This window comes from Corylus avellana, chromosome 5 (genome assembly GCF_965113065.1).
Source record: "Corylus avellana chromosome 5, dhCorAvel1.hap1.2, whole genome shotgun sequence".
Classification (NCBI taxonomy): domain Eukaryota; kingdom Viridiplantae; phylum Streptophyta; class Magnoliopsida; order Fagales; family Betulaceae; genus Corylus; species Corylus avellana.
In genome coordinates this window covers 11,274,494-11,418,672 of record NC_142494.1, presented here as the reverse complement: position 1 = coordinate 11,418,672, position 144,179 = coordinate 11,274,494, and the positions used below count along the sequence as shown (strand labels likewise).

General features: G+C 36.9%; 5 protein-coding genes, 1 non-coding gene and 2 pseudogenes across 14 annotated transcripts; 6 read left to right on the top strand and 2 right to left on the bottom strand.

The window, feature by feature from the left end:
- The first annotated feature begins 32,067 nt into the window (after positions 1-32,067).
- Positions 32,068-38,375, top strand: LOC148585776 (uncharacterized; annotated as a pseudogene).
- Positions 38,376-69,823: 31,448 nt separating this feature from the next.
- Positions 69,824-79,185, top strand: LOC132180458 (phosphoenolpyruvate carboxylase 2). The gene is made up of 10 exons (XM_059593292.2): positions 69,824-70,372; positions 71,171-71,562; positions 71,806-71,890; positions 73,670-73,892; positions 74,941-75,044; positions 75,130-75,217; positions 75,429-75,583; positions 76,673-77,671; positions 78,088-78,474; positions 78,724-79,185. The coding sequence occupies exons 1-10, from the start codon at positions 70,205-70,207 to the stop codon at positions 79,018-79,020; spliced, it is 2,898 nt and encodes a 965-aa protein (XP_059449275.1). The 5' UTR covers positions 69,824-70,204; the 3' UTR covers positions 79,021-79,185.
- A 577-nt stretch (positions 79,186-79,762) lies between these two features.
- Positions 79,763-80,537, bottom strand: LOC132181836 (protein AGENET DOMAIN (AGD)-CONTAINING P1). Its single transcript, XM_059595066.2, has one exon. The coding sequence runs from the start codon at positions 80,361-80,363 to the stop codon at positions 79,944-79,946; it is 420 nt and encodes a 139-aa protein (XP_059451049.1). The 5' UTR covers positions 80,364-80,537; the 3' UTR covers positions 79,763-79,943.
- A 2,777-nt stretch (positions 80,538-83,314) lies between these two features.
- Positions 83,315-91,704, bottom strand: LOC132182509 (ATP synthase protein I-like protein). The gene is made up of 10 exons (XM_059595775.2): positions 91,167-91,704; positions 90,472-90,521; positions 90,290-90,368; positions 90,113-90,208; positions 89,787-89,867; positions 89,565-89,656; positions 88,909-89,001; positions 85,272-85,340; positions 84,109-84,309; positions 83,315-83,704 (listed from the first exon to the last, which is right to left on the bottom strand). The coding sequence occupies exons 1-9, from the start codon at positions 91,479-91,481 to the stop codon at positions 84,171-84,173; spliced, it is 1,014 nt and encodes a 337-aa protein (XP_059451758.1). The 5' UTR covers positions 91,482-91,704; the 3' UTR covers positions 83,315-83,704; positions 84,109-84,170.
- Positions 91,705-92,310: 606 nt separating this feature from the next.
- Positions 92,311-102,793, top strand: LOC132180442 (translation initiation factor 3 (IF-3) family protein). 8 transcript variants are annotated; one of them, XM_059593260.2, is made up of 11 exons: positions 92,318-92,409; positions 92,493-92,617; positions 94,843-95,023; positions 96,021-96,213; positions 96,584-96,671; positions 97,304-97,371; positions 97,698-97,796; positions 99,765-99,821; positions 100,493-100,561; positions 101,273-101,335; positions 101,459-102,793. In XM_059593260.2, the coding sequence occupies exons 3-11, from the start codon at positions 95,004-95,006 to the stop codon at positions 102,560-102,562; spliced, it is 1,761 nt and encodes a 586-aa protein (XP_059449243.2). In that variant the 5' UTR covers positions 92,318-92,409; positions 92,493-92,617; positions 94,843-95,003; the 3' UTR covers positions 102,563-102,793. The 8 variants fall into 8 exon arrangements, with proteins under 8 accessions (XP_059449246.2, XP_059449243.2, XP_088372421.1 ...); XM_059593257.2 differs by lacking the exons at positions 92,318-92,409; positions 92,493-92,617 and adding exons at positions 92,918-93,373; positions 93,575-94,133; XM_059593259.2 differs by lacking the exons at positions 92,318-92,409; positions 92,493-92,617 and adding exons at positions 93,493-93,766; positions 93,951-94,133.
- A 73-nt stretch (positions 102,794-102,866) lies between these two features.
- LOC148585775 (uncharacterized) lies at positions 102,867-108,928 on the top strand (annotated as a pseudogene). The gene is made up of 2 exons (XR_015912077.1): positions 102,867-103,591; positions 108,276-108,928. The product of XR_015912077.1 is annotated as an uncharacterized LOC148585775 (transcript).
- Positions 108,929-114,627: 5,699 nt separating this feature from the next.
- LOC132183269 (Heavy metal transport/detoxification superfamily protein) lies at positions 114,628-116,086 on the top strand. Its single transcript, XM_059596669.2, has 3 exons — positions 114,628-114,718; positions 115,580-115,655; positions 115,755-116,086. The coding sequence occupies exons 1-3, from the start codon at positions 114,713-114,715 to the stop codon at positions 116,084-116,086; spliced, it is 414 nt and encodes a 137-aa protein (XP_059452652.1). The 5' UTR covers positions 114,628-114,712.
- Positions 116,087-127,059: 10,973 nt separating this feature from the next.
- LOC132183477 (small nucleolar RNA R71) lies at positions 127,060-127,166 on the top strand. The gene has a single exon (XR_009440441.2). It is a non-coding gene; the product is annotated as a small nucleolar RNA R71 (small nucleolar RNA).
- Positions 127,167-144,179: the final 17,013 nt, after the last annotated feature.

Genomic DNA, 144,179 nt, shown 5'->3' with positions numbered 1-144,179 from the left:
CGTACACCTTCAGTTGGCGTGAAGTGTAGGCAATAACATTGCCAGTCTTCATAAGTACACACCCTAATCCCATCTTATTGGTGTCAGTATACACCACGAAATTGCCAAAGCTCGTGGGTAATGCTAACACAGGAGCAGTTATCAGGCACTTCTTCAGCTCCTAAAAACTCTTCTCACACTTGTCCATACAAACATAGTGAGTGTTCTTCTTAGTCAGTGCCGTAAGTGGTCCCGACAGCTTCGAGAAACTCTCGTTGAAGCGCCAATAGTAACTAGCGAGTCCTAAGAAACTCTGAATCTCAAACACATTGGTTGGCCTAATCCATTCCACTACTGCCTTGACCTTTTTCGAGGCTACTACACCACCCTCACCCAAAATCATGTGTCCGAGGAAAGACACGCTATCCAGCCAAAACTCGTACTTCTCGAGTTTAGCATAGAGCTGCTCTCTTCAAAGCCTCTCTAATGCCTTCCGTAGATGCTCCCCATGCTCCTCCGACATCTTTGAGTAGATCAGGATGTCATCAATAAAAACTATGGTGAACTGATCCAGATAGTCATAAAAGACTTTGTTCATAGTGTCCATAAAGACAGTTGGTGCGTTAGTCAGTCTGAAGACATAATGTTGTGAGTTTTAAAAGTACTCGCAAGCACACAAGTCATTTGCAATATAGTGTGTTCAAGTGCAAAGTCGAATCCACAGGAACTTGCATCGTGAAAATAGATTTCTCTCTAAACTAATCCTATTTTAACCTAGTTCCAAATTTTGAATTGTGTCATGCAAAAAATATAAACTAAACTAAATTGATTTAAAACAAATGATAAAAGCACTAAGGTTTCAGAATTCACCTTACCAAATTAAAGCATATATTCTCATGTTATTATTCATACATTCGACAAGCAATTAAATCCTAGGCACGTTCTATTGTTTTTATAAAATTAATTTATTGAAACATTTGATGAATCCATCCTTGTTACAAATCACAATGAATATCCAATTGAGACCAAAACATCCAATGTATCCGTTTGAATAACAAAAAGCAATCGATATCCAATCTCAATCAAAATATTCAATGTATTCGTTGGATAAAACACAACGAATATCCAACGTTTAATCAAACAATCAATTATAAGAGCTTAATCTAATAATTGAATTGAAATAGAACATCATGTATAAAACTCATCAAAGGTGGATTGAATTGAAATGTCGGAATTGTACGAAACTACATGAGAAATATAAAACTCATCAATGGTGAGGCTTCATCTTCAGCCTTAGTTGAAGAATTTAGCCTCTTGTGATGTCAGAAAATCAAAAATTACACTAAACGGCGCCCCTTGGGTAGCTTCCCCCGTTTCCCTAGAAAACTATGATATTTATAAGCTAAGTTTAGGGTTTCAGTGCAACCAAGTTAGACAAGTGCGCTCGATCGCACTCATACAAATATCACTCATCCTGTAGCGCAGCGCGCAAGCTGTGGGTGTGGGTGAGCTCAAGCGCAACCCATCCGCGATCGAGCGCACATGCGCTTGAGTGTAGGGTTGTGCGCTCGATCCTAATCCTCCAGATTGCTCTTTTTCCAATACATTGCAATCTTTACTTTAAAGCCACAGTTTTCTCTTCACAACCTGTAAAACACTAAGACACCAAAACTAACAAAAACATCAGAACATAACAAAAACAAAAGGCTTAACAAATATAAATAATGGGGCCCAAATTGGATATTCGTTGTGATTTGTAATAAGGATGGATTCATCGAATGTTTCAATAGATTAATTTTATAAAAACAATAGAACGTGCCTAGGATTTAATTGCTAGTTGGATGTATGAACAATAACATGAGAATATATGCTTTAATTTGGTGAGGTGAATTCTGAAACCTTAGTGCTTTTATCATTTGTTTTAAATCAGTTTAGTTTAGTTTATATTTTTTGCACGACACAATTCGAAATTCGGAGCTAGGTTAAAATAGGATTAATTTTAATAGAAATTGATTTTCACACACAATTCCTTGTGGATCAACCTTGCACTTGCACAATCTGTATTGCACATGACTCGTGCGCTTGTGAGTAATTATAATTTGCACATCAAATTTTTGGCGCCTTTGTTGGGGAGCTGTTTATTTTTGTGAAAATTGATTTTTGTTTAAATTAATTTTGTTTTTCTACTAGTTTAGGTAGCATTTTTGTTTTATTTGTCTTTTTGCAATTTTTAATGTTTAATTTAATTTTTTTCTGCAATTTTTAGATAAGAAAAAAAAAGAAGAAGAAGAAAGTTGGTTGTTTTTGTGTTTCTGTTGCAATTTCGGCAAGAACTAGTCCATGCCAAAGCACTCGATCGCACCTCACCTACGCTCGAGCGCACTCGAGCCTATCGCAGGAAGCATCCCACGTGCCTGTGCTCGATGTTTCCATAGTTGAGTGCGAGGGCATAGCAGACGCACACCCTGCACGCTTCTGCGCTCAATTGCACCTTACCTGCGCTCGAGCGCACCTCAACAGCTAGCTTCAACAAACCAGAATCTATATATATATTGGTATTTTGGTTTCTGTTTTGTACTTCTTATTTTTGTGTGAATATTTTATTTATGTTAGTTAGTTTACTTTAGAACTTTTTGTTTGGTGTATGCTTGGTCGGCGATCCTTGAACCTAGAGTTGATACCCCTAGATCCCTACATTAATAGAACCCTTAGGAGAAATCGGAGAGTAACAGTAGAGAGAGAGATTGTTGAGATGGGAGACAACATATCCCGAAATGTGGAGCAGCCTAGGGTTGAGAATGAGGATGCGAGAGCTGAGAAATATGGAGCAAGCAAGAGCTTGGAATGTGGACTACACTACATCCCTTAGGATTTGTTCGCACCTGTTGTGACAAACGCCCCTTCACGCATAGTATTGCCACCAACCAATGCTACCCATTTTGATCTTAAACCTCACATCATCCAAATCTTACCTTCATTTCATGGTCTGGACTCTGAAAATCCATGTAGTCATGTGAAGAAATTCCATGACATATGTGCCACTTTCACATTCCAGAACTTCTTTGAAGAATTTGTCCATCTGAGACTGTTTCCTTTCTCCCTTCATGATAGAGCAAGGCATGGTTGGATTCTAACATGCCCGGATCCATCACATCATGGGAAATCTTGTTGAACAAGTTTTACAATAAATTTTTCCCGATCTACAGAGTCATTGAGTGCCGAAAGAAAATTAGTTCCATTACTCAAGGGGAGGATGAGAACTGTTCAAGGAGTTACAAATCAAGTGCCCTCCACATGGATATGAGAAATGGAGGTTCGTTCAGTTTTTCTACCAAGGATTGACTCAATCCAACCATAGCATGATTGAGTCTATGAATGGGGGAGTACTCTTGAGTTTGACAGGAGATGAAGCGTACAAAGCTTTGGATAAGTTGTCCGACACTTCACAGCAATGGGATTTTTCAAGTTGTCGAGATAACCCTATTCGAGCTCCCGAGAAATGAGGCCTTTATGAGGTTAAGGGAGACACGGAGTTGAGGACAATGATAAACGCTCTCACCCGAAGGGTCGATGCTCTCACAATGAGCCAGCCCATCAACGCAACCAATGCATTCAATGCTGAAAGTTATTCCATTTGTGCAAGTCCTTTGCACTCAGTTCAGAATTGTCCATCTCTACCGGCTTATGCTGAGCGTTCGATAGAACAAGTGAACACTTTCAATCATTATAGGAAGCAATCAAGTGGGCCATACTTGGAGACCTATAATCTAGGGTGGAGGAACCGCCCCAATCTCTGAAGGAAGCAGAACCAGCCGATGAATCAGGGAGGAGCCCCTCATCATGCTCAAAATCAATACTCTCCCAGATTTTTTCCACCGACTCAAAATCAGGGTCGCTCGGGTTTTCTAGCGCCACCTCCGGCATTCCAAGCCCCAAATCAAGTGCCAACATCGTCTTCACATTCATCTTTGGAAGACACGCTCAAGGAGTTCTAATCTCAGACCTCACAAACTCTCAAGGAGTTCATGCAGATGACAGGCCAATCCATAAGTGAAGTGAGGAGTGCCACAATCGTAAAAACCCAAGCTATTACCAAGTTGGAGAGTTAGATCGGACAAATAGCAAATCAGTTGGGTGAGAGAGAGAAGGGAAAGCTCTCGAGTCAGCCCGTGCCCAACCCTAAGCGATAGTTTGCGGTTGAAAGTTCTTCAAATTCTGCACATGGGCAGGAATATATGTAGTCCATTGTCATACTTAGGTTAGGGAGACAAGTGGACAATCAAATGGTTTCGCCAGAAGAGAATCCTGCTGTGCCGCAAGGGCAGGACAGTGGCAAAAATAAGGGGAGAGATGTTGAGCCTTCTAGAGCCATACCCACTATTGAAGAACCCCTTAGGAGCTTTGTCCCAAAAGCTCCTTATCCAAAAAGACTAAAGGCCCCGAAGAAGAGTGCGCAATATGCTGAAATTCTGGAGGCATTCAAACAAGTTCAGATAAATATTCCGTGTTTGGATGCCATTCAGCAAGTGCCTTCTTATGCTAAGTTTTTAAAGGATTTGGTCATTGTCAAGAGAAAGACCAACGTCCCAAAGAAAGCATTCCTGATCGAGCAAGTTAGCTCCATCCTTTAATGCAAGCTTCCCATAAAGTATAAAGACCCTGGGTGTCCTACCATTTCTTGCATGATAGGAGTTAGCCGGATTGAAAGGGCACTATTTGATCTTGGAACAAGTGTGAACCTCTTGCCCTATTCAACCTACTTACGATTGGGGTTGGGAGAATTGAAGCCCACATCTATGACTCTCCAATTGGCTGATAGGTCAATGAAGAGACTAAGGGGAATAGTTGAGGATGTTTTGATCAAGATGGACAAGTTTTATTTCCTTGTGGACTTCATAGCGATAGACATGGAACTAGTTCTGAATGTTGGGAGTCAAATCCCTGTGATTCTAGGGTGACCATTTTTAGCTACAGCTAACGCCCTAATCAACTTTACGACTGGTGTGATGAAAATTTCTTTTGGGAATATGACAGTGGAACTAAACATCTCCGACATCGATAAGTAGTCACTTGACTATGATGAGGTCTACAATGTGTGCCTAATTGAAGAGATAGCGGATGAGAAGATGAGTGAGTTAAGCTTGGAGGACCCTAAGGTGGAGTGCTTTACTCAAAATGAAGATGATTTGGACTTAAATAGGCTACTTGAGAAAGCTGGGACCTTGCATGAGCCAAGTATTGAGGATCCTGAGATAGAGCATTTTGCTCAGTGTGGAGGCGATATGGACCTGGATAGGGTACTTGAGCCATCTGAGGCTGTGAATGAGTCGAGTATGGAGGACCCAGTGCTAGAACGCTTTGATCAATTTGGATATGATCTGGACTTTGGTGACTTAGTTGAGCAAGCTTAAGCCGTTTTGGATCCCAGTCCTGAGATGTAGCTGAAAAAAGGGGAAACCATAGAGATATCATTCCCCAACCCATATTCATCAGCAAGTGAGCCTCTCAAGTTGATTTCTGAGGGCAAATGGGTTAGACCCATTCATGTGTGAACTAAGTGGCCAAGTGTGACTGAAGGGAGGAATAAGGATAACGAGTTATTCTCTACTCATGTTCAGACAGGATGGCCAGGGTGCATTGATTACAACAAGATGAAGGCCATTACAAGGAAAGATCATTTCCCTCCCCTATTCACTAATAAGTTGATGAAATGGTTAGCTGGACATCCCTACTACTGTGTGCTTGCTGGTTATCCCATCTACGACCAAGTTCCTTTGGATCCCGGCGAACAAGACTCAACCTACACATGATAGTCAAAGCGGAGGTATTAAAACTGCTGGATGTGGGCATCATCTATCCCATCTCAGACAGTAAATGGGTCAGTCCAGTCCAAGTAGTGCCAAAAAAGAGTGAGATCACAATGGTGAAGAATGAAGATGATGAGCTGATACCCACAAGAGTAACCACTGGTGGAGGGTATGCATCGATCACAGAAGACTGAACAAGATGACCAGAAAAAACCATTTTCCATTACCCTTCATTGACCAAATGCTAGAGAGGTTAGCTGGCCATAGCCACTATTGTTTCTTGGATGGGTACAGTGGCTATAATCAGATTGCAATAGCACCAGAGGATCAGGAGAAGACCACCTTCACATGTCCTTTTGGCACATTCGCCTACAGAAGGAAGCCATTTGGCTTATGCAATGCCCCAGCCACATTCCAGAGATGCATGATGAGCATTTTCTCAGACATGGTGGAGAAAACCATTGAGGTATTTATGGATGACTTTAGTGTTTTTGGGTCTAGTTTTGATGAATGCCTCCACCATTTGAAGAACGTGCTCAAGAGATGTGAAGAATGCAACATGGTGCTCAATTGGGAAAAATACCATTTCATGGTTCAACAAGGCATTGTATTGGGTCATGCTATTTCAAGCAAGGGCATTGAGGTGGATAAGGCCAAGATAGATATCATCTCCAAACTTCCCCCACCTCTGACAGTAAAGGGGGTGAGGAGTTTTCTTGGACATGCCGGATTCTATAGAAAATTTATTAAGGATTTCTCCAAGATCTCTAGACTCTTATGCACATTGCTAGGGAAGGAGGCCAAGTTTGAATGGACTAAAGAATGCATGACTGCCTTCAACACGCTGAAAAAGTTGCTCACATCTGCACCAATAATGCGGGCACCTGATTGGAGTCTACCCTTTGAGCTCATGTGTGAACAAGAAAGTGACTTTGCCGTGGGAGCTGTCTTGGGTCAAAGAATCAAGAAAGTACCTCATGCCATTTATTATGCTTCTAAAACATTGAATGATGCCCAGCTAAATTATTCAACTATTGAGAAATAATTATTAGCTGTCATATTCGCTTTGGAAAAGTTCAGGTCGTACCTAATTGGTTCTAAGGTTATTGTTTTCACTGATCATGCTGCGTTGAGATATTTGTTTGCCAAGAAAGATGCCAAAACTAGATTGATCAGATGGGTATTACTACTACAAGAGTTTGACCTTGAGATTAGAGACAAGAAGGGCAGTGAGAATATGGTGGCAGATCACTTATCCAGACTACTCCACGAGGAGGAAGGAGATGAGCTCCCACTGAATGAAAATTTTCCAGATGAGCAGTTATTTGCAGTTGATATCCAACTCCCATGGTATGCAGATATAGTGAATTATATCACTACCAAGGTGTTTCCTCTAGGTATGTCTAGCCAAGAAAGGAAGAGGTTAATATCTATATCTAGACAATAGCATTGGGATGACCCCTATTTGTTCAAATTCTACCCTGATCAAATCATTAGAAGGTGTGTCTCAGAAGATGAGCACTTGAGTATTTTGCAGCACTGTCATCAGTTTGCTTGTGGTGGACACTTTAGGGCCAAGAGAACAGCGCTTAAGGTATTACAATCTGGTTTTTATTGGCCTAATATGTTTCAAGATGCTTTCTTGTTTTGCAGCTCTTGTGATGGATGCCAAAGGACAGGTAACATCTCATCTAGAAATCAAATGCTACTGCAAAATATTCAAGGTGTAGAGCTCTTTGATGTTTGGGGTATTGACTTCACGGGACCATTTCCGAACTCATTCGGTTATTTATATATTCTTGTGGGTGTGGATTATGTGTCTAAATAGGTCGAGGTTGTTCCCTCAAGGACTAATGATCACAAAGTGGTTGTGAAGTTTTTGCAAGAAAACATCTTTGCTAGATTTGGAACACCTAGGGCAATCATTAGTGATGGGAGGAGCCACTTTAACAACTATGCCTTTACCTCTGTGATGAAGAAGTATGGCATCACTCATAAGGTTGGCACTCCATATCATCCCCAAACCAGTGGCCAAGTGGAGATCAGCAACAGAGAAATCAAAGGTATCCTTGAAAGGACAGTGAACCCCAATAGGAAGGATTGGTCACTACGCTTAAATGATGCACTATGGGCTTATAGGACTGCTTGCAAGATACCTATCGGTATGTCTCCATATTGTTTGGTTTTTGGGAAAGCATGTCATCTACCAATGGAATTGGAACACATGGCGTATTGGGCCATCAAGAAGTTTAACTTCGATATGAATCAAGTTGGTGACAAGAGGAAGCTCCAACTAAATGAACTGGAGGAACCGAGGCGTGATGCATATGAGAATGCCAAGCTCTACAAGGACAGAACCAAAGCATACCATGACAAACAACTGGTCAGGAAGGAGTTTCAAGCAGGACAAAAGGTTTTGGTCTATAATTCAAGATTGAAACTCTTCCCTAGAAAGCTTAAGTAAAGATGGTCTTGGCCCTGCATTGTTACGCAATTATTCCCTCATGGAGCCTTGGAAGTTCACAACCCCCAGACCGACTAGTCATTCAAACTCCATGGGCATAAAGTCAAGCCATATCTTGAAGTCAAGTTAGTACCAAGAGATAAAGATTTGGCACTCCAATCCGTCTAAAATGCTACACCACCATCTGGAGCATCTACTTCTGGACAGCAATGAGCAGGGACCACAGTCTGGCTGAAGACGTTAAACATAGCGCTCATGGAAGGCACCCCAATGTTTATCCTTTTATTTTGTTTTGTTTAAATATGTTTTCAATTAATCTTTTCATTTATCTTTAAATTTTGTTCCTTTTTACTTGTTTGCGTGTCTTCTTATTTTGCAGGGACAAGTGTGCTTCACTTCAAGTTTGGGGGCGTGCTATGAGCCATGCTTTCCAAGATCATATCGACCATCTCCCCGGGTACATTCTTTCCTTTACTTAGACACATTGGGGACAATGTGTCATTTAAGTTTGGGGGTATGGGCACACATGATTGTTCACACACTTTGTCCCAATTTCAAGTTGTTTGTTTGTTTGTTTGTTTGTTCATTAAGAAAAAGTTTATGCATGTTCATGTTTGCTCTAAAATTTTAAGTTGATCTAAAAGAATTGTGGCTTGAATTCATCTGTTAGTTTGGTTACTTGTTGAGGACAGTTGAAAAATCACATGTTTGATCTGATCACACAAGCACATTAGCACATAATCTGTGAGGTATGACATGAGGTCTGATATGTGTGTTTCTGCATCTTGGATGAAATTGGATGACTTATTAGATGACACTACGGCATATATTGTGATGAAAAAAAAAAAGATGTGAAATAAATGATCATTGATAGCTTTTCACTGAGTAACTGGACCTCTTGCCTCAAAGCATTGAGTGTTCACGTCAAAAGGTGAAAAATGTTGATTTGATCAATGTCATGGTTTATTGGTTTTGTAGCCTTTTTTACTCAAGTTAGTAGGTCCTTAGGGGTGTCTCTACACCTAATGCCCTAAAACCACCTGGTTTGGGAGTCATTGACTTCACATTCGCTACAAGGGTCAATTAGAAATCTTAAGGGAACCAACATTGCACAACCTGACCAAAGAAAATAAAATAAAAAATTAATTAATTAAAAAAAAAAAGAAAAAAAAAAAGAAGAGAAAAACAAATATGCCATTGTGTCATTCTAATAAGAATTTCAATGAATTTTGAGATATGGAGACATTACACATTGGAAAGATTTGGTAGCCTCATAATTTTGTGCTAATTCACTTTACACTGTTTTCAAACTTGTGATGTTTTAGCGTTTCCTTTGTAAGTAATTGCACTTTGAGAGTCCAATTCATTGTGAAGATGGAGTTCATCTTTTGAAGCTTGCTAATGAATGGAAATCATGATCTTGAAGTGATGCTCTGCTTTTTGAAATATCATGAACTGTGCATGATGTTTGTGGGTAACATTTCTGGAAAACCCTCACGAGACTTCACTCGTCCTCTCGGGAATTCCTAGAGGTTTAAAAGGCTTATTGCATATGTTAAATGCAGTTGTAAATCCCACGAAAGATGGATTTATCTTTTTATTTTCTGTTTTTCCATTTTGTTTTTAGTTTTGTATTGCAAAGGGACTAGCAAAATGTAAGTTTGGGGGTGTGTTAAGTGCTAAAATATTCATATTTTCAGCCCTTAACTTGCATGTCTTAATCCTTTGGTTTTAGTTAATTAGGTTATTTTAATTCCTTTTTGTGTTTTCCATACTTTTGTAGACTTTTGGAAGAAAATGAAGTAAATCTGGAAGGTTTGGGCTCAAAGAGAAAAGATGGGAAAAATGAGAGCCCCAGACACTACGATCGATCACAGGTTCCCTGCGATCGAGCGCAGTACCAGAGAAGACACAGCACGAAGCAGGCCATGAGTGATCGAGCGCATAACAAAAGAGGATCGATCGCAGACCTGCGATCGATCTCACCTGTGTGCAGGAGACATATCAAGTGGCGGCCAGAGTGTCTTTCTTTCCATATTAGGGTTTTCCAACTCCCAATTATAATAGGTTTTGAAACCCTATGAAATCCCTAGGTTTACTAGTTTGTCAAGGACTTCTAAAACCTATAAATAGACCCTTAAGCCTCTAGAATAGGGGGCTTTGAAACGAGAAGAATAGGAGCTCTTCGGGTTTATTCTTTCTTTCCTTTTCTTTTATGAAGATGTTTAACATCAATTTTATGTGTAGCTAAATTATTTAGTAGGGCTAAATTAAAGCCCGAGTTATGTTTTGTTAATATTCAATATTGGCGCCTTTGTGATGATCTTGTTATGATATCTAACTTAGTTAATACCTAGTTTCATGAATTCCTCATATGTGTGTGCCTGATCAACATGCGCATGTGGTATGGACTAGTTAGTTAAATCAATTTGGATGACTGAGTCCTGGGTTTAACATAAGTAACAAAAGAATCCACACCGCGATTCTTTGGTTAATCAACATAGGGAACCAGGAGTATACACCCATGCCCTAGGCCTCATGTGTTTTTCGATTTCTATATAACATATGCTTTTCTAAGTACAACTTAGTATATACCATGCTAAATCCTTTAGGAAAGAAAAGAGTTAGAGTATACACCTATGCCTAACTCGTTGCTTAGGAAAATCTATAGCTTAAAGATTATACGCCTATGCCTTTAGGTTGACAAACGTTAAATAGACATAACTTGATCAAAACATTGGTATATTGATATATTAACTTAATATAATTAGTGGTGGATATCAAAGCCCTACCTTTTTATCATTATCAATTCAAATCCAATCTTTATTTTATTTTACTTTAGGAATTTAATTTAGACAAGATTCAGCAGTTCTTGTGGGAATGACTTCGTATTTGCACACTTTACTACTATATTGATCTCGTGCACTTGCGGGTAAAACATCCAGTTATTTGCCTATTAATTTAGGTGGGTAATTGTGGAACAACATAACACATGCAAGTTAAGGGCTAAAATATTAATATTTTAGCACTTAACACACCCCCAAACTTACATAATGATAGTCCCTTAGCAATAAAAAACTAAAAACAAATTGGAAAAACAGACAACAAAATGATAAATCCATCTTTCGTGGGATGTACGATTGCATTTAGTGTATGCAACAAGCCTTTTAAACCCCTAGAAATTCCCTAAAGGATGAGTGAAGTCTCGTGAGGATTTTCTCTGTCCAGTTGTGCAATGTTTGGTTCCCTTAAACTTTCTAATTGACCCATGTAGCGAGTGTTTAGTCAATAACTCCCAAACCAGATGGTTTTAGGGCATTAGGTGTAGAGACACCCCTAGGACTTACTAACTCGAGTCAAAAAGGCTACCAAACCAAACTAGCCAAGACATCAAGCAAATAAAAAAATTTCACCTTTTGACGTGAACAGTCAATGCTTTGAGGTTAGAGGTCCAATTACTTAGTGAAAAGCTTATCAATGATCATTTTTTTTTTATCACATATATATATGCCAAAGTATCTATCTAATAAGTCATCCAGTTTAACCCAAGACATAGAAACACACATATCAGACTTTCATGTCATACCCCACAAATTATGTGCTAATGTGCTTATGTAAGATCAGATCAAACATGTGAATTCTCAACTGTCCTAAGCAAGTAACCAAACTGAAAAACTCAATTATCAGATCATGTGTTCAAAATTTTAAGCTCACCAATGAAATCAAATCAAAATTTTTAAGATCAACCAAAATTTTAAGGCAAACATGAACATGCATTTTTTTTTTTTTTTTCACAAACAACAAAAATAAAATAAAACTGGGAATTTTTTTTTTTTTCATAAACAATAAAAAAAAAAATAGAACTGGGACAAAGTGTAAAGTGTCTCCCATACCCCCAAACTTAAATTACACATTGTTCCCAATGGGTTTATAATGTGGAAAGAATTTACCCGGGAGATGGACGAACTGTTTGGAATAGTATGGCTCATAGCACACCCCCAAACTTGAATTGAAGCACACTTGTTCCTGCAAAACACTAAAGTAACAAAGGAAAAGGAAAACAAAAACAAAATAAAACAAAACAAAATAAAATAAAAATAAAACAAACGAACAAAATAAAAAGGATATGCTGTGGAGTGCGTCCCATGAGTGCTAAGTTTAACGTCTTCAGTCAGACTGTGGTAGTTTAAGCTTGAAGCACCAATCTTTCCTTCTCTTGCACCAAAGGGAATGAATCTTTTCTGTTGCAAGATGCTTCCAAGTGTTTATAGATCGGGGAGGACCACTTTGAGTTTTCTCAAACAGTTTCTCATCTGGTGGGGAATCATGAACTGGAATAAAGTAGGAAGAAAACTCAGGGACCTCTTAGTGTTTCAAGATGCTCTAACAGACTTCTCTCTTGGCCTCTTGGTGTTTTAGGAATAAGAGCTAATGGTGAAAAAATCTTAGTGCTTTCTTCTCTTTCCTGATGTGGCTCCTGTGGAACTTCGGGTTGCTCCTCCTTCCCCTCTTCCACTGGATTTTCAACCACCTCTTCACTCCCCAGTGTGACAGCTTGTGCATGATAGTAGGTGCATTCTTCCTCCATGTAATGCTCATTAGGATTGGCCACCAACTGACCTTGACACTCTTCTTATTTTTCTTCTTTAAGTGTATCTGATTTTTGCTTAAGGTGGGTCTCCATCCATTCAAACGATTGCTCTCTTTCCTCTATGTAGCTAAGATGAGCAGCCGCATGTTTTGTAAAGTCAATATATTGTTTTTCTAAGGCAGCAACTGCTTCTTGTAAGGCAGACCTTTTTGGAAGAGGTGGTTCTTCTTGATATTGTTGATGTGGAGAAGAGTCCAAATGATCATATATGGGAGATGTCTCCTCTTCTTGGTATTGTGGAGGCCAATAGGTGGAAGATGGCTCCTCTTGATATGCTTCTTCTTCTTTGAGACTATTGCCTTTCGGATTGAAGTAGGTCTTCATCTCCTCAGATGCTTGCTGTGTAGTCTTAATCAATGTATTTATCATATCTATAAGAGAAGGTGGTTCAGCCTGACATTGCTGTTGTGGAGTTGATTGAGAGGAATATGCATGATCATAGAATTGCTGATATGAGTGATGTTGCAGTCCATGAGATTGTTGAGCATGAATTTATGGAGCTTGAGCTTGCCATGAGAGATTGGACTGTTGGCTCCATGTTGGGTTACATGTTGTGCAAATATCTATCTAAATTAATAGGTAAATAATTGTACGTTTTACCTGCAAGTGCACAAGGTCAACATAGTAGTATATGGTGCAAGTATATATGGTGCAAGTATAGGATCATTCCCACGAGGATTGCTGAATTTCCATTTAAAAATAAATTCCTTAAGTAGAATAGAGATTGATTGAGTTGATAATAATAAAAAGGTAAGGCTTTGATATCCACCGCTAATTATATTTAGCTAATACATCAATATGCCAATGTTTTGATCATGTTATGAATATCTAAAGTTTGTCAACCTAAGGGCATTGGTGTCTACTCCTTAAGCTATTGATTTCCCTAAGCAACGAATTAGGCATAGGTGTCTACTCTAATTCTTTTCTTTCTTCAAGGATTTAGCATGGGTGTCTACTAAATTGTTCTTTAGGAAAGCATAAAAATTGTGGAAATCGGCAAACACATGAAGCCTAGGGCATGGGTGTCTACTCCCTATTCCCCATGTTGATTAACCCAAGAACCCAGTGTGGATTACTTTTGTTACTTATGTTAAACCCAGGACTCAGTCATCCAAATTGATCTAACTAACTAGTCCATACCACATGCACATGTTGATCAAGCACACACATATGAGGAATTCATGAAACTACGTATTAATCAAGTTAGATATCATAACAAGATCATCACAATGGCGCTAATATTGAAATATTAAATAAACATAACTAGGGCTTCAATCTAGCCCTACTAATAAATTAGCTACACATAAAGTTAATGTTGAACATCTTCATAAAATAAAAGAAAAGAAAAGAAAAGAATAAACTCGAGACTTGAACTTCAAGAGCTCCTCTTCTTCTCCTTCTCTAACCTCCTAATTCTAGAGGCTTAAGGGTCTATTTATAGGTTTCAGAAGTCCTAGACAAAGTAGTAAACCTAGGGATTTTGTAGGGTTTTGAGACCTATTACAATTGGGAGTTGGAAAACCCTAATATGGTAAGAGTGACACTTTAGCAGCCACTTGATGTATCTCCTGCACACGGGTGCGATTGATCGCAGGTCTGCGATCGATCCTTCTTCTTGCATGTGCTCGATCGCTCCTAGCATGCTTTGTGTTGTGTCCTTGAGCTCAATCGCAGGTACCCTGCGATTGATCACAGTGTCAGGGAGCTCCAATTTTCTCCATCTTCTCTCTTTGAGCCCAAATCACCTAGTTTTACTTCTTTTTCTTCCAAAAGCCTGTAGAAGTATAAAAAACACAAAAATGAATTACAATGGCCTAATTAACTAAAACCAAAGGATTAAAACATGCAAGTTAAGAGCTGAAAATATGAATATTTTAGCACTTATCACACTCCCAAACTTACATATTGCTAGTCCCTTAGCAATACAAAACAGAAAACAGGAATGGAAAAACAAAAAACAAAAGAGATAAATCCATCTTTCGTAGGATGTATGATTGCATTTAGCGTATGCAACAAGCCCTTTAAACCACTAGGAATTCCCTAGTGGACAAGTGAAGTCTCGTGAGGGTTTTCCAGAAATGTTACCCACAAACATCATGCACAGTTCATGTTATCCTAAAAATTAAAGTATCACTTCACGATCATGGTTTTCATTCATAAGCAAGTTTAAAAAGATGGAACTCCATCTTCACAATGAATTGGAATCTCAAAGTGCAATTACTTACAAAGGACATGCTAAATCATCACAAGTTTGAAACAGTGCAAAGTGAACTAACAAAAAAATTATGAGGCTTCCAAATCTTTCCAATTTGCAATGTCTCCTTATCTCATAATTCACTGAATTTCCTATTAGAATGACACACTAGCATATCTCTTTTTTTTTTTTTTTTTGGTCAGGTTGTGCAATGTTGGTTCCCTTGAGCTTTTTAATTGACCCACGTAGCGAGTGTTAAGTCAATGACTCCCAAGCCAGGTGGTTTTAGAGCATTAGGTGTAGAGACACCCCTAAGGACCTACTAATTCGAGCCAAAAAGGCTACAGAACCAACTGACCATGACATTGATCAAATCCAAAATTTTCACCTTTTGACGTGAACACTCAATGCTTTGAGGCAAGAGGTCCAATTACTCAGTGAAAAGCCATCAATGATCATTTATTTATTCCTTTTTTTTTTTTTTTTCATCACTATATATGCCATAGTGTCATCTAATAGGTCATCCAATTTCATCCAAGATGCAGAAACACACATATCCGACTTCATCTCATTCCTCGCAAATTATGTGCTAATGTGCTTGAGTGTTCAGTTCAAACATGTGATTTTTCAATAGTCTTAAACAAGTAACCAAACTAACAGATTCACCCATCAGATCATGTATTCAAAATTTTAAGCTCACTGATGAATTCAAATCACAATTCTTTTAGATTACCCTAAAATTTTAGGATAAACATGAACATGCATAGAATTTTTTTTTTTTTTTTTTTTTTTGAAATATTAACAAACAACACACAAAACAAACAACAAGCAATTGGGACAAAGTGTGTGTGAACATGTGTGCCCATAGCCCCAAACTTAATTGACACATTGTCCCCAATGTGTCTAAGTAAAGGAAAGAATGTACCCGAGAGATGGTCGAAGTAGTCTTGGAAAGCATGGCTCGTAGCACACCCCCAAACTTGAATTGAAGCACACCTGTCCCTGCAAAATAACAAAACACACAAACAAGTAACAAGAACCAAAACTAAAACTAATTAAAAATTGAACTGAAAACACATTAACAAAGATAAAAAGATAACTATGGGATGTTGCCCAAGTGCACTCGATTGCACACATAGTGCGTTCGATCGCACTAACAGAGTACAGTAAGCCCACGAATGGAGACCTGCGCTCGATCACAGTAACAGAATGGAAGACAAATTACTAAAAACACCAAAATAAAATAAAAACAAAACATAAGTCAAACAAAACAAAAGGATATGTTATAAGGTGCCTCCCATGAGCGCTAAGGTTTACGTTTTCAGCCAGATGGTGGTCCCCTCTCAGTGTTGTCCAGAAGTAGATGCTCCAGGTGGTGGTGGTGGTAACCGACTTAGGATGGACAGCATCAATTCTTGCAGGGCAGCTAAGCGTTGATCCATGAGTACCTTATCTTCCCGAGCCTCCCTTCTTTGATCAGCTAGCTCTCTCTGAAGGCCTACCATTTGTTCATAAAGGGATCGGTATTGGACGGCTCGAACGTCAATTGAGGCCTCCTCCTCATCTTCTGCTACCGGCTCAGCTGCCGGTTCATCTTCGGCCATTGGCTCGGCCTCATCCGCCTCTTCCCCAGCTTTTGGAGGTGCTTGGGGCATATGGGAGCAGCTCTTGTTCCATTGGTGAATGCCATATATTAGAGTGGTGGTCACCAGTTCATCAGCTGCGGTACCCTTAATGCCCTTTTTCCTTAGAATGTATGTGATCAAGTAGGGGAAAGGCAACCCCCATGAGTGTGTGGACTCTGCTCCCCTATGTGCACTCCATTCCAAAATTTATGGATTTGGTTCCAAATGATGTCGGGAATGGAGTACCAAGCATCCTTATGGAAGGCATAAAGAGTTTGGAGAAATTGATCACGCCTTTGAGTTTTGTGTCCCAAGGGGAAGGCATTTTGATGCAAAACGAAATCCATAAACCACAGCCTTCGAGGTAACTTAGACCGGCTGCCAGCATTATGGTGGGCATCCATATAGTGCCCTTGGCACATATCCTCAATGATTTTCGCCATATAGTATCGAGGCGGTTGCTCGGCAAGATGTGCAGTTTCTGGAGGAAGCTCATCATTGCACTGCAAGGCTGCAGCTATGTTGGCCCGAGTCACATGAACAATTTTGCCTTGCACCTTTGAAGAGAGAGCAGCCGGGTTGTCACAATCATGGGAAAGCTTGACATAAAATTCAATGACCAACTTCTAGTAGGCGGTGGAGGTGAGCGGTTTGAAGAGCTTCTTGAGTCCCTTTCGCTTAAACTCGGCGACTGCCCATTGAGTTGCCTCATGGTTTTGAAAGTCTTCTCTTATGGCGAAGGTGGTCTCAAACAGCAGCTCCCGCTCCTCAAAAGTGGGTGGGGGAGAAATGGCCTGGGCCTCGGACCCCCTGGATGATGATGCACAGGTTCTAGGCATTGTGAGCCTAACTGGGGACTTTTGTCGAACAGGTGGTGTGCACTTCTGATGACCACAAAGACAAATTACGGCCAAAGATGCCCAAAACTCCCTACAAACACACAAAAATCCCAACACAGAGGCAATGTGGGTGGATGAGCACCCACAGTTGCAAGAAAATGGAAGAAATTTGGAGGTTCAGTGAGTGGTTCGGAGATGGGTGTTAATGGGAATGGTGAAAGGGTTTTGGGTAATGTGGTGGAAAAATGGGAGTATGGTGGCCGGAGAGGTGACTTATGTGGTGCTAGTGTAATGGATTTGGTGAAAACTAGGAGAAAAATGGGAGGAGGACGAGTGCCGGAGGTGGGGAGTCTGGGAGAACCTGTACGGCGCCAGGAAAATAGTTGTGGGCCATGGGAAAAGTGACCTAAAATAGGTCGCAGGCCCTGCTGTCCGAGTGCGCTCAATCGCATTCGGCCAGAAATGTGTGTATATGGGTCAGGTGCGCTCGATTGCACCTAAGGTGCATTCGATCGCACGGATAGAAAGTGTCGAACCACCTTTCGGTTACTGTGCTCGATCGTATACTTGTTGCGATCGATCGTAGTAATAGAATGTCAATTTTTTTTTTTTTAAACAAACAAAAGAAAAGTAAAGTAGAGGTCAATGATCAAAATGAAACATAAAGGATAAATGAGACATATGTGAAGTAAAGAAAGTAAGATGAAGAAAACAAGAGGGAAAATGTTACTGCCTTCAGTGGCTTCAGTACCACTGTTTTGAGCAGATGCGCTCGAGGTTCTTGGCTACTCAAGCACGTCTACTTGTGACTGTAATGCTCCTAGTGTGAAGAGCTGCACTTGAGCTCAGAATTTGGCTCAAGTGCTCTTGTAGGAGCAGGACCTCTCAAAACTATGGCTGCCTTCAGCTGCTGATGATTTCCTGGGTTAGGTATTGTTTGAGCTAGAAATTCTCCCTGCTTCCTCTCACTCAGCTCTTTCGCCATCTGACCCATTTGCACTTCCAGTTTTTGTATGGCTTGCTCAGTCTTTGTGTTGACTTGTTTTTGATCAGCCATGAATTGCTGCTGTGAGGTCACCAGGTTGTGTATCATATTCTCCAGTTGGTTCATCTTTGGCTCTTGAGTTGGTTGGCTTGCTTGTTGAGACCCTTTCTGCTATCCTTGATTATTGCTCCAAGAGAAATTTGGATGGTTGCGCCATCCTAGATTGTAAGTATTGGAGTATGGGTTGTTCTTGTGGGGATAATTGTTTTGTCCCACAAAATTTACCTCTTCTTGCTCTGCAAAAGGAGATAAAGGACACTTCTCAGTGGTGTGATCTAGATGGGAACAAATAGCACATACCTGGATTGGTGAGTCCTGTTGTAGAGGTGAAATTTTCTGAGCAGTCATGGCCTTGACAATCATGTCCAACTTCTTTTCTACAGCAGCCAACTGATTGGTTGATCCCCCACTAAGGTTTACTTCATACATGCCCTTGCTTTTGATTCCTCTCCTTCCTCTTGAACAGAATTGCTGTGAATGCTCACTTAATGTCTCAAAAAGTTCCACAGCTTCCTCACTACTCTTATCCATGAGTGTTCCTCCACAAGCTGAATCAACCATCCCTTTGTTAGTATCATCTAATCCTTCATGGAAAATTTGTACCTGCTCATCTTGAGGGATGTTGTGGTGTGGGCACTTTAGAAGCAAGGAATTGAAGTGATCCCAGGCCTCAAAGGAAAAATCTCCATCTCGTTGTTGGAACATTTAAAGTTCCTTTTTAAGTTGTTTTGTCTTCTGGGCTGGGAAAAACCTCTTTAGAAACTTGGTGGTCAATTCTTCCCAAGTGTGGATAGAATCTGCAGGCAACGAATTGTACCACAGTTTAGCATTATCTTTCAAGGAAAAAGGAAAGAGGACAAACCTGAGTCTTTCTGGAGATAGGCCTTGAACATGCTGCAACTTGCATAAGTCAAAGAATTCCTTAAGATGCAAGTTGGGATCCTCAGTAGCTGTGCCTCTGAAGTGAGTTAATGCATTGAGGATTTGGGAGAGATATAATAGCTGCCATCCACCTTTAGTTGATAGGCTATGCAAGAGGGTTGATGGAGGTTTGCTGGAACATATGCCTACTTCATTGGTCTCCTCACCCATGGTGGATTTGCCTTTAATGGTCTTGGCCCAATTGGATTCTCTTGCAAATCTTCCATCTCAATTTCTTCTTCTTCTTCTTTGTCTCTAGGTCGTTGTCGAATTGTCCGCTCAATTTCAGGATCGAGTGGTAGAATGGTTGAGACTTGAGATCGACGACCTTGCATCAACTGAATTACTTCTTCAATTGGGCAGCTTCAGTACTGCTGGTCCGGATGCTCCCTGGAACTGCGCTCGATTGCAGGTTGGTGCATTCGATCGCAGTGCGCTCGATCGCACTTGACTGACGATTGATCACAATTACAGAATGCCGATCCGCAACCTGCAACAGAAAACAAAAATTATGGATGAAAAATAATTTTTGATTTTTGCTAGCAACTAAATTAAAAATTGAGGATTAAAATAACAAAGCTAAAGGAAAATAATTTTAAACAAAAAATTTGCCGCAATCCCCGGCAACAGCGCCAAAAACTTGTTGTGCAAATATCTACCTAAATTAATAGGTAAATAATTGTATGTTTTACCTGCAAGTGCACAAGGTCAACATAGTAGTATATGGTGCAAGTACATGATCATTCCCACGAGGATTGCTGAATTTTCGTTTAAAAATAAATTCCTTAAGTAGAATAGAGATTGATTGAGTTGATAATAATAAAAAGGTAGGGCTTTAATTTCCATCGCTAATTATATTTAGCTAATATATCAATATGCCAATGTTTTAATCATGTTATGAATATCTAATGTTTGTCAACCTAAGGACATTGGTGTCTACTCCTTAAGCTATTGATTTCTCTAAGCAACAAATTAGGCATGGGTATCTACTCTAATTCTTTTTTTTCTTAAAGGATTTAGCATGGGTGTCTACTAAGTTGTTTTTTAAGAAAGCATAAAAACTATGAAAATCGACAAACATATGAGGCCTAGGGCATGGGTGTCTACTCCCGGTTCCCACGTTGATTAACCCAAGAACCCAGTGTGGATTACTTTTGTTACTTATGTTAAACCAAAGACTCGGTCATCCAAATTGATCTAACTAACTAGTCCATACCACATGCACATATTGATCAGGCACACACATATGAGGAATTCATGAAACTAGGTATTAATCAAGTTAGATATCATAACAAGATCATCACAATGGAGCCAATATTAAAATATTAAATAAACATAACTAGGGCTTCAATCTAGCCCTACTAATAAATTAGGTACACATAAAGGTAATGTTGAACATCTTCATAAAATATAAGAAAAGAAAAGAATAAACCCGAGACTTGAACTTCAAGAGCTCCTCTTCTTCTCCTTCTCCAGTCTCCTAATTCTAGAGGCTTAAGGGTCTATTTATAGGTTTTAGAAGTCCTAAACAAAGTAGTAAACCTAGGGATTTCGTAGGGTTTTGAGACCTATTACAATTGGGAGTTGGAAAACCCTAATATGGTAAGAGTGACACTTTAGCCGCCACTTGATGTATCTCCTGCGCAAGGGTGCGATCGATCGCACACCGTGTGCGCTCGATCTCAGGTCTGCAATCGATCCTTCTTCTTTCATGCGCTTGATCGCTCCTAGCGTGCTTTGTGCTGTGTCCTCTCGGGTACTGCGCTCAATCGCAGGTACCCTGCGATTGATCGCAGTGTCAGGGAGCTCCAATTTTCTCCATGTTCTCTCTTTGAGCCCAAATCACCTAGTTTTACTTCATTTTCTTCCGAAAGCCTATAAAAATATGAAAAAACACAAAAAGGAATTAAAATGGCCTAATTAACTAAAACCAAAGGATTAAAACATGCAAGTTAAGGGCTGAAAATATGATATTTTAGCACTTATCATTACGGAAATCAAAATAGCGGCCATTCCCCGGTCTAGAGAATGAAGTGTTCTTATGCTTATTAATTATTTTACAAATTTGTCTCATTGTAGGACAATCTCTAATGTGGTGATAAGGGCATGGCATAATGAACATGATCCATGGTGCGTCGGAATGCCTCCCTACATGTGTGAAAATAAAATAACAAAAAGTTAAAAGGAAAAATTGAAAGGAAACAAAATTAAAAATAAAACTTACGAAGATGCAAACTCAACTGACCCTACATGTAAAAGAAAAAAGAAAATCAGATCTATAATTGGTGTAGTAACTATGCTGCTCTCTGGATGTACGATCGATCACACCATAAGGAACGTTCGATCGCCCTGGTTGGACGCTCGAGCGCACCTCCAAAGGTAGAACAGTAACTACGAAAAAACAGAAAATAAAATAATAATAATAAAAAGACTAAATTGAAATAACACAACTAAAGGAAAATAATTCTAAACAAAATTTGCTGCAATCCCCGGCAACGGCGCCAAAAACTTGTTGTTTACAAATATCTACCTAAATTAATAGGCAAATAATTGTATGTTTTACCCGCAAGTGCATGAGGTCAACACAGTAGTATAGTGTGCAAGTACGGGGTCATTCTCACGAGGAATGCTAAATTTTGTCTAAAATAAATTCCAAAAGTAAAATGAAACAAAGATTGGATTTTGAGTTGATAAAAAGGTAGGGCTTTGATATCCACCACTAATTATATTTAGATAATATATCAATATGCCAATGTTTTGATCATGTTATGTATATCTAATGTTTGTCAACCTAAGGGCATGGGTGTATACTCCTTAAGCTATAGATTTCCCTAAGCAACGAGTTAGGCATGGGTGTATACTCTAACTCTTTTCTTTCTTAAAGGATTTAGCATGTGTGTATACTAAGTTGTTCTTTAAGAAAGCATGATTCTGTGGAAATCGACAAACACATGAGGCCTAGGGAATGGGTGTATACTCCTAGTTCCCCATGTTGATTAACCCAAGAACCCGGTGTGGATTTCTTTTGTTACTTTTATTAAACCCAGGACTCGGTCATCCAAATTGATTTAACTAACTAGTCCATACTACATGCATATGTTGATCAAGCACACACATATGAGGAATTCATGAAAGCAAGCATTAATCAAGTTAAATATCACAACATGATCATCACAAAAGTGCCAATATTGAATATTAACTAAACATAACTAGGGCTTCAATCTAGCTCTACTAAATAAATTAGTTACACATAAGTTTGATGTTAAACATCTTCATAAAATAAAATAAAAGAAAGAATAAGAACTAACCCAAAACTTGAACTTGAAGAGCTCCAATTCTTCTCCTTGGAAATCGTATCTTTTCCAGCTTACCTATTCTCAAGGTTTAGAGGTCTATTTATAAGGCTTTAGAAGTCCTTGTTACACTAGTAAACGTAGAAAATTCATAGGGTTTTAGTCCTATTACAAGTGGGACTTGGAAAACCCAAATATGGAAGAAAAGGGAGTCTGTCCGCAGCTTCTAGAATTCTCTAGTGCACGGGTGCGATCGATCACAACTCGTGTGCGTTCGATCACAAGTGCGATCGATCACAAGTCTCCTACGATCGATCACACTACCAAAAACTCCAATTTTTCCAAAATTCTCTCTTTGAGCCCAAATCTTCCAGATTTACTTCCTTTTCTTCCAAGAGCCTACAAAAGCATGGAAAACACATAAAAGAACTAAAATGGCATAAATTAACCAAAACTAAAGGATTAACACATGCAAGTTAGGGGATAAAAATATGAATATTTTAGCACTGAACACCCCTCCCAAGAAAAATTCTTACTCCAACAATCCAAGGTGGGGAAATCACTCTGATTTCTCATGGAATAATAATCAAAATAATCTGAACCCTCAAGGGCAGCAAAGGAACCCCCAACAAGCAAGCCTACCAATTCAAGAGTCGAAGCTGAATAAACTAGAGAGCGTACACACCCTGGTGACTTCGCAACAGCAATTTATGATTGATCAAAAACAAATCAATACAAGGGCTGATCAAGCCATTCAAAGACTGGAAGTATAGATGGGGCAAATGGCTAAAGAGCTTAGTGAAAGAAAGCAGGGTGAACTTCCAGCCCAAACAATACCTAATCCAAGAGGTCACTAGCAACTGAAAGCTGTAACAACTCTCATAAATGGCAAGGTGATAGGAACTAACGAAACAACACAAGCATCCCCAGAGGAAACCTCAACATCCAAGGTAAGTAAAATGGAGAAGGTGAATGCACCATCCTTCCCTCAAAGGTTAGTAAAACCAAAGAAAGACAAACAGCTTCTTGAAATTTTTGAGACTTTGAGAAAAATAGAGATTAACATTCCTTTATTATACGCAATTAAACAAATTCCCTCATATGCTAAATTTTTAAAGGATTGCTATACTCATAAAAGGAAGTTTCAGGAGCATGAGACAGTGGCTTTAATAGAGGAGGTAAGTGCGGTGCTATTAAGAAAGCTACCACCTATTGTGCAAAAATTTACCTAAATTAATAGGTGAATAATTGTACGTTTTACCTGCAAGTGCACAAGGTCAACATAGTAGTATATAGTGCAAGTACAGGATCATTCGCACGAGAATTGTTGAATTTCCGTTTAAAAATAATTTCCTTAAGTAAAATAGAGATTGATTGAGTTGATAATTATAAAAAGGTAGGGCTTTGATATCCACCACTAATTATATTAAGCTAAAATATCAATGTACCAATGCTTTGATCAAGTTATGCATATCTAATGTTTGTCAACCTAAGGGCATGGGTGTATACTCCTTAAGCTATTGATTTTCCTAAGCAACAAGTTTGGCATGGGTGTATACTCTAACTCTTTTCTTTCCTAAAGGATTTAGCATTGTATATACTAAGTTGTTGTTTAGAAAAGCATATGTTCTATGGAAATCGACAAACACACGAGGCCTAGGGCATGGGTGTATACTCCCAGTTCCCCATGTTGATTAACCCAAGAACCCGGTGTGGATTTCTTTTGTTACTTATGTTAAACCTAGGACTCGTTCATCCAAATTAATTTAACTAACTAGTCTGTACCACATGCATATATTGATCAGACACACACATATGAGGAATCCATGCAAGCAGGTATTAATCAAGTTAAATAACACAACAAGATCATCACAAAGGTGCCAATATTGAAATATTAACAAAACATAACTAGGGCTTCAATCTAGCCCTACTAAATAAATTAGCTACACATAGAGTTGATGTTAAACATCTTCATAAAATAAAATAAAATAATAAACCCGAGACTTGAACTTCCAGGGCTCCTCTTCTTCTCCTTCCAAAGTCTATCTATTCTAGAGGCTTAAGGGTCTATTTATAGGCTTTAGAAGTCCTAGACAAAGTAGTAAACCTAGGGATTTCGTAGGGTTTTGAGACCTATTACAATTTAGAGTTGGAAAACCCTAATATGGAAAGAATGTCAATCTAGCCGCCACTTGATAAGTCTCCTGCACACAGGTGTTCTCGATTGCAACCCGTGTGCGCTCGATCGCAAGTCTGCGATCGTTCCTTCTTCTAGCATGCGCTCGATCGCTCCTGGCCTGCTTGATGCTGTGTCCTCTTGGATATTGCGCTCGATCGCAGGTGCCCTGCGATTGATCACAGTATCAGGGAGCTCCAATTGTCTCCATCTTCTCTTTTGAGCCCAAATCACCTAGTTTTACTTCATTTTCTTCCAAAAGCCTGTAAAAGTATGAAAAACACAAAAATGAATTAAAATGGCCTAATTAATTAAAACCAAAGGATTAAAACATGCAAGTTAAGGGCTGAAAATATGAATATTTTAGAACTTATCACACCCCCAAACTTACATATTGCTAGTCCCTTGGTAATACAAGACTAAAAACAAGAATGGAAAACAAAAAACAAAAGATAAATCCATCTTTCGTGTGATGTACGATTACATTTAGCGTATGCAACAAGCCTTTTAAACCACTAGGAATTCCCTAATAGACGAGTGAAGTCTCGTGAGGGTTTTCTAGAAATGTTACCCACAAACGTCATGCACAGTTCATGTTATTCCAAAAATTAAAGCATCACTTCAAGATCATGATTTTCATTCATTAGCAAGTTTAAAAAGATGAACTCTATCTTCACAATGAATTGGAATCTCAAAGTGTAGTTACTTACAAAGGACATGCTAAATCATCACAAGTTTGAATTTTGTGTACAGTGAATTAGTACAAAATTATGAGGCTTCCAAATCTTTCCAATATGCAATGTCTCCTTATCTCAGAATTTACTGAATTTCCTATTAGAATGACACACTGACATATTTCTTTTTTTTTTTTTTTTGGTCAGGTTGTGTAATGTTGGTTTCCTTAAGCTTTCTAATTGACCCATGTAGCGAGTGTTAAGTCAATGACTCCCAAACCAGATGGTTTTAGGGCATTAGGTGTAGAGACACCCCTAAGGACCTATTAACTCGAGTCAAAAAGGCTACAGAACCAACTAACTGTGACATTAATCAAATCCAAATTTTTCACCTTTTGATTTGAACACTCAATGCTTTGAGGCAAGAGGTCTAGTTATTCAGTGAAAAGCCTTCAATGATCATTTATTTCATTTTTTTTTTCTAATCATGCCGAAGTGTCATCTAATAAGTCACCCAATTTCATCCAGGATGCAAAAACACACATATCAAACTTCATGTCATTCATCACAAATTATGTGCTAATGTGTTTGAGTGCTTAGTTCAAACATGTGATTTTTCAACTATCCTTAACAGGTAACCAAACTAACAGATTCACTCATCAGATGATGTGTTCAAAATTTTAAGCTCGCTGATGAATTCATGCCACAATTCTTTTTAGATCAACTTAAAATTTTAGAGCAAACATGAATATGCAAATTTTTTTTTTTTTTGTCAAATAAACAAACAAACACACAAAACAAACAATTAACGTGAAATTGGGACAAAGTGTGTGTAAACAATCATGTGTGCCTATACCCCCAAACTTAAACTACACACTGTCCCTAATGTGTTTAAATTAAGGAAAGAGTGTACCCGGGAGATGGACGACATTGTCTTGGAAAGCCCCACAAATGGAGACCTGCCCTCGATCGCATGCGTGGAGCGATCGATCGCAGTAACAAAATGGGAAAACCATGACATAATACTAAAAACACCAAAAACACTAGACTAAACAAAACACATATGAAAACACAACAAAATATAAGTCAAACAAAATAAAATAAAACAAACAACAAAATAAAAGGATATGCTATGGGGTGCCTCCCATGAGCGCTAAGTTTTACGTCTTCAGCCAGACGGTGGTCCCCTCTCAGTGTTGTCCAGAAGTAGATGCTCCAGGTGGTGGTGGTAACCGGTTTAGGATGGACCGCATCAATTCTTCTAGGGCAGCTAAGCGTTGATCCATGACGACCTTATCTTCCCGAGCCTCCCTTCTTTGATCAGCTAGCTCTCTCTAAAGGCCTACCATTTGTTCACAAAGGGATTGGTATTGGATGGCTCAAATGTCAATTGAGGTCTCCTCCTCATCTTCTGCTACCGGCTCAACTGCCGGTTCATCTTCGACCATTGGCTCGACCTCATCCACCTCTTCCCCATCTTCTAGAGGTGCCCGGGGCATATGGGAGCAGCTCTTGTTCCATTGGCAAATGCTAAATAATGGAGTGGTGGTGACTGGCTCATCAGCTGCAGTGCCCTTAATGCCCTTTTTTCTCAGAATGTATGTTATCAAGTAGGGGAAAGGCAATCCCCATGAATGTGTGGACTCGGCTCCCCCAATGTGCACTCCATTCCAAAATTTATGGATTTGGTTCCAAATGATGTCAGGAATGGAGTACCAAGCATCCTTGTGGAAGGCGTAAAGAGTTTGGAGAAATTGATCACGTCTTTGAGTTTTGTGTCCCAAGGGGAAGGCATTTCGGTGCAAAATGGAATCCACAAACCACAACCTTCGAGGTAGCTTGGACCGGCTGCCAGCATTGTGGTGGGCATCCGCATAGTGCCCTGGGCACATATCTTCAATGATTTCTGCCACATAGTATCGGGGCGGTTTCTCTAAAAGATTTGCAGTTTCTGGAGGATGCTCATCATTGCACTGCAAGGCTGCGACTATTTTTGCCCTCGTCACATAAACAATTTGCCCTTGTACTTTTGAGGAGAGAGCAGCCAAGTTGTCACAGTCATGGGAAAGCTTGGCGTAAAATTCAATGACCAACTTCCAGTAGGCGGTAGAGGTGACCGGTTTAAAGAGCTTCTTGAGACCCCTTGCCTAAACTCGGTAATCGCCCATTGAGTCACCTCATTGTTTTGAAAGCCTTCTCTGATGGCGAAGGTGGTTTCAAACAGCAGCTCCCGCTCCTCAAAAGTGGGTGGAGGAGAGATGGCTTGGGCCTCAGACCCTCGAGATGATGAAGCACGGGCTCTAGGCATTGTGAGCTTGACTGGGAACTTTTGTCGAACAGGTGGTGTGCACTTCTGATGACCACAAAGACAACTACGGCCAACGATGCTCAAAACTCCCTGCAAACACACAAAAATCCCAACACAGAGGCAATGTGGGTGGATGAGCACCCACAATTGCAAGAAAATTGCAGAAATTTGGAGGTTGGATGAGTGTTCGGAGATACTGAAGTTTGGGGGTGATAATGGGATGTATGAAGTGGGTTTAGTGGAAAGATGGTGATATGGTGGCCGGAGAAGGGTCTTATATGGTGATGGTGTAGTGGATTTGGTGAAAATTAGGAGAAAGATGGGAGGAGGACGAGTGCCAGAGGTGGGGAGTATGGGAGAACCTGTATGGCGCCGGGAGAGTAGTTGCGGACCATGGGAAAAAGTGACCTAACATAGGTCGCAGGCCTTGTTGTCTGAGTGCGCTCGATCACACACTTGGTACGATCGATAGCATTCGGCCAGAGATGTGGGTGTATGGGTCAGGTGCGCTCGATTGCACATATGGTGCGTGCGATCGCACTAACAAAATGTGTCGAGCCAACTTTCGGTTACTGCACTCGATCGCATACTTGTTGCAATCGATCGTAGTAACAACATGTAAAAGAAATATTTTTATTATTATTATTATTATTTTTTTTTGGAAAACAAAACAAAAGAAAAGTAAATCAAAGGTCACTAATGAAAATGAAACATAAAGGATAATTGAGACATATGTGAAGTAAAGAAAGTAAGATGAAGAAGACAAGAGGTAAAATGTTACTGCCTTCAGTGGCTTCAGTACCACTGTTGTGAGTAGATGCGCTTGAGGTTCGTGCCCGCTCAAATGCGTCTACTAGTGATTGTAATGCTCCCAGTGTGAAGAGCTGCACTTGAGCTCAAAATTTGGCTCAAGTGCTCTTGTAGGACCCAGACCTCTCAAAACTGTGGCTGCCTTCAGCTGCTAGTGACTCCCTGGGTTAGGTATTGTTTGAGCTGGAAATTCTCCCTGCTTCCTCTCTCTCAGCTCCTTTGCCATCTGACCCATTTGCACTTCCAGTTTTTGTATGGCTTGCTTAGTCTTTTTATTGACTTGTTTTTGATCAGCCATGAATTGCTATTGTGAAGTCACCAGGTTGTGTATCATGTTTTCCAGCTGGTTTATCTTTGGTTCTTGAGTTGGTTGGCTTGCTGGTTGGGGCCCTTTCTGCTGCCCCTGACTATTGCTCCCAGATAAATTTGGATGGTTCCGCCATCCTGGATTGTAAGTATTGGAGTATGGGTTGTTCTTGTGGGGATAATTGTTTTGTCCCACAAAATTCACCTCTTCTTGTGCTGCAAAAGGACATGTCTCAGTTACGATCTAAATGTGAACAGATAGCACATACCTGGATTGGTGTGTCCTGTTGCAGAGGTGAGATTTTCTGAATAGTCATGGCCTTGACAAGCATATCCAATTTCTTTTCTACCACAGCCAACTGATTGGTTGATCCCCTACTAAGGTTTACTTCATACATGCCCTTGCTCTTAATTTCTCTTCTTCCCCTTGAGCAAAATTGTTGTGAATGCTCACTTAATGTTTCGAAAAGTTCCACAGCTTCCTCACTACTCTTCTCCATAAGTGTTCCTCCACAAGTTGAATCAACAATCCCTTTGTTAGTATCATCTAATCCTTCATAGAAAATTTGTACCTGATCATCTTGAGGGATGTTTTGGTGTGGGCACTTTAGAAGCAAGAAATTGAAGTGGTCCCAGGCCTCAAAGAACAAATCTCCGTCTCGTTGTTGGAACATTTGAAGTTCCCTTTTAAGTTGTTTTGTCTTCTGGGCTGCAAAAAACCTAATCAGAAACTTGGTGGTCAATTCTCCCCAAGTATGAATGGACTTTACAGGCAAGGAATTGTACCACAGTTTAGCATTATCTTTCAAGGAAAAAGGAAAGAGGACTAACCTGAGTCTCTCTGGAGTTAAGCCTTGGACATGCTGCAACTTCCATAAGTCAAAGAATCCCTTAAGATGCAAGTTGGGGTCCTCAGTAGCTGTGCCTCTGAAATGAGTCAATGCATTGAGGATTTAGGGAGAGATGTAATAGCTGCCATCCACCTCTGGTTGATATGCTATGCAAGAGGGTTGATGGAGGTTTGTTGGCATATATGCCTACTTCATTGGTCTCCTCACCCATGGTAGATTTGCTTCTAATGGTCTTAGCCCAATTGGATTCTCTTGCAAATCTTCCATTTCAACTTCTTCTTCTTTGTCTCTAGGTCGTTGTCGAATTGTCCGCTCAATTTCAGGATCGAGTGGAAGAACGGTTGAGGCTTGAGATCGACGACCTTACATGAACTGGAGTACTTCTTCAGTTAGGCAGATTCAGTACTGCCGGTCTAGATGCTCCTTGGAACTGCGCTCGATCGCAGGTTGGTGCGTTCGATCGCAATGCGCTCGATCGCACTTGACTGACGATTGATCACAATCACAGAATGCCAATCCGCAACCTGAAACAGAAAACAGAAAAATTAGGGAAAACAAGAAATTCTTTTTGATTTTTGCTAACAACTAAATTAAAAATTGAAAATTAAAATAACAAAGCAAAAGGAAAATAATTTTTAAACAAAATTCGCCGCAATCCCCGGCAACGGCGCCAAAAACTTGTTGTGTAAAAATCTACCTAAATTAATAGGTGAATAATTGTACGTTTTACCTACAAGTGCACAAGGTCAACATAGTAGTATATGGTGCAAGTACAGGATCATTCCCACGAGGATTGTTGAATTTCCGTTTAAAAATAATTTCCTTAAGTAAAATAGAGATTGATTGAGTTGATAATTATAAAAAGGTAGGGCTTTGATATCCACCACTAATTATATTAAGCTAATATATCAATATGCCAATGCTTTGATCAAATTATGCATATCTAATATTTGTCAACCTAAGGGCATGGGTGTATACTCCTTAAGCTATTGATTTCCCTAAGCAACAAGTTAGGCATGGGTGTATACTCTAACTTTTTTCTTTCCTAAAGGATTTAGCATGGTATATACTAAGTTGTTCTTTAGAAAAGCATATGTTCTACAGAAATCAACAAACACATGAGGCCTAGGGCATGGGTGTATACTCCCGGTTCCCCATGTTGATTAACCCAAGAACCTGGTGTGGATTTCTTTTGTTACTTATGTTAAACCCAGGACTCAGTCATCCAAATTGATCTAACTAATTAGTCTGTACCACATGCATATATTGATCAGGCACACACATATGAGGAATCCATGCAAGCAAGTATTAATCAAGTTAAATAACACAACAAGATCATCATAAAGGCGCCAATATTGAAATATTAACAAAACATAACTAGGGCTTCAATCTAGCCCTACTAAATAAATTAGCTACACATAGAGTTGATGTTAAACATCTTCATAAAATAAAATAAAAGTATAGAAAAGAATAAACCCGAGACTTGAACTTCCAGAGCTCCTCTTCTTCTCCTTCCAAAGTCTATCTATTCTAGAGGCTTAAGGGTCTATTTATAGGCTTTAGAAGTCCTAGACAAAGTAGTAAACCTAGGGATTTCGTAGAGTTTTGAGACCTATTACAATTTGGAGTTGGAAAACCCTAATATGGAAAGAATGTCAATCTAGCTGCCACTTAATAAGTCTCCTGCGCACGAGTGCGCTCGATCGTAAGTCTGCAATCGTTCCTTCTTCTAGCATGTACTCGATCGCTCCTGGCCTGCTTGATGCTGTGTCCTCTCGGGTATTGAGCTTGATCGTAGGTGCCTTACGATTGATCGCAGTACCAGGGAGCTCCAATTGTCTCCATCTTCTCTTTTGAGCCCAAATCACCTAGTTTTACTTTATTTTCTTCCCAAAGCCTGTAAAAGTACGAAAAACACAAAAAGGAATTAAAATGGCCTAATTAATTAAAACCAAATGATTAAAACATGCAAGTTAAGGGCTAAAAATATGAATATTTTAGCACTTATCACCACCAAAGCTAAAAGAGCCAGGTAGCTTTACCATTCCTTGCAGGATAGGGGACCATCTTTTTGAAAAGGCACTTCTGGATTTAGGAGCAGGGGTCAACTTGCTGCCCTACACTATGTATGAGAAGCTGGGTTTGGAGGAGCTTCAACCAACATCTATCATTGTGCAACTAGCAGACAGAAGCATCAAAAGACCAAGAGGTGTACTTGAGGATGTCTTGGTAAAGGTTGGTGAATTTATTTTACCTACTAATTTTATTGTATTAGATATGGAAGAATCACCTATGCCATTACCCTTGCCTATCATCTTAGGAAGACCCATGAGAACCATACATACTAAAATATGTGTGAAAAATGGTACTGTGAGTATGAAGGTGAATGGTGAGAAAATAGAGTACAAAATTTTCGATGCACTAAATTAGCTCAAGATGATTTAGAATGCTTTAATGTTTGTATGGTCCAAGGCATTGTTGAGAAAAATTTTCAGGCCCATCACATTGACCCGTTGGAGGCCACCCTCACCCATAGTTTCACAAAGCTGGACACTGAGCCAAAATCTGAGGATGTTACTGATGACATCATTGAAGATGTACACCTTCTTGAGGCCTCTTCAAAGCATCCAAGTAAGTACACCCCTCCCTTTGAGACTCTTGAGCCTGCTAATACAACTCTTGTCCCTTCTATTGTCCAGGCACCAAGATTGGAATTGAAGCAATTTCCAGAACACCTGACATATGCCTACTTAGGAGAAAACAAGACACTACCAGTCATAATTGCTGCAAATCTAACTTTGGTGGAAGAAGAGAAGCTGTGGGGAGTTTTTAGAGAGCATAAAACTACTTTGGGATGGACCATTTCTGACATCAAGGGGATAAGTCCAGCTAAGTGCATGCATCAAATCTTCCTTGAAGACGAAGCAAAGCCAACCAGGGATGCACAAAGAAGACTCAACCTACATATGAAGGAGGTAGTCAAGGTAGAGGTATTGAAATTGTTGGATGTGGGCATTATCTACCCCATCTCAGATAGTAAATGGGTAAGTTCAGTCCAAGTAGTTCCAAAGAAGAGTGGGTGGGATCACAGTGGTAAAGAATGAAGATGATGAGCTGATACCTATAAGAATAACCACTGGTTGGAGGTTATGCATTGACTATAGAAAGCTGAACAAGGTGACAAGAAAAGACCATTTTCCCCTACCCTTCATTGATCAAATGCTAGAGAGGTTAGCTGGCCATAGCTACTACTGCTTCTTGGATGGGTACAATGGCTACAACCAAATTGCAATAGCACCAGAGGACCAGGAGAAGACCACCTTCACATGTCCTTTTGGCACATTCGCCTACAAAAGAATGTCATTTGGATTATGCAATGCACCAACCACATTCCAAAGATGCATGATGAGTATTTTCTCAGATATGGTGGAGAAATTCATTGAGGTATTTATGGATGACCTTAGTATTTTTGGGTCTAATTTTGATGAATGCCTCCATCATCTGAAGAGTGTCCTCAAGAGATGTGAAGAATGCAACTTAGTGCTCAATTGGGAAAAATGCCACTTCATGGTTCAACAAGGCATTGTGTTGGGTCATTCTATTTCCAGCAAGGGCATTGAGGTAGATAAGGCCAAGATTGACATCATCTTCAAACTTCCCCCTCCTATGACAGTGAAGGGGGTGAGAAGTTTTCTTGGACATGCCGAGTTCTATAGAAGGTTCATCAAGGATTTCTCCAAGATCTCTAGATCCCTTTGTGCATTGCTAGGCAAGGAGGCCAAGTTTGAATGGACTGAAGAATGCATGACTACTTTCAACACACTAAAAGAGCTGCTCACATTTGCACCAATAATGATGGCACCTGATTGGAATCTACCATTTGAGCTCATGTGTGATGCCAGTGACTTTGCCTTGGGAGTTGTTTTAGGTCAAAGAATCAATAAGGTACCTCATGCCATTTATTATGCTTCTAGAACATTGAATGATGCTCAGCTAAATTACTCTACTACTGAGGAAGAATTATTAGCTATCATATTTGCTTTGGAAAAGTTTAGATCCTACCTGATTGGTTCTAAGGTTATTGTATTCACTGATCATGTTGCTTTGAGATATTTGTTTGCTAAGAAAGATGCAAAGCCTAGATTGATCAGATGGGTATTATTACTGCAAGAGTTTGACCTTGAGATTAGAGACAAGAAGGGCAGTGAGAATGTGGTGGCAGATCACCTATCCAAGCTACTTCATGAGGAAGAAGGAGATGAGCTTCCATTGAATGAAAATTTTCCAGATGAGCAGTTATTTACAATTGAGGTCCAACTCCATGGTATGCAGATATTGTTAATTATATAACTGCCAAAGCTTTTCCTCTAGGTATGTCTAGTCAAGAAAGGAAGATGTTGATGTCTATATCTAGACATTACCATTGGGATGACCCTTATCTATTCAAATTCTGTCCTGATCAAATCATTGGAAGGTGTGTCTTAGAAGAGGAGCACTTGAGCATATTGCAGCACTGCCATCAGTTTGCTTGTGGAGGACACTTTGGGGCCAAGCGAACAGCTCTTAAGGTACTACAATCTGGTTTCTATTGGCCTAATGTGTTTAAGGATGCCTTTTTGTTTTGCAGGTCTTGTGATAGATGCCAAAGGACAGGTAACATCTCATCCAGAAATCAGATGCCATTGCAAAATATTTAAGTGGTAGAGCTCTTCGATGTATGGGGTATTGACTTCATGGGTCTATTTTCTAACTCATATGGTTATTTATATATTCTTGTGGGTATGGATTATGTTTCTAAATGGGTCGAGGCTGTCCCCTCAAAAACTAATGATCACAAAGTGGTTGTGAAGTTTTTGCAGGATAACATCTTTGCTAGGTTTAGAATGCCAAGGGCAATAATTAATGATGGAGGTAGCCACTTCAACAATTATGCCTTTGCTTCTTTGATAAAGAAGTATGGGATCACACATAAGGTTGGCACTCCATACCATCCTCAAACTAGTGGTCAAGTGGAGATAAGCAAAAGAGAGATCAAAAGCATACTAGAGAGGATAGTGAATCCCAGCAGGAATGATTGGTCTCTGCGCTTGAATGATGCACTATGGGCTTATAGGATTGCATACAAGATGCCTATCGGTATGTCCCCATATCGGTTGGTCTTTGGGAAAGCATGTCATCTGCCAGTGGAGTTGCAGCACAAAGCATATTGGGCCATTAAGAAGTTCAACTTTGACATGAACCAAGCTGGTGACAAGAGGAAATTGCAACAGAATGAACTAGAGGAATTGCGGCATGATGCTTATGAGAATGCCAAGCTCTACAAGGAAAGAACCAAGGCATACCATGACAAGCTACTGGTCAGGAAGGAGTTTCGTAAAGGACAAAAGGTATTAATCTATAATTCAAGATTGAGACTTTTCCTTGGTAAGCTTAAGTCAAGAAGGTTTGGCCCCTGTATTGTCACCCAAGTATTCCCTCATGGAGCTGTGGAGGTTTATAGCCCACAGAAAAATTAGTCATTCAAGGTGAATGGAGATAGAGTGAAGCCATACATTGAAATGAACTTTGCACCAAGAGATCAAGATTTGGCATCACAAGATTTGGCACTCCAATCTGTCCAATATGTAGCACCACCAAGAGTACTTGAGCCACAATCAGTGGAATTCAAGTGCACCTTCCCAAAACAGTGGCACTGACACTACCGTTGAAAGTGTTTGAGCAGTCTAGGAGCTCAAGTGCATCTGTTCATATCAATGGTACTGAGGCCACTGAATGCGATACAATTCTCTATCCTTTGGTTTCCTTTCAATTATGTCAATTTGTTATTTTTTGTAGTAGTTTTCTTGTTCTTGTTTATATTTGATTCTGTTTTTCTTTATTTCTGTAATATGTTGTCCAGTTGTATTTCTTTTATTAAAAAAAAAAAAAAAAAAAGTTTTGCATTCTGTTAGTGCGACCAAGCTCACCTTGTGTGCGCTCGAGCACATCACCACTACACACGCACGCCGCTGCGCGAGTGCGAGCAAGGTGCGAGATCGAGTGCACTCGAGCAGAGGGTCACATGACCTATTTTAGGTCACTTTCCCCATTCCCCCCCCCCCCCCCCACTCTTTACACATGCGCTGATAAGCACCGAATGTTGTACATTCAAGCCCCTTAATTTGCATATGTTAATTCCTTAGCGTTGTTATTTGTTTGATTTTGTTTTGTTTTTATGTTTTCAGGTTATAAATAAAGATGCAATTAATTCCATTCATTTTGGGCTTAAAAGCACACTTTGAGAAGACCTAGAAGATATGATTAAGCTTAACCAATCATGGTTAAATTTAATCAAATAAAGGAAAGGATTAATTCGGAATTTCTCAAATTGGAGTCAAAATCGGATTGGATTCAATTTGGGATTCTGCATACGTCTCGGTATTTTGGCCATAACTTTCAGGTCAAATATCCGATTGAGTTGATTCAAGCGGCACTGGAAAGCTAACTCAAATTTCTACAAATCATTGTGAAATAGCATTTTCCTAATTCGGAGCGTCGCATTGCCAAAATCGCCCCGCAAGATAGGAACGCAATTTTGGGTGAATCCTATTCCGATTTGGACTTAGGTTTTCTTTATCCTAATTGGACTTGGACTTAAATCTCCGAAATTTATAGGATTACTAGGGCTTCTAGGACTCTCCTAAGCCCTATAAATAGGCCTCTAAGCATTGAGAAAAGACACACCGCTTCTAGAGCAAAAATTCAGTAAAATAGTTTGTGGAGCTTAGGAGATCATGAGCGGCTAAACCCCTTCGTGGGGTGTTGATGTAACCCTATCCAAGCATAATGGTTTGATTGTATTTAATTTCTAGATTTTTAATTTATGCATGTTGATTGTATAACTATGAGGATTGCTACAATTGATTTATGTTCTTCATATTAAATGCAATTGTTCTTCAATTTCAATATCAATATTTGTGAAATTCTTCTCTTGTCTTAGAAAGTATTTTACTTTTATTGAAATCAAATCATTCTTGTTTTCTGTGATTATGAGGATGATGGTTATACAATGGGTTTAATTGACATATGATCAATAGGATTTGATAGGCCATGCCTAGGGAAGACGGATTGTACTACACCCTAGTTTAGTGTAATTTAGGTAGACAGTCTGTGCCAACCGAAGATGGGTTACACTTATTCATTGATTGTATGTATCCTGTTATAGAATTTGATAATTTATACCTAGGGAAGACGGGTTGTACCGCGTCTTAGTGGTTAGGTGGACAATCCGTGCCAACCGAAGATAGATTATGCTTATTCTTTAATAAGGTAGTTTCTTGTTTATTTATAACATGCATAGAATGAATTTATGGGATTAATTATGATTAACCATTGTTGTGCGGATAGAGGTGAAGTCAATACCCTACTCTCTCTCTCTTATTTTAAATCTCTTTTATTTTCATGCACTTTAGTTTTTAAGCAAATCAAATCAAAACCCCTTTTAATTAAGTTAACTTTGATCTTTTAATTTTGATAATTAAACCCTTGCAGTCCTTGAGGTTCGACACCCTCTCTATAACCATATCCTACAAAGATTCGTCCTATTGCGAGTGGTTATTTTTATAATTGATATTTTTTGTCACAAAAATACCACATCATGCGCCGTGAACCACCACCAGCACTCGCCTCACTCAGCCGTCACTACACACACCTACACCGATTTTCTCTCACCACCACCACCTCCACATTGCCGTTCACCCTCTGGCCACTACTCACTGTCGCACAGCCCTCACAACCCATTCCCCTATCACCCATCTCCACCCCAACTCCCATTCTGCCCACTCTCATTTTTCATAATTTTTTTTTGGTGTAAAAGCAATATGTGGGTGTTTCTCCATACACGATTGCTTCTATGGTTGGTTTTCTTTGTTTTGTAGGGGGTTGGGCCATTTTTTTTGTGGTTTTGCAATCTAGCTCATGACACCGCACACCAAGTGTTCGACAAAATTCCTGACCCAAGCTACACCATGCCTAAAGCTCGCGCTTCATCCTCTCAAGTCTCTAAAACCCAAGCCACTTCCTCCCCACCCACTTTTGAGGAGTGGGAGTTTCTATTTGAGACCAAATTTGCAATTAGAGAAGACTTCCAAAACCTTGAAGCCACTCGATGGGTGGTTGCAGAATTCAAACACTGAGGGCTAAAGAAACTATTCAAGCCTGTCACCTCCACTGCATACAAAAAATTGGTAGCAGAGTTCTATGCGCATCTGTCTTACAATTGTACCAGGCTGGATATCCTGTCCTCAACAATTCATGACCAAGATATTGAGGTGATTTCGGCCGACATTACCACTGCTCTACTGTGCAATGATGAGCATCCTCCAGAAGAAGCGCAGCTTGCAGCACAACCTCCCAGATTCTATGTTACAGAAATAATTGAGGACATGTGTTAAGGGCAGTTTACAAATACACATAATAATGCCAGCAGCAGGGCCAAGCTACCTCCACAACTCTAGCTTGTGGACTCGATTTTGCATCGCAATGCCTTTCTCCTAGGACACAACACTCAAAGGCGAGATCTTTTCTTACAAACACTTTACGCCATTCAGAAAGGTGCTTGGTGTTCCATTCCTACGATTATTTGGAGCCAAATTCACAAGTTCTGGAATGGGGTGCATGTCGGAGGAGCTGAGTACACCCACTCATGGGGCTGCCTTTTCCATATTTACTCACTTACATACTTCAGAAAAAGGGCATAAAGGGCACCTCAGCAAATGAGCCAGTCACCCAGACCCCGCGGGCATTCGACAATGTAATCAAAGTTGTTCACACATGCCTAGGGTACCTCAAGCCCCAACAGCCAAGGCAGAGGAGTTTGACGCAGAGCCTATGGCAGAGGATGAACCTACAGCTAAGTAGGAAGTAGCAGAAGAGGAGGCAACTGTCACTCTGTGCGTAGCACAATATCGTTCTATCAGTGCAAAAGTGGCAGGACTCCAGCGAGAGCTAGCAGATCAAAGAAGGGAGGCTCGAGAGAAGAGAGTCTCGACAAACCAAAGATTAACTAACTTAGAAGAACTGATGCGGTCCATTCTAAGCCGATTGCTACCACCAACAGGAGCATCTTCTTCGGGACAGCAATGAGAGGGGAATCATAGTTTGGCTGAAGACGTTAAACTTAACGCTCATGGGAGGCACCCCATAGTTTATCGTGTTATTTTGTTTTTCACTTACTCTTTATGTTTATCTTTAGTTTTGTTTTGTTTCCCTTTAATCGTTTTCGTGTCTTATTTTGCAAGGACAATTGTGCTTCGACTCAAGTTTGGGGGTGTGCTATGAGCCATGCTATTCCAGACAATTTTGTCCATATCCCAGGTAAATTCTTTCCATATTATAGACATAATGGGGACAATGTGTAATTTAAGTTTGGGAGGTATGGGAACACTTTACACACACTTTGTCCCAGTTTCATGTTGTTTACTTTGTTTGTTTTGTTATTAAAAAAAAAAAATTAAAAAATTAAAAAATTTAAAAAAAAAATTATGCATGTTCATGTTTGCCTTAAAATTTTTGTTGATCTGAAAGAATTGTGGTTTGATTTTATTGGTGAGCTTAAAATTTTGAACACATGATCTGATGATAGAATTTGTTAGTTTGGTTACTTGCTTAGGACATTTGAGAATTCACATGTTTGATCTGATCTTACAAGCACATTAGCACATAAATTGAGGAGTGTGACATGAAGTTTGATGTGTGTGTTTCTATGTCTTGGGTGAAAGTGGATGATGTATTAGATGGATACTTTGGCATATGTATATGTAATAAAATAAAATAAAAATAAAATTGATCATTGATAAGCTTTTCACTAAGTAACTAAACCTCTTGCCTCAAAACATTCAGTGCTCACGTCAAAAGGTGAACAATTTTGATGTGCTTAATGTCATGGTTAGTTTGGTTTTGTAGCCTTTTTGACTCGCGTTAGTAAGTCCTTAGGGGTATTTTACACCTAATGCCCTAAAACTACCTGGTTTGGGAGTCATTGGCTTAACACTCGTTACATGGGTCAATTAGAAAGCTTAAGGGAACTAAACATTGCACAACCTAACGAAAAAGAAAAAAAAATAATAAAATATATATATATGCCATAGCTATTCGTTCTAATAGGGATTTCAGTGAACTTTGAGATATTGAGACATTGCATATTGAAAATAATTGGAAGCTTCATATTTATGTGCTAGTTGACTTTACAATGTTTTCAAACTTGTGATGCCTTAACATGTCTTTGTAAGTAATTAAACTTTAAAATTCCAATTCATTGTGAAAATGAAGTTTATCTTTTTAAGCTTGCTAATAAATGAAAATCATGGTCTTGAGTGATACCTTAATTTTTGGATAACATGAACTATTGCATAATGTTTGTGAGTAACATTTCTGGAAAACCCTCACGAGACTTCACTCGTCCTCTAGGGAATTCCTAGGGGTTTAAAAGGCTTGTTGCATATGCTAAATGCAATCGTACATCCCACGAAAGATGGATTTATCTTTTTGTTTTCTGTTTTTTCATTTAGTTTTTAGTTTTGTATTGCTAAGGGACTATCAATATATAAGTTTGGGGGTGTGTTAAGTGCCAAAATATTCATATTTTAGCCCTTAACTTATATTTGTTAATTCCTTAGTTTTGTTAGTTTATGCCATTTCAGTTTTTTATGTGCTTTCTTTGTTTTTGTAGGCTTTTGGAAGAAAAGGAAGCAATTTCGGAAGTATTGGGCTTAAAGAGCAATTTTGGGAAAAGTTGGAGGTTCTGATAGTGCGATCGATCATAGTGGAGCTGTGATCAAACGCACAATAGGCTAAGACCAAGACGAGCGCAAGGCGTGCACTCATACGCACAAGAAGCAGCCTCGATCGCACCTGCAATGGAGTGCCCAACACAGACGATCGATTGCACTCCTGCGATCAATCGCACATAGGATGCGATCGAGTGCACCCGTGCATGAGGAGCAAGCCAGCCACAGCCTTTTTATGGAAAGTGCTTATTTTTAGGGTTTTCAAGCCATGTGCGAACTAGGACTCAAACCCTACGTTTTTTAGGGTTTCTAGAGTATTCCTAAGGCCTATAAATACACCCTTAAACCTTTATAATATAGATATAATTTTCCAAGGAGAAGAATTGGAGCTCTTCAAGTTCAAGTTTTGGGTTTATTCTTTTCCTTTCTATTTTATTTTATGAAGATGTTTAACATCAAACTCATGTGTAACTTACTTAGTAGGGCAAGATTGAAGCCCTAATTATGTTTAGTTAATATTTCAATATTGGCGCCTTTGTGATGATCATGTTGTGATATTTAACTTGATTAATTCCTGTTTTCATGAATTCCTCATATGTATTTGTCTGATCAACATATGCATGTGGTATAGACTAGTTAATTAAATCAATTTGGATGATCGAGTCCTGGGTTTAATAAGAGTAACAAAAGAAATCCACACCGGGCTCTTGGGTTAATCAACATGGGGAACCGGGAGTAGACACCCATACCCTAGGCCTCATGTATTTATCGATTTCCACAAATTTATGCTTTCTTAAAGAACAACTTAGTAGACACCCATGCTAAATCCTTTAAGAAAGAAAAGAATTAGAGTAGACACCCATGCCTAATTCATTCCTTAGGAAAATCAATAGCTTAAGGAGTAGACACCCATACCCTTAGGTTGGCAAACATTAAATATTCATAACATGATTAGATCATTGGCATATTGTTACGTTATCTAAATATGATTAGTGGTGGATATCAAAGCCCAACCTTTTATTATTATCAACTCAAAATCAATCTTTGTTTTGTTTTACTTACGGAATTTATTTTTAAGCAAAATTTAGCAATCCTCGTGGGAATGATCTTGTACTTGCACCATATACTACAATATTGATCTTGTGCACTTGTGAGTAAAACGTACAATTATTTGCCTATTAATTTAGGTAGATATTTGCACAACATATTTCTTGTATCTCTATTAAACACCTGAAAACACAAAAATAACAAAAAATCAAACAAATAACAATGCTAAGGAATTAATATATGCGAGTTAAGGGGCTTGAACGTGCAACATTCGGCGCTCATCATATACAAAGAAATACAAAGTTCTTCACTCTTCTCTCCCCTCTCTTCTCTCCATTCTCTTCGTCTTCTTCCCCTTTCTTTTCTTTCTCCCTACGCCTCTCTCTTCCTTTCGAATCCCCCTCTCTTCTCTCCCTTTTCTTCTCTTCTCTCCACTGTTTCTTAAATCCTCTCTAGAGGCCTTGACTGCATGAGGATGGGAGAGAGTGAGAGCTTCGATTCTTGTGTTGTGGTTATCAAATTGGTACTTTTGTAAGAGACTGCGTTGCATTATTATAAGACTGAGTAGGGTTTTACGGTTTCTTTTGGGTTTGCGGGGTGGGGTGGGTACCCAGTAATTTTAAAATCTCTTACCTACAACTGTTAAGTGCCAAAATATTCATATTTTAGCACTTAAACTTATGTGTGCTAATTCTTTAGTATGGTTAATTTATGCTATTTTAGTTCCTTTATGTGTTTTCCATGCTTTTGTAGGCTTTGGGAAGAAAAGGAAGTAAATTTGGAAGATTTGGGCTCAAAGAGAGAATTCTGGAAAAGTTGGAGTTCCTGACAGTGCGATCAATCACAGGGGACCTACACTCGAGTGAACTACTAGAGAAGACAAGCAGTGAGTGTACCCATGTGCGATCATGCACACACCAGAAGAGTCTCAATTGCAGACGTGCGATCGAGCGCACCCGTGAGCTGGAGACACATCAGAGGCGGCCAGACTCTCCCTTTCTTTCCAAATTAGGGCTTTTCTTGTCCTTGTTGTACAAGGACGTAAACCTACAATTTTATTAGGGTTTCTAGGTTTACTTGGGACTCTAGGATTCCTTTAAGCCTATAAATAGGCCTCTTAGCTTCTAGGAATAGGTGTGGAGAAAGAGGCACAAGCTCTGGAAAGGAACTGAAGGCTAGATCAAGCGGAGTTTGGGTTTTTCTTCTCTTCCACCTTTTATTTTGTTATGTAGTTTATATTTTAATTGGGGCTAGATTGAAGCCCTAGTCATGACTATTTATGATTTCAATATTGGCACCTTTGCTACAATTATATTTTGGTGTATTTAACTTGATTAATTCCTGTTTTCTTGTATTCCTCATATGTGTTTACCTGATCAACATATGCATGTGGTATGGACTAGTTAATTAAATCAATTTGGATTACTGAGCCCTGGGTTTAATTAGAGTAACAAAAGAAATCCACACCGGGTTCTTAAGTTAGTCAACATGGAAAACCGGGAGCATACACCCATGCCCTAGGTTCCATGTGTTTGTCGATTTCCATAGATTTTTGCTTTCTTAAAGAACAACTTAGTATACACCCATGCTAAATCCTTTAAGAAAGAAAAGAATTAGAGTATACACCCATGCCTAATTCGTTGCTTAGGAAAATCTATAGCTTAAAGAGCATACACCCATGCCCTTAGGTTGGAAAACATTAAATATACCGGTATAATTGGCGCATTGGCATATTGTTATCTTAATTAGTCTGATTAGTGGTGGATATCAAAACCCTAATCCTTTTTAGTTCTAGGGTATCTTTTATTTTATTTTTTATTTAAATTCAATCGTGACAATTGAATTTTATCTCTTTAATTAAATAGGAAATTACTTCTAAACAAATTTACCAATCCTTGTGGGAATGATCTCGTATTTGCATGCTATGCTATCATTTGATCTTATGCACTTGCGAGTAAAACGTACAATTATTTGCCTATTAATTTATGTAGATATTTGCACAACAAGTTTTTTGCGCCATTGCCGGGGATTGTGTTAAATTATGTCTAGAAATTTTTTTTCTTTAGTTTAATTTAGTTTCTTTTATTTATTTTTTATTTTTTTATTTTGCTTTCTTTTCTCTGTTTTGTTTATTTATTTATTTTTTGTTTTGTTTGTTTTATGTTTCTGTTCATTTTTGTTTAATTTTTATGTTTTGTTTTTCATTTCTGTTTCTGTCCGTAAATCTGATTTAATTTACGGTAGTACAATCAAGCGCAGTCTCACTGCGATCAAGCGCACTGCTACCTATGAGCCCTATATGCTTATGTTTTGTGACAGTACGCTTGAGCGCCCATTCCAAGGAGATCGAGAGCAGCTGTGCGGTCGAGCGTAAGTGCACTACGATCGAGCGCACAGCTAAACAACAATACTGAAGCTGCTGATTTCAATTTTGCTTTTATTTTTCATATTTATTTTTATTTTTATTATTTTTTTCTGTTTTCTTTTATTTTGCCTTTTTTTTTTTATGTTTCTGTTTTTAAAGTCTATTAGTTTTTATTATTATATTTTTTGTGGTTTTAATTTTTCTCTGTTTTTTGTCCACAATTTTGAGCTACCATGTGGTAGTGCGATTGAGCGCACCTCCATCCAGCAGTACTGAAGCTGCTGTACATTCTGGTTGAAGATGTTAAACCTAGCGCTCATGGGAGGCACCCCATAGTTTATCCTGTTATTTTTCTTTTTGTTTTTCAATTTAATTTTGTCTTTAGTTTTATTTTTGTTTCCTTTTCATTTGTTTCGTGTTTTATTTTGCATGGACAAGTGTGCCTCAGTTCAAGTTTGGGGGTGTGCTTTGAGCCATGCTATTCCAGACAATTTCGTCCATATCCTGGATAAATTTTTTTCCATGTTATAGACACATTGGGGACAATGTGTAATTTAAGTTTGGGGGTATGCGAGACACTTTACACACACTTTGTCCCAGTTTTATTTTATTTTTATTTTTTGTGAAAAGAAAAAAAAAATTGTCCCAGTTTTATTTTATTTTTATTTTTGTTGTTTGTGAAAAGGAAAAAAAAAATCTGCATAATCATGTTTGTCTTAAAATTTTGGTTGATCTTAAGAATTGTGATTTGATTTCATTGGTGAGCTTAAAATTTCGAACACATGATCTGATAATTGAGTTTTTCAGTTTGGTTACTTGCTTAGGACAGTTGAGAATTCACATTTTTAATCTCATCTTACACAAGCACATTAGCACATAATTTGTGGGGTATAACATGAAGTCTGATGTGTATCTTTCTGTCTCTTAGGTGAAACTGGATGATTCATTTGATGGATACTTAGACATATATATATATATATATATATATATATATATGATCACTAATAAGCTTTTCACTAAGTAACTGGACCTCTTGCCTCAAACCATTGACTGTTCATGTAAAAGGTGAAGAATTTTGATTTGGTTAATGTCATGTTTAGTTTGGTTTCATAGCCTTTTTTTACTCGAGTTAGTAAGTCCTAGAGGTGTCTCTATACCTAATGCCCTAAAACAATCTGAGTTGGGAGTCATTGACTTAACACTCGTTACATGGGTCAATTAGAAAGCTTAAGGGAACCAAACATTGGACAACCTAACGACGAAAATATATATATATATATATATATATATATATATATATATATATATATATATATATATATATGTCATTGTTGTTCATTCTAATAGGGATTTTAGTGAACTTTGAGATATAGAGACATTGCACATTGGAAATAATTGGAAGCTTCATATTTATATGCTAGTTCACTTTACACTATTTTCAAACTTGTGATGCCTAGCATGTCTTTTGTAAGTGATTAAATTTTAAAATTCCAATTCACTGTGAAGATGGAGTTTATCTTTTTAAGCTTGCTAATGAATGAGAATCATGGTTTTGAGTGATACCTTAATTTTTGAATAACATGAACTCTTGCATGATGTTTGTGGGTAACATTCTTGAAAAAACTCTCACAAGATGAGAGTGCCAAGGGATTTATCTTTTTATTTTCTATCTTTCCATTTAGTTTTTAGTATCGTATTGTTAAGGGACTAGCAATATGTAAGTTTGGGGGTGTGTTCAGTGTCAAAATATTCATATTTTAGCCCTTAAACTTATGTGTGTTAATTCTTTAGTATGGTTAATTTATGTTATTTTAGTTCCTTTATGTGTTTCCCATGCTTTTGTAGGCTTTTGCAAGAAAATGAAGTAAATCTGGAAGATTTGGGCACAAAGAGAGAATTTGGGAAAAGTTGGAGTTCCTGTTAGTGCGATCGATCGTAGGGGACCTAGGCTCTAGCGCACTACCAGAGAAGACAAGCAGTGAATGCAACCATGTGTGATCGTGCGAACACCAGAAGAGTCTCTATCGCAGACGTGCAATTGAGTGCACACGAGTTGCGATCGAGCGCACCTGTTCGCTAGAGACACATCAGAGGCAGCCAGACTCTCCCTTTCCTTGCAAATTAGGGTTTTTCTTGTCCTTGTTGTACAAGGACTTAAATCTACGATTGTATTAGGGTTTCTAGGTTTACTTGGGACTCTAGGATTCCTTTAAGCCTATAAATAGACCTCTTAGCTTCTAAGAATAGGTGTGGAGAAAGAGGCACAAGCTCTGGAAAGGAACTGAATGCTAGATCAAGAGGAGTTTGGGTTTTTCTTCTCTTCCACCTTTTATTTGGTTATGTAGTTTATATTTTAATTAGGGCTGGATTGAAGCCCTAGTCATGACTATTTATGATTTCAATATTGGCGCATTTGCTACAATTATATTTTGGTGTATTTAACTTGATTAATTCTTGTTTTCTTGTATTCGTCATATGTGTTTACCTGATCAACATATGCATGTGGTATAGACTAGTTAATTAAATCAATTTGGATGACTGAGTCCTGGGTTTAATAAGAGTAACAAAAGAAATCTACACCGGGTTCTTGGGTTAGTCAACATGGAAAATCGGGAGTATACACCCATGCCCTAGGTTCCATGTGTTTGTCGATTTCCATAGATTTATGCTTTCTTAAATAACAACTTAGTATACACCCATGTTAAATCCTTTAAGAAATAAAAGAATTAGAGTATACACCCATGCCTAATTCATTGCTTAGGAAAATCTATAGCTTAAGGAGTATATACCCATGCCCTTAGGTAGGCAAACATTAAATATACCAGTATGATTGGCGCATTGGCATATTGTTATCTTAAGTTGTCTGATTAGTGGTGGATATCAAAACCCTAATCATTTTTAGTTTGAGGTTATCTTTTATTTTATTTTTTTATTTAAATTCAATCGTGACAATTGAACTTTATCTCTTTAATTAAATAGGAAATTACTTCTAAACAAAATTTATCAATTCTCATGGAAATGATCTCGTATTTGCCTGTTATACTATCGTTTGATCATGTGCACTCGCGAGTAAAACGTACAATTATTTGCCTATTAATTTAGGTAGATATTTGCACAACAGCAACCCGCCACACCCCGCACGTGTAGTTAAAAACCCAACCTGGATCTGCAAATTTAACACTAAAACCGATCTTTGCAGGGCGGATCAGGGCGGGTAGGTCGGGTTAGGCGGGTTTGATCGGGTTTTGCTCACCCCTACTCAGGCCCAAGTGTTTTCAATGGTTACACTAAAAACTTGTATATGTAGATGGTGAAATATAATCTCACAAAGGTATATAAGGATAATCATGAATTTATATCAGTGATTCAAGAAAAAGAAGTAATGAAGAAAGTGACAGTTCGAAAAGGCTTTAGTTCAACTACGGAATGATTCTATGGAAGGGTAAAAATGTAATAAGAACATCATGATAATTGATTGATTAATTAAAAAATAATCATTAGAGAGCGGTCACAATTATTTAGTGGAATTAATTATGATTAAATAGTGTCATGTGATATGATCTTGTAAGATATGTTCACATGCCTATTAAGCTAATGATATTTTACCTTAGGTCGCTCTTTGAACTGATATAAATTGACTGAGAAATTATATTGTTCCTTAAGTATTTATTTATTTACTAGGATGTTTTATTTTAATAAAACATGGGCCAAAAGATTTAATCTTGTTGGCTGATTGGATAAATGAATTAAATAGAGCATTACGCTCATGATTTAATTTCTAGAGGATAATGAATTCAAATAAGTCTTGGGTTTGTTAAATAACTTTGGGCCACATGGAATTAATTCTAAATGGATAAAATTATTTAAAGGAGCATTGGGCTTGAGAATAAAACCCAAGCCCAAGTGTTAAAGAAGTGGGTTAGGAATAGAAGCCCAAGTTTGGACTCATGGGGAGAATTAATCTCCCCATGGCTGTGTGACACAAGGGCAAGGAGGTCATTTTTGACCCCTTGGCCATGTGGTAACGCCCCCAAAATTAGCCTTGGCTAACCTGGCAGGGTTATTGGTAATTACCCCAGTTAAACCAACTTGTAGCTAAATAAGGAATCACTCATCTAAGCATTATTAGAGTTAATGCATAGGAATGTGATATAAATCTGAGAAAACTATCTAATCATAAAGTGGACAAGCATATTCCTCAAAATTAAGAAATGGAACAACTAATAATAATAATATACCAACCTGTTGACCGCATGCAGGTTCTAAGCAAAGTCCGTAGTGGCAACCGGGCCACTCCTGGGTTCTAGACTTCTAGTGACAAACATCCTAAAAGGGTAACGACTTAGTAAGTAAACCTCACAATTAGGTATGATATGAGTCTAGTTAAACATAAATAAACGTGCAGTTTAGTAAACATTCAAAAGGAGGTGTTGTCTCCGTTAGTATACCATAAAGTAGCATTTTGGTTTCCAAAAGTGGGGTGTACTACCGGTGGCAATCGCCTAAGTATTTTAATGCAGGAAGAATAATGCTTTTATAGGTCATAACTCTCATGTATGGTCTACCCGAGATATTACCCCTTCTCAGCAGGGTTGATGCTGTCCCGAGTGATCTATAATACAATGCCGGTGCCCTAACCATTATATGCTACCGTACATAACACTAGTGGCACGACCGAGTCCGACCTCGGGTGACCCACACCACTAATGATAGCCGTCCTGTAGTGACAACCCATTAAGGTTGTGCCGGCCACGAAACAACCATTGGATCCAAGACCCATATAACACACACACATTTGACCATAAAATGAAGTCTATATAAGCCCATGGCCATTATACCACACATACCGGTGTATCATATCATACAATGCATCTTATTAATCAGTTGATAAAGCAGTTACCAAGTTATTACGAAAAGTAGATATGCTCATATCATACTCGTGGTCAGTCAACTGACATATCCCACGTTTTAAAGGAAAGAGTTCGTAAGTGTTTACTTACCTCGTACGCTCGCTTGAATCCTCTGACATTGCTAAATCCTACTATAATACAATATAACTTGTCGTTATCCATAGTTCTAGAGGACCCTTACGAGTAAAATACTAAGCTTTATCTAACAAAAGGATTGTTAGCCTCTAAAATACACGCAAGTAGGGCTTAAGGGCTGGTGCCTGGCTTTCTGACCATACGTCCAAGTTCGAGGGTGTACGCCCGATCAGTGAGTTGGGTCATCTGTCTAAAGCTCCAAACTGTGTTTTAAAGCTTCTATAAAATCTATGGGCTAATATATCCCCTTCTTGGCTAAGGGACAAACACATTCAACGCAAGAAAACACAACATCATGCAATACAAGGAATCAAAGAAGCTTTCGAAACTATTTTTAAAAACATCTCTTGTTTTGTAAGGAAAAGAGTAAAGAGCTTAACATAACATCTTTTGAAACTCACAACATTTAAGAAAGCAATAAAAACAATAGTGAAAGCATATAACGGGCAAGGGGTTACCTTGGAAATTGGCAAGAACACACACAAATGCTTCCTTCCTTCCTTCCCAAATCACAAAATTGACAAAGATATTCACTCAAGGGGTTTCAGAGGGCCTGGAGGTGAGAAATATGTTTGAAGGGCGATGGGAGGTTGGGTATTTATAGGCCAGAAAAACTGAGACCGCTACCAACTATTCTGAAAAGTAGCGGACGTCCAGTACTATTGGGGTGTATGTCCGGTACTGTTTACTCAACGGTCTAAAGGGTGTATCGTAAGTATAGGTATTATCAAGTGATTTTTTGTCTCCAAAAAGTAGCGTGCGTCTAGGTGGTCCCCAAGCGTACGCCCTTGTACTTTTTGCAGTCTTAGGTACAGTGGTCCCCCTGCATACGTCATCTACTAAAAATAGTAGCTTACGTCTGGTAACCCTAGCATACGTTTAGTCAGAAAAGGTTAAGCTCGGGTTTGTGCTTCAAAACGCCCAAGGAGTTTTAGGTTATAAGTATGGGCTTAGGTTCTTTGTTATCAAACCGAGCTTTTCATAAATCCTTTAACCATTCCTTGTAGAAAATCTTTTAATAATAAAAACTATTGTTTTTATTGGGGTATTACACTCTCCCCTCCTTATAAAAATTTCATCCTCAAAATTTGGTTTTAGTTATAAACAAGATCCTCCTAGTAGAGAGGGTTTTCAAAAACAATTAAAAGTTTAAAACAACACATGGTCTTTGGAAAGATCAGCATGCATAATTAAATCCGCAGAAGTAAAAGATACAGTCACATATATAAACAAACATAGTAAAACAGTCATACATAGTGCCTAAAAATTGCCACCACCAAGGTGGACTTATAATGTAACCAAGACATACAAAATTGCCACCACCACAGTGGGCTTACAAAAACAACCGAAAAGAAGGCGACCATCACACTCTACAAGCGGGATCATCTCCTAGAGCTGGGCTCCGCAGATCCTCGACCAGGTGTGCCCCTCGCACTCGGGCTCCCTTTCCCCCAGTTGATGCTTGGACTGTGGATGCCGTAATCCTTGACGTCAAGGAATCCCATCAAGTGGTCTCGAAGCTACACAAGAATAGCGTGGTCCTTTGCTTGTGCCGTGTGCAACTCCTGAAGGGACTGCTGCACCTCTCGAAGCGAACTCTCCATATGGTGCAGACGCTCACCCTAACTAGTAGACGAGGATGCTCCATCAGCTCGGGCCGTCCTCAGTGGTTGGGGTGGTCTCTGCTCCTACTCAACTTCTCGGAGGTGAGCGCTACTCGCATTGAGGAATCGCGAGGTTATAATTCCTTTGGATGGTGGTAGTTCCTTCAAATCGCTAGTAGACACTCCGACATGCTTGGCGATCCGGGTGACTAAGGCTCCATATGGTAGGGCAGTGATTTGATCCGCTAACCGCACTCCCATCATCGTCGTTGTGACCAAGGAGCCAAAATCGATGGGCGTCTCGGTCAAAAGCGCATACAGGCAGCGAGCTCGCTCAATGGTGATGGATGTAAGGCTCACTACTGGAAATATCCGACTAACCATGATGCGGTAGATGCACTGGTCATTGTCGCCCATGAGGTCACCCATCTGGAAACCTCCTTCTCCCTCCATTTCCATCTTGTGGGGACGCCAGTTAGCAAAACACTCTACCAACTGAGCACAGGCGGGAAGGTCGTCAACTGGGTAAGGGTACCCTAGGTCGCGCACTCATGGTGCCCCTGTGATGCAGTTGATGAGAGTAAGGGTCACTATGATTGGCTTGCCCCTAAGCCAAGTGTGGAAAGAGTCACCGCACCTCATGTGGATATTGGCGTAGAACTCGTGGACCAGCTCCTCTACTGTGGGACAGTGATTTGCCACCATGTCCGTCCATCCCTAGGCATCTAGTATCGTCCGTACCCTTAGAGCTTTGTTGGCTACGTCAGTCACGTCGATCACTCTCTCGACTATCTGTTAAGTGCCAAAATATTCATATTTTAGCCCTTAAACTTATATGTGTTAATGCCTTAGTATTATTAGTTTGTGCTATTTTACTTCCTTTTTGTATTTCCTTTGTTTTATAGGTTTTTGGAAGAAAAAAAAAGTGTTTCCGGAAAAGTTCCAAGCTTAAAGGGCAAATTGGGAAGAGCTAGAAGATATGGTTAAGCTTAACCAATCATTGTTAAGTTAAACCAAAAAAAGAAAATGATTAAATCGGAATTTCTCAAATTAGAGTCAAAATTGGATTATGCACATGTCTCGTTATTTTAACCATAACTTTCAGGTCAAATATCCGATTGAGGTGATTCAAATGGCATTGGAAAGCTAACTCAAAATATACAAATCATTATGAAATATAATTTTCCTAATTCGGAGTGCCACTATGCCAAAAGCACCCCGCAATATAGGAACGAAATTCTGGACGAATCCTATTCCGATTTGGACTTAGGTTTTCTTTATCCTAATTGGACTTGGACTTAAATATCCGAATTTCCTAGGATTACTAGAGCTTCTAGGACTCTCCTAAGCCCTATAAATAGACCTCTAAGCCTTGATGTGGTATTTTTGTGACCAAAAATATCAATTATAAAAATAATCACTCGCAATAAGACGAATCTTTGTAGGATACGGCTATAGAGAGGATGTCAAACCTCAAGGACTGAAGGGGTTTTATTATCAAAATTCAAAATATTAAAATTAACTTAATTCAAAAGAGAATGATTAGTTTGTGTTAATTTAAAGTGCATAAAATAAACGGAAATAAAAAGAGTAAATATATGAGAAAGAGCGTAGGGTATTGACTTCACCTCTATCCGCACAACAATGGCTAATCATAATTAATCTCAGAAATTCATTCTATGCATGTTATAAATAAACAAGAAACTACCTTATTAAAGAATAAGCATAATCTATCTTCGGTTGGCACGGATCGTCCACCTAACTACTAAGATGCGATACGACCCGTCTTCCCTAGGTATAAATTATCAAATTCTTTAACAGGATACATACAATCAATGAATAAGTATAACCCATCTTCGGTTGGCACAGACTGTCTACCTAAATTATACTAAACTAGGGTGTAGTACAATCCGTCTTCCCTATGCATGGCCTATCAAATCCTATTGATCATATGTCAATTAAACCCATTGTATAACCATCATCCTCATAATCACAGAAAATAAGAATGATTTGATTTCAATAAAAGTAAAATACTTTCTAAGACAAGAGAAGAATTTCACAAATATTGATTTTGAAATTTAAGAACAATTGCATTTAATATGAAGAACAGAAATCAATTGTAGTAATCCTCATAGTTATACAATCAACATGCATAAATTGAAAATCTAAAAATTAAATACAATCAAACCATTGTGCTTGGATAGGGTTACATCAACACCCCACAAAGGGGTTTAACCGCTCATGATCTTCTAAGCTCCACAGACAATTTACTAAAATTTAAACTCTAGAAAGCGGTGTCTTTTTTCTCAATGCTTAGAGGCCTATTTATAGGGCTTAGGAGAGTCCTAGAAGCCCTAGTAATCCTAGAAATTTCAGAGATTTAAGTCCAAGTCCAATTAGGATAAAGAAAACCTAAGTCCAAATCGGAATAGGATTCGCCCAGAATTGCGTTCCTATCTTGCGGGGCGATTTTGGCATTGCGAAGCTCCCAATTAGGAAAATGCTATTTCCCAATGATTTGTAGAAATTTGAGTTATCTTTCCAATGCTACTTGAATCATCTCAATCGGATATTTGAGCTGAAGGTTATGGCTAAAATACCGAGACGTATGGAGAATCCAAATTTGAATCCAATCCGATTTTGACTCCAATTTGAGAAATTGCGAATTAATCCTTTTCTTTATTTGATTAAACTTAACCACAACATATAGGTGCTCCCTTATGATTGGCTAAGCTTAATCATATCTTCTAGGTCTTCTCAAAGTGTGCTTTTAAGCCCAAAATCAATGGAATTAATTGCATCTTTATTTATAACCTGAAAACAATAAAAACAAAACAAAATCAAACAAATAACAACGCTAAGGAATTAACATATGCAAATTAAGAGGCTTGAATGTGCAACTTTCAGCGCTTATCAAGCCTAACAATTAAAGACACAATTTTCAAGGAGACAACTTTAGGGAGAGGAATTGGAGGCTACTTCTAGAAGCGATTTTCAGTTCTTTTTTACCTTTTCCTTTTATTTTAATTATGTATAACTAACTCTTAAGGAGGGCTAGATTGAAGCCCTAATTATGTTTATTTAATATTTCAATATTGGTGCCTTTGTGATAATCATATTGTGTTGCTTTACTTGATTAATTCATGTTTTCGTGAATTCCTCATATGTGTGTGATTGACCATTATATGCATGTGGTATGGATTAGTTAATTAAATCAATTTGGATGAACGAGTTCTGGGTTTAATAAGAGTAACAAAATAAATCCACACCGGATTCTTGGGTTAATCAACATAGAAAACCGGGAGTATACACCCATGCCCTAAGTTCTGTGTGTTTATCAATTTCCATAGATTTATGCTTTCTTAAAGAACAACTTAGTATACACCCATACTAAATCCTTTGAGAAAGAAAAGAATTAGAGTTTACACTCATGCCTAACTCGTTGCTTAGGAAAATCAATAGCTTAAGGAGTATACACCCACGCCCATAGGTTGGCAAACATTAGGTATTCATAATATGATTAGATCATTGCCATATTGTTATATTATTTGAACATGATTAGTGGTGGATATCAAAGCCTTACCTTTACCTTTTATTTATCTTTATTTCTTTCCATATTATCAATATCAATCTAGTGACAATTTTGATATTTTAATTAAATCTAAAACAAAATCAACAATCCTCGTGGGATCGATCACGTACTTGCTGCATTATACTATCGTTTGATCTTGTGCACTTGTGAGTAAAACGTACTAAATATTATCTATTAACTTAGGTAGTATTTAGCACAACACTATCATCTTCCGCCCCTTGTAAAGAACCTGGTACCGGCACGGAGCCTTATCGACTCTAAAGTAGGTGCGGTCGACGTCTCCTGTAACATCCCTAACCCGTTAAGGCTGGATTTGTCACTTTTTTTTTTCTTTTACAACACAAATTTTGCAAAGATCTATAAGCTCTATCAGAGTGTTTAATACAAATTATTGGAAAGATAAATTCTGCCCCCATTCCGGCCTTCTATTCCAGCATGCTCTTTACCTGAAACAAGAAATAAAACTGATGAGCCCAAAGAGGGCCCAGCAAGTAAAATCCACAACCATAGCAGTTTTACTCCTTGTCCCATTTTGAAAAGTGAAACGCATAAAACATATGTGCCTAGTAATTTTTTTTAAAAAAAAAGAAAATGAGAAAGCAAATAATATATATATATATATATATATATATATATATATATATATATATATATATTCAACCAGGCGTAACAATATACATATGCAGCCGTCCCATTTCAGCTACATTTGCATACTGATACGTCTAGCAATAAAACATCATCATAAATCAAATAGGTTTCTTATTATCATTATCTCATAATTAGGCCCATGTACACTGTTACCCCCGTGTACTAGGGTTGCGCGGCCCTTACGACTTGGGATGCCACAGCCCCTTCCCCTTGTCCAGCCGATTAACTCTAGGTGCACTCAGCATGGCAAAAACTGATGGAACTAACTTCTGACAGAGCCTCTTTCAGTGGTTACGCCTCCATCCTTAGCATCGGTACCAAGCTTCTTTCTTGTTTCTCTTGAGGCCAAAAGTACACTCCTCCCTACATGTGCCCTCATTTTATAACACTCTTTCTCATTTCTTGTAAATTCTTTGTACATCTCTAGGTACATCTTAGGGCAACATGAATGAGGGTTTATCATCATTTTCTCAAAATTTCTTATAAACATCATTATTTTCACAAAGTTTCTTTTCTCAAACTTGTCATGCATGCAACATAATTCCATAATATAAAGAAATATTTGCAGTTTGAAACAAAATTTCATAAAGAGCATGACATGATAATTTTTGGAATGGATAGTAAATTCACTTACCTCTAGACTGCAACTATGAGCAGTCTTTTAACTGATGACTAATCTGCTTGAAAAATCTTGTTGTTCCATTCTGATTAATCACAACTAAATTAATAACAATTCACAATAATCAACATAACTCTCCACTGACCACTAGCCACTAAGAATAAGACTTAAACGTCAAACCCCCAAAATATAACTCACGGTTTCTCCCAGAAATTAACAGCCATCAAACATTTCAAATCTACAAATCAACACACTTTCAGTTTAGACCCAGCAACCCAAAATAGAATACTAACTATTCTGCCAAACCACCCAAAAATCAACTACAAGAACAATTCCAATATCCAATGACCCATAATTAAGACTTCACAAGCTTCCATTGAAATACCCATTCTAATTCTTTCAAAAACAGCAAACCGATCCTTTGAAAGTCTAACTGAAATCACGAATCATGTTCAGGGAAAAACGAATTTTTACCTTCGATGAAACCCATTTAACTGCCATCTCTTCTCGGCCTCATCTCCTTATCTCAATCTCTATTTAAATTTCTTTCTTATCTCTCACTCTTTCAGTCCGTCTCCCTACCTCTCTTTGATTTCTCTTGCTAACCCACTCTCTCTGCTGTGTCTCCCATCACCGTCTCTCTCTCTGCCCTCTCAATTTCCTTGCCTTTATCTCCTCTCAATCTCTGCTTCACCGTCTCTCTTTCTCGGTCTCCCTCTCTGTAACTCCACCTCACGATTTCACTTTGTTTGTGTTTTGTCGTTAAAGACAAGGAGGAGTGAATTAATAGGAAAAGAAAAAGAAAGGAAAAGAAGGGGAGTGTGCGTGGAATATGAGAGAGAGGAGAGAAGAAAAGGAAAGAAAAGAAAGAAAAGGAGTAGATGTCGATCAATGAGAGATAAGAAGGAAAAGAAAGAAAAAAGAAAGGAAAGAAGAAGGTGGAGGCTGCGTTGATTGAGGGGAGGAAAAGGAAAAGAAATAATATAAAATAAAATAATAAAATGCATAAGGAGGTGTTGGCAAGGTGTTCTAAAACTAGGAAAGGAAGAAAAGTGAAATGATTTGGGTGCAGAGTTCCCAAAATTGACCTATCACTCTTAAAATAATTTGTCTAATTTCTTCTACTAACCAATCCTGAATTATTAAATCACCCTCTAAATTGATACTCTAATATTCTGCTAAAAATCAAGCCTTATAAAATCATCATATATCTTAAAACATCAAATAAAATAATCTAAAATAATTTCTCTTACTATTCAATCTACCAATCTTCTGTACTATTTCATAAATATTCATATATCATATTTTCCTCAAAATTAACATCTTTGCCTAATATGAATATTAAAATAATCTTTATCACCGAATAAATCTCTTTAATGAGGGTTTTAAAATCTAGGGTGCTACATTGCCGCTATCAATGCCGCTACTGATCTCCCTCACTCGCCCCTCGAGCTCTGGACTACTGACCGATGAGTTGTCGAGGACGACATCCTCCATCTCAAAATCAGAATCGGACTCGTGGTCTTGGGAGTCTTGCATCATAGCCCAAAGTCTGTGGGATCGCGGGCATGAAGAGGATGAGGCTGCCACACTAACTTTTGTTCCTGCCATCGTCTTGCATCAAGAATTCTAGCAATACTATGCTCACATGCAATATCCTACCTGAACTATATGCAAAAGCATCCTAATGAAACTTCACCCTGGCATGGCAAAAATGAAGGAGATAAAACAAGACATGTTTAGTGGGGATTCCGGGATCATTTCCAAACTGAGGTTGAACATGATCAATAGTTTGGATGATTTGGCAATTTAGGTAAATGCACCGGAAAGGGGTGGAGTATTTGGGTTAATTACTTGAATGCCCTCAAGTAATTAGTGGCCTCAAGATTTTGTGAGCACGAAGTAGTTGATATGCTACAGATGTCAAGGTGTGGATTCGAGGGTATTTTTTTTGGTAAGTTGCCGAACTCTGGCAAAACACCGAAGTTCGTTTGAGTTAGAGTTCATGTCTTGAGATGTTTGGTGTTGTTGTAAGGTCAAGCCCTTTACAATGGCGATGCAAGTTTACTAAGGCAAGAAATCCTTAGGGTATCACGGTTAGGGATATTTTGGTAAAGTCCATGGCTACTACCAAAAAATGGATGAGATTGAAAATAACTAGGTGTCCAAATGTGGGCCATTAAACTCAAGGCTTAGTTTGACAAGTGGGCCTAACCCGTTGACATAATTGGGTCATTAGGACTAAAATGCTCATTTTAAGAAGGAAGGGTATTTTGGTCATTTCATGGGTTTGAACAAAGCATTAAACCCAGACAGGCAGGTTTTTAAATCAAAAGGGTCGAATGGGTAGGCTCAATCATTCAACAAAAATGGGTCGTCTCCAAGTTAGGCGAAAATACTCAATTTCAATGGTAGGGGTATTTTGGTAATTTTGGATTTTGGGTGAAAACTTCCGAATCCAATCGGTCAAAAAGGTAGATCGGGTCCCCAACTATAAGTTTTAGGTTTCAATTGGTCCATAAGACCCAATGGAGGTCACAAAATCAATCAAATTCGGATTTAGGCAAAAACCCAAAAATTCAAAGGTTAGGGTTTGGGTTGATCAAAATGGATCAAATGAGTGAGTAGGTCTTGTTCCTAAGTTATCATAGAGGGGTTTGGGTGACAACTCATGCATCAATTGCATGGTGAGGTTGAGAAATCACAAGGATTTCGGATTTAGGACAAAAACCACCAAATCCGAATGGGTAAGATTTTAAGGGAAAAAAGATGCACAAATGCAAGCACAACTACCCTATATATCTCATGAAATGAAAGAAATCGAAACTCAAAAATCAAAACCATAAAGTTGCGAAAACTCCAAAAAGAGCTTGGAAAACTTCATAGTTTTAATCTTTGTGAAAGGGTAGAAACCTTTGAAATCCTTGGAAGACTTGGCCGAAAATAAGGTTGGGAGTGTTTGGTTTGAGAGAAAATGAGAGAAAATTGAAATGAATAGGGTTTAGGGTATGTTCGGCCATTTTTAAAGATGAGGCGCTGAAGAATTAGGGTTTCTGAGCGTACATTCGGTCACGGGAGCGTACGTACGACCCAAAAAAAAAATTAATTTTTTAAAGAGAAAGAAGGGCTAAATAGGTTTCGGTGTGCAAACTGATTTCACAAAACTCAAGGTATGAATGAAAATTCAATTTCTTTCGAAATCCTTTTTTTTAAAAAAAAAAAAAAAAGAAAAAAAAGAAAAAGAAAAAGAAAGAGAAACACACATGGATACAAAATGCACTTCTAAGCACATTACATAATCCAACTACCTAGTGCCCTACTCATTCAAAAGCTACCCGACTCCTAGGTCTAGCACTCTCCTTCTGATTCTTCTAACGGGTCTTTTTCATCCTTGATTAGTGCCTCGTTGATAAGTGCCAAATATTTCATATTTGGACCCCTTTATTTACATTAGTTAATCCTTTAGTTGTGTCATTATTTAATGTTTTGTGTTAGTTTTGTGTTCTTAGTATTTTGTAGGTCATTGAAGAAAAACTACAGCTTCAAAGGGAAAAATGCAAAGTTTGGAAGAATGCATACTTCGAGAAGCCCTAGATGATGTGGTTAAGTTTAACCAAATCCAAGAAAAAGGTTAAATTGGATTAAAGATCAGATTGGATTAAATTTTAGATTGGATAAGATTTCGGATTGGATTCAAATTCAAATTCTGTACATGTCTCAATATTTTGACCATAACTTTCCGATCAAATATCATATTGAAGTGATTCAAGCAGCATTGGAAAGCTAACTCAGAATACTACAATTCGTAGATTTTCCTAGATCAGACAGTTACTATGCCAAAATCGCCCAGCAATAAAAGGTCACAAATCTGGACGAATCCTATTCTGATTTCAGACTTCTATTTTGACTAGGAGATAGACCTCCAAATTATCAAGGTGTGATGGGGCTTTTAGGACTTTTCTAAGCCCATAAATAGACTTCTTTGTATTCAAGAAAAAATATACAATTCCAAAGAGCAAAATTCTACAGTTTTTCTCTTTTTAATTTAGGCTTTCTTTAGATTTAGGTTTTATTTTTATGTAGAGCTAAATTCTCAACTAAGGTTGGGGATAAAGCCTCACCGATGAAGAACATCAATACTTTCATGTAAGTCTTTATTTATCTGATGTTATTGGGTTTAATATTTCAATTGTTTTACTTCTTTTCAATGTGTGGAGCGATTCTTGGATATCTTTTGTGATTCAAGGATACACTTGATGATTTAAGATAATTTCACATAATTGATTGCTTGATTTTATTTGCCTAAATAATTGGCTATCCCTTGTGATTTGTTCTACGGATACATTTGGTGTTTCAATTAAGATTTGATATCTTTTGTGATTTACGGATACATCTGATGATTTAATTGATATTGGATTCCTCTTGTGATTTGTGCAATGAATGGATACATGGGATGGTTTTGATTAATTGTTTGAAGCATAGTAAAACATATCTAAGATTTTAATTATGAGAACTTCAGATTAATATTGATAAACATGGAAGTATGTTGTTATGATTCGGTGAGTGTGAATTCCCAAACCTTAGTATTTTACCTCTTAGTTTATGTTAATTAGTTTATGTTTGTCTTTTAATTTTTAAAACCAAAATCAAAACCCTTTTTGGAACTAAATTAGGATTTAATTAGTTTAGATATAAATTGCTCTTTCAAAAACACAATTCCATGTGGGTTCGACCTCACACTTGCAAAACATTATATTGCAAACAATTCGTGCACTTGCGAGTATATTAAAATTTGCACAACAAGTTTTTGGCGCAGTTGCCGGGAACCATGAGAGCATAGAGGATAATAATGAGGAAGAAGAGCTTCAAGATCAGCTAATGGCTCAAAGACACTACATGATTGATGAGGATGAATCCGGAAATTCTTATCATGAGCATGTCCAAGCCACCTCCAACTTTGAAAGAGACAAAAATGCTATAAGAAATTATCTTCCTAAAGATGAGGAATTATGGATAACAAAGAGGAGCACGCAAAGCAAGTAGAGCATGCTCAAGTCACCACCACACTTGAGAGTGAGAAAATTGTTGATAACATTGAGGAGGAAGAAAAAGAAGAAGAAGTTGAGCACCCTGAGCAAGTTGAGCACCATGAGAACAGTGAGCCACCAACAGATCCTGATCTACCCAGTGACATGGAAGTGAGTACTGAAGCTCATGCCTACATCACTGTCCCTCTTGAGACATATCAAGAGCCAAAAGATTCATCACCTGAATGTTTCAAAGAGCCATCTTATGTCAAGATACTCAAGGACTTGTGCACACAAGCACACAAATCTAGGAACGACTTTCCTAAGAAGATCCTTCGAAGCAATTCTACATAAGATGGCAAAACATCATTCCAAAGGGGTATGAAGTTTTGAAGAAGAAGGGGTGGAAGGGATTGGTTGGACATCCGCATGATAGGGAGAAGCGCTGTAAAGTTTTCTCCTCTAGTTTATTTTTTGCACTTCACTCCACAAATTCTTTCTTTCCTTTTTCATTATATTGCATTTCTTTTTATTTGTTTTTGTTTCTAACAGCAATTAATCTTTTGATGTTTTGTTTCTGTGAAAAAATATTGCTGCTAGTTTTTGTTGACAGGTGTTTTGGTGTTTAAGTTTGGGGGATGCCCTGGCCTTGTTCACACTTAAATTTCTTTACTTTCGGTAATGTATTTCTATACTACACATTGAGGGCAATGTGTAATTCAAGTTTGGGGGTATGGAAAAACACTTTGTCTGTTTATTTTTGTTCTTATTGTTTATTTTTGTTCTTATTTGTTTATTTTTATTTGTCATTTTGTGTTAAAAAAAAAAAAAAATTGTGTGCTATGTTGTTATCAAGTTTGAGTTAAACTATGACTGTGGTTTGCATTTCATTGGATTGCTTAAAGGGTTGAACACATCATTATGTCATTAGGAGTCTGAGTCCCTTGACTTATTTTTAGGTAAAAGAGATTTCACTTGTTTTGAGATAACTTTTTATGAGCACATTAGCATGTTTTCTGTGAGGTATGATGTTTGAGCTTAAGCTTGTTCTCTTTGAGATTTGTGGGATGACCTATTGATGAATAACCATTGGATTGCAAGATATAAATAAAAAAGAGAAGGAAAAAAGAAAAGAAAGATCATGTTAGGTTTTCCTCTGAGTTACCGGACCTCTTGCCTCATTAAGCATTGAGTGTTCGCGTCAAAAGGTCTGAAGTTCCGTGTTGATTTATGATATGGCTAATCTGACTTCGTAACCTTTTTGACTTAAGTTAATAAGACCTTAGGGATGTTTTACATCTAATGTCCTAAAGACACCTGGCTTGGGAGTCATTGGCCTAACACTTGTTACATGAGTCAATTAGAAAGCTTAAGGGAGTTAGACACTGCATAGCCTGTAAAAAAAAAAAAAATGCATATCTTGCCTTGGTTGTTTCATTTGTTAAGGATTCTTACAAATTTTATGGAACTTGACTTGAGTTTAAGCTGAAAGCTTCATGATTGTATGCTAATTACACTTTACACTTTTCAGAACATATGAGGTCTCAATTGTCCATTTTTGAGTGATTTGATAATGAATTTCCTTCTGACTGTGATGATGGTGTTTGTCTTTTTAAGCTTGCTCATGAATAAAAACTATGGTTTATGTGAAATTTCTTTCTTGTTAACAACATAGTGCACAATGTTTGTGGATATCATTCTTGTTAAGCCCTCACGAGACTTCACTTGTCCACTAGGGATGCCTGAAGGTTTAAAAGGCTTGTTGCATATGCTAAATGCAATCGTCTCACCCACGAAAGAGGAAAGGATTTATGCTTCTTGCTTTCATTGTATTTTTCGTTTTGTTTTGCTAAGGGACTAGCAAAATGTAAGTTTGAGGGTGTTTGATAAGTACCAAATATTCCATATTTAGACCCCTTTATTTATATGAGTTAATCATTTAGTTGTGTCGTTATTTAATGTTTTGTGTTTTTAGTATTTTGTACGTCGTCGAAGAAAAACAACAGTTTTAAAGGAAAAAATGCAAAGTTTAGAAGAAAGCATACTTTGAGAAGACCTAGATGATGTGGTTAAGTTTAACCAAATCTAAGAAAAAGGTTAAATCGGATTAAAGATCAGATTGGATTAAATTTCAGATTGGATAAGATTTCGGATTGGATTCAAATTCAGATTCTGTACACATCTTAGTATTTTGACCATAACTTTCTGCTCAAATATTGGATTAAAGTGATTCAAGTGCCATTGAAAAGCTAACTCAAAATAATATATTTCGTTGTGAAATAGGATTTTCCTAATTCAGATGTTTACTATGCCAAAATCACCCCGCAATAAAAGGTCACAAATCTGGACAAATCCTATTCCGATTTCAGACTTTAATTTTGATTGGGAGGCAGACCTCCAAATTGTCTTGGTTTAATAGGGCTTCTAGGACTTCCCTAAGCTTATAAGTAGACTTCTTTGCATTCAAGAAAAAAATATATAATTCCAGAGAGCAAAATTCTATAGTTTTTCTCTTTTTAGTTTAGGTTTTCTTTAGATTTAGGTTTTATTTTTATGTAGAGCTAAATTCCCAACTAAGGTTGGGGATGAAGCCTCAGGGATGAAGAACATTAATAGTTTCATGTAAGTCTTTATTTATCTGATTTTATTGGGTTTAATATTTCAATTGTTTTACTTCTTTTCAATGTGTGGAGTGATTTTTGAATATCTTTTGTGATTCAAGGATACACTTGATGATTTAAGATAATTTCACATAATTGATTGCTTGATTTTATTTGCCTAAATAATTTGATATCCCTTGTGATTTGTTTTACGGATACATTTGGTGTTTCAATTAAGATTGGATATTTTTTGTGATTTACAGATACATCTGATGATTTAATTTATATTGGATTCCTCTTGTGATTTGTGCAATGAATGGATATGTGGGATGGTTTTAATTAATTGTTTAAAGCATAGTTTAACATATCTAAGATTTTAATCGTGAGAACTTTAGATTAATATTGATAAACATGGAAGTATGTTGTTATGATTCGGTGAGTGTGAATTTCCAAACCTTAGTATTTTATCTCTTAGTTTATTTTAATTAGTTTATGTTTGTCTTTTAATTTTTAAAACCAAAATCAAAACCCTTTTTGGAACTAGATTATGATTTAATTAGTTTAGATATAAATTGCTCTTTCAAAAACACAATTCCCTATGGGTTTGACCTCGCACTTGCAAAACATTATATTGCAAACGATTCGTGCACTTGCGAGCATATTAAAATTTGCACAACACTCGTAATCCTTATCGATGCTAGCAAGGAAAGCGAACATCCAGTACTGTTGGGGCATACATCTAGTACTATTTACTCAACAGTCCACAGGGTGTATCGTACGTACAAGTATTATCCAGTGGTTTTTTTTCTTTCCAAAAAGTAGCGTACGTCTAGGTGGTCCCTAGGCGTACGTCCTTATACTTTTTGCAAGCATACATACAGTGGTCCCCCTGCATACATCCTCTACTAAAAACAGTAGCGTACGTTCGATCACAAAGGGTTAAGCTTGGGTTTGTGCTTCAAAACGCCTAAGGAGTTTTAGGTTATAAGTATGGGCTTAGGTTCGTTGTTATAAAAATGGGCTTTTCATAAATCCTTTAACCATTCCTTGTAGAAAATCTTTTAATAATAAAAACTATTGTTTTTATTGGGATATTACAGGTTTGATAAAGATGGGATTTGAAATCCCAGTCCCACTTCGATTAGAGCTCTGTCTTCTCCACAACACCTAGTACTATAAATAGAGAAGCAGGTGGGAGGCAAAACTACACCTTTGGCTTAGAGCATGTGATTTTTGTGATAGACAAAAAACACAACCTCACTCTCTCTCTAGAGTATATACACGGCCAAAGAAGGGGAATTTGATTCCAAAGTTTTGTCTTCTAGTTCTTCTCTTGTTCTTGAGAAAAACATTGTGAGCCCACACTCACAGTCATCTTCAGTCATCAAAGAGAATATCCTATGGAGAAATCTATAAACCATTTAATGGAAAAACTTGAAATTCTTAATATAAGATCAAGTGTTCAAGAAATACTTCGTGAATATGATGAAGAACATAAAAATTTTCTCAAAGTTCACGAAGAACGCGAGATGAGTCTAGATGAATACATGAAGTTTGCAAGTGTGTTGGAACTTCAATTACTCAGTCCAACTTTGACAGAAGAATCAAATGAATACTTCTGTAACCTCATGCCTAGGAAAGGCCGAATCTACATATAAGTAATTATAACTTATATGTTTGTTTAAGATTTAAACATGTTTAACTTGATGGCAAAAGGTCTTGGGAATCTTTTTAATCTGCTGCGTAAAATAAATTTTTTTGAAGTTTACCTTCTCAAACATACTCATAGATCTCAACAGAATGGTATCAGAGCCATTTTCAAGAGAACATTGTTTATATTGTTTTTGCTTTTATTAAGTAAAAGGTTCCAGATTTTCGATTGATAGTTCCAAATCATAAAACATATTTATTAACATGTAAATTTATGATCTGGAATGTTTCAAGTCAAACGAAGCAAGTTTGGTATTTTATATATAATTTACCAATTAGAACAATGTTGCTATTTTTCCACATTTTTTGTAATTACAAATTTTTTTGGGAAGTCTTGAAAAGTCCTAAAATTAATTGCGCACTTTTTTTGACATGAAAAATCCATGGTTGATGCGATGGTTCAAACGGATTCGCGTTTCGATTGATATCGAAAGAGTTATAGTTCGTTCTTCATTAGTCGACAGATCTAAAATTTTCAAAATTCCTGCAGCAACTGTTTTAACACGAATTTTATGCATGATTTGTGAGTGCTTAAAAATTAAAGTAGCAATTGATTTCACATTTAAAGATGTTGGTTGATGCATTGGAAAAATTGAAACGGTGTTTTAAATTTTTCTTCAACACGTTTCAGTCAGTTTTCCAATACAAACCAAATCTGGAATTTTGAACTAAAACTACATGAATTGATTTGTAAAAGATTTTCTTTTGATGCTTGATCAAAGAAAGAAATTTCTTTGATTATGAAATATATTATACAATGTGTTATGTGCTAAATTATTCATATTTTAGCCCCTTAATTTATATTTGTTAATCTCTTAGTTTTGTTAGTTTGTGTAGTTTTACTTCATTTTTGTGTTTTATGTCTTTTTATATGTTTTTGAGGAAAATGAAGCATTCCGGAAAATTCAACCTTAAAGGGCAATTTTGGGAAATTATGGAAATGAGAAGTCTAGACTTGAGCCATGAAGTTGTGCGCTCGAGCGCACATTGCCTAGGATCGATCGTAGGAGTGCGATCAAGCGCACCACCCATGCGATTGAGTGCACTTGGGCGCTGGAGAAATTTCAAACACGCGGCAAGACTCCTTTTCCTTCCCAAACTAGGTTTCCCAAGTCCTAGTTGAACTAGAACTTTAGACCTACAAATTTCCTAGGATTACTAGGGTTTCTAGGACTCTCCTAAGCCCTATAAATAGACCTCTAAGCCTTACAACTAAAGAGACCATTCAATAGACAAATTTTTATATGCTTGATTGGAGAGGAGAATTTGGAGGCTACTTCTATGAGCGGTTTTCGGTTCTTTCTTTTCCCTTTATTTTAATTATGTGTAACTAAATACTTTAGTAGGGCTAGATTGAAGCTCTAATTATGTTTCTCTAATATTTCAATATTTGCGCATTTGTGATAATCATATTGTGATGGTTAACTTGATTAATTCTTGTTTTATCGAATTCCTCATATGAATATGCCTGATCAACATATGCATGCGGTATGGATTAGTTATTTAAGTCAATTTGGATGATCGAGTCCTAGGCTTAATAGAGTGACAAAAGAATCTCCTCACGAGTTCTTGGGTTAATCAACATGGAAAAGTGAGAGTAGACACTCATGCCCTAGGTTCCATATGTTTGTCGATTTCCACAGATTTATGCTTTCTTAAAGAACAACTTAGTTGACACCAATGTTAAATCCTTTAAAATCCTTTAAGAAAGAAAAGAATTAGAGTAGACGCCCATGCCTAATTCGTTGCTTAGGAAAATCAATAGCTTAAGGAGTAGACACACATGCCCTTAGGTTGGCAAACATTAGGTATTCATAATATGATTGGAACATTGGCATATTGTTATATTATTGAGCATGATTAGTGATGGATATCAAAGCCCTACCTTTTCATTTATCTTTATTTTTTTTTTCATAATATCAATTTCGTGACAAAGTTGATATTTTAATTTAGAAAATAAATTCTAAACAAAATCAACAATCATTGTGGGAATGATCTCGTATTTGCCGCACTATACTATCGTTTGATCTTGTGCACTAGCAAGTTAAAACATACCAATTATTATCTATTAAATTAAGTAGTATTTGGCACAATACAATGTATATAACATGTTTGCAATCAAAATTAAATAAGTTGCAAATTATTGGAATGCGTTTTAAGAAGAATTTTGAATTATATTCAAGTTCTTGAAATAAAACACATAAAGATGAAATCAATTGTTTTATTTTTATTTTTATTTTTGAGTGCTAGTTAGATATTGTCATTGATTATAATAGAGTTTGGATTCAATAAGATGTGTTTGCATTCATTAATTTGATGACTGGTTACATAGTGATTTAATCACAATGTAAGCTAAAATATGAATTGAATTCATAACTAAGCAAAAAAGTGAACCATGGGTCCAACCATTGTTTGCACCTTAATGGGTCTTAGCCATGGGTCCAACCCATGACTAAGAGAAAGACTTGGAAAGGTAGCCAGCCGCCATTCATGGAGTGCAATACCTAGGCTTCATGAAATCTAGGGGTGGCTATGCCTTGGATTATGTAGGGTTTTCCAAAACCCTAAAACTGATCCATGAACTCAAATAATAAAGATTCAAAGATCCTTAGCCTAATATTTTGGGATCTCGTTTTCCCAAGAATAATTTGGTTAATGATAATTTCCCAAGGAAATTATGTTCCTCAAACATGAAAAATTCTAAATAAGTTGGAGTTTGATGTTAAGAATCATGATTAACAAAAATTATGAATAAGGATTGTTTTGTGAGTTGGAACTCCATAAAATTAGATATTATTTCTATTGACCTAATTTGATTAGGGTCAACAATGGCTTTTTGGATAAAAGGTTTCTATTTATAGAAAGTTTTTTATTTTTTGGGGTTTGAGTTTTTGAATTTTTTCTAGAGGGGGGGGGGGGGGGGGGGGGGAAACCAAATTGTTACTTTGCAATGACCTGGAAATACTAGATGGTCCTCTCATTTTCAATCTGTCTGTAGCTTGATAAGAATGTTTCATCAACTTGCTCAGTTCTTGAGAGAATCTCAAAGGAGGAAATCAACTATACTCAACATGGTGATGCTGAGGCGGCTTATATGATATTAACCTCATTTGAATTTGTTTTGATCTTGCATTTGATGAAATAGATTACGAGATTTATTATTTCTCTTTCCCAAGCTTTACAACAAAATTCTCAAGACATTTTAAATACTATGAGTGTAGATTCAACTACAAAATTACTTCTTCAGAAGTTGAGAAATGAAGAGTGTGAACCTTTTCTTGATATTGTTAAATCATTTTGTCAAAAAAAAAATGAAATTGATGTTCCTAATATGAATGCTCATTACACTAAAGCTCGAGGCAGATCCCATCGCCAAGATGAAAAATCTTTGATGACAATGAAGCATCATTTTAAAATTGATATATTTACTGCTACAATAGATTTTCAATTGCAAGAATTGAATAGTAGATTCAATGAGCATGCAGTGGAACTTCTTATTCTTAGCGCTGCTTTAAGCCCTAAAGATGCATTCAAATCATTTAAGATTGATGATATATGCAACTTAGTTGAGAAGTTTTATCCTCAAGATTTCACTTCGCAAGAAAAAATCTATTTGACATTTCAATTGCATCATTATCAGCTTGATGTACCAAAACATTCAGATTTTTAGGATATGTCCACTTTATCTGAGTTATACAGATGATTGGCAATTTCGGGAAAGTCAGAGATTTATAATTTGATTGACAGGTTGATTCGTCTAGTGTTAACTCTACTTGTTTCTACCGCCACTACTGAACGAGTATTTTCTGCCATGAAACTTGTAAAAACTAGATTGCGTAGTAGAATGGAGGATGAGTTTTTAGCAGATCATTTGGTCATTTATTTGAGAAAGAAATTGCTAAGGATTTCACTACATAGATGATAATTGATAAATTTTATTCTGTGAAAGATCGTCGTTGAGCATGATTCCAAGAACATACAGAGTTCTTTTAAGATTTTTTTTTTTTTTTTTTACATGTTTATAACAAATTGTAATACTTTTGTATTCGGAAGGGAAGTTCTTTTTTAAGATGATTTTATAGACATGTAACTTTTGTATACAGTTATGACTTAATTATGGCTTAAGTATGAAATTAAATTTAAGATTTGTCTGTCTTGATTTACATGAATACGCGTATGGGTACAAAATATATATATATATATATATTCGATTTCGGACCCTCTAGGAAAAAGATTCTTGGTTCCATCCCTTAGTATGTTTTAATTCATTTGAATGTTTTATGTGATTTATTTTTTGTTTGTATGATTTACTCGACTTTTCAAGCATATTTTGGAAGTAATTTTTTTTTTTTTTTTTTTTTGAAGGGAAAGGTAAAAACTTATTTGATTGTTACATAGAAAATGAATATAAACGCTTTTAAAACACGGAAGAGATAATTAAGCATTGAATCTGAAGTGAGATGATTTATTTGATTGCATTAAATATACGTCATAACTTATAACAAAAATTACGATCATAATACTTTTCAATTTTATAATTAAATTATAACAAAAAAATCCCGCTCATGGGTTAAGGACTAGTGCCACACAAAGAAAAGAAAGGATTTTTTTTTTTTTTTTTTTTAAGTAAGTAAGAAAATAAAGGAATTGAATACTGCTTAAAGCTCCATAATCAGAGAAGCAACTTTTCCCACAGTTGCATATACTCCTACATGGCACATTCCACCCAAGTCAATTCAAGTGCTAAGTGGCATTTTTTATTATTTTTATTTTTATTTTAAATAGTTATGCCGCATCGTTTATTTTATTTTATTCTTTTCGAATAAAGAGAGAAAGTGTTTGATATAAAGTGAAACTTTAGAGGCTCTTTCTCTCCTATATCTATAAATGGAGAACACCCACACACGAGTCTTGACCCACATCACGCTCTCCGGTCTCTCTTCCATGATCAAAGCCTCTTTCTTTTTCTTCTACTTTCTCGTGGAGAGATCATAGGGAACCCACTGTCCACGTACCTATACCTACTTCACTGGGATTCACGGGTTTCACTCTGTTTCCCACTCTTTTCGGTTTTGTATTTTCCGAGTGCTTAATTTATATCAGTTTTTGATCAATTGGGTTTGTTTCTTTTCAAAAAAAAAAAAAGTTAGCTTGGCTGTAAAATTTTCAGTGCCAAATTTCACTGGTTGATAAATCAGAAACAGAGCAGGCCGAAAACAGAGCACATAAAAGAGAGAGATGGCGGCTCGAAAGTTAGAGAAGTTGGCTTCAATTGACGCTCAATTGAGGCTATTGGCGCCAGGGAAGGTGTCTGAGGATGACAAGCTGGTGGAGTATGATGCTTTGCTGTTGGATCGGTTCCTAGATATTCTTCAAGATTTGCATGGCGAGGATATCAAAGAAACGGTAATGAGTTCTAGTACCCCCCCCCCCCCCCCCCTTTTTTTTTTCTTTTTTCTTTTTTCTCTGGTTGCTTTCATTTTTACTCAAACTGAAGTATTTTTACTACTTTTGCTTTGTTATAATGCCTGTAATGTAAGTTTTATGACGATTTAGAGCATTTCTTGAATACCCATGTAAACTTTTGTGGTCTTTGATTGACTATTAGTTGGTTTTAGAAGATGTACACTTTTTCTTTTTTGCACTAAACACAACATGTGGTGTGGAATTTCTTACTTTATGTTTTGGTGGGAAGAATTTTTTGTCCAAAACTATTACCTTTCCTTCATGTTGATTGATTCTGTACTTTTGTAGGATAAAGCTTCACTTACTGTTCTTAGTTGTATCTTGTAAGCTTCTTCTATTTTGATTTGTAGTCTGTGGTGATTGATTTGGTTCACGAGGAAAATTAGGAGGAAAAAATTAAAAATTTATAAATTAATTTTTTTTTGATATGCATGATACAAATACAATTGTTTGCTTGGATCATGGGGCTTTTTTCTTTTCTTTTTTTTTTTTTTCTTTTTAATTTGATTTTATAGGAAAACCCAAATTTGAGTGTAGTTTAGGTTGTTGTATTTCCGGTGTTCAGTTGGAGTTAGGTTAATGGTAAAGACAATTTTGTTTGAACATGTAAAGTTTCCTGTAAAATGTTCTACATGAACAGACTTATTGATGGTATTACAAAATTGGGGTGGTTCTTGCTTGAGATTTTCTGCTAATAGCGAAGTTTCTGATTAACTTTTATCATCTATTATCAATTAGGTTCAAGATTGTTATGAGCTTTCAGCTGAATATGAAGGGAAGCGTGACCCTCATAAGTTGGAGGAGCTTGGGAATGTCTTAACGAGTTTGGATCCTGGGGACTCAATCGTCGTTGCTAAATCATTTTCTCACATGCTTAATTTGGCCAACTTGGCCGAGGAAGTTCAGATTGCTTACAGAAGGAGGATCAAGTTAAAGAAGGGAGATTTTGCTGATGAGAGCTCTGCAACAACTGAATCAGACATTGAGGAGACTTTCAAGAGGCTTGTGGGACAACTGAAGAAGTCCCCTCAAGAAGTGTTTGAGGCCTTGAAGAACCAGACTTTAGATTTGGTCCTAACTGCACATCCCACTCAGTCTGTGAGAAGATCTTTGCTTCAAAAGCATGCAAGGTTTGTTCACCACTTACCTTGATATTTTGTGTCTCATGCAAGAAGAGCAATTGCAGAAGCCTACTGGGCAAGGAGTTGGCTTAGTATATGTTTATCATCTCCCTCCAGTACGCACTAGTATTTTCATATGCTATTTACCTCTTCTGTCTTTTAAATACTGTCTGTGTGATAGTTTGATTTTTTTTTTTTTTTTTCCTTTTACCAAGATTCATGCTAATATGTGTTGCTTTATTATCTTTTCAGGGTAAGGAATTGTTTAACTCAGTTGTATGCCAAAGACATAACTCCTGATGATAAGCAAGAACTTGACGAGGCTTTGCAAAGGGAGGTATGTAGATGCCAATGATGGGATATTTTTTCCTGCTATTATGTACATAAATTTGATTTTATTTTTTTAACAAAATTATTTTCATAATATATTGCATGTTCTATATTCCCATATTGTGTAACCCATGAAATTTGCTTAGTGAGTGATAGTGTAGTAAAATTGTAGGTCGCCTAGCCTTCAAATGTCCTTTAATCCTTGAGAAGTCTAGCATAACTAGGTTTTTTTTTTGAAGCTTCTCTCTCTTTCTTTGTCTCATTCTCTCATACACATGCGCGCTCAAGGAATTTTATGGTAAAAATGCACTTTATTAATTTATTCATATGCATTCGATTAATGCAAATATGGAGTGCATTGTGGACTTGAGATCCTTTCTTCCTAGATTTTGTCTGTCATTTAAAGGTTCTCCCCCCCACCTTTTTCTTTCAGGTATTAGAGATAGCATATTAATATATACGATATTAATTTATTCATATGCATTCCATATGAAAGGAAATTTTGTGTGAATTGAAGACTCATAAATAAAAGAATTCACTTAAATTATTACCTATTTATTTCTGTGTTATGAGATCTGATTTGTAGTCTTAGCACATATAAGAGTGCCCCTTTTAAGGTGGCTTGGGAATATGCTTAACAGGCCTAATCCATTCCTCTCCTTCAATTTACTTAGCACAAAAAGAACAGAAAAAAAAGCATAAATAACTTGATTCTTTAGCTATAAGAAAGACTTGCTAGTTTAAATTATTTTTGAAGGCTAAGCACATGCCAGAAGCATAATGCTTTGTTACTTCCTGGTAATCCGATGTCACTGTGAAGCTCTCACTTCCCTAATCATTTGCCTTGAAAATGGAAATCCATTTGCTACTTTTGAGGTATAAACTTTAGGGTTTATTTGCATATTTATTCTTTATTTAATGTGTTAGAAAATCATAGTGTTTGGAATGCCGAGTCTCGTCATACATGTAAATCATATTTGTGACGTCCCACATTGCCTGGGCATGAAAAAGATGATGTGTTTATATGGAATTTACTCTCTCTAAATGTTATGAGGCCTTTTGGGGGTAAACCCAATAATAAAACCGTGCGGGCTTGGCCCAAAGCGGACAATATCATACCACTTGGAGCAGGGATGTTACAATATTAGTTTCCTAGACCTATTGATGTCGGGTAGAACTAATATTATTTTGATAGCGTATGATAGCAATAGAAACTAAGAATTGAAGATTGGAAGGGAATTCAGGAAGAGAGAAAATAACAAATAGGAAAGAGAAAGACCATAATTGTCCCAAATAAGCAAACAGAAAAATAATTCTGAAAGATTTAAATTTAATTGATAGTTCAAATTTAATTGAAAAATAGCGATTAGATGCCTTTATATAGGCTAGGCACCTCCTAATTTAACAAGGAAAAGGAAAACAAAACCTAGTTGGAAAAGGAAGTCCTAATCTTAATGGAAAAGGGAAAACCCAATCCTTATTAAAAAAGAAAATTAAAACACACATGCATAATTAAAATAAAAGTTCTGTCGATTTTCTCCGACACCTATCTTATCTTACCTTTCATCTCTTCTCCAAGTAGAGATAGGTTAGTTGGGTTAAGTTGAGAGTTTCTCTTTTCCATGGTTTTCATAACTCAACTTTAATGTGATGTGATCTGCATGAGCATTTATTCTTCAAGATCTAAATAGATATACTGTTCATAAACTGCTAATAAAAATTATATCCAGCATCATTTGTTGGAAAACTATGCATGATGTGTTATTTCTCTTTTCTTTTCATGTAGATTCAAGCTGCATTTCGTACTGATGAAATAAAAAGGACACCCCCAACTCCACAAGATGAGATGAGGGCAGGAATGAGCTACTTCCATGAGACAATATGGAAAGGTGTACCAAAATTCTTACGCCGCGTTGACACAGCTTTGAAGAACATAGGAATCAATGAACGTGTTCCTTACAATGCCCCTCTTATTCAATTCTCTTCTTGGATGGGTGGGGATCGTGATGGTATGTTTCTTTTTCTTTAAGGAATTACTCAATTTACATATTTCTTCTAGTATTTCCATGATTAAGAAAGTTACTATGTTAATGATGATCATCATCTAATATCTATTAGACATGAAATGAAAAGAAGGAGACTAATGTAATTTATTAGCTTAAAGTACAAACATAGAATTGCCTATATCATTCACCATGGTGCAACCAATTAGTATGCCTTACTCTTAAGCACGAAAACAACTTCCACTCTACAGCCCCCCGGGAATAAAAACCACAAACCTCAATCTAAAGAAATTACTTTTGTAACAGTTACTTTGGTGGGTTTCCTTATTATGCATTTAGAGTTTATAAGTAACCCCAAGAAGGAGACTAATGTAATTTATTAGCTTAAAGTACAAACATAGAATTGCCTATATCATTCACCATGGTGCAACCAATTAGTATGCCTTACTCTTAAGCACGAAAACAACTTCCACTCTACAGCCCCCCGGGAATAAAAACCACAAACCTCAATCTAAAGAAATTACTTTTGTAACAGTTACTTTGGTGGGTTTCCTTATTATGCATTTAGAGTTTATAAGTAACCCCAAGAGGTTGGCCCAAGTGGTGGAGGCCTTAGTCTTAAGGTTTGCTCCCTTCAAGGTCCAAGGTTCAATACTTCATGGGTGCAAACAATCTCTTGGGGCCACACCCCCTGGTGAAAAGCCAGCGATTTAATTAGTTCCGTGTATGGAAACTTCTGAGGGTACAGTGCACGGGATTGGGGTTTACTCTGCAAGGATGGGTCCGAAGGGCCATACCTTGGAGAGGTTCCCCTACATAAAAAAAAATAATAAAATAATAAAATAATAAAAAATAAAAAGTTTATAAGTTTCCTTGTCTATTCGATTTCCTTATGTAAAAAGAAGATGTTCACCTTGACTCTCTCTCTCTCTCTCTCTCTCTCTCTCTATATATATATATATATATACACACACACACATATATCTCACACACACAGAAGCATGTCTATCGTGATCATTGTATGTTGCTTATATCTATCTGATGTGGACTGCAGGAAACCCCCGGGTTACTCCTGAAGTTACAAGGGACGTATGCTTACTGGCTAGAATGATGGCTGCTAATTTGTACTTTTCCCAGATCGAGGATCTCATGTTTGAGGTATCTAAAACTCAATCTTCGGAGCACCATCACAACCTTTTTGTTATACCAGCATCTAATGGTTTTTTGGTATCTTTGTCGGCAGTTGTCTATGTGGCGTTGCTGTGATGAGCTACGTGTTCGTGCTGACGAACTTCATAGGTCCTCAAAGAAAGATGCAAAACACTACATAGGTATGCAATATCTGTTACAAGCCTCAATGCTGTGGAAATTTAAATATGAACTCAATTTTTCATCATTTTGTTTTTGGAAATTCATTGTCTTAGTGTAAAATGAATTTATCTAATGTTGAACAACTTAGGAGAACACCATGCCTGAACTGGAACTTTTGAAATATATTTATCAACCTTGGATTGTTTTGTGATTAATGCTTCATCAATGCAGAGTTTTGGAAACAAGTTCCTCCAAATGAGCCATATCGTGTTATTCTTGGTGATGTAAGGGACAAGTTGTATAACACACGTGAACGTGCGCGTCAGATATTAGCTAATGGGATCTCTGATATTCCTGAGGATGCAGCTTTCACCAATGTTGAGCAGGTCTTTCCATCTCTCCAGTTCTGATAAGTTCCCTTGTAGACGATATGAGAATGATCTAGCTACTTCTGAACCAATTGCTTATATATATATATATATATATATATATATATATATATATATATATATATTAAACTGAATACTTGGTACTTTCTCCAATGAAATTGACATATTTTAATGTGCCAGCAATATGTTGTTGTGGTGATCCGATGCGATATCTAATATGCTTGCCTTAGCAGTTACTCAAATACTGAAGCTTTTTTTTTCTTTTTTTTCTTTCTCATTTAGGATATCAGGCACTTAGGCAATACTTTATGCTAGGTTTTATGTATTTTGGCTGTTGAACTTGTGTTTACAGACCAGTTACCTCTAGTTTTATTGGTTGTCACCTACTTACCCTATATTGGAAAAAATTGAGTCAATTATCCATCTGCTAATTTAATACTTCCTAAGAGGTCCAGACCTAGAATAGCCTGTCAAACTTTGAAGAAAGATATCGTAGAAAGAGTAATTTTGATTCTAATATTTTCAGTTTATAAACCATTTCTACTTTTTTTGTAATAATCATTGTAGCTTTTTCTTTATTTCTTGTCTTATGTTCGAATTAATGAACATTCGTGATAGAACCGGAAATTTTTGCTTTTGCCTCTTGCATTTTTGATATTAAAGAGAAAATCTTTCTATGTTCAAATAACTTCATTAAATTTTTTAAGTAATCTTGTTTAACTTGGTAGTAGATGAGCTCTGTGAGGATATTATTTTGGTAGGAAAGGAAAAATGTCTTTTTTTTATCATATTGCTACCATACTTCAAAATCCTAGAAGTAATTATTGATTGAGCAGCAATAATGTTCCACTTAGTGTGCATGATTTATTGCGTCTGACATACTAAAGTGGCTGCAAGGTGATTGATTTACTGCTCTGGGATATTGGGAATTATTTAGGCATTTGACAGTTATTTGGATGGCTTCAATCCCACCAAAAATTGCTCACCCAGAAATTTGCAGTAGCTTAAAACACATGAGAACCTAGCAATTTTCCTGATTCAAAGGTATGTTTTCCATGGTGCTGATTTTTTCTTTTTCCCCTGTAGTTCCTGGAGCCTCTCGAACTCTGTTACAGGTCACTGTGCTCTTGTGGTGACCGGCCTATAGCCGATGGAAGCCTTCTTGATTTCTTACGACAAGTTTCTACATTTGGGCTTTCACTTGTCAAACTTGATATCCGGCAAGAATCTGACAGGCACACTGATGTTATTGATGCTATCACAAAGCACTTGGGCATTGGTTCTTATAAAGAATGGTCAGAGGAACACAGGCAAAAATGGCTCTTGTCTGAGCTCAGTGGCAAGCGCCCTCTTTTTGGGCCTGATCTTCCCAAAACCGATGAAATCGCTGATGTATTGGATACTTTCCATGTCATTTCAGAACTTCCCTCAGACAACTTTGGTGCCTATATAATCTCAATGGCAACATCCCCATCTGATGTGCTTGCTGTTGAGCTTTTACAACGTGAATGTCATGTTAAGAAGCCATTAAGGGTTGTCCCACTGTTTGAAAAACTTGCTGATCTTGAGGCTGCTCCTGCTGCTGTGGCTCGTCTCTTTTCAATAGACTGGTACAGAAACCGGATCAATGGGAAGCAAGAAGTCATGATAGGGTACTCAGATTCCGGAAAAGATGCTGGCCGGCTCTCTGCTGCTTGGCAGTTATATAAGGCTCAAGAAGAGCTAATAAAGGTGGCTAAGCAATATGGAGTTAAGCTTACAATGTTCCATGGTCGTGGAGGGACAGTTGGTAGGGGTGGAGGGCCCACCCATCTTGCTATACTATCTCAGCCACCTGACACGATTCAGGGTTCGCTTCGCGTGACAGTTCAAGGTGAAGTTATTGAACAGTCTTTTGGGGAGGAGCACTTGTGCTTTAGAACACTCCAGCGTTTCACAGCTGCTACACTTGAGCACGGTATGCATCCACCTGTCTCGCCTAAGCCCGAATGGCGTGCACTCCTGGACGAGATGGCAGTTATTGCAACGAAGGAATACCGTTCCATAGTTTTCCAGGAACCTCGATTTGTTGAGTACTTCCGCCGTGTAAGTGTCATTCCTTATAGTAACCTTCATGATTAAATTTCCCTTCCAAGTTTGGGATAATGAGGGTGTATTAAATTTGCATTTTAGTTGGATTACCATGCTTAAGTCAATATTTCACAAATGACGTGTATATTGAATAACCTCACCTCTCGTATGCTCTTGTTTTGATTTTCATGGGTTCCCAAGAATGATAGCATCTTTATTTTCTCTTTCTCTGTCCTGCGTTGCTCTACCCTCAATAAAATTCTGTTGCTTTTTAGTTTTTTTCTGGGTTAGCTACTTGGATTACATTTTCACAAAATTCACAATCAGTTTTTTTGAGTCTTTAATATTTCTTTTGTTAAATAATTTCCAAGTCACTGGAAGTTATCCGAGATACCCATAACATTACATAATCCTCTTCCTCAACACTGCAGGCAACACCAGAGTTGGAATATGGTCGGATGAACATTGGGAGTCGTCCATCAAAAAGGAAGCCAAGTGGAGGGATTGAATCACTCCGTGCAATCCCGTGGATCTTTGCATGGACCCAGACAAGGTTTCATCTACCAGTGTGGCTTGGATTTGGGGCAGCATTTAGGCACATAATTGAGAAGGACATAAAGAATCTCCATATGCTTCGGGAGATGTATAATCAGTGGCCTTTCTTCAGGGTCACAATTGACCTAGTTGAGATGGTGTTTGCCAAGGGGGACCCTGGAATTGCTGCTCTGTATGACAATCTCCTGGTGTCAGAAGACCTATGGTCTTTTGGGGAGCTATTAAGGGCCAACTATGAAGAAACCAAGCAGCTTCTCCTCCAGGTAATTTAAGTTGTAAATTACTGAATGTGAGGAAGACCCCATTGCCATAATTCGACCTTCGCTTTGGTTTTCTTTCTTCAAAATTTCAAATCAACAGAACTTATTTTGAGGGTAAAAATGCAAGTAGTCTAAACACGTAATCTGTTCAAATCACTTTAGTAGGACTAAAAAATACCTGCTTTTGAGGCATATCATGATGCTCTTAATTTGAAGATAAACCATGTATAAGCTTGGCTGTTAATTTTGTAGGTTGCAGGACATAAGGATCTTCTTGAAGGAGACCCATATTTGAGGCAGAGACTCCGCCTTCGTGACTCATACATCACAACCCTTAATGTGTGCCAAGCCTACACACTGAAACGGATCCGTGATCCCGACTACGACGTGAAGACGAGACCACACTTGTCGAAGGAATGCATGGAATCGAGCAAGCCGGCTGCCGAGCTTGTGAAGCTTAACCCCATGAGTGAGTATGCTCCAGGTTTGGAGGACACCCTTATTTTGACCATGAAAGGAATTGCTGCCGGCATGCAGAACACTGGTTAAGGGATGGTCGTGCAGCGTTTTCTTGCCTATGTTTGCCGTCTCACTTCCTTCAAATATATTAACAAAATGTATGAAATGCAACTTCTCTATTAGAGCTGCGAGCCAGCATGTAATAAATCATATCCTACGATGCCGTTAATAACAATATGTTTTTAGCTTGTGCATTCTTTTGGGCTTCCAAAATGGAAATCGTCTACTTTTATTAGCCTGGTGATGGCACAATCAGGGGGCTACTTTTGGTTAGTCTGCACCAAGTTAAATAAACTTAAAATATATATATATATATATATATATATATATATATATATATATATATATATATATATCATTTTTCTTTCCTTTCATTTCATATAGTTTCTCATAAACCAAACTAAGGGCATGTTTGGGTGAGTGTTTGAGAGGCTTAAAAGTGGGTTTAACAATTAAAAAGTTTGTTTGAAAAAAAAAAAAAAGTGTTGGTTTGGTAAAAATAATTGAAAGCGCCGTAAAAAATCTGTTAGTAATAAGGTTTTTTTTGAAAATTTACAATTTTAAATATTAAATTCGATTGAAAATGCCAAATGCTTAATTGTGTTATTAAAAATCACGTTTTCAAATTATATATTTTTAAATTGAAAATCACATTTTCAAATCATACATATTTAAATTGCAAATTCAAGCAGACCGTAAATAAAAAATTCAAAGAACAAAACCACAACACTGAGAGTGTCAAATTAAAAACTCAATAATAGGTTTGGGATCAAGTTAAGCATATTCCATTCCCATGCAAAGAAATCCCATTGGAATTAATAGTCGACCAATTTAATAACATGCCCAAATTAAGGGGCAAACAAAATCAACATAATTTGGGTAACAAAAGAAGCCTACAATTAAAATCCCTTACAGATTTACAATATTTGAGTAGCAAAAGAGAGCATCAAAATTCAAAACACCACCCTTTTCTTTGGAGAAACCCACTTGCCACCGACCCATTCAAGATGAGCCCTCAACTGAGAAAACGGGTAGGCAATCTCTTCCCCATATTTATCAAACAAGACATAGTAGTTTGAGCCTTTCCTGCCAGTGATCTTCCCCACCCACCAACCATCATTGTCAAACGCATCAACCTCTTCAAACAAAGCAAACCCAGATGCCAAAACTTTGGGTGGCTCAGGCCTCATCTCGTCCTCACCGACCACCTCCACCAGCGGCCGACATTCATCGTCCTCTGTGACGAGGGTCTTGTACCGCACTGCGTAGGTTTTGTGTCTATATTCTGCCACCACCGTGCCGGCGTAGTGGGAACCAACAAACCCATCTAGTTTGCTGCAGACTTCCACCTCATCGCCCCAGAAAAACGCCATCTCTAAATGCAGACTCACGGAAACCAACTTCTATGAGAAAAGAAAGAGAGAGTTTTGGAACTTGGAAGAGAGGCTTGAGGGGCAAGTAAATGAAGAGATCGAACTTGAATGAGATACTTGAAGAGCAAGTAAATGAAGAACTGGGGTGAGGCTTATATATAAGACACATTAAATCCTTTTGACACTAGTAAATAAATACGCGCAATCAAAAAATCCCGATGAGACTAGTAAATACGTGTAATCGGACCGTTGGGATAATTTCCCGGAAATACCCATTTATAATCGGACCGTTGGGATAATTTCCCAGAAACTGCAATTTATAATCGGACGGTTTTGTTTTATCCTTGAGATCTGGATTGCCGGAATCACAATTGTTATCTACTGAAAAAATTAATGATCTCCAATTGGAGCCTTTGGGAAGTTTGTATTTATCACCATGCTGGTTGGAAGTTGATTAAAATGTCTTTCGTTTAATTTTTGGAAAAAATGTGCTTTATTGCTCCATGCTTTTTATCAAATGAGATATGCTTTTTAATGGTGATGACAAATATATATATATATATATATAGATATTGCCTAGAAAGGGTGGTCGAACCACCTTCAAATTTGGCTCAAGGGGAGTGGTCCCCTATTCGGCTAAAGAGGGTTGCCGAAACCACCCCCAAAAGTTTCGGAGTGGTTCGGCTACCCCCAACAATTTTAGTTTTTTTTTTTTTTAATTTTTTTATTCTAATATTTATAAATTTTTTCCTTTTATTTTTTATATTTTTTATTAGAAAAAATGTATAATAAGTCGTTGAATCAACGCTCCAAAATTTAAAACTCCTTGAGTTTTTTTTTTTTTTTTTCTACTCCCTAAGTCAATTGAAATGACGATAAAATCTCTATCGTCAAAATTTTTTAACAACGGTTAGGGCTACTCAAAACTCACTGTTTTACTGATTAAAATATTAAATTTTTATTAATTTAATTTAAAAAATTAAATCTAAAAATTAATAATAATAATAAATGAAAAAAATTGAAGGGTGATTAGAGGTGGGGTGGGTGTGGGGGATTTGGGGTGGCCCGAGTTTAGGGTGGCCGCAAGCCACCCCAAACCGCCCAAGGTGTGGCTCGAGCCAACCCATGGGGGGTTTGGGGTGGCCCGTAAGCCACCTTAAACCCCTTGGGGGTGGCCCCACCCCATAGGAGTTGGGGGCGCCACTCCTGGTCACCCTTCAATTTTTTTTAATTTTAGATTTGATTTTTAAATTAAATTAATAAAAAATTAATATGTTAATCAGATAAAACGGTGCGTTTTGAGTAGAGACTTATAATACATTTTTCCTTTTTATTAAATAAGACACATCATCTTTTAATTGAATATGACAGAACAACACTAAAAAATAAAATTAATGAAGAGTGGGCAGAAAGATCTATTTGATAATAGTTCTAACTTTAGGAAGTAAATTGATCATTTTGAACCTTAGAGATCGATTTGGTAAAAGGTCGTACACCTTATGAACGACTATAGCATTTTTTTCTTGTGATGTGGCATTGTGGCTACAATATTTAACTATACCGTTAATGGATTATGCTTTTTAGATAGTTCACAACTACGAGTGAAGGCCATGGGCATTAAGCCTCCATAACATCCCAGTTTGGGGCTACAATCAGGATCAACCTCCACAAAAATATTTATGGCAAAAAAACAAATTAACCATACAATTAAGGGACGACTTCTTTCTTCTTTCTTTCTTTTTATTTTTTTATTATATATATATATATATATATATATATATATATATATATATACTACCCTCAAACTATCATCTAATTGACAATGTCTACTGTCACTTTAGCATGCTTTGAATCAAGTCGCTACCAAGGTTGATAACATTGGTAAGAAAGAAAAATGATCAACAGTGACAAACCGCAAAGTAGGGGTGTGGCAATCGTGCTACCTCCGATAGAATTTGAGTAAGATAGATAATAAGAAATAATAATAGTTGAAAATAAGTAAGGATATATTTCACCCGTTTTGTGGAGGGGGCACACTCCTTTTATAGAGTAGCTGGAAAAGTGAGTTGGAGAATGACTTTCACTTGACTCCCTCAAAATATGGAGTTTGTTGAGAGGATCGAGGTGAAGTTGTTTGTATGAAAGATCTTCCCACGATAATCTCCAAAGAAGTTATGTTATGAGGAGTAGTGATCCTATGATAATCTTTGGAGAGGTTATATAGTGATCTATTTGTGGTAGGATTTAGTATGTTATCCTCTGATTTGGTTATTGGAGAGTGATTATACTTCCTTAATTATTTGGTTAGCATAAGATGGCGTTGCATGATTTTGGGACGGACCAGGCGATGACTAGGCAATCGTGCCCAGATTGCAGGGGCTTGGGCCTAATGAGTTAGTGATTTAGTGAGCTGCGGGCTTCCTATTTGGAGTGGGCTCTTTATTTAGGCATTGAGAGATATTTTGTATTAATACACCCCTCAAACTATCATCCAATTGATAATGTCTCCCCAACTCCCCTCAAACTACCAAAAATTATCAATATCCCCCTAATGACAAAAATACCCTTAATAAAATTAAAATAAAAAATTCAAAGAAAAAAAAAACTAAAACTAAAAATAAAATAAAAAAAGGGAGTGGGAATTATATATATTATTTTTTTCTCGAATTTATAGGAGTATTTTTGTCTTTTGTCAAAAAATTTAAAGGTCATTTTTGTCTTTTTGTTGCCTGTAGTAAGAACATTGTCAATTAGGTGATAATTTGAGGGAAACAAAATGAGCTACTTACCAAAAGAAAAAGAGAAAAGAGAAAAAGAAAAGAAAAAAAAAAAAAAAACCTAATATACAGAATCAAGTGGGCCTACCCCAAAATACCAGATACTAGATGTACTACAATTCCAAAGTAACAGTCATGGACAACCATTTTAACTGTGCTTTTCCAACACTGGTATTCAAACTGTGCTTTTCCAACACTGGTATTCATTAAAAGCATCCAACCAAATGATATTTTGGTTTGGTTTAGAAACATAAAACTATATTTACAACTTTTCCCAAGTCTGCCATGTGACAATACCATATCTCATCAAGAATACCCAAGATTTTGAAGCAAATTCTGTCTCTACTGAATGCCATATTATATAATCCTATCATGATCACATGCAAGAATTAATTGTACAATGGAGAAAATTTTGCATAGCATAAACTACTGCTATATTCAGAACAACTTTTTAAAAGCAGCAGCAACAATGAGTAAACTGTTTTGATGATTCTTGGCATCTCTTTAACTGAACTTCTCTTCCAAGCAGCCCAGTAAACAACATTGCAATTTGCATGTTATTATCTGTATATCAAAAGACAAAATGTTGAAAAAGAAAACTGCACAGAGCATTCAAATGCTGCTGTAATCTACGTTGAAAAATGTGGCGAACATGCAAAACTCGGTTAAATCTAAAGCCATAGACATGAATGACTGGGATGAGTTTCTAGAATGTTTGGTACAAATTCAATTCTCTGTGAATTTCTTCTGAAAACTTGAATAGAAGTTGGTGAAATTGAAAATGGAGATAGAAACTAAATAGCTCAATAAGATGAGGTTGGATGAATTTGGCTGTAAAATTTTGAAAATTAGAGAATTTTGCCATGGAATTTTTTACATTTAGAGAAGTTCAACTTCTATGCAAAAGATTGACCAAACATTCAAACAAGAAGCCAAAGTGTGGCAGCAAATGAAAATCAACTGCTTACCTCTAGTAGCCATATCAGAAGTAAAAAAAGAAAATTTCAACAATGTATGAAGAGGATCTATCTCAAACTTCGGTCTCTTTCCCAACCACGGTAAGTGCCTCCTCTATAGCTTGAACAAAAGTCGCAATCTTGTAAGTGAAAAACCCCACCAACATCGGTATCAATTCTAAGTGCATATATCCATATTCTGGAACGAGGATCCTGCACCCAGAAACAGAATTGTCAGGCACTAAAACAAGAGGTATACTTGATACACATACGTTTACAGCAAATCAGCTCACAGAATCCATTGAAAAATAATAACGAAATAAGCCATTGTGCAAATTAGATGCTGCAATCACTTCAAATCGGAAAGTATTGCATCTCTGAGAGCTAAGAATCCAGAGAAAACGATACTCTGGAAGGTTAGAAGCCAGGAAATTGACATTATGAAGGGCCATATATGTGAGCCAGAAAACCTTAGTCTGAATGTAGTGTAATAAAAAAGGAGAATATAAAACAAGCATGACATTATAAATAAAGTTAAATACATTTAAGGCCTATGAACTACCAGTCATTTTAAAAAAAACCACAAACTGATAGGTATGACACTTGAATACATCAAACTATCATTTTTGTAACAAATAAGCCACTCCATCGTTAGGTTGGATGGAAAAGTTGGCCTTTTTGTTTCTCTTCCTATAGTACCCTTATTTTCTTAAAAACCAAAATTAAAATAATAATAATAATAATAATAAAAGTAAAAACTAAAAAAAAAAAAAAAAAAAAAGATGGATAACAGAACCCAAGGGTGGTTCAACAACCTTTATTTTTTATTTTTTATTTTTTAAATATATTCTTTTTTTACTGATTAATAATTTATAAAGGGTAAATTTGGTTTGTCAATGGTCAAAGTGAGGGTATTTTCAAAAGATTTTGGTCAAATTTAGTTTTTTCATCCATTCTGATAGTCAACGCTAACATAGTGGTTGTTTTGCCACAAAATGGTAGTTTGATCTATACAAGTGTCACACCTATTAATTCCTAGGGCTTTTTTGAAAATGACTGGTAATTTAGGGAGCTTAAGTATATTTAATCCTTATAAATATAAGTTGGGTTTCAGAAAAAGCAGTCTTTCAGCTTAATACATCATTTTTACTCAAGATGCTACTGAAGGTACTTACCCATTCCACCGGTTATAGATCATGACCAACGCAACAGGAACCAAAAGCCTTGGTTGTGCAGCCGCTCCCCTGCAATAAAATATATAGCATGCTCAAATCCAGAACTTCAGTCATTTTACACTATAATCCAATAAAGGAACAGAAGCAAAACAAAACTACTTTCATCAGAATCATAGGATGAAAGTAGGGAAACAGAGAGAAGAAAAAAGCTAAAAGGGAGAGAGAAAGAAGAGAAAAGAAGTAAAGGGGAGAGAGAGAGAGAGAGAGAGGAAGGGAGAAGAATCAATTCCTCAAATTTTTTTTTTTTTTTTTAATTCCATCAAGTCGGCCTCCATTAGAGTACAAATCATATTTAAATAAACTCAACTAAACCCTATGGTAATGCCCATTTATTGACTTACCTAACATAATCTAGGGCAACAACATTTGTTGCCATTTATTGAATTACATAAAATAATCTAGGGAAACACCTATTTATTAAATTATAAAAAACACCCTTGACTCTTGAGAATTTAATACTAGTAACTCATTAGGGATGTAAATGAACAAATCCGTTTGACAACCCACTAGTATAAACTTGACTCAAATTCGGTTTGTTTAATAAATGAGCCGATTATCAACACAAAATTATGCTCGATTACAAAATGAGCTATACTCGTATAAATTCATATAACTTCACTTTTATTATTTTTTATAGTATTATTTTAATTGCGAAATTAGAACATTTGAAAGAAAGATGAATGCTCTTCCTAATATAATAAATATAGCTTGAATTATTGTTATTGTTAGTCTCGATATAGATACACATGTGTATTTGTGTGTAAATGAGTTTCTTCGTGTGTATGTATACAAATATGTGTGTATGTGCACAATGAATTTATATGCATACTATAAAACATACATATAAACTCGAGATTAGATTATTTAAGATTCAAGTTAATTTATTTAATTAATTCAAATGATAAATTCTTAACGATAATTAAGTAACTAATAATTAGTATGGATTTACAAAAAAAATAAACAATTATAATATTTACTTTAGTTAAGGAACGAATAAGTTAACTGAACAGCTCATAAACTGTTAAAGTTTGTATGAATGGTTTAAACACAAAAGATAGAGGCTATTATATTATTCAACTTATTCTAACCTAATACAAGCATCCTATTATATAGGATTAGAGGAAATACCATAAAGACTAAACTACTCTCAAAACCCTAATGACTCAAACCCTAACACTTCTAACACTCCCCCTCAAGTTGGAGCATACACATCATATGAATCCAACTTGAAAGATACAAGAAAACGAAAAACAACTAGGAAAACATACTCTAACACTGCCCCTCAAGCTGGAACAGCTTGGAGTACACAATACAAATAACAAGATAATTAAATAAAACTTCAACGCTGGTCGAAAACTCGTCGGAAACTTGAACAACGAAGATTTGATCGGATCTCGCCCCAAAACACCAAGGTCGGTCGAATACTACGATCACTAACAAGAGGTGATTGGGTCTCGCCGGAGAATCCAAGGCCGGTCGGATACATCGATCACCAACAACCAACAACAATTACATTTCACAAGATTAACCAACAAGTTTCACCAGAAATCAGCCACTAAAAAAAAAAAAAAAAAACTTCACCAGAGCTTTGCCAAAAACACGCCAGAGCTTCAAAACTGGCCGGAGACAAGTAGACCATGCTGGCAGTACCTAAAAAAGAAGAAAAACACTGAAAACAAAGCAGAAACAGTCACTGTATGCTCGCCAGAGCTTCACCGGAATTTTGCCGAAGTAGCGCCGAAGCTCGCCGGAGAAGATAGAGCATTCCAGCCACTCCAAAAACAGCAACAACAGATTCAAACGATGACTACAGATCAACGTTTTAACAACACATTCAAACAGCCGGCATTTTTTTTTTTTTTTTTTAATTTTTTCCCGATGGCTGCTGCAACTCTGCTGGCCACCACAGACAATACCGACAATCACACTTAGCAACAAGAACTCGCATCCCAGCAGCAACGACACTACTGGGATTTTTTTTCTTTTTTTTTTCACCGGAGGTATTCCGGTAACCATAAAACATAACAAATAAACTGCTACGAAGGTACAGCCCCACACGGGCAGTGCTGCCGCCAACAAGAGAAAAACCCAACGATAGACTATCCATGAATCAAAACAAGCTCTGATACCACATTAAAATTTGTATGAACGGTTTAGACACAAAAGATGGAGGCTATTATATTATTCAACTTATTCTAACCTAATACAAGCATCCTATTATATAAGATTAGAGGAAATACCATAAAGACTTAAACTACCCTCAAAACCCTAATGATTCAAACCCTAACACTTCTAACATAAACAAACTCGAGTTCGCTCGAAAAATAAATGAGCCAAGCTTGAACAAATTATCTAGCTCAGTGATAAGCTCAAATTCAGCTCGTGTTCAAAATAAATTAAATGAACAAATCTTGAACATTCAATACTTGGCCCGATTACAGCTCTAAACCCCATAAATCAATATTTCATGCTTCGCCTTTTGCATCAATAACCATGCCCATCCATGGCTCTTAATTGCACCTCTAACATGGGAACTACTTGAGTAATGCCTACTCTAGAGCATCATTTAACCCCACTTGCACATTGTAAAATAACATAATAACCCACTAGATAATTCTTAATAAGGTGAACTACTAAACTATAATCTCATATTTTTCTAAGTTACAGTCATTCGACCCCCAAAACCCTGCCTCTCACTTTCTATTCCCAAGTGGACAAGCCGGATTGGATTCACCACAAGCTACTTGGTATCACTCCAATACTCGATATAGAAAACAAAAACAAGCTGAGAACACTATTTTGCTAGTGTGTAAAGGACACTTCCATCAATAAACCATCAACATACTGAATACCTAACAACACAAGCCATGGCAACGGCATCGTTTTAGTATGTCCAACTTTTAAAATGTTGTTCATTTATTAGGCAAGAAAAGTTTATGCCTTTTGGAAAATTGCCAAGCTTTATACACACATACCCAACATGAAAAATTGAAATCCTGCAGCAACCACAATTTACAAAATCATGTCCACCAATGTATAAGTCCTGCAAACATAGTCTATTCATTCTTTGGCATCATGCTATCAATAGTATTACTTCTAGATCAACTATAATTGATAAAACCTCATCACAAAACTAAATTAGAGTACAAAAAACACAATTTGAGCTTTCTGGGGGAGAGGAATAGGTAAGCAGAAAGTTCACAAGGAGAATCGAAGCCAATAAATTGACTCCAACATTGGAGAATGTGGGGCATGACCAGCAGGCCAGCTGGCATCCTCAAGTTAAACTTCAATCATGAAAAGAATTTGCTACAAGTTACAGTTAAACTCTGACCAAATTTTAGAATACTATAAAAAAATAAATGTATATACCCTTTGAGAATATTCTGCTGCATTAAAGTATGCAAATTGAAGATAAGGAACTCAAATTATCAAGTAAATGTTGGCATGTAAATTAACAGGATGTACACTACAAAGCATATAAATGTGAAGCAATATGTAATACAATAAGATAACATAAAAAATAAAAAATAAAAGAAGTTAACATCTAGGTTTTCAAGAAGTCATTTGTACGTACTTGACAAGCCCTTTTGCTCCATCTGCCATTGAATCCACACTAGTCCCTAGCATACGCATATACACCAAAGAACCAAGAAACCCAGCACCAAAGCTAAATACACCAAAGAATTAATGAACATCAATTGTTACAAAGAGAGAATAATCTTTACAATACTCCAATTTTATATCACCAGATGTTCTGAGACATTATAAATGCCAAAATGAACAAATCTTCACCTGAAATTGCACTAGAGTTATCAGGAAAATCAACAAAGAGTGGGCTAACGAGTTTGATGTTCAAAAGGAGCTTTGGTGACTTATACTACTGGTGGAAACAAAATAAGGAGTTATTGAACTTTACTGCAAGGTACAGAAAATTTGAAGACCAAAAATTTGGAAATAGCACAAAGCTAAGAAAAATATGTAGATGTTTTTTAGTGCACTTTAAGAAAACGCACGTGTGCCTAAAAACCTAAACTAAGATGTACCATCTCAAATTATGCAAATTCGTCAATACAACCAAATGGCTTTCTAATCTGTAGTTCTCAGTAGAGAACAATGTCTAGAATAAAAAAACCACAGATTGAATGGCAGATATTTGTGTGGAGTACATTTCACGCATTAAAATTTGAAGAAAAAAAAACACACATATATATAAAGCCAAAATTTGCATACCTAGCAGCAATTTCAGGGGAATAAGAAACATAAGAAGAGACTAAGCCAACGCTGCCTATACCCAGAGTGAGAATTTGTAACTTCTTCTTTAACTGCGGAAGCAAAATGAAACTAGTTAAAAAATGAAGGGGAGAGAGATAGAGAGATAACATTGGTTAAAGAAAAAGAAACACAAAAAGTACACACATCTTGACAAAGACAAGATGGTGTTCAACTAAGCACCTTAAAATACTGCTCTCTCCACTGAGCAGCCAACACTTCTGGGTCTCCACGAGGCCGCCTTAATTCCCGAAACATCACATCCTACATGTTAGCACTAAATCAGAACTTCAACAATAAGAAGCAATCCTCCCAAAGAATACTTGGTAAAATAAATGCATGTAAAAGTTTTTCTTCCTCCTAGAGCAACTATCAAACTTCTTTTGCTTTCAAAAGCTAGAACATTCTTTAAATGATAAGCACTATTAGCTTGACATCAGAAGGATTTTTATGCAAGGATGAAGAATGGAAGTTCTCTGAATCAAAAATCATGACAAAAAAAAACTTACACTGCCTCCAGTTGCAGCTTTGCTTGCTCTATCCCACTTCTCTTGCTCACGCCGTGTTGGTGCCAATTTCCATCTGGGTGACTTTCTGCCACTAGTCTGGGGAGAAAAGTAACTTTTAATACAAAACTATCCTGGGATATATGTACTCATGAAATAATTTCCAGACATGCATCATACCTGAACTGTAGCCTCAACTTTCTCTTCTAACCCATGCTTTAAAGGATTTGTGAGTTCTTTACTAAAATCAACTTCCAAACTACATTCCCATAATTCAAACACATTTCAGGCAACAACTACAATTTCACTAAATAAAAAACAAGGATAACTGAATTCCAATGAATGATAAGTTGATAACAAACCTGTCAAGGCTCATGACTCTATTTAAGCTTAGAAACCCAGATGGCTCTCCCTGTTTACACCAAAGAAATTTATTCAGCAATGCAAAACCCATTTGCCTTCATTTCAAAAACTCAGCAATGCAAAATCTAATATAGTCTTCTTGTTGAAACCGACGAGAAAAATATTTCAACTCAGCCATCGATTCTACAAGAATAGGTTAAAATAAACTTCATTCTGCAGTGTACACAGTCAATGAATAATTCAACATCTCAATTTTCCTTTTTCTTTCTTTTCCTCCAGTTTCTCAGCAACTAAACTAAAGAAAAAATACTCACAAAAAATAATAATAATAATAATAATAATAATAATAATAATAAAGAAAAAATCGAAGTACCGACAAAGCCATGAAATCGAGTGTCAAATAAAAAACTCATAGTTCTTAAATCAAATTAAGCTCCATGCATAGAAATCCATTACGCTAGTTGACCAATTTAATAACATAGCCTATTAAGAAACAATACCATATAATTTGACTGAAAAACTTAGCTTAGTCATCTTCAATCAGCCAAATACTATACTCCAGAAACAAATTCACGAACGAAACACAAAATTCAATAAAGAAACAGGCATATGAAATCAAATTAAAGGAAACCCAGAAGGCTAATATAAAGGAGAAAAGGTTAATACAACGCGAGAGAGAGAGAGAGAGAGAGACCTTAATCGGAGTGGCCTCAATTGAAGACTCATTGTTCTTAACCAATCTTTGAAATCGACCCATGAAGTCCTTGTTCCACATAAAGTCATCAGAGCTCAGAGGGTCCTCTTCTTCACCACCCCAGTACTTTCTAAGCTTCGTCGTGGTCGGTGGGCCACCGTAGTCGCCCGGAGCCATCCCAGTGGACCATTTGAGGGGCTTCTTGTTGGGCAGGATGACTTTGGTCTGTCTTGGGTTAGGCACAGGTGTGTTTGGAGGGTCCTGAGAGATGGGTGTGGCTGCGGAGTTCACTGAAATGTAGCTTAGAACTCCCATTGCTCGTGGCGATGATAAGGAGGTCCTTCTTGTGGCGGTTCTATAAAAGAAAGGCGGAAAAAAAATCTGGATATGTGACGGTGATGGTTGTCTTGTGCCTGTTACTTTTCCACATCTGCTTGTGCATGTGTTTCACAAAGCCTCATCTTTGGTTGGAAATCTCTGTTTGTTTGTGGGACTGAGCGATTCACCCACGAGTGAGTGAAGGCAAAGACTACTGGAGTGATAAGCGTTTTTACTGGATCCGGCTGTTAAAACAACAGATGGTTTGGGATTAAGTATAATAAAAACCAAAAAAAAAAACAAAGCAACGGTTGAGATTTAACAAATTTTGTGTTTTTTTTTTTTTTTAACTACATCACCATTTTAACCTAAACAAGACTAACGCTTTAACGCGTCTCTCTTGCAACTTGCAAGAGTGCAAAACCCATTTTCTTGTGCTGCCTTTCAATCAGAGAGAAGAAGGTGCAGAGGAGAAAGAAGGTAGAGAATTTATTTATTTTTTTCTCTGGTTCCGTTGTGGTTGGTGTTATTGTGTTCATTTTGGTGATGATTTGAGGATAGATTTTGAAGCGCGAGCGGTTGGGGAAATACTGCTCCTAGTCTGTATGATTCAGGCACGCGCATATTCAAAAAGGGTTAAGTACCTTATTAACCTTTGGTTTCACACCTTTATTTTTTACTCTTGGAGTTTATTTTTAGGAAAAACTTCTTGTGCGGTCGGTCTGCAAAAGGCTATTTTGCGGCGACCAATAGAATTCTGACACATTACCTAAAGCACAAAAAATATGAAAAAAAAAAAAAAAAACACCTACAATTAAATACACTGGATTTTTGTTGAAACAAGCCCTCTCTCAGTGAATCTGCACAAGAGACACAAATTGAAACCCACAGCCACTGTACACCGATGAAGAACCCACAGCCACAGGTAATTTTTCTCTCTTTTTCTTTGTTTCCTTTTGATTTCTCTCTCAGCCGTGGAGAGAAGACTCATCAGAAAAAACTGAACAGGCCACAAACTAGTCTGGTCGTGTGTCTCGTCGTCGACCAATTTCCTCACCAACGACCGATTCCCGGCGATTCCGCCGGTGATTGACGCCGTATAATCTCCTGATCTTCCTTCTTCGCCATTTGAGGTTCGTTTTTGAGTCCCTCTACGGCTTTCTCCACTAAATCATTAGAAACGAGTTTTGAGCATTAGAATCGAGTTTCGAAGCATTAGAATAGAGTTTTGAGGTTGGGTTTGGTAGAAAAGTGGCCGGAGAGGGTGACCCGTGGGTCTGCTGTGACACAGCCGTGGGTCACGCCGATGGAGAGCCGGTGATGTTGGCGATGCCGATGGAGAGCGATCCTCCGTCGAGACCGAAAGAGAGAAAGAGACAGTGAAGCAGAAAAGCTCCGCGTGGGATGAAGAAGAAAGGTTTGTAAAAAATCTCCTTTTTTCGATCCTATTCTATGAGCTTATCTTCCCTTACGTGTCTAATAGGTATTGGGGGCTGCAAAAGTTGCTTTTTACGCACCAACGGCATAGTACGAGCTCTCTTATTTTTATCAATTAGGGGCTGTTAAGTGAGTGAGTGAGGGTTTTGAGAAAACCTGCTATGCGGTCCATCTGCAAAAGCTAAGCATTGCAACAACCAATAGAAATAGAAGATGTACACCTAAGCTAGATACAATTAATAGAATATTACCTCCAACACTGGAATAAAAATACTTAATACACCCATTGTTTATCTAATTAATCCGTAACAAACTAAAGACACGCCTTTGCCCAAGCCCAACGCACAAGCCTTTGCTGCCCTTGCTCAAAGCCTCGCCCAATCGCTGCCGCCCCTGCCCAACGCGCAGTCGTATTCGGCAGTTTTTTTGGTTGGTTTGTTCCTTCTAGCAAGGTGAGTTTGTTGCAATCTTTTATTTTATTTTTTTCAATTTTTTGTTCCACCGCCCAAGCTCTGTTTTTTCAGTTTTGTTGAATGATTATTGCTTGGACTTGCCTCTATTTGATACTGAGAGATTAAATTTAGTGGATCATTTTTTTACCTTTGTAGTGATAGTCATTTTTGGATTAAACGAATGGATCTTTGCTCACTCAGTGCCGCTTCCATCTCCTCTCCGATTCCGACGCCACCGCCACTCTTGCCGCCGGCGCCATCAGCTCCAAGAACGGCGGCCAATTCACGCAGCTGCGATTTCGGGTCCGGATCATTTTCTTTGTCCTCCAAACCATCCTCCCGATCAGGGTTAGGATCCGGGTCGGAGCTCGGGTAAACTAGGCGCTTGATGAGGTGGCATTTTTTATACCATAGATCTTTTTAAAGCAATCGTAGCCGTGAACCGGCTGCTCTCCATTTCAAAAGAAATGGAGAGCCAATTCCATTCCTCCTCCTCTAGTTTTTTTTGGTTAAATCCCAACCGTTGATTGTTTTTGTTTTTATTCTATTTAAACCCAACCGTTGATTTTCTTAACAGCACGGTACAGCTTACACCTAAGCCGGATCCCTGTCACATCACACGCTTCGAGCTCGAAAACCCAAGCTTCTTTTAAGTTTTAAGCCCTGTACGAAGTGCAATCTCGCTGTTCTTCTGTCTACGATTCGAAGCTCTACGTGTCCGTTTTGCTCTGAAACCCGAACGTGGTTGCTGAGAAACGGTGTAAGCCTCGGGATTTAAGGATTATAAGTGTTTTCTTTCTGTTTGATTTCGTTTTACTTCCGTGTGACGCTTCTGCGAGAAAATGGAATATTACGTAATGGTAATAAGGGCTTGTTTTATTTCTGGGGATTCTAGGGCTTGGAAATGAATATTCGATTGAAAATTATGTTCCATTTAAATTAAGGCTTATATTTGATTATTATAGAAATTGTATGGAAAATATTTGCTGGATTTTTTTTTGGGAAGAATGAAATTCAACCCTAGTTGTAAAAAAACAGGTTTGCCTGTTTTTTTTTTGGTTGTAGAATAGCCTTCCGTTGTTGTTAAGTGTGTGGTTGCCGAGGAATGGTGGGAAAGGAGAGAAATTGCATTTTTATTGTATGTTTTGATTGGTTGGAACTGAAATATGTAACTTAGATGATTATTGCAATGAGAATTATCTGTTTCGAGCTTTCGGTTTTCATAGGCTCCAAAAAATTTAAAATTAGAAATTTTGGTATTCTATATGTTTCTACCTATTGTCAGCAACCGACCAGAGTACCAGGCTTTTGATCTTTACCATTTTGGCACTAATGTTCTTTTGCCTCTACGGTTGCGTTGATGTTTTGGTTTTTTAATTGGTTGCCCGATATCGGCTGCAATAAGCTTTATCTGTGTGGTTTTTAAGAAGAATATTCTGATGGATTTTGACGCCGATGATTATTTGTAGAAAGAGAAGGAAGGTGCTCTTAAAATCATCTCAACTCGATCCGGTGCCTGATTTTGTTGCTGAAATTGATCGAAAACACAAAGAAAAAGTGGATACTATTTACACTGCACTTCTGGATTGGAGTTTTGAAAATCGGGTTTGAAGGAGCTTTGAACAACAAAATGATGGGGTTCTACAGAAGGTAGAATTTATATTATTTATTTTTGTTGATGAGGAAAGATTAATTGATATAACAAAGGTTGGAAAATTCAGGCTTGTACTATTTGGTGCCGTGAGGAATTGATTAAATAGCCTGATTAGATTTTGTAAAATCATTTGTTACACATTTTCTCAATTTTGCTTTTAAAATTTTATAAGTTCTTCACTTTTTTTTTTCTTTCTTTGGCAGCCAAACAGAGTACTCATTATAAATAGTGTGACCTTTCTAATTCGGTCAAAATACATCAATAAAAAAATTGCTTCTAGAGTTACAAACTAGTGTTTTGGACCCAATTTACAGTTACAAACAAAAAATCTCTTCCTCAAAGAATAGTTCTACCTTCCATCTATATTATATGCCCCTATTTTATCTACAATCAAGTTTGAAAATTACATAAGTTCACTTCATCTTAATCACCAATATCCTAACCCAATTTAACAGAATCAAAGAATATGCTATCGAGAAGAAATTACAAATCTATGATGGCTATATATATATATATATATATATATATATATATATATATATATGATCGTTTTATTCTAACTAGTTTGTTTGGTTGCATGATTATCAATTTTCTAGACTGCATGAAGCCACATGCAATCTGGACTAGATCAGAATTTCTTGAAGTCTTGTATTCCCGAAAAGATTTTCATGTTTATAAATTTCCTTTTATTTTTTGAAAACAAAATTTGAAAGTTATTTTCAAAGGATTTGGGTTTAACTCCGGCCCAGTTGAGAAACTGGGCGGGCTTCTGCCCATTGGGACATCAAGCGAGTTGAACTACTTCACGCTACAGATCCAACAGATAAAAGAACTTTCAATTGTGTAAGCATACCACACTGAAAACTGGCTTGTCACGCAGGGCTGAAACCCCTGGCTAGGGTTTTGGACCCAAATCCTCACTCACCAATCTCTCTCTTTCTCATTGTCTCTGAAATTCCGCACCATAAAATGTTACAATTTATTTTGGTGTAGAATAAACCGCTTCAAGCTTAAGCACTACTCACATCAGATTGAAAGATACTACCTTGGCATCCCAAATGGTGCTTCTCTCAATTCAAATGCTTCAAAGACTAGCCCATGTGTTGTGGACAAGCCATATTGGGTAATTCACAGCGGATCCACCTGTTTTTGCAACAGTGTCAGGTTTTTTGCTGCACCAGTTCAGGTAATGATTTGGGTGTAGTTTTCCAACTATTTGGGCTTATTTATTTATTTTTTCAATTTCTGTAATTGGGTATTGTGCACTTTGTAATTTTATGGTTTATATTCAATTATTTGTGTTTTGCTGTAGTGTGTGCATAATTTGGGTAATTAGTGTGGATATCTTTCCCTTTTTTTGTGGTATTGTATAATGGGTAAGTGGGAGATGCTTGGTTGAATTCTATTTGTAAGTGTGATTTGTGGATTATTGGCAACATTTTGGTTTTGTTGTTGTGTAATGGGTAGTCATGGGTGTTGATTGATGGAAATTATATGAGGGTGTGTGGTATTAGGATGGATAATGTGTAGTACGTAATGTGTTCTTGAATTTTCAGGCTAAGCTGAAGACGGAAAAGGGCACCAACGCTCCACGTATGAATGGACAAATCAAAGCCTCAATTGTGAGGCTTGTGACAGAGAAAGGTATATCAGTTGGAAGTATTTGTTATAAATATGTTGTATATATCAACGTTATGTCTCTTGATGGTTTTGAGATCGATGTTGAGTTTAAAAGCAACGCATTCTAATGCTTGATATGCCTGTGATAGAAAATGATGACTACATTGTAGAATATAAACGACATCAAATAGGGTGGATAAGCTTTTAAAGTTGTAAGAGAAGAAAAAACTGCCGTGAATATTCTTTGTTATGCAATACAAATACAAGTTACAGAAAAAATAAGAAGACGACTATGCTACGTCATTACACAATGTAGATTACTAAGAATTAATCACAAGTTACCAAAAGGTGCTTTTAGCTACCTACCCCATTAGGAGCGACGTTGAGGTTCTGAATACCTTCTAAGTAATCATATAATAGATTGAATGCTATGGTAATATTGTGCCAGGCTTAGGTGAAGATGACTTGAAAACAAAGAGAGGAATGAAAGAAGTTAACCTAAAGTTTTATATTACAATGAAATATTGATCTATAATGTTCATTTAACTAACTACTGAACGGTACTCGGGGAAGATCACAATTCTTTATCTTTTGGGTGATGTAAGAGTATAGTAGGCTTTTGTTTGGAGTCATTCTTAATTCATCTTTATGTGCAGGGCATGAGAAAGTCTCAATGTATGAAGCGCTAGAACGTGCCAAGAAACTCAAGCTCGATTTAGTGGAGGTACAATATTTCAAATTTGTGGTGTAAAGTGAATTCACGAATGGGATACTTGCCAAAAGAGAGCATTGACTGCACATATTTGATGAATGCAAGATGGACTTTTTTATGATTAAAAAATTTAGCTTCCCAAGATATAGTTGACCTATTAATGTCTGCCTTCTTACAGTGTCTGGTGTTTCTATTATCATTATATAGTGACATTCAATTGTTTGTTTTTAGATGTTTGTATATTTTATGTACATAATCAAAGGTATGCATGTATATTGTAACTATAGTTTTTTGCAGTTTAGCTTTGTTCTGGGGACTTAACTGTATTATGTTTACAGGTTCAAAGAAATGCTGATCCACCTGTCTGTAAACTCATGGACTTCCATAGAGAAAAGTACAAACAACAGTTAAAGGAAAAAGACCGTGCTAAAAGCAAGGTGGGTTACATTGTGGATTTGTGCTTTAGTGTTCAACCTTGCTGAAATTCAGTCAATGAAAACGCTCTGTACCAAAACCACTGCTTTGTTATAAATTTCTTTATCCTGTAGCTTTAATCAATTAGGATCCTCTCTAGTTTATTTGAACTGGAGAATATTCAGTTAGTTATATCGGAAGAGTATTTTTGTCCCCTTAAAAAGTGAAAAGACAAAAATACCTATCCACTATAACTAACTGGATATTTGAACTGGAGGGGATCCTGTTATAGCTATAATGTAGCCAATCCTCAGTTGTAGTAAAAAGAATATTTATAGTTGGTGCACTCCTTTCTTTTTGTCTCTCATCATATATGAGTATGGTGGTGGGAAAAGAAGAATTGAGACTTGTCCTTCTGTATGTGGATATATATCTGAATTATTTTGCTATTAAATACTAGTATACATATAGGCATCGTTCTGCAAGAGTTTGCTTTATCCCGAACTTGTTATGACTACTCAATGGCTCATATGTGCTCTAGGGCTTTGGAGCTTTAACATTGATGTCTTAATTTTCTCATGTTTCCAACATGTAGGCTTTTTTCCCCTTTTTGGCTATGCATGCAATCATTGGCAAACCATGTCTATTGTTAGGTGTTGGGAGTTGAATTTGAGAGATTTGGTTCACGAACCAAAGCCACTTAGAAGTAGAAAACACATACACACTAAAAAATCATCTCGTTGCAAACTCATATCGTAGGTCTTAAACATTTTTTTTACATCAGAAGAGAATTCTTGAGAATGAAATTATGATTAGAGGAAGTATTGATTGGATAAATCAATATATGCATCCAAGCATCAAAACCACTTTGCTGTGCAAACAAGCATATATGACAGTAGGCATGCTGAGTTACAGCACCAGTCTTGTGGACTTTGGACAGAGTATCCAAACAGAATTCGTTAGATGATTAGTATAATGACCTGCCTCTTTACCAGTGAGCTGTAGCTCTAATAGCTCATCCACCATCTTTAAGAATGGTGTGGCGTGTGAAATCATGGATTCGAGACCCGTCAATTGCACTTACAACTTTTCAAAACAAAAAAAAAAGGGGGGAGGGGGGGATAGTAACCTTATATAGGAATTATGTCAATATAAATAAATAAGTTGTTTGTGTGATGCTTCAAATTTTTGAATCGAAAATTGATTTATAATGTTATGCACCAAGGTTGCAAAAATCAAGGCGCCATCACCTTGACTCATTTTTTGGATTTTGAAATTTTTGGAAGTTTTTGGAGTAACGTCTATGAATCACACCTTATTATAACCAGATTCTTAAAGTCATTGCTATCCTCTGTGTAGTTTTGTCGAATTGTGGTCATTATGCACAATCCTTAGCTTAAATTGCAAATAGTGGCTGAATAAGTTACTATTATGTGTTTGAGATGATGGATATTGATGCAGTTTACTAAAAGAAAAAAAACTGTTATGTATAGATGGTTTGTATGATTGCTTTGGCTCGTATCTAGCGACTTTGCAACTGAAAGGCTTGTCACCTGGGCTAACCTATAGGTGATTCAACCGTTAAGTTGGGTGGATATCTCAAACTATTATTAAAATGACAAGTAATTTTGGAAGGAAATGTTGATTTTTAGCATTTACTAGGAAGAGCATGCATTTTAGTTTTGTTTCCTCTTGCTTTTAATGATGTATAGATATGGTTGTGGTTCTAGGGTTCATGACTACATGTAAATTGGTGATATTATTTGCAGCATTTGAGCATTCCACAAGATTAAAAACTTGGTCATAGGTAGATTTTGTAAAGTTCATAAAAGTTCCACAGTTTGGGTAAATTTTCATTTTAACAAACAAAGAAAAAAGAAGAGAAAGTGTTAAATTTTGTATTTGGTGCACATACAAGATAGTTGGTCTCAGACCCCTAACTTTTGTTAAGTATTTTAATTAAATTTTTTTTGGTTGCACTGATTATGCAGTCTGAGGTGAGTTTGCGAAAAGGAGATTGCAAAGAAGTTCGTTTTTCAGGGAAAACTGTAAGTGCTTTCTTGGAATACCTGCCTCTGTATTCTCCTCTTGCCATACCATTGGAACTTCCTGAAACTCTTCTTATCCATTTCAGATCTGACAAAAGAAATTCTGGCAACAATTTAATATTTTCATTCAACAATAATATTATAGATGCTTTGAAAGCAAATTGTTAAAAGGGCTTGAATACTGAACAACAATGTGGGCAACATATGTCAAGGAATGGCTTGAATGAGTAATTCTAGAAGTCACTCTTATGTTCTTCTTGTGTCATTATAAGAATGAGGTGGCTTTTAAAATCATCATTTTATCAAAATCCAATAATAATTAATCATAAGGTTGATGGTAATTTTATAAGCCACATCATTCTTGAAATAACACAAGAATGACACAAGAGTGCCTTGTAGCATTACTCGGCTTGAACACTGTGAACAACAATGTGGACAATTATTTGTGTTATAAATGACTTGAAGCGTCCCATTTAGTCTGTTTGCCCTTGTCTGGAAGCCTGGCTGGGTCATAGATGTAGCCTCTTAACCCAAATGTATGACCTGCAATGCAAAAATCACATACAAATTGAAGGCGCCCTAGGTACACATGTTAATGTTACAACATTATGAAAGAGTGAGGAGAAAAAAAAATACTGATGTTATAACATATCTACTGCTATTCTTTTCAGGAATTAAAGGACTTAAAGATGAAAGCAGATCAAGTCATAAGATTGATGGAGCGTGGTTACCGGGTGAAGGTACTTTCTTTCATTTCCTTAAAGGATTCTCCAACTATGTCTGCTTCAGATCTCTTTCCTTATGGGGTTAATTTCAATATTTATCCTTTTTGTTTCTTGGGGCATGTGTGCGTGTGTGGGGGATGCTTGCCCAAAAGGGAATTTTTGCCATTGTTCTAAAATATGAAAATCTGAATGACCTGGTCTTATGGAACTAAGAGAGAAATTTGTGAGCTTAGCATGAGTCTTGTTATCCTATATGTATCCACAAATGCTTTGATGACTTTTTGATATGTTGTAGCTAGTTGGGTGCTATCTATGTTGTGTGCCGATGTCTACACCACCCTCTCTTTAATGTGAGAGCTTGATTGAGTCACTAGCATTAGAAGAAGAGACATTCCGATCCTTTCATACCTCATTCATTTTTTTTTTTTTTGATAATATTGATTGTCAGCAGATTTTCTGAGAAATTCTGTATTCTGTAAAAAATAAATTCTTAATCAGAAAATTTAAAACTACTATGAATTTGGTAAATTTCAAATGTTCAAGGAGGCTGACCCAATAGAAAAAAAAAGAAAAAAGAAGAAAGAAAAGGCAATAGAGTTTCTGAAGGATAGGTAAACAAAATTTTAGTCACTTCTCTTTTTTTCTTTCTTTATTGTTGTTTTTGTGTATATTGGGGGGGTGTTGGATTGCTCATATAGCTAATTGTCTTCTATGGATCTGAAACAGTGTAGGGCCATGGGTAAAGAAGGTCAGGACTTGGGAGGATTGCTAAATCGTCTCTCTGCTCTGGTATTTCCAAATCCTTTTGATTTTTCTTACTGTTTTCATGTTTGAATCATTAGTACAATTTGTGTGTGTGTGTTTTTTTTTTTTTTAACTTTCCCTCTCTTAATTATGGACAACTTTCTGCAGATTGAAGAAGTAGCTGTTGTGGAAAGTGGACCAGCGGTGAGAGAAACAGAGGCACATGTGATAGTCAGGCATGTCAAATTTGGCACATCTAAGAAAGGTGGCGGAAAAAAACTGAAGGTCACTGCACCAGCAGCTGTTGATTCTGTTGGTCCCCTTGAGCAACTGAGTTTTGTTGAATCTGGCTTGGAAGCTGAGGAAGAGATCCTTAGTGATGAAGATGACCTGCCTATATCCTCTTCCATGGAAGTTACAGATAAAACTCTTGAAAAGAAGAAGAATGCCTGGTCAGTTGTTGATTCTAGTGATGATTTTGAGAAAGTATTCCATTTTGATGATGATGTGAATGGCGTAGCTTCCCGGTCTACTGATAAACAATTGAAAACTGCACAAGAAATAGCCTCTCCTTCCTCAAATGTTAATGTTTTAGACTTTTCGCGCCCCTCACCACTACCCAATTTTACAAGAGCAAATCAAGCTCCATCCTTCCCACAAGGGCCTTCCTTTGGGACTGAAAATAGGCACAAAAGAACTGAGCCAAAGAATCAATTCTCATCAAGGTTAGAACCCCAGTTTCCAAATCAAAGAAGGCAGCCTCCGGTGGATATGAATTTCTCGCCTTCAGTGGCTGAAGGGAGGCAAGTTGGGACTGATGCTTCTTCAAGTAGAAACTTAAGGGTTCCTCCTAATCAATTCTCATCAAGGTTAGAACCCCAGTTTCCAAATCAAAGAAGGCAGCCTCCAGTGGATATGAATTTCTCACCTTCAGTGGCTGAAGGCGGGCAAGTTGGGACTGATGCTTCTGCAAGCAGAAACATAAGGGTTCCTCCTAATAACATGCCCAAGCGAGAACCAAGCCCCCCTGGTGCTCCCAGTACCCCATCACCTGGTTATGGCATTTTTAGCTCCCCAAATGCTTCTGGGAGAGGTGTAGCAGCAGAAGTTCATAGGCAGAGTGAAGGAAACCCTCATGACTCCCCAAGGAATCTTGGCGCAACAGGGGACAGCCAAAGGTCAGGCCTTGACAAGGGTGGGCCAAAGGCATGGGGAATATTTAGTCGAGATAGCTCCAATGTGGTGCCAAATAGGATATCTAAGCCAAACTAAAGAGCAGATATAATGCATGCATTATACTGATTATTTCAGTGAATATTTTTGACTTTATGGGGCCAAGAGTTCTGTTGAGGATAGCCTTCGGTTGTTATGTGTGTGGTTGCCGAGGAATGGTGGGAAAGGAGAGAAATTGCATTTTTATTGTATGTTTTGATTGGTTGGAACTGAAATATGTAACTTAGATGATTATTTCAATGAGAATTATCTGTTTCGAGCTTTCGGTTTTCTTGGGCTCCAAAAAATGCAAAATTAAAAATTTTGATATTCTGTTTGTTTCTACCTATTGTCAGCAACCGGCCAGAGTATCAGGCTTTTGATCTTTTCCATTTTGGCACTAAAGTTCTTTTGTCACCACAGTTGTGTTGATGTTTTTGGTTTTTTAATTGGTTGCCAGAAATCGGCTGCAATAAGCTTTATCTGTGTGGTTTTTAAGAAGAATATTCTGATGGATTTTGACGCCTATGATTATTTGTAGAAAACCGTTGAAAACCCAGAGCCCTAGAAAGAGAAGGAATGTGCTTTTAATGGTGGCAATGAAACTGGGAAGTCCAGAGACAAAGATCGTACTTGCAGTTAGTTTGAAGTATAGGAGTGATGAGAGGGATGATAATGTGGAATGCCACTTGAAGCACTCGAGATCAAGAGATGATTTCCGTGATCGGAATAGAGAGAGAGGCTCATCTCATGAACGCTCATGGTCTAGAGATGGGGAAAGGTATCGACGCAGGAGTAGTTGGGAACATAAGGATAAGGAGAGATATGGGGATAGAGATAGGGATAGGGAGGAGAGGAACGGGAAGGAGAGAGAAGGGGATAGGGACAAAGAGCCAGATCGTGATCGAGACTGAGACGAGAGAAAGTGTCCGTGACAGTGAGAGGGACAGGGAGAGAGAGCGGTCACGTCAAAGTGGGAGTCAATCAGAAATGCATCAGAGTGACCATGACGAAAGAGAGAGGAGTCGTGTCAGGGATCTCAGAAAGAGAAAGGGATAGGGAGTTATAGTAACGGGACAAAGAGAGCAGGTATGTTTTATTTTTATATTCATATATTATTAAGCTCTTTTTGTACTTGATATGTGTTCATATTGTCACATGATTTGTTACTATGAAATAAGTTGGCTGCATGAGCTTCATGGTGTCATATTGATTGTATACTGAATCTAGAATAGCACTTTATGATGTTATTTCATATAATTTCCAGTACATGCACTTTCAGATGTAAAATGGAATGAAATAAGTCTTCTTAAGTTGATAGTGTTCTTTATGACCTATGTTATCTTGCTGAATTGTAAAACTGAAATGGATTCTGAGCAATGTATTTGTGTAGGAAAAAAAAGTTTGTTATTAAAACATTTATTCTCTTGGGGACATAGACAAGTTTTTTGTTAGTTAAGAATTGTAAGAAACTTTTGGTAATCTACCAAAACTAATGAGTCAGATTTTTCATGCAAATATGTTTCTTGCTAGTCTGCAGGCTAATAATAATTAGGAATGAAATTCATTTAAAGTTACAAAATTTAAAAGGGTTAACTCTTCTTACAATGTGTCAATGGCAACTAGGCACATGAGGAATCCCACCCATTTCGTGAAGTTGGGATCTGAAGGAAATCAGTGAGTTCTCTAAATTGAGTGGTTAGTGTTAATGCTTTCAAGCAACGATAGTATAGGTACATTTTGGGAGGTAGGTGTGATCTTGTAAGACCTTAAATCAATGCTCTAAACATTTTAGAACCTTGGTGTTAGTTATGTGCGTCGTGGTTGGTCCACCTGATTTTAAGCTCAAAATTGAGTGCTTAGAGTGTTAATGCTTTCAGGCAATGATAAAATAGGGACTTTTGGGGAGATAGGTTTAATGTTTTGACGCCTTACATTGAACTCTAAATATCTCAGTACATTGATTCTGCACATTGGCTTTGATTATGCACATATACTTGGTAATCAGAAGGTGGATTTCTCGTTCTCTGTTTTTTCCCTGAAGTGAGTGTTCAGTTTGGCCATTTGTCCTAATGAGTGACATTTTTGTCAAAAGATGAAATGTTGGTGCATGTCTGGTAAAGTTTTTGAAAAGTTTTTGTTTTTGTATTGTGTTATGAAAGAGTTTTTGAAGAGATGAAAAACGAAGTGTTTTTTTTTTTAAATGAATGAAGTGAAAAGTGTTTTTGGTTAGGCCACATTTGAAAAGTGTATTTTGTAGGGTCCACAGAAGAAAATTGTCTGGTAAGTCTGAGAAGTGTTTTCAAAACATAAAAGAAACCAAATAAAAAAAAACAGGGGTGGCTGCATAGCCATCTCTCTCTCTCTCTCTCTCTTTTTCTTTATAAAATAAAAAAAATAAAAAAAAGTTAACAAGTTAGCTCTTAAGTTTTTTAAAAAGTGTTTTGTGTTTCATTTTTTAACGACCGTGAGGGGATAGTGGTGAAATTAAAGGCCTTTTTTTTTTTATCCTTTCCTTCTCAAATACTCTCTATCATTGGATGGCTGCCATTGATTGTTGTCTTGATTACTTATAAATTTTTTTTTTTAGCTTTCATTTTTTTTTTTTTAATTTTTTTAATTTTTTTTTTTTTTTTTTTTTTTTTTTTTTATGGTTAGGTGTTTATCTTGTATGCTTCCTAAACTTGGTTTGTGCCTTTGCTCTTTTTAATGAATTCCATTTACTTATCAATAAAAAGAAAAGTGTTCTGTTTGGTAACTATTTTTCAAACAGTGTTTTTATGTTTGAAAACAGAAAAGACTTTCCAAACACGTTACCAAATATGGGCTTGGGTTTTTTCCAATTTGTTTGTTAGTGAGTTGAAAGCAGCTCAATGTGCAGCAGGTTTAAAATTTCAACTTATGGAGTCACTCCCCAGAATGTTATTAGAGATGGCGTGAATACTTAATTGAATTCAATTGTTGAGGCTTGAAGATAGGCCGCCTTGATTGAGGGGGCGAGTGTGATGTATTACTGTACAAACCGTTTTCTTTATCCTTGTTGTACCCTTTATATGCTATGAACATCTTGTGATATTTGTTCTGCATATAAAGACATTCTTTTGTTCTACTATGGGTGGGGCCTGATTTTATGATATTTTTTGAGTTTTTAGTGATTAACTGGGACATGGGGACATGGGGTCAATGGTATGTCATTTGCTTGCCGTAAAGAGTTGGTGATGTACATTTGGTAACGTGTGGTCTGATAAATGGGTGCTCAATTGGGAAGGAACTTAATGGAAACAGTCAGCACCAGTGATATGATATCTGTATTATTCAACTGCTTAAGTGTTCTCATAATTGTAACAAAATATGTGTTATATCATCTCCTTTTTCGTGTTTCCTCATCTAATATCTTCTTATTTTTGTCTGCTGCTGCTGCTTCTATGACATTTTTGAGCGGTCAGGTTGATTATGTCTTTTTTGTTGGATTTTTCCTCATGTTCACATGGCTAATATCTTCCATGTTTGTTTTTGCACCACCACTGCCCACACTACCACCATTGTCATCATCATCTTCTTCTTATTGTTCTTGTTCTTATTAGTCATATCTGTAGGGGTTTTCCTTTATTTTCTTGTCTATTTTGACTCTCCCAAGTCCTAACACATTTTTTGGATTATTCTAGAGTTTACATTGTTTTTGAGCGTTTAGCTGATTGTTGTGTGCTTGCAAGTTCATGCTGGTAATCATTATTATTTTGTTAAGGGTAAATGTGCTGTTTCCATGTGTCACTTATGTAGGTAAAGATTTTTTTTTTTTTTTTTTTGATTTCTGAGTGAGAGGCTTCTTATTTCCTTGCTTTCTCCCTATTCTTCCTCCCCCACCAAATTTCCCACCTCGTTTTTTGGGGGTTGGGGATTGGTTCCATTGTGCTTGTGTATGTATGACATTGTTGTTCTATGCTTTGTTAATCTAGCATTTAGCCCGAGGTGGCGGGTCATGTTTATTGAGCTATCTTATGAGATGCAGTCTAGTTCACATTCACAAGTTATAATTTGGATTATATTATGGAGAAATTTGTCGCTAACAAATGTTTATTAGGAGCAATGCCTTGCTCCTTCTAGGAACATATGTTTTGTAGGGGTCCTGCCTGGTCCACTCTTTCTCTCTTTCTATATGCCTGTTCTGTTGCTTAGTTACTTAGGCCCTAGGAAGTTGATATGAGATACTCCTTTATGACATTTGAAATTCAATGGAGCTGTTGACCATTTCTATAGTGTTGATAAGTAGGACACTCGGGGGAGTTCTTAAATTAACTTAACATAAACAAGTGCACCTATTTAGTGCTGTTGATTGAAACATCTGCAGTGAAAGAATCTACTTGTATATGTCCCTTGTGTGCTGGTAAGCTTAGTTGATAGGGAAAACGATTTGTCCTCTTATCTTTAGATTTGAGTCCAGGTTGCTAATGTTTTCCTCTTTTATTTGGCATGAATTATGTGTCCTGCCAACTGGACACAGTTTCTGCATTTGATGTGGAAGCACATTCAATCTAACGAGTCACCTTGTCTTTACCTTAGTTTTGCTTATTTTGGGCCCATTCTTTCCTCCAAGTATACTGATCACTTTTTAACTGGTTTTATACTATAATCTAAATAAATTTTCTACACTGGTAGTACTTGAGTTTAATATAGTTACTATTTAACAGTATTAAAAATTCTGTATATTGAGCATTAGATTCTGGGAACTCGCAGATATGCTAGAGCAATCTTTAGATGGTCTTTCTGGCAATTGCGCCAGGCACAGGAACTCAGGTCATGGGTTTTAACGTTTCTCTTAAACTTTCTAGAATCTCTCAAAAGCTTGTGTTGCAAGATTGGGGGTTTTGATGTTGTGGTTTTGACCATGGCGGTGCTGTAATGTTTTGATTTTTGTTATCCTCCACCTTTGAACTCGGTAGCTTGATTGTATTTATTCTGTTGCAGAAATGCTGGTGAGGGAGTGATGGGCTTTGCTTAAGAGAAGCAGTTCATCTTCTGATGCCTGTGGGGGATTTAATGTTCTGATGACTATGAGATTGGCCATTATTCTTTTGCATATATTATAGGTTGATTTATTGTTGATATGTTTGATTGCCTGCCATGAAGTTTTAGGTTTAAGATGAAGATTGTTATCCTATTTATATCCTTCTCAAAGTCTCGTTCACTATTATCAATTCTCTGAGTTGATGTTATGTGTAACTGTGCAATTGATTGCAAGTTGTTTTCAGTAGTCACTGAAGAGACTTTTTTGGATCTTCTTTTGAAATTATAGATTCCTGGAAATTATTTTTTCCCAATTAAATCCTTTTGCATTTCCTGCATTATTTACTTTGCACTTTCATACTTTCCTTACAAGCACTTACATTTTCTAACGAGAAACTCTATATGGTTTGCATATAGTGTCTTATTTACTGAGCTTTTCCAAGTGTGAGACTCTAGAGCCCAAGCTTTCTCTATGCATTGATAAGTTCTGATTGGCTTGCATATTGTGCAAGTCCACTTTTTTGTGTTACCTGAGTACAATGTGATGTCACTACTATGAGTTTACAACTGAAAATGGGACCATAGACCTAATTTTGAGGTCTCAGTTTTGTTCTATCTGCGTTGTGGAATATGAACTTTTAACAGGTTCCAAATTAATGCAATTAGGTCCTTGGGTACTGCCGTCAATACAACATCATGATGCTGTTTCATTTATGATTAAGTTGTTCCCAATTTTTTCATTACCTTTAATTGCCACGTCTTTCTCCAGGTTGCTCCTTATCATATTTTAAGATGAAACAGTCGTTTGATTCACCGTCTGCCTGCATTGGTAATTTCATGTTAACTTTGTGTAGTTCCCTGCAGGACTGTTTCTTGGGTTCTGCCTTTTTACACTTGGTGGAGAATAATATGCTGCCATTTTCAGACTGCTATTTTCTTCCTTTTCATTTACAATGCAGGGCAATGTTTGCCACATCAAATGAATTTATAGTTGCAAGGAAAATAATAATATACATTTAGCCTTAAGAGTGTTCTAGCTCAGCTTGTTTTTCCTTTTTAATTATTCATTAACAATTTTGTCAGTTATTAAACAGTTTGGGTCTATATTTCACATTTTCATTCTCTCGCAGACGATATAAAGAGAAAAAGGAGGAAGTGACTGAACCAACATTATATTTGTACTCTAGCCTTAAATTTTCTGTCAACTATATGATTTCTAGGCCTAGGGGTAGACGTAGTATTTTAGATGTGAGGGGACAAAATATAATAAAAAAAAAAAATAATTAGGGGGTTTAAAAATTTGATCTTAAAAGCTACAAGACGACCTTTTCATTAAATGCACTAGACAATTGTGCTATCTTTTAGTGTGGTGATAAGTTGATAAACAGTTCGAATCCCGGACATGTAAAAAAAATTAAAATTAAAATGAGCTTTGATATTTATCCAAAAAAAAAAAAAAAAAAAAAAAAAGGATAAGGTTGTTAGAACAGTTTTCAAGACGGTGGATGCGCTTTCTTCGGGATCTTCAATACGTCATTGTGCACTCCAAATTACTACAAAAAAGGCAATATTGTCAAGGGGGTCCCCGGAGAACCGGGGACACTCCGATGCCAAAGTCAGAAAGTTTCCAATAGAAATATTGTGCTTCAGCGCACAATAATTCAATACGCTCAATAATATGTGTGAGGATATTTTAGGATTCAAGATCCCTTAGTACCTTGTGTCGGGGCCTATTTATAGGCTCAGTGAGATGAAGTAGACTTGGACTGGATCTTCTTATTTGAATTGGTTTGAGAGTCTAGAGTTGAGATAGAACTCAACAGCTATCATATAGAGATAAACATTCAACAGATATCATGTAGAGATAATTTTAAGTAGTCATCTTGTAGAGACAAGTAGGACATCTTTATTCCAATATTATCCTAATTGGAATATAAGACTATCAACTAATTAAATAGTCCTTACTATTTAATTAATATCTTCATGGGCCTATCATTGGCCATTGGGCCCAGAATTTGGTGGGCTTATAGTGTGAATTTATTCCCAACAGTTACCCCCAATTCCCTTAGCCCCAATTCCCTTAGCCAAGGTATTTGGGTAATGGGAATTTAGTCAAAGCCTTCTGGCGGCTTGTTGTTTGACCTTGTCCGAAACTCGTGTCTCCCTAGTGAATTTCTTTGAGCTAGTTAGTTGGAGCTTTTCAGCTCTGTTTTTGGCATCGCCTGAGTTCCCGGGAGCACTCCCAGCTCTATCCTTTGCACGGGGGTTAAACCCGTCCTAGTTTTGAGATACCCAAGGATCATGCCCGAGTCCCTCTCCAAGTCGTCAAAATAATCCACACCATCACAATAACCTTTAAGTAGTAATTTATAAGTCTTTTAACAGACTAACCTTTGTTCCCCGTTTGTCTTGGGGTAGCTCATTGTTTTTTACCGGGTTGTCTCTCGTTGATTGTTTTTGCCCAAGGTTTTCTCCTTGTCCTTGTTTTAGAGGGTTGTCTCCCTATCCTTGTTTTTGCCCAAGGTTTTCTCCTTGTCCTTATTTTAGAGGGTTGTCTCCCTATCCTTGTTTTTACCCAAGGTTTTCTCCTTGTCCTTGTTGTTTCCCTATTCTTGTTTTTGCCCAAGGTTTCCCTATTCTTGTTTTTGCCCAAGGTTTTCTCCTTGTCTCCGGAGTGAATCTTCTTGTTTTTTACCGGGTTATTTCCCGTTAATTGTTTTTAACCAAGGTTTTCTCCTTGTCTCCGGGGTAAATCTTCTTGTTTTTTACCGGATTGTCTCCCGTTATTTGTTTTTATCCAGGATTTTCTCCTTGTCTCCGATGGTGATATATCCGGAGGTGACATACCCGGCTCTTCCTTTGCCATATCCGGGAGTGATATACCCGGTTCTTTCGGTTCCATATCCGAGAGTGATATGCCCGGTTCTTCCTTTTCCATATCGGGGAGTGATATACCCGGTTCTTCTTATTCGGGATAGAGTATCCCCGGAATGTAATAATTTGGAATAAGAATTACCTTATGCTCACAACCAATCGAAACCAAATTTGGAATTTAAACCAAAATAGCCTATGCCTAAGCAAAAATAGGAATATAAACTTGAACCAGGATAGCACATTCCTAAGCAAAAATAGGAATATAAACTTGAACCAAAATAACCTATTCCTAAACCAAAATAGGAATATAAACTTAAATCAGGATAACCTATTCTTAAATCAGAACAGAAATATAAACTGAATAAGAAAAACCTGTTGTCAAATGCCAATTTTCTTCTCCAAATTCCTCCAACGTACGGCCTTCACGTGCTATTATATTTTCTTTGTTCTTTTTTTTCTCTTCTTTTCTCTTTCTTCTTTCTTTTCTCTTTTTTCTTTTTTCTTTTTTCTTTTCTCTTTCCTGCGCAGCACACTTTTTTTTTTTTCTTTTTTTCTTTCTTCTCCTTCTACGAGCAGTAGCCAACGCACAGTGACAGCGGGACAGGTCGACGACCCAGGGAGCGGCAGTCGATGATGCTGAAAGCTGGTGGTCGGCGACGTGGTGTTGCGGCCTTGGAGTTCGGATCTCCGGCAGTGGCAGGTCGGCGACGCTGCAGGCTTCGGAGATCGGAAATGCTGCGGGCTTCCGGCAACAGCGGGTCACGCCGGCGTTGGGTCTCCGGCAGTGTGAGTTGCGTCAATGTTGGGTCTCTGGCGCGTCTGGAGATTGGAGGTCACGGGTCTGGGCCGTGTGATCGGATCTCCGGCAGCAGCAGTGAGAGTGTGGAGATTCGTCGATGTCGCGGGCTTGGGACTCTGACAGCAATGAGTCGCGCCGGCATTGGGTCTCCGGCAAGGTGGGTCACGCCGGTCGCTTGGCTTGCTCCGGCAGATTGTGCGGATCAGTGAACGGTGAATCTGCGATGTAAGAGGCAGATCTGCTATGGCAATACACACCGTGATGAATAAATTTTTTTTATGAGAAACGAACTATTCGTCCCCACATACGGCGCCAAACTGTTAGAACAGTTTTCAACATGGTGGATGCGCTTTCTTCGGGATCTTTAATACGTCCTCGTGCACTTCAAATCACTACAAAAAAGACAATATTGTCAAGGGGGTCCCCGGAGAACCTGGGACACTCCGATGCCAAAGTCAGAAAGTTTCCAATAGAAATATTGTGCTTCAGCGCACAATAATTCAATACGCTCAATAATATGTGTGAGGATATTTTAGGATTCAAGATCCCTTAGTACCTTGTGTCGGGGCCTATTTATAGGCTCGGGAAGATGAAGTAGACTTGGACTGGATCTTCTTATTTGAATTGGTTTGAGAGTCTATAGTTGAGATAGAACTCAATAGCTATTATGTAGAGATAAACATTCAACAGATATCATGTAGAGATAATTTTAAGTAGTCATCTTGTAGAGATAAATAGGATGTCTTTATTCCAATATTATCCTAATTGGAATATAAGACTATCAACTAATTAAATAATCCTTGTTATTTAATTAATATCTTCATAGGCCTATCATTGGCCATTGGGCCCAGAATTTGGTGGGCTTATAGTGTGAATTTATTCCCAACAAAGGTGATAAACGATATTGCCTCTCCCTTGGGTCATTTTAAAATGTTTTTCAACTGAAGGTTTCATGCTTTTAAGCAGTTAACAGGGCTGTCCTCACTTTTGGCATGCTGGAGTTGTTTCTTGTTTTTATCACTGAATTTTTTGATTTCCAGACTACATCTAGTGTTGTCGCACTTGCTTCTTGTTGCTACTGTGTTGTCATTGACTTAGTGGTGTTAATGGCGCTGCTTACGAAAGTGCCAGTGGTAAAGTGGTGTTGTCATTGACTTAGTTTTGTTATTATATTTGAAATTGGTCTGTTCGATCTGAGATTTTCTTCATTCTGCAGTATTACTGCTTCCGTTGGCAGTACTGCTGTCAATAACTCTGGCCTTACTTTACCACTGGCACCTATGCTAGGAGCTGCTCCTGTGGTACCCTCCGGTTGTTGCTCCCTTCGCTTCTTTTCCTGCTCTTGCTGGACTTGGCGCAGGTCTTCAAGTTCCCAGTGCTGCTGTGCCAACTATTGATACAATTCGTGTTCCGACTCCGAGTGAGTGTTAATTACTGAAGGATATGTTTGATCCAAAAGTTGAGGTTGGTGGGTTTAGCATTTTTAAATAGTTTTCTGTTCTTATTCCTATTGCTGATTATTTTTGAATGACATCTCCCTTTTGCAGACGGAGCTAGATTTTGATTTGGATATCAAAGATGTTCAGGAAGAATGTAACATATTTTGTGGAGAAATGAGTTTAGTGTGCAGCTTTTTTCTTTTTTTTCTTTTTTTGTCTTCTATTTTCCCTTGATACTTGTCTATTTTTACGGGATTCATTGAGAAGTTACAGCCCAATTTGCTATGGGGTGGGATAGGTGAAGACTTTCAAGTATCATTTAGTGAATTGGTCAAAGGTTTGCACTCCGATTATTGAGAGAGGATTGGGTATCATAAATTTAATGATGTTCAACCGTGCTCTTTTAGAGAAATAGTTGTGGCGCTATGGGAGTGAGAGAGATGACAACATGACAACATAAAGATTAAAATGTGTTTGCCTTTGTGTTGCCATATATTGTTTTTTATGCATTTTTGTTAATTGTGACATTATTAGTGTTGTGATACAAGACATTGTGTGTTAGTCTTGGTGGGCTTCATATGAATATGTAGTGATCACTATTTATGTCATTTGTGTGTTACACTTGCAATCTATTTGCCTAAATCACATGATTGTAAGTCCTTATTACATGTCAAAAAAATAAAAATAAAAATAAAAATAAAGGACTTATTAGATGTCGTCATGCATCATCCTATTAGTGTATTTTTAACTTGTTATTTGCAAACACATTTGGATCAGGTCATGTTTTGGGATGCTTATTTGCTTTTGTTTTGTAGTTAAATTACTTATGTTGTCTAAGTGAGAGATTATTGTGTTTATTTTATTTTTCTTTGGGTGAACTAACATAGTCATTTTATTATTGGGTCCATAATAAGCTGCATCATTCTGTAAGCACTTGAGAAAGCCCGCATTCTCACCCTAAATATAAATGAAGTTGACCCATTATACTTTATTAGATCATCAGTAAAATTTTAGGATTAAGGTATTAGTCTAGCTCCTTCACACACACATAAACAGGGACGCCATGATCATGTAGAGAGATGGAAACATGTCGTCATAGTAATGAGGTACGTTTCACTTGTTCTTCACATGTTATGTAGAAAGACAAATCTATCTAGTTTAATTCTAACATTTAATTCTATTTAATTTAGTAAAGAAGAACTAATATCCTTAACTTATTTGCTTATTAGAAACTAACTAGCTTTTCTGCCATACAATATAATTTGCTACTCCTATTGACTGATTAAGGTTCAAATATATATAGGACTATCAAAATGGTGCCTTAGTGGGAAGCTTTGAGTTGAAGGACAGTAGGGCTAAATTTGAAAGCACCAAACATGATCCGGTAAGGTCGGTATCATGTGCAATATTTCTCAACTCCCGTACCCAGCACCACCAGTCAACTATCTCATTCACATTGCTATTCAATTATATATATATATATATATATATATATAGTACAATTTAACGTGCTTCAAAATGGTGTTGAAATTGATATTTTCACTATAATCTTAATTTTATTGCAAAACTAGTAATTATTAATAGTTATGAACATGTTATTTCATCTTAATCTTAATAATATATAGGATGTTTGTTAAGCCATTGAGCACAATTAATAGTTATTTTATCTTAATATAAATTCCATTATGGAACTAATTATTATTATTATATATATATATATATATATATATATATGCAACGTGCATGAAGTCAATGCTAGCTGGTATGGATGCCCATGCAAGAAATATATAAGAGAATTATAATTATTAGTAGCACGTGGCCACTGCCTATTGGTTGGAAAAGGTTCCCATCCAAAGTAACGTCTCCTTTGCTTCAAGTTGCCACGTCCATGTCCGAACTCAGTCGGAAGAGAAGGTCGGTGCATTAATCGTAATTTATGCAAATTAACCAAATAATCATGCATTCAGGTCTATATATAGAGGATCAACACCTCCATTTGCCTCTTATATTATTATTCCTAATCTGAAATTCATTATCCACCATTTTCAATTAGCAGGGAAGTTACAGTTTCTTCCACCATTTTCAACAGCCAAAATGACGGTAAGCAAACGTAACCTTTCTTTCTCTCTCGATCTCTTTCTCTGTTTTAGAGTGTTTGATGGATTTATAACTGCAAAAAATAGACCATTTTAGAGTGTTGGCAACTTTTTAGGTAAATATATGCTAGAATATGAGTTTCAATTTTCGCAACGAAAATTTGTAAATCGTCTTAAAGTTTCACTGATGTCGTAATGGAGTTGTATCGTTAGACTAGCTTAATTAATCAAGGTTAAAAAAGCTAGCGTTTGCTATTTTCACCGTCTAGTACCTTTTGTCATTGATTTCCAACTAGCAGGAATTGCCCCTCTTGCTTCTTTTTTTTTCTTTTTTTTTTTTAATTAAAAAAAAAAAAAAAAAAAAAGGTGCAAAAGATACTGAGTTGTGCTAATTTGCTCAAACAAATGAACTTAATTACATATATAAGTCAATAACTTTCCACTTTCTTCCCACACATGTATATATTGGCGTCCATATTTTTTTGTGGATCTTTTTTTTTTTTTTTTTCCGGATAGTGTTTTCTATAAAATAATGACAATTTAATTTGTTCTGGTAAATAAATTATCTAGAGCTTTCGAATTGCTAATTATACAGACCTTTTCTAAGCGTATATATTAAAAAGAAGGAATTTTTTTTTTTTTTTTTGTCTTTCTAAGGAGAAATGTCTTTAACAAGATCTATTAAATTAACAATTGTTCTAAAAATATATAATTCTCACATGCACGTGATTCTTATATGTATATAAAAATAATGTGAAAATTATGTACTCTAGAGTTATATATCAATCTAATAAATTGATTCCTCACGTAATTAATGAGATTAATTAGTAGTTCAATAATCTTCCCCCCTTTTTTTTTTCATTAGATCATAGAGATGCAGGTGCACATGGATTGTGGTGGGTGCGAGAGCAAGGTAAAAAATGCACTTCAAAAACTAAAAGGTATATATATATATATATATATATAGAAATCATAATAATCATCACAATTCGTGCAATTTCATCTTCAAAAATTAAACATTCTCGTGCATATGCATGCAGGTGTGGACGATGTTGAGATAGACATGGGCATGCAAAAAGTGACGGTGACTGGATGGGCAGAACAAAAGAAGGTTCTTAGGGCGGTCAGGAAGACGGGTCGGAGGGCGGAGCTGTGGCAGCTGCCCCACAATCCGGAGCTCCATTTTGACGCTAATCAATACCATTGTAATGGAGCAGTCACCTTTAATGCCCCCCACCAGCCCACTTCTTCCTACAACTACTACAAGCACGGATACGATATTGGTCATCCTCCTACCAATCATTACTATCAAAATCATTCGCATTCCACCATTTTCAGTGATGACAACCCTAATGGTTGTTCTATTATGTGATCATGATGCATCATCACCCTTTTTTTTTTTTTTTTTTTTTTTTTTTACCAAATAAGAACGAACACAGCATATATATATATATATATATATATATATATATATATATGCTATGGGTCAAATATACAAGTTGTAATTATTGATTTAAAAGAGTGGAATTTTAATTACATCTTATTTTGTTGGACTTTGGATCCCACATGTTACCTCTGTCTTTTCGGAAAGGAAAACCCTTGGACTAAAGCGAACCTTTTATGTGTGATTACTAAATGGGAAGTGAAAACTCGGTTTACTATCAAAGGTAAATTCAAGAAAACAGGGAAATGATATTCTTTGTAGTATTTGGGGGTATAGATGGGATTTTGATTTAATTTTGCAGAGGCTTGTATTTATTGAACTTTGATGATTTATAGATTGGTTTGTTGTATAAAAGTTATGAAGGTTTAGTAGTGCTAGCTTATTATTATTTTTTTAAGTGTTAAGTTGTTTTGTTATTAAAAAGTTTTTTTTTTTTTTTTTTTTTTTTTGTTTAAGTGGTTTTGCATACTCCTTGAATGTATCACGAGTTTTGCAACGTTAACCTTTAATTATCAAAAAGTTATAATGTGGATATTTCATCATTTTTAATTTCACTTTTACTTTTAAGATTTTGTGTTAACTCAAACTGTTAATAGATGAAATGTCTCTTATACTATAAAATTTATAAAAATACAAATTTATCCTTAATTTAAAAAAAAAAAAAAAAAAAAAAAAAGGAAGAAAAAACAGATCCACAGCCTCCATGTGGATCAGCAAAATGTTTTTTATTTTTGAAATAGATAAGTAAAGTTTCGGTGAGGATATGTTCATTTATTTTCATGTTTTTTGTGAATATGTTATTTGATTTAGAGCATGTGTTAGGATTGTGTATGAGAAATAAAACTTTTAAGTTGAAAAATGCTTTTTGGCAAAAGTTTCATTTTTAAGCTTTTGCCAAAAATACGTTTGGGCAATTTTTGAGTTTTTTGAACTCTTAAAAACGTTTTCAATTTTTTTAGCAAACGGGTACTTTTATTTCAAATGAACTTTTTAAATGTTAAACGCACTTTTAAGACACTCAAACATGCCCTTATTTTCAATAACAAAATGTTATCGGCCATGATAACAAGACCTACGTGTCAAAAGCCATTTGAGCACATAACAAGGCCCAAGCCTATATACATATGGGCCGCCGGCCCACTACTAAAAAACACAAACGCAGAGAAGTTTCTGAGAAAGGCCCATTATTTGAATCCCAAAGCGTTCTCACTCACTCGGCTCGGCAGTTGTCTTTCTTTCATTCTTCAAACCAACCTCTTCCCATTTGAAACAAACAAATCCTTTTTCACTACTTTTCTCAGACAAAACCAAATCATCAAAGATGACAAAACCCCGGTACAAGCATCGTCAGAAAATCCTCCGAGATGATGATGATGATTATAGTGACGCTTCCCTATCCCAACCTCCGTACCAATCAAACGAAGAAGAAGAAGACCAACGACCCGTTAAGGAATATGATGATGATATCGGGTCGGAATCCGAACCCAGTGACCGAATTTCCTCACAAAGCCGCCTTGATTACAATAATATTATTGCAAAATCCTTGTCAAATTCGCCTTCTACTCAATTTTCTTCCTACATGAACATTGCCCCGCTCCCCGTATTTCGCGGCGCTCCCAATGAATCCCCTGTTACCCATTTAAGCCGGTTCGCCAAAGTCTGCCGCGCCAACAATGCTTCCACCATTGACATGGTGATGAGGATCTTCCCCGTCACGCTAGAAGACGAGGCTGCCCTCTGGTACGATCTCAACGTCGAGCCGTACCTGGCTTCGCTCAATTGGGAAGATGTAAAATCGTCATTTTTGCATGCGTATCAGAAAATTGAACTTGTTGATCGTTTGCGGTCGGAACTTATGGCGATCAATCAAGGCGACGAGGAATCGGTGCGTTCCTACTTCTTGAGGCTGCAATGGATACTAAATCAATGGCCGGATCATGGGCTTGGTGACGGGTTGCTCAAAGGGGTGTTCGTCGATGGATTGAGGGAAGATTTTCGAGATCGGATCGTTCCTCATAAACCTAACTCGCTAAACGAAGCGTTGAGGCTTGCTTTTGAGTTTGAGCAGGTGAAGAGCATTCGGCCGGTGAGGAAAAGGGCGGCGTTGAAATGTGGGTTTTGTGATGGTGTGCACGAGGAATTAAGGGATTGTGAGGCTAGGGAGAGAATGAGAGAGTTGTGGAGAAAGAATAAGGAGGAGGAGGAGGAGATTAATTGGAGTGATGAAGATGAGGTCGGGAAGGCTTTTGTGAGGTCGGTTTCGATCGGCGCCGGAAAGAATGGAGGGGATGACGGGAAAGAGGAGGGTGGGAAGAAGAAGAGTCAATGCCAGTGTTGGAAGCATCAGTGTTGGAAGAAGAAGCTTGACAGGAACAGCAGCTTTGTAACTACTGCAAATTCCAAAGCAGAGCCAGAGATGTAAGCCTTTTCTTTTCTTTTTTTCTTGCTCAGAGAAAACCAAAAAAAAAAGAAAAAAAACAGAGTAATTTTTGTTTGGTTGCTCGGAAAGAGGAGCGGGCAGTTTGTTTTGTTGTAACTGGAAAATTCCTAGCCAGCTTTTGTGGATGGAGGGTGCTGACCACCACCAACCTCCTTTTTAGTTTTTTCTTTTTATTTATTTTAAAAATATATAATAGATTATATAAAAATATAAGAGAAAAAGAGGAGACATTTTAACTATTGAAGTATAATAATTATATTTACAAAGATAAGTTAAAGTGTGATGATAAGTAAAACTTAGACTAAATAAGGAAGAGATTAAATCTTAAATAAAATAAAAGCCTTATATAGAGAATATTATAACACGTGCTAATTTATTTATGAACAAATGTGCATGACATGATGATATGACATTATACGATATCATTAGTCCTAAAAATATGTTTGGAATTGTGTTTGAAAAATAGAATTTTTAAATTAAAAAAACGCTTTTAGCAATAAAAACAAAAACTTTTGTCAAAAGTGTGTTTTGCTATTTTTGAGCTTTTGAACCCTTAAAAGCATTTTTAGTTTTTAGTTTTTTTTTTTTAAAAAAAAAAACGAACGTTTTAAGTTTTAAACACACTTTTAGGCTCTTCAAACATACACCCAGATAAGTCATAAGTGAATAAGATATCAACTATTAAAACTTAGACAGAAAAACTGATGAAATGGTCATTTTGTCACATGATCAAAATTTAGGTTCTTAATTATAAAAAATAAAAATAAAAATATAAAAAAAAATAATGTAATTCTTTTTATGTCATAATGGCACACTTCAGGGAGTCAGGAGCAATTTCGTTTCCATAAAATCTCAACAAATTTTCTCACCTGTGTTGATCTCGTCGAACATTATCATGGCATAATTTTGAGGGTTAAATGCAATTCTGATATATGTGGTTATACCCAAAATCAAACAAACTCATCAGTTTCAAAAAAGTGTCACAAGTGATACGGGTAAATATTAAAAAGACACACTTAGTGCTTTCGTCTATGATCCATCCAAAAATTTAACATAACTACACTTCAGCACGCTTAAAATGATGAAATCTGTCCAGGATGCCACATATTAACGTCAAATCTGTAGATTGGATGATGTGACATTATATCATATGTGATACCTATGCTTTGAATGCCACATATGCTTGTTGTGCCAAATACCACATAAATTAATATACAATATTCGATACGTTTTACTCGCAAGTGTACAAGATTAAAACGATAGTATAGTAGGTAAATACAAAATCATTCCCACGAGGATTGGTAATTTTGCTTAGAATTAATTTTCCAAATTAGATATATTTGAATTGTCACAAATTGAAAGATTAAAAAAAAAATAAGAATAACGAAAGGGTTAGGGTTTTGACATCCACTACTAATTAGACTAATTAAGATAACAATATACCAATGTTCTAATCATACTGGTATGTTTAACGCTTGCCAACCTAAGGGCATGATATCTACTCCTTAAGCTATTGATATCCCTAAGCAACGAATTAAACAAGATATCTACTCTATTTCTTTTCTTTCTTAAAAGATTTAGCATGGTATCTACTAAGTTGTTCTTTAAGAAAACATAAATCTATGAAAATCGACAAACACATGAAGCCTAGGGCATGGTATCTACTCTCGGTTCTCCATGTTGATTACCTTAAAAACTCGTGATGAGATTCTTTTGTCACTTTATTAAGCCCAAGACTCAGTCATCCAAATTGACTTAAATAACACATTCAAACACATGCATATGATGATCAGGCACATTCATATGAGGAATTCAATTAACCAGAAAATAATCAATTTAAATATACCAAAATATGATTGTAACAAAGGCGTCAATATTGAAATCTTTAAAAGACATGATTAGGGCTTCAATCTAGCCTATAACAAAATATTTAGCTAGACATAATTTAAATAAAACTAAAACTAAAAAGTGAAAGAAGAAACCGAAAACGCTTCTTGGTCGAACCTCCAATTCTCCTCTCCGGAATTATATTTTTCTATGAGGCTTAGAGGTCTATTTATAGGCTTAGAAAAACCCTAGAAGCTTTAAAAAACAAAATAAAATCGAAGGTCTAACTTCTAGTCCGTTTAGGACTTTGAAAACCTAATTATAAGTGGAAATGGAAGTCTGGGCGCTCCGAGTGCGCTCGATCCCATGTGGCTGCGCTCGATCACAGGTCTACGTTCGATTGTTCCTCTTGTGCGCACGAGCGCTGATGCGCTTGAGCCTGCTTCTTGTGCGCACGAGTGCTGATGCGCTCACTCTTTGTATTCTAACGCTCGATCGCTGCTACGCTCGATCCTAGCTCCAACTTTTCCCAAAATTGGTCTTTTATGCTCGAAACTTTCCAGAAGCGCTTCATTTTCTTCAACCACCTAAAAACTGACAAAAACACCGAAAGGAAACAAAACATCACAAAATAACACGATTAAGAGATCATCATACATAAATTAAGGGGCTAAAATATTTTAGCACTTATCACATTCCCAAACTTACATATTGATAGTCCCTTAAAAAAAAAAAACAAAAAACAAAAAACAAAAAACAAAAACTACAGAAACTCCTTCCTGTCCCAAATGAAACTCCTTCCTGACTAGTTGCTTATCATGATATGCCTTGGTTCTTTCCTTGTAGAGCTTGGCGTTCTCACATGCATCTCACCTCAATTCCTCAAGTTCATTTAGTTGCAACTTTCTCTTGTCACTAGCTTGTTTCATGTCAAAGTTGAACTTTTTGATGGCTCAATATGCTTTGTGCTCCAACTTGACTAGTAGGTGACACGCTTTCCCAAAGACCAACCGATATAGGGACATACTGATAGGGGTCTAGTATGCAACTCCTATAGGCCTATAATGCATCATGCAAGTGCAGAGACCAATCCTTCCTACTAGTATTCACTGTCCTTTTCTAGGATGCTTTTGATCTCTCTGTTGCTTATCTCCACTTGACCACTGGTTTGAGGATGATATGGAGTGCCAACCTTATCTGTGATCCCATAATTTTTTATCAAAGGTGCAAAAGGCTGGTTGTTGAAGTGGCTTCCTCCATCACTGATTATCGCCCTTGAAGTCCCAAACCTAGTAAAAATGTTATCTTGCAAAAACTTCACAACAACTTTGTGATCATTAGTCTTTGAGGGGACATCCTTAACCCATTTAGACACATAATTCACACCCACAAGAATATACAAATAACCAAATGAGTTAGGAAATGGACCCATGAAGTCAATACCCCACACATCAAAGAGCTCTACCACTTGAATGTTTTGCAAGGGCATCTGATTTCTAGATGAGATGTTGCCTGTCCTCTAGCATCTATCACAAGAGTTGCAAAACCAAAAGGCATCTTTAAGCACATTAGGCCAATAAAAACCAAATTGTAATGCCTTAAGTGCTGTTCTCTTGGATCCAAAGTGTCCTCCACAGGCAAACTGATGGCAATGCTACAATATGCTCATGTGCTCCTCCTCTGAGACACACCTTCTGATGATTTGATCATGGCATAATTTGAACAGATAGGACTCATCCCAATGGTAATGTCTAGATATAGACATCAACCTCTTCCTTTCTTAAGTAGACATACCTGGAGAAAAAACCTTGGTAGTTATATAATTGACAATATCTGCATACCATGGAAGTTTGACATCTATTGTAAATAATTGCTCATCTGGGAAGTTTTCATTCAAAGGAAGATCATCTCCTTCTTTTTCATGAAGTAGCCTAGATAGGTGATTTGCCACCACATTCTCACTGCCCTTTTTGTCCCTAATCTCAAGGTCAAATTCTTGTTATAACAGTACTCATCAAATCAATCTAGGCTTTGCATCCTTTTTAGCAAACAAATATCTCAAAGCAGCATGGTCAGTGAATAGAATAACCTTAGAACCAACGAAGTACCACCTAAACTTCTCCAAAGCAAATATGATAGCTAACAATTCTTTCTTAGTAGTAGAATAATTTAGCTGAGTATCATTCAAAGTTCTAGAAGCATAGTATATAGAATGAGGTACCTTGTTGATTCTTTGACCTAAAACAACTCCGATGTGGTATTTTTGTGACCAAAAATATCAATTAAAAAATTACCACTCGCAATAGGACAAATCCCGTAGGATAGGGCTATATTGAGGATGTCGAACCTCAAGGATTGCAGGGGTTTAGTTATCAAATTTATGAGAATTAAAATTAACTTAATGTAAAGAAATTTGATTTGATTTGTAACTAAAGTGCAGGAAATTAAAATAGAATTAAATGGTGAAAGAGAGAGAGTGTAGGGTATTGACTTCACCTCTATCGGCACAACAATGACTAATCATATTTAATCCCAGAAATTCATTTTATACATATTATAAATAAACAAGAAACTACTTTATTAAAGAATAAGCATAATCTATCTTCGGTTGGCACAAATCGTCCACCTAACCATTAAGATGTGGTACGATCCGTTTTCCCTAGGTATAAATTATCAAATTCTTTAGCAGGATACATACAATCAATGAATAAGTGTAACCCATCTTCGATTGACACGAACTGTTTACCTAAATTACACTAAACTAGGATGTAGTACAATCCATCTTCCCTAGACATGGCCTATCAAATCCTATTGATCATATGTCAATTAAACCCATTGTATAACCATCATCCTCATAATTACAGAAAACAAGAATGATTTGAGATCAACAAAAATAAAATACTTTCTAAGACAAGATAAAAATTTCATAAATATTGATGTTGGCATTTAAGAACAATTGCATTTAATAATTAAGAACATAATCAAAAGGTAGCAATTCTCATAGTTATACAATCAACATACATAAATTGAAAATCTAGAAATTAAATACAATCAAACCATTGTGCTTGGATAGGGTTACATCAACACCCCACGATGGGGTTTAGCTACTCATGATCTTCTAAGCTCCAAAGACAATTTTTTAATTTCTAGCTCTAGGAAGCGGTGTTTCCATTTACAATGTTTAGAGGCCTATTTATAGGGATTATGAGAACCCTAAAAACCCTAGGAAAACCGAAGGTCAGTCTCCCAATCCAATTGGGAGACTAAAAACCAATTCCAAGTTGTAAAAAGATTCTTGTCATGCACTGTATGCCCGTGTGCGCTCGAGCTTAGGAAGGTGCGTTCGAACGCAAGTATGCTCAACCCTAGACTGCATGCGCTCGAGCGCATGCACGCTCGATCCCAAGTGCAGCTGCGCTCGATCGTGGTACCAAAATGTGTCCAGTTTTGCCTTTTAAGCCCAATTTTCAATGGTTTGTCAATTAAAACCTGAACCACAAAAACAAAACAAAAATCAAACAAATAACAATGCTAAGGAATTAACATATGCAAGTTAAGGGGCTTGAATGTGCAATATTCGGCGCTTATCAAGCTCCCAAGGCAAAGTCACTGGCATCGCACAGGAGCTCAAATGGAAAACTCCAATCAGGTGCCATCATTATTGGTGCAGATGTAAGCAGCTTTTTCAATATGTTGAAAGCATCCATGCATTTTTCAATCCATTCAAACTTGACATCCTTGGCTAGCAGTGCATAGAGGGGTCTAGAGATCTTGGAGAAATCCTTGATGAATCTTCTATAGAACCCAGCATGTCCAAGAAAACTTCTTACACACTTCACTGTCAAAGGAGGAGGGAGTTTGAAGATGATGTCAATCTTGGCCTCATCCACCTCAATGCCCTTGCTGGAAATGGAATGACCTAACACAATGCCTTGTTGAACCATGAAGTGGCACTTTTCCCAATTGAGCACGAAGTTGCATTCTTCACACCTCTTGAGGACAATCTGCAAATGATTGAGGCATTCATCAAAGTTAGAGCCAAAAACACTAAAATCATCCATAAATACCTCAATGAATTTCTCCACCATGTCCAAAAAAATGCTCATCATGCATCTTTGAAAAGTGGCTGGTGCATTGCATAATCCAAATGGCATCCTTGTATAAGCAAATGTGCCAAAAGGACATGTGAAGGTGGTCTTTTCTCTACCCTCTAGTGCAATTGCAATTTGATTGTAGCCACTCTATCCATCCAAGAAGCAGTATTACCTATGGCCAGCTAACTTCTCTAGCATCTGATCATTGAAGGGCATAGGGAAATGATCTTTTCTGGTCACCTTGTTTAGTTTTTTGTAGTCGATACATACCCTACAACCAGTGGTTTTTCTTGTAGGTACCAGCTCATAGTCTTCATTGTTCACCACTGTGATCCACTCATCGTAAGAACTACTTAAACTGGACTTACCCACTTACTGTTTGAGATGGGGTAGATAATGCCAACATCCAACAATTTCAATACCTCAGCCTTGACTACCTCCTTCATGTGTGGGTTGAGTCTTCTTTGTGCATCCTTGGTTGGCTTTGTTTCACCCTCAAGGAAGATTTGATGCATGCACTTGGCTGGACTTATGCCTTTGATGTCAGCAATAGTCCATCCTAATGTAGTTTTGTGCTTTCTAAGAACTCTCAATAGCTTCTCCTCTTCCCCCAAACTTAAGTTTGCAGCAACTATCACAGGTAATGTCTAGTTCTCTCCCAAGTAAGCATATGTCAGATGTTCTGGCAACTGCTTCGGTTCCAATTCTGGTGCCTTGACAATAGAAGGGACAAGAGTAGTGTTAGTAGGCACAAGAGTTTCGAAGGGAGGGGGATACTTACTTGGATGTTGTGGAGAGGCCTCAAGAAGGTGCACGACTTCAATGATGTCATTAGTAACATCTTCAAAGTCTGGCTCAATGTCTTGCTATGTGATACTATGAGTAAGGGTGGCCTCCAATGGGTCAATATGATGGACTTGAAAACTTTCTCAACAACACCTTGAATTATACAAACATTGAAGCACTCTAAATTATCTTGGGGTAATTTCAATGCATCAAATATCTTGAACTCTATCTTCTCACCATTTACCTTCATACTTATTGTACCCTTTTTCATACAAATTTTTGTATCAGCTGTTTTCATAAAGGGTCTTCCTAAGATAATAGGCAAAGGCAATGGCATAGGGCATTCTTCCACATCTAATACAATGAAATTAGCAGGTAAAATAAATTAATCTACCTTTACCAAGACATCATCTAGTATACCTCTTGGTCTTTTGATGCTTCTGTCTGTCAATTGTAAGGTGATTGAAGTCAGTTGAAGCTCCCCCAAACCCATCATCTCATACACATTGTATGGAAGCAAATTGACACTAGCTCCTAGATCTAGTAATGCACGCTCAAAAAGATGGTCACAAATCCTGTAAGGAATAGTAAAACTACCGAGATCTTTAAGCTTTGGTGATAGTTTTCTTAATAAGACTGCACTTACCTCTTCTGTTAAAGCCATTGTTTCATGCTCCTGAAACTTTCTTTTATGAGTGCAATCATTTAAAAATTTAGCATATGAAGGAATTTGTTGAATTGCATCTAATAAAGGAATGTTAATCTCTACTTTTTTCAAAGTCTCAACAATGTCAAGAAGTTTCTTTTCTTTCTTTGGCTTTGTTAACCTCTGAGGGAAGCGTGGTGCATTCACCTTCTCCATTTCACTTACCTTGGATGTGGAGGCTTCATCTGAAGATGCTTGTGCTGGCTCATCAGCTCCAATGATCTTACCATTTTTGAGGGTTGTGACTACTTTAAGTTGTTGGTAACCTCCTGGATTGTTATTGTTTGGGCTGAAAATTCACCCTTCTTTCTTTCACTCAGCGCCCTAGCCATTTGCCCCATTTATGCGTTCAGTCTTTGAATAGCTTGATCGGTCCTTGCATTGGTTTGGTGTTGTGAAGTCGCAAATTGTCTTTGCTCAGTCATAAATTCTTGTTGCGAAGTCACTAGTTGGAGCACAATACTTTCTAGGTCATTCTTCTTTGATTCCTGAACTGGTTGGACTGCTTGTTGGGAGTTCCTTTGCTGCACTTGAGGGTTTAGAACATTATGATTGTTACTCCATGAGAAATTGGGGTGGTTGCACCATCCTACATTGTAGGTGTTAGAGTATGGATTGTTTTGAGGAGGATAATTGTCTGTCCCACATAGTTTGCTTGCTCCTGATCTACAAATGAATACAAAGGACAAGTCTCAGTAGCATAATCAAAATGGGAACATATGGCACATACCTGAAGTTGTGCAGCTTGCTGAACGGGAGAGATGTTCTTAGTAGTCATGGCTTTTACAAGCATATCTAGTTTTCTCTCCATGGCAGCCATCTAATTTGCGCTCCGCTTTTTGTGTTCACTTCATATATGCCCTTACTCTTTACTCCTTGTCTCCCTCTGGATGAGAATTGTTGGGAGTGCTCACTCAATGTCTCAAAGAGCTCCATGGCTTCCTCACTGCTCTTTTCCATAAGCACACCTCCACAAGCTGAATCAACGATACCTTTGTTAGTGTCATTTAAACCTTCATAAAAAGTTTGTACCTTATCATCTAGCGATAGGTTGTGATGTGGACACTTGAGAAGCAACTCATTGAAGTGCCCCCATGCTTCAAAGAAAAGGTCTCCATCTCTCTGTTGGAATGTTTGAATCTTCATTCTAAGTTGTCTTGTCTTTTGAGCTGGGAAAAACTTATTTAGGAATTTAGTGGCTAACTCTTCCCAAGTATGAATAGAATCTGCAGGCAAGGAATTTAACCACAACTTAGCATTATCTTTCAAGGAAAAAAGGAAAAGAATTAACCTGATTCCCTCTGGAGTTAAGCCCTGGATGTTCTGAGTCTTGCAGAGAACAAAGAACTCCCTAAGGTGCAAGTGTGGATCCTTAGTAGCTGTGCCCTTGAAGTGAGTCAAAGTATTGAGTATGTGAGGGGACAGATTGAAGGTGCCTGTACTTTTGGTTGATAGGCAATGCATGCTAGTTGGTTGAGGTTTTGTGGAATGAGAACATGTTTCATACGTCTTCGCACTAGCAGTGGGTTAACGAGCTGTTCTACCATCAGTTCCTCAACTTTGAGTTATTCTTCTGTGTCGGAGTTGTCTCTAGGCCTTTGGAACAGCCTAATCAAGATTACTTAATGTTTGACAACCTAAGGGCATGGGTGTATACTCCTTAAGCTATTGATTTTTTTAAGCAACGAATTATGCATGAGTGTATACTCTAATTCTTTTCTTTCTCAAAGGATTTAGCATGAGTGTATGCTAAGTTGGTCTTTAAGAAAACATAATTCAATGGAAATCGACAAACACAGGAGGCCTAGGGCATGGGTGTATACTCCCGATTCCCCATGTTAATTACCCCAAGAACCCGCAAAGATATCTTTTGTCACTCTATTGAGCCAAAGACTCGATCATCCAAATTGACTTAAATAACTAATCCATACCACATTCATATATTGGCCAAACACATTCATATGAGGAATTCATTAAAGCAGGGAATAATCAAGTTAAGCATTACAATATGATTATCACAAAGGCGCCAATATTGAATTATTAAAGAGACATGATTAAGGCTTCAATCTAGCCCTACTAAAGTATTTAGTTACACATAAGTTTGATGCTAATCATCTTCATAATAAAATAAAAAGGAAAAGAATAAATCCGAAAAATGCTTCCTTGAAGAGCCGTCAATTCTTCTCCCAAAGCAAGTCTTTGGAATTGTGTCTCTGAAATTGTGTATTAAATTGTGAGGCTTAGAGGTTTATTTATAGGCTTAGGAAAACCCTAGAAGCCTTAAGATTCCTTTAAAAATCAGACTTTAATCTCCTAGTCAAATTAGGAAGTAATCCAAGTACAAATCGGAAACTCATATTCCACAATGATTTGTAATATTTTGAGTTAGCTTTCCAATACCGCTAAAATCACTTCAATCCGATATTTGAGCAGAAAGTTATGATCAAAATACTGAGACATGTGCAGAATCCAAATTTGAATAAAATCCGATTTTGACTCCAATTAGAGAAATTCCGATTTAATCATTTCCTTGATTTGATTAAACTTAACCATATCATATAGGTTCTGTATTATGATTGGTTAATCTTAACCATATCTTCTAGGTCTTCTCAAAGTGTGCTTTAAGCCCGAAACTTTCTAGAAACGCTTCCTTTTCATCCATGACCTACAAAAACATAGAAAACACTAAAAAGAAATAAAATAGCACAAAATAATAAAGTTAACAAATTAACAAATGTAAATTAAGGGGCTAAAATATGAATATATTAGCACTTATCACCAGGGAGCCCAGTTCCAGTTACCTGTTTTTGGGTTTTTAAATACTCGGTTATAACCAAGTAACTAGGTATATATATATATATATATATATATATATATATATATATATATATATATATCGAATTTAGTATATTTATTAATATTTTTGAATTACTATTTTTTTTTAAATGGGGCACAAAATGGTTAAATTAAGCCCAAAAGTTAGGCCCAATACTTAAAATAAGCCCAAAAAATAGGCCTAAGAACTAAAACAAGCCTAAAATGTAAAAAAATTAAACAAAACCGATTACCCGGTTCGAATAACCGAAACTGGCCAGTTATTGTATAACTGGTTAATCGGGTACCAGTTTTGGTTCTAGTTTTCAAAAATGAAAAACTGGGTAACCCGGTTCCGGTTCCCGATTTTGGCCAATAACTGAAAAACTAGGACCGGATTTACACCCCTACTTACAAGAGGGAAAAACACACTTTTAAAAGTACAAAAACCTCTTCAACAGAGGAATTTCGGTAACAATGTCTTACAAAGAACAATAAATGAATTTTATTAACTGTAGACATGTTGGAACGGCCAGTGGTGGCAGAGCTTGAATCATCCTCATGCACATGCGAGATTAATAATTAATTAATTAATATTAGTGTTAAATACGCTTTACCTCTCAAAGTTTGAGCCGATTTTCAATTTTACTTCCAATGTTTCAATTTTTACAATGCACCCCATCAAAGTTAAAAAAAATTTCAATGTAGCCCATCTGTTAACCATTTCTGTTTTCTCTAATGGAAATAATGGAAAACACTAAATTGTCCCTACAATTTTATTTTTTATTTAAAAAAAAAAAAAAAAAAAAAACTCAAAAAAATAAAATAAAATTTTGGGGTGGTCGTAGGCTCGTAGCCACCCCCCTTTGGCCATTTAGGGGTGGCTAGCCACTCCCCTTTGGGCCATGGGGGTGGCCATGGGGGGTGGCCGACCACCCCCAAGGGGCCAAGTGGGGGTGGTTTCGACCACCCCCAAATCCTTTGGCCACCCCCAAATCCTTTGTGGGTGGCTTAGTGCAACGACCTCGATGGAAAAATCAGTTAACTGGTAATTGACCCCATGGTTCGTCTCCTAGCCATATAACGAGAGAATTCAGCAAAAGACTTTGTTACTCTAGGGAAAATGAAAGCAATAACTAAACAACCACAAAATTCATATACGAGAATAATTACAACACCTCATAATATAAATAAGTCATCAAATGTATCGGTCAACAGGCCGTTATCAGAATAAGCATATTACATAACCATAACATAATTGTCTTACAATAAGATAAAAGATGAAATCCTAAGTTTGAGTATTGCTAGAGAGATGACAATTTCTATCATGTCTGCCCGTATGGTTCCTCCATCATCCAACATCGGTTTCAACCATATCGGGTCCAGATCTTCAAACACAACTCTAATCAAATCCTGAGCCACCACCCAGGTCCGGTTCGTAGACATCCTCCTCTAGACTAGCTAGACCGTGCAATTGTATATAATAGAGGGGGAGACATAAAAATAAAGGGGGTAAGTCCAAGGACTTGGTGAAAGTTAATGCACATAATACCCATGTCATTTTAGTGATAAACTCCATTTGGTAAAGAATGCAATAATTTAGTCATGACAGTTATCCAAGTATGATATAGATATAATACATGCATATAATCATGAGTAATAGTGATAGTTCAATAGTTTGGTCTACCCTAGATATTACCTATTTTCATCAGGGTTGGCACTGCCCCGAGGGACCCATAATACAATACTGGTGCACTAGATATTGTACGCTACCATCCATAACACTAGCAGTCCGACCAAGTTCGACCTTGGATGGCCCATGCTACTAATGATGTATGCAGGGCCGGCTCAGGCCCTAGGCGAGTTAGGCCCTCGCCTAGGGCCCCCAATTTAATAAGGCTTAAAAAAAAAATTTTGAGTTAAAAAAAATTATTTTTGACCAAAAAAAAAATTGAAGGCCCAAATGTTATCTAATAGGGCCTAAAAATTTTTTTTATCCAAATTTAATGCCTCAATTTAATAAGACCCCAATTAATAAGCTCACTATAAATTTTAAAAATAATCCAAATGTTATTGATGTATCTAAATCTATTGCTATATATATATATATGTTACTTTAAAAAAGAAAAAATTGAATTAAAAAAAAAAAAAAAATTGTTACTTAAAAAAAAACAAAATTAGGCCCAATTTCAAAGTTTTGTCTAAGGCCCCAAAATATGTTGAACCGGCCCTGGATGTATGTCCAGTAGTCACCGCCTTTTAAGGTTGCTCCGGTCACGAACAACCATTGGATTCAAGGCCCATATATCACATGCACATTTGACCATAAAGTTAACATGTATAGTAAGCCCATGGCCGTTATCCCGCACATACCGGTGTACCATGTCATACGATGCAATTACTCTTGTTCGTATTTTACATGCATGCTTTTACAAATCTCAATATCATTATCTTTGTTAAGTAGCACATTTTTCATAAAAAGCTAGAGTTCATATGCAGTAAGAAATATACTGTGAGAGTTGTAAATATGCATGTTTTGGTACACAAAATAGTCGTGCAATGCAGGAAAATAAATGGTGAGCATTATGTGAGTTAAAACTTACCTGGATCGATCAAGTTCTCTGAGTATTCCTCCAAAAGTCCCGGGCTCTCCGAATCTGTGAAAAACCTTCTATTAGTCCTAAGTCCAACCAGAACGAACCTAAAACTTGAAAACTAGGGTCGTTGGGTGCTTGGCCAAAAAGGTCTTTCCCTGAACGACCCTGGTCAAGCGCTTGACCTTAGGGATGAGCGTTAACTGCCAGTGAGGTTCAGGTAGGACCTCATTTGGTCCAAATGCTTTTTGAGCCTTCCAACAATCTCTTATGTTACCCAAAGGTTTTCTAACACTATTCTAAGCAAAGCAACGTTTCTAAATAGCAAGATTAAACCTAAGCAAGAGGAAACGCTAATCAAAATTAAAGCTTACTAAGCTATTAGAAACAAGAACCAAGCTAACAACTTAACGAATCTCAAATAAAAAGGGTGGAGGTTACCTCAACACGTAAGCTCCTCCAAGAACCACCTTTTCCAACCAAAGACCTCACTCAACTTTACAAAAACAAACCAACAGGGTTTCCCCAAGCTTTAGAGGTGAGAAAACTCGAATGGGGAGTGGGGTATTTATAGGACAAAGCGGTTGAGGGCAAAATGGAAATTTATGAAAAGGTGCGAGCGCTCATGTACTGTAACTCAGAGGTGTTAGAGTTGCAAATGGCACGAGCGGGTAAAAATCAACCATCTAAAAAAAGTCAACGAGTGCTTGTCCTAGTCCCCACACAAGCGCTAGTGTACGTCTACCAGGCGAGCGCTCATGTATGGTCCCCTACATGAGCGTTTGTCTACTGTAGCTCCAACATTATGAAATACCCAAAATGCCCCTCCAGATGTTCCTAGTGACCCAAAGTCTAATTAATCCCCTAATTAAGCTATCCTAAGCCTAATTAATTATTTGGGTCACTACACCGAGCCACCCCCAAATGGCCGAGAGCCACTCCTAAACAGTTGAATTGGGGGTGGCTGAAACCACCCCCAAACCCTTTGGGGGTGGCCGAGCCACTTCAAGTGGCCAAAGGGGGTGGTCAACCACCCCCCATGGGTCGTGGGGGTGGTTGGAATGGCCAAAGGGCCACAATATATATATGTGTGTGTGTGTGTGTTCTTTTTAGTTTGGTTTAACTTAGTGGCATTTTTGTAATTTGCTAAAATACATGGGGAGAATTTTAAAAATTTAAGACAAAAAAATACACGGGCACGTGACTAATTTTCAGTCAAATTGGATTGAAATAGTTAACAGATGGACCACATTGAAAAGTTTTGAAACTTTGATGGGGTGCATTGTAAAAATTAAAACAGTAGAAGTCAAATTGAAAATCGGATTAAACTTTAGGGAGGTAAAGTGTACTTTTCCCTTAATATAAAATAATATATTATATTTTGATATGGTTTATTCAATACCCAGCATGAATATTTTTTTATTTGAAATATTAAAAAAAAAAAAGTATTGAATGCCTTATTAATTACATCCAAAATTTAATTATTGAATAACATGTAATTATTTTAAAATTATTTTGTTTTCTTAATTTTTAATTTCCTTAAAAAAAATAAAAATAAAGTAAATTCATTTCAACTCAAATTAGAATTAATTTCATTATTTGCTAATAATTTTAACTCTAAAAAAAGAGTTAAGTAACATCTATTTTATTTAATTTAAGTTTTGTTAGTAGAAATTTTTTAGTCTTATGATTTTAGGAGAAAAAAATGATATGTGATTCACATAAAATAGCTAAATTGTGTTAATAATAATCAAAATTTAAAAGTAGAGATGTAGTCTGACGGTTCCGAAGTTACATGTCAAGATGTGTATACTTTGCTGCATTCTTTTAAGTTTCCAATTATAATATTAAATGTCTATTTTCTATCGACTATTAATATCTCATCAACTAAATGACTATATTACCCCATTTTGTTGCACAACATGATCAATTGCTTCACATATAGCGTGCGCTTCAGCATAAGTAATTTCAACATTTGCACCATGATACAATTGGGCACTTCTATAACGATGAATTCCATGGTAATCAAATAAGATGAAACCAATAAACATCTAACCATTTGAAATACTTTCATTTGAGTTCATTTTCCATTCGGCTACCTCTCTAGGGGTGACTAGTTCAATAGGCCCACCTTTATACCTACAACGAGGGTAAAGTGTTGAATATTATTCAAACAATATGCCACGCTTAATAAACTGAGTTAAAAATGCTGAATATAATTCAAAAAATATAAATTATTTATTTTCTTAACAAATACTTGAATAAATAATATTCTTAGCTTGATCCACTTACCTTCCAATCTCCCCTTATAACCAAAAGAATAGTGAATATGACATTAACTAAATAAATTTATCCGCGGTCCACAAAGAAAGCAATTAAGAGTATAAAAAAAATTCATTTAAAAAGCATTTCAACTTTACCAATGATTTGAACTTGATATTGTTTAAGACATCAATTATGCTAAAATCCTGCACTATTCGATTCTAAAGTCATTTCTCAATTCCCTCTATATCCTAAATCAAAAATATTTCAATAATGTTACCATTAACTTAATTTTGCCAATATATACGAATCTCGCATTTTGAATGTAAAATTCAAACAAACAAATGAAATTTATTAATAATTTACTGTAACATATTTTCTCTTTAATCCAATAATAATACTATCCACAGAAAGATGAAGATCATAATAAGGCTCCAACTGCAATGATTCGTTAAACTTTTCTTTTGCCTTTCAAGTTTTTATCTTACCCCCACCGTGACACATAGCCCGCCAAATTTTACGATGCCTAAATATTCTGATAAAGGTATAGGATGAGACGAAATATTAATATCTTGAAACGAACCCAAGTTATACACTGTTGATAGTTGATTGATTTGTATAGGGGTTTTGAAGCTTCAGTTTCATGCTATAACCTTTTCTTTGTAAAGTATTAAGTTGTTTTGTTAATGAAAGTTACTCATTTGGCAAAAAGATATAAAAACTGATTAGATAAAATTACTCATTTTTAAGGAAATAATTGCCATCGTAGAAAGATTTGATATAAGAATTCCTTTTTTTTTTTTTTGAAAGTGACTACAATTTGATACCAAACAAATGAAAAATTTATTTATATATTAATGATTGACGCAACTAAAAATGATAAAACATGCATTCCTTTTATCATTGTATTCCTGATACATTGATATAATCGTCTTTGTAAATTAAACATTAAAGTTAAAAATAAAATAAAACATTGATAACAAATAAGCTAAAATATATTAAAAAAAAAAAAAAAAGCCAAAGAATATTGAAGTTTACCAACTGTGGTATGTCTTTTAACCATTGCAAAACATTGATCAGTTTACATATTACTTGACTTTTATCAACATATGCCTTGCAATTGGGGATGACCAAAGATATAGACACTGCATCAAGATAAAAGTAAGAATTAAATTAAATTTCTAATAAAAGTAACTGATAAGGCGCAAAAAAAAAAAAAAAAAAAAAAAAAGAGAAAAAGAGAAGGATTATTGACAATGTATTAATGTATTACTTACACGTATTAATTTTTTTTTTTCAATAAATGTGTTTTCGGATTTGAAATTTGGAATATTAATTTTTGCGGGATCTCATTAATATTTGCTGCATTCAACAACCCTGTGAAAATAAAGAGAAAAAGAAAATCAATTAATTTTTAGAAAATAAATATATACCATGTTTTTTAAAATGAAATTAACATAAATTAAAACAGTACTAACTTAAAAAGGAAAATAACACATTTCAACAATGTTACCATTAACTTAAGTTTGTACAATATATACCAAGCTCGTATTTTGAACGCAAAATTGAAATAAACAAATGAATAAAATGAAATATATTAACACTTATCGCAACATATTTTACTCATGATCCAAAATTAATACGATTTACAAAAATCTTATTGACATCTCGAAATTTGTCTGAGATCTCGAAATCTCACTGAGATCTCACTAGATCTAAAGATCTTAATACCAAGAATAGGAAGAGTTGTTCATACCATTCTAGCATTCTTATCTCTTGAGTATGAGTTGAAGTGAGGTTATTTCTTATCTTTATTCTTAGCTTCAATACTCTCCAATTGCAATGATATGAACATAATCATTAATCAACAAAAAACAATTGATAACTTTTGCAAAGATTTTAATTTTTGTCTTTCAAGTTTTTATCTTACCTCTACTTTAATGCATACATTTTTGTCAAATTCTACTATACCCAAATGTTTTGATAAATGTGTAGGATTAAAAAAAATAATAATAACCACTTCAGGAGAAATCAATGAATACAACACATTTTTACTGCAAAGAAAATTAAACACATGTTACGAAGTTACATTATAATTTCTTGGTGCCAACCGTTGGACAGTGAAAACAAAAATGTAAGTAAAGTTGAATATTGAAGCAACCTCATGAAAAGTGACTTGACATAAAAATCGAGTTCAAACAGCAAGAAATAATCAACATTTTCAGGGCTAACTATGAAGAAAACATTGCTAGTAAAATCTAACCTTATTGGAGCACCAAAATTAAATGCACCCACTCCTTCCATCTTACCCCAAGTATGCTAGCCGTTTGGCTTTAGAACTATCTTTTTCTACCTTGAGGAGCAGCTCTTTAAACGTTACCAACTTCAAGTTGATGTTATCTGGCTGTTTTAAAAAACAGTCCAGTTTGTTGACATAATCCTCCAATTTTGCTCACGAATTTTCAAGTGATTTTTCAAGGGAGCCAAGTCTTTTATTCTAATTCTCTCTAATTTTGCACCCTAATAATATTTTCCTAAATAATCACACATATTTATGCAAATGAAATCATCACAGTTCTTCAACAACAAAAAACATACTGTAACCAAGAACAAAAACAACACTGAAATTCTTCAAATCGTTGCATCCCTCATGGAGGAGCATCTGATCAAAGTGTCATACTCCTGCAAGTCACCAAACAAAACTTTAAAGCACAAAAAACTGAAAAGAAAGGAATTGGATAAAGCAGTCTTTGAAATCTGAATCATACCGTGGCCTTTACTAACCATGGCGAGTGTCTTTGGTAATAAATATATATAATTGTATTAAGGGTGGAGCTCGCTAGGTGGTCACTTCCTTGAGAGATGACCAAAAATAAAGTGAACATTGATGCCAGCATTTTAGAAGATGGTTTGTTTTTCATTTGATTTGTTATGTTCGACTATCGAGGCATTCACCACTATAGATATTCTGAAAAATGCTACAATGCACACTTTCTGGTTGATGCTAAAGATCCAACATATGACGAGGAAAGGCAGTTAGTGATTTGTGAGGCTGAAACACGCGCCATAAAGGAGGCAATTCACCACGTGGTGCAACAAAATTGCTTGCCCACAAACATTGACACTGGCATTTTGATTGTTAGTGGAGCAATAACTGGTGAGTGGAATGAAGAAAAAAAAAAAAAAAAAAGAAAAAAAGAAGATAAACTGAGCGTAAATTTTTGGACAACTATTAGAGAAATTCATGAGTTAATTGGGAGTATGAATATTCAAGTTAAATGGATTCCCGATAAATTGAATTGAGTAGCTAACCATGTGGTCAACCTTGTGAGAAAGTCAACTGTTAAAAAGTATCAAATAGAGAAAAGATGGGAGAAGTTGGATAAAACAATTACGGACCAAACTTGGGTGGCAATGTATCGTGTCTCTCAGGTAATTACTAGGGAAGAACAAAAAGGAGCGGAAAAATAAAAGATAGATAATGCGAAGGATACATGTTATATATTTTCAAAAATTAGATAGATACAGAACAGTACACTATCTTTCCTTTTAAGTTAGTACCATCTTAGTTTATGTTGATTTGATTTGAAAGAAGATGTTATTTCTAAAAATCATTTTAATTACTTTTTTTTTTTTTTTTTCTATCTTTTCACATGACTGCCAATGCAAATATGAATCAGATCCCTAGTAAAATAATATTCCAAATTTCCAAATCAGGGACATCCTTAAGGGAACAATATACTAGTATATGTCATACCTTATCAATAATCATTCTTTGTTTTTTTGGGAGGGCGCTAATTAGTTATTTTGCTTCTTTTTTTTTTTTTTTTTCTTTAACTTTATCTTGCCTATTTTTTTTTTATTATTTTAATTCCTTAAAAAAATGCCAATTAATTGCATTAGTAAATTATTTAAGCTCAAGTTTAGTAATTAAACATTATTCAACAATTAATTATAAAATACAAGAGTTAGAACAAAATAAAGTATGATAATGCATATTTATAATAGAAAAAAAAAAAATACACTTTTAAGCTATTATCACCCTCCCCAACTAGCTTATTGCTAGTCTCTTGCAATTCAAGAGGCTCAAAACAAAACCAAACACAAGAACAGAGATTCAAGAAAAGAAAAACAATTTTTAATATAAAATGGCCTCTCAAACTAACAGCCGTTTGCGAGTTCACCCCCCAATTTTCAAAAGGTACTAAAGTAGCTTAACAAAGTACCAAAATATGTTAAAGTGGCCACCCCATTAGTCAGCCCTTTCAGTTTGGATGGAAAATGCTTCATGTGCCGTCCACGTGATTTTTTTTTTTTTTTGACTTGAACTTACTAAAATGTCCTTTTGGGAAAATACTCTCAAATAGGCTTCTCAACCATCTTCGTTTGGCAACCTAAAATAATACCCATACAATTATCAAAACAATGTCGTTTTGGTAATTGTATAATACCCAAGTCTTCACGCCTCACCCTATCCTCACGCCTCACTCGTCTTCGCCACCTGTTAGTCAGTCCTCACACCTCACCTGTAAATCTCAAACCGTAAGCGTGTTGCGTGTAGATCGTGGTCCCAAATGACATCATCCACTAAAGGTAACGCACTAAGATTAATTAGATTTTCGTACTGTTTAGGGTTTGTTGATTTCACACGAGTAGGCTTGTCTTTTGAGGCATTTGTGGGTTCCTTTCTCTAATTATATTTTTCTGCACTATCTATGCCCCACTAGGCTTTCATTTTACTCAAACAATAATTCCCTCTTCATACACGACAAATAAAAGGAAAAAAAATTACATTTTGTTTGCTTGTCTGTCTGTTATATGTAGGGGAAAATTCACTTTACCCCCCTGAAGTTTCAGGGGTTTTTCAATTTGAACCTCAAAGTTTTAAAATTTGCAATGTACCCCCCTAAAGTTACAAAAATTGTCAATTTAAACTTTCTGTTAGTATCTGCTGTCAAAGTGGATGGAAAACGTCTCACGTGCATATCACGTGAGCTTTTTCAGCCTACTCTTCCAAGTTTGCCCTCAATATTGATATCAAAATTACAATATTGCCCTCAGTGAACATAAAGACGTTTTTTTCTTTTTCTAGCAGCCGAGTGGACCATTTTGCACCCCACCTTGTCTTCTTAACTCCAAAACACACGCACACACCACGACAGCAGCAACAACCTCATCCATTCCATCACCGCTTGTCTATCCACAAACAAAAAACATTCTTTTGAGAGCCTTGACTTGAGGATAAGCAGCTCGTTAGAGTGCAGAGCCATACAGACAGAGACTCTAGAGTTAATCCATGGAAGCTGGAAGGAATTTTCTCTTTTCAGCGTCATCGTTTCCTCTAGGAAGCCACCTTAGAAACTGTCTTTCCTCCTCTTCGTCTTCTTCTTCTACTTCAGGTCAGCTTTTATTTCTTTCAAAAACCATAGTGAATGGCAGTGGTCATCATCGTTTCTCTTTTGGAATTGGGATTGTTCCAAATGTTGTTATGTACTTAATTTGTTTTGTCTTACAATGAATATTACTAGTAATGTTAATTTGATAGCACAAGACCCGTTACTATTTTTTTGTGGTGTCTTCATTCAAGATGACTATAAAATGTAATGCAGTGGTGAATTTAGATTTAGCAAGGAAGTAGTTTAGACGTGCTGTTAATGTTTGATGTTTTGTCCATTCATTTAAGAAGTTTGTCTAATTTATTGTATTGCTGGCTCTATTGACAGACTTGTTTTTATTAGTGAGTGAGTTTCCAAGTGTCTCTTCCTGTAAATGTTCAAGCTTGTTTAACTTCTTTGGGTTGCCCAGAGTTATCTGTGTGTTTGAGTTTTCATGTGTCATAAGTGTTTGTGCTCTTAATTATGCAGTTTTGATGCTTCATGAGCAAGCAGCTCCTGCTGTTACCTCTATGCTAAGCTCTTCTACAGCACGACGGTGTCATACTTCAGTTCTATTACAAGAGCAGCGTGATGAAACTGGGCCTCCATCGCACGTATTTAAGAAAGACGCAACATCCTGGGTTAGCTTTTGTTGTATATAATGCACGACTTGTTTTCTTTTTTCCTTGTTGTCATGGTGTGTGCGTGTGTGTTGGAGTTAAGAAGACAAGGTGGGGTGCAAAATGGGTCCACTCGGCTGCTAGAAAAAGAAAAAAACGCCTTTATGCTCACTGAGGGCAATTTTGTAATTTTGATATCAATATTGTGGGCAAACTTGGAAAAGCAGGCTAAAAAAGCTCACATGATATGCACGTGAGACGTTTTCCATCCACTTTGACGGCAGATACTAACAGAAGGTTTAAATTGACAATTTTTGTAACTTTAGGGGGGTACATTGCAAATTTTGAAACTTTGGGGTTCAAATTGAAAAACCCCTGAAACTTCAGGGGGGTAAAGTGGATTTTCCCCTTATATGTATGTTTGTTTGTTTGTCTACTTATTGGGGATTTGTTTCCTTTCACGCATATTGGGGGTTTGTTTGCATGTCTGTTATATGTCTGGTACATTTGTTTTATGTATGTTTTTTTACACAGCAACCCATTTAATAATGTAGTTTTGTTGGTTTATGGTTGATGGGTTGTGTGGTCCCTACAGATGTTATATGCTTTGAAAAGTTGTTTTCTATTTTGAAATGATGTATTGAGGCATCATATTTCTAATGTGATACTTGGATGTACCCCTACTTTTTAGACTAATTAATGACTTATTATACATGTGGTCCCCGGATGTGCCCCCATTTTAGGTTTCATCTCTTGTACTCATACATGTGCATTTGACTGTTTAATCAATTTCATTGGCAGTATGTACATGCTATACTAAAAACAACATAAACAACGTATCTTACCACAAATAATTCATGATGCCCCATGTGAAAACTTATTCAAATTTATTTAAGTTCATATGTGTGGTAAGTTGAGTGTTTGAAATAGAGGTCAAACCTATTGATTTAACTTAAATTAATTAATTATCATATATGTGAAATAGACCTCAAACACTCATATTAAGGAATAATAATAAGTAAGACTTTATTAATAACTAAGACTCTAATATTTACTTAAGTTTGATTGGTGGTCAGTTACACATCCACTTTCTTGGTTGCATTCGTATGCTATACTGAATCTTTATTTATTGGCAGTATGAAAAACATGTTAATATTTTATTGATTTGTTTATTTTGTTTATTTTTTTTATTGTTAGGATGACTATTCAGGAGTTTGTATTCGATGTACATTATGGGGGTAAGATAAATAAGGGGTTTATGTGCACATATGTGGGTGGTGATGTAGATGTGTATGATGAGAAGTTTGACGAGAACAAGTTGTCCTTTTTTGAGATTGAGGGTATAGTTAAAACGTATGGATACAAGTCAGGGAATCTAGTGTATTACTTACACCCACGTAGTAGTATCCAAAATGGTTTGAAATTAATTTCATCAGACCATGATGTGTTGGAAATGGTTGTAAAACATATAGGGGTACCAGTTATTAAGTTCTACCTTGTTTCATTTGATGAGCCTATAGTTAGTGATGAGGAATATGAGGAAGATACTGATGATAATGATGGTGAACATGGTGGGCATAGTAGGATTGATCAAGATGATCCTTATTGGGACGAGGTGTTAGAACTGGACTTGTTTGATGAAGATAACAACGTTCCTGGGCCATCAATGGAAGGGGGCAATGTTGAGGAGGGCGGTGTTAAGGGTGATGGGGAGGGTAATGAGTCTGAGGATGAGGAGGAGGATAATGATGATGTGGAGGGGGGTGATGAGGAGGAGGAGGAGGAGGAGGGTGGTAATCAAAATGCAAATGCAGAGGGAGTTGAAGAAGTTAATGGAAGGGGTAAAGGCTATGGTGATGAGGTTGATGATGATGCAAACTCAGATATGATACGAAGTGACATTCTTGTATCTCCTCCCATAAGTGATGAGGAGATTGAGATTTCATCTCTTGCCACATGTGTAACTAGGCGAACAGAGTTTCAACAAACTAACATGCAAAACCCACAGTTGAGTACTCGGCAGCAATTTCCCTCAATCAAAGTCATTAGAGAAGCTATTAGAGAGAACAATTTAAAAAATGGAAAGGATATAAGGTTTAAAAAGAAGTGCATGGCCAAATGTATTGTGGTATGCAGGGATCCAGGTTGTAGGTATAGGGTGTATGGTCGTAAATATAAAGATGATGACTCATTTGAAATTAGATCATTACGGCCCAACACACAGTTATACAAGGAGGCATAGGAATTCTATTGTCAAATCTGCATGGATTGCTGACAAACTGATTGACAAGTTTAGAGCACAACCTAACATGCCTTTAAAGGCAATCCTTGGGGAAGTCAAAGATAAGTGGGGTGTTAATGTTAATAATTGCCAGATGTATAGAACTAGAAGACTTGCAAATGATAAGATTCTTGGTAAAGTTAACAACTAGGCAAACAAACCAGGGTAGTTGTGTGATGATGAAGGTTGATGTCATAGAGTTTACTGAAAAGTGATGATGAATTAGTTTGTCAACAAACATTTTGGGAGTAAGTCTCCCCTCCCCTCGAGTATAATCTTCACGCAGCAATTTGGGGATAGCTGCCAAGGGATTCCCCTTCAAACCCTTCGCCAAAGATTTAATGAAAGGCGACCTTCTCCCAGAATGGCCCCTAATCGGTTGTCCCCTATACACGGGGGCTTGATTCTCAAGCTCGGTAGGAGAAGACGGAGAGTCTGACTCCATAATAGAAGTATCGGGCACACCAGCAGCAGGGACTTCTCCCTGAGTTGCCCGAGATTCAGAATCTATCGCGTCAACCACCTGAGGATGTATGCGCAATGAGATAACTTCTAAAGGAGCCACACTTTCATTTTGAGGAGGTTGAGGTGAAGTGACGAGAGAACAACGTTCCCCAAAGGTAGCTGCCTAGCTGGAGCAAAGCAACAACTAGTAGACTTTACCAAGCTCAAGAGTTGTTGGGATCTCTCTATCCTTGCTTTCTTCAAAACCTCATCTACGATGCCCTCACCCTTATTTGCATTTCTTTTCAAAGCCGAGAGGTAGGTCTCAGCAGCAGAAGCAGATGAAGCACCATCCCGAGAACATGTTGAAGATTGAGGTGCGAGAAACTTTGAAGCAGAAGCCTTGGTGACAACAGGCTTATCTGTTTGAACGCAAACTTTGTATGCCCAGGTTTCTTGCCTTAAGCCCGGGCAGGAGATTTTTGAGCCACCTTATCAGACGGTGGAACCGGTTTCTTTGGCTTTCCCCGACGGTCCCATAAAACTATGTTAGCCGGGATCTAATATCTCAAGTGTTCACGAAGAGTGGAATAGGTAACAATAGCTCCAAAAGTTATCCAAGCCTCATTCTCGAGAAGCAAAGAAAAAGCAAGTATATGATCAACTCGACACCGTGAGTCTAAGTCAAGCTTGGGACACTCTTCCCCTACTAAAAGAAAAAATTCTTTTAGGGAACATATAAAAAAGAGTCAAGCCGAAAGAACAAGGAAAGGAAGGGAAAGCACTTACAAATCACCCAAGGATTACCCCAATTTCAAGGAATGGCATGCTCTAGTGGTAGAGTTTCGGAAGGAGATGCCTCCCATTTGCCGGAAACATAGAAAAATTGTTTCGACCAATGTTTGTTGTTTGAATAAGTAGAACAAAACTCAATAAATTGGTTCTTTCCATGAACCAAGAAAGTCATTGTCTCGGTATTTGGATAAAAGTGAGGACCATATATGTTGAAAAATTCCGAAATTGACATCGACTTCCCGGAAAAATGGTGGGCCACAACAAGAAAGTAGCCATAAAATAGCGCCACCCATTGGGCATCAATTGCCCTGGAGCAACTCCCGAGTAAGATAGCAGCTATCTGATAATAGGAGAAAAGGGTAAGAGAATCCTGGCTTAGAACATGCGCTCATAAACGCACACGTCTCTAGGACCATTCACCATACCCGTAGAATTATCGAGAAAGTGAAGTTGTATAGAAGAAGGAATCTCATAATTATGCCGGAGTACCTTCTCGTCAGTCGGCATGAAACACGACCTCTGTTGACAAGGAAAATCCAGGCATAAAGATGCCCTAGAGTCGAAGGCAGCACCTCTACAAAAGGACGACCCCTTGAAGAAGAGCCATCGGTCCGACGAATTAAAGGAGCCTCAAGAGAATAACCAGCAAAATGCTCCTCATCAGTGGGATGCAATTGTTTGGAAGAAGACATGGGTGCTAGAAGAGAAACAAGGAAATTTTGAGAGTCTGTAACGTTGAAAAATGCGAGAAAATCAACAGAAAGGAGGAAGACGAAGATCACTTATAAAGAGGAAGCCTTGGTTGAGGTGAAAGAGCATTAAATGCGAGGAATGATGATCTCGCCGCCTTGTCAAAATTAAAATGACCTATGGAGGATATCTCAAAAGACGCAAAAGGAATAACCACCCGATATTTGACACCTGTCCCATAAACTTGTACACCCGAGCAAGGATCGCGTAGAAGGCAACACGTGGAAAGAGAA

Excerpts from the sequence above, each read along its gene's own strand:
- LOC132180458 (XM_059593292.2), top strand. The coding sequence starts at position 70,205 with ATGGCGGCTCGAAAGTTAGAGAAGTTGGCTTCAATTGACGCTCAATTG. Across the intron at positions 75,218-75,428 it reads AGATGCAAAACACTACATAG|AGTTTTGGAAACAAGTTCCT; the intron begins GTATGCAATATC and ends TCATCAATGCAG. Across the intron at positions 78,475-78,723 it reads CCAAGCAGCTTCTCCTCCAG|GTTGCAGGACATAAGGATCT; the intron begins GTAATTTAAGTT and ends TTAATTTTGTAG.
- LOC132181836 (XM_059595066.2), bottom strand. The coding sequence starts at position 80,363 with ATGGCGTTTTTCTGGGGCGATGAGGTGGAAGTCTGCAGCAAACTAGAT.
- LOC132182509 (XM_059595775.2), bottom strand. The coding sequence starts at position 91,481 with ATGGGAGTTCTAAGCTACATTTCAGTGAACTCCGCAGCCACACCCATC. Across the intron at positions 90,369-90,471 it reads AGAGTCATGAGCCTTGACAG|TTTGGAAGTTGATTTTAGTA; the intron begins GTTTGTTATCAA and ends ATGGGAATGTAG. Across the intron at positions 89,002-89,564 it reads TCCCCTGAAATTGCTGCTAG|CTTTGGTGCTGGGTTTCTTG; the intron begins GTATGCAAATTT and ends TGGTGTATTTAG.
- LOC132180442 (XM_059593263.2), top strand. The coding sequence starts at position 95,004 with ATGATGGGGTTCTACAGAAG. Across the intron at positions 97,372-97,697 it reads TCAAGCTCGATTTAGTGGAG|GTTCAAAGAAATGCTGATCC; the intron begins GTACAATATTTC and ends TTATGTTTACAG. Across the intron at positions 101,336-101,458 it reads TAAATCGTCTCTCTGCTCTG|ATTGAAGAAGTAGCTGTTGT; the intron begins GTATTTCCAAAT and ends AACTTTCTGCAG.
- LOC132183269 (XM_059596669.2), top strand. Across the intron at positions 115,656-115,754 it reads TGCACTTCAAAAACTAAAAG|GTGTGGACGATGTTGAGATA; the intron begins GTATATATATAT and ends ATATGCATGCAG.